A 135,013-nucleotide genomic window follows, 5' to 3' on the forward strand; every position below is an offset into this window, starting at 1 on the left:
GCTCGGCTCGAAGCTCGACTCGAAATATTTAAATCAAGCTCGACTCGAACATAAGAAGGTTCGGGCTCAGCTCAGCTCGAACATAAGCAGGTTCGGGCTCAGCTCAGCTCGAACATAAGCAGGTTCGGGTTCGGCTCGGCTCGATGCCACCCCTAATCACTTGGTTTGTAGACTTAAGAAATTTATATATGGACTAAAACAAGCCTCCCGTCAGTGGTATTTAAAATTTTATGATGTTATTTATTCATTTGTTTTTACAGAGAATATCATGGATCAATGTATATATCATAAGGTCAGTGGGAGCAAAATAATTTTCTTAGTCCTATATGTAGATGATATTCTACTTGCTTCAAGTGATTTAGGATTACTTCATGAGGTAAAACGATTTATCTCGATGAAATTTGATATGAAGGATATGGGCGAAGCTGCTTATGTCATAAGCATAAAGTTTGATAGATACAAATCCCAAGGGACATTAGGATTGTCTCAAGAAGCCTATATCAACAAAATTTTAGAGAGATATCGTATGAATAATTGCTCATCTGGTGTTGCACCTATTGTCAAATGTGACAAATTAAGTTTGGAACAAGGTCCACAAATAATTTAGAGAGGGAACAAATAAAAAATATTCTATATGCTTCCGTAGTTGGGAGTTTAATGTATGCTCAGGTTTGCACAAGACCTAACATAGCATATGCAGTAGTAATGTTGGAAAGATATCAAAGTAATCCTGGTTTGGACTATTGGAAAAGTGCAAAGAAAGTTATGCGATACCCTTCAGGGGACTAAAGACTACAAGCTTATATACAGACGATCTGATCATCTGGAAATGATTGGATATTCAGACTCTGATTTTGTTGATTTCCTTGATTTGAGAAAGTCGACATAAGGATACGTCTTCTTATTATATGGAGGAGCCATTTCTTGGAGAAGTGCAAAGCAATCTTTGATTGCTACTTATACCATAGAAGCAGGATTTGTAGCATGTTATGAAGAGTAATCATAGGCTATATATTAGAGGAGTTTTTATTTCAGGGTTTGAAATTATTGACATAATTTCTAAGCCATTAATAATTTATTACGATAATTTCACATTAGTGTTTTTGGCCAAGAACAATAAGAGCGAAAGTCGTAATAAGCATATTCGAGATCATGTCAAAGCATACAAAGTGGATTTACCTTCTGTTGCTTATAAGGGACATGTTGAACAAATGCGACTCAGTTCTATTAAGTAATTTCTGTAATTGAGATTCCCTTTATGTTTGTATCACAATTTTGTCAATGAAAAACTCCATTAAGTTCATTTGTGTCTTCTTGTATTTGATTATATACATAAAGTTTAGAGAATGACAATATAAGATGATCCCGAATGAGAATTATGAAAGTTCATTCATAAAGATTTGTGCCACATAAGGTTCTCATTCAAAGGAGATAGTTGCATTGTAATATGTGGAAGGTAATACTTACTCTAAAGGACTTACCGCCACGATTCATGTAATTTAATCTTCTTTGTTTGAGTATAAGGATATTATATCTATGGAAAACATTCATGAAGATGTATCAATGATACGTATTATGTAGGTGTATGGGTCAAGTGGGAGAATGTAATATGGTTCACAAACCATCACCTAGACGGTTCATGATCCATCACTTAAGTGATCCATCCGTCGTCGATTTTCCATTGATGGTGGTTGCCAGTTACAACGTTACAGTTTTCCATCAGTTTGGTGGTCTCTTTTGATGGAGAGGAGCCTATAAGAGAGGGTTTGGTCTATCAGAGGCATGCCTGAACATTGCCATCGATAAGCGTCTACGATAGATGAAACATTTTGTTCGCCTGAGAATATAGCCGAGAAGTTCTATTCGCCAAAAGTTGACGCCATGTGAGGAGGTATGATTTCGGTTTAAGAATTTCATATATGCTTTCGAAATTCATTAAGGTTTTACATTAGTAGCATATTATTTCATGAAGTCTTAATTAATTTTTTGATTGAAAGTAAAAAGGCGCAAAATAGAGACATGAAGGCAAGAACATCGAGAGGTTTGCATATTGAATACCATCTCCAAAAACAAAGTTCTTTTGTTGCTCCTGAATTCTGGAATGGTAGTTATTTTGCTTGGAAAAATTCTCAATGACCTCTACTCATACTAAAATAGATTAAAAAATGTTTTGGGGAACCGGGGGATTGTTTTCTTATGGATTTTGAGTTTTATCTTAGGGGTACTTTTCCCTTTTCTCTCATGAGAAACATCAAGCACTTTGAACAATGACAAGGCTTGCCTTGAATTGAATGAATTATCTATATATATATATGGCCTTTATACAATTTTTAATTTTCAAAAAATAAATAATTGACACACATCTAGGTGTCTTTCCTCTTGGATTTTAGAGAGATATGGGATGACTTATACATTGAATTTTCTCTCTCTTTCTTTGGTCCTTGATTGAGATTTTCCTTCCTCTCTTTGGGGACTTAATCTACCTTGATTGAGAGATTTTGGGAGTTGATTTTTCTTGATTGATTTGCTTTAACTGAGAGACACGAGGAGTGGAGATTGTCTGGGATATCTTCAACTTGGAATGAAGATCTTGTAGGATTGACAATCCTTGATTTGAGTCCCATATAAGAGGCTTTCTAAAGTCTTCTTTTGGCATGGAGGATGGCTGACATGGGACCATGCATGAGGACATCCTGTCTTGCATGAATTTGGATGCCTTTGGTATGAGAGTCTTGAGCTGATTACTTGTTTTCACATCTTGGACTATGCTATTTGTGGGGTTTTTGGTATCTGAATCTTTTAAAGAAGTAGAACCCATTACTCTTCTGTGCTTGAGAATATTAATAATATTAAACTTGATGTTGTTGGCCTCAAGGCCTTCATTCAATGAGGTTGTGATATTAATAAACAACTTAAAAAACTAACTGTGAGCATAAATAAAGTCAACTACAACAAAATGCTTGAACAAAATTTAATGCCTAAAGCTCCAGTTGAACGGAGATGTTCGAACAATAACAATGCTCAAAGAGAGAAGCTCCAACACTAGAAAAGTGTTGATCAACCAAAAACAAATGTTTCAAGAAAACTCAAGAACATAAATCTCTGTACAAAAGAAATGCTCGAGAAAACTCAAGAAAAAAAGCCCCTGCAAAAGAAGGAATGCTAAAAAAAAAAAGAAATCGTTCAAACAAATTTCAGAATAGAAGCCCTAGGAGAACAAGAAAAGCTCAAACAAAAGAAAATGTTTGAATAATGTCCGAGGGGTAAGCGTCTATGGAACAACATCTCTGCCACCCAGATGGTTATTAAAGAAACTTTCAAAACTTGATCTAGCCAAGATAGGTCTCCAAAATCTGTAAGTGAAGACCAATCTATGTATTCAAGAGGTCAAGGAATTGTATTTTTCATTTTTTTAATGAAGTTTTCATCAAGTTTTAAAAACAACAAATTGTCCCCTTTCAAAGCTTAATGGTTCGATTTCAGAAGATTGAGTCTACTTTTTTAAGCTGATTTTGCTCCCAAACAAAAAGTGAAATCCCTGACCAATGCACCCGTGACTACTCCAAAGTATCCTTTCAATTTAAAACAACTTGTGCAGCTCAAACTTCAATCTTGAAGGGCATAATCTCTATATTTTAGTAGGAGTTAAGTATATCAATTCATTTTAGTTCAACATGTATATTTGCTTAGCTCAATAGGTTATGTATATTTTGCCCCTTAATTTGAAAAACCAGTTCGAGAACTATTTTGAGCTTTGAATTTTAATATCAAGTCAAATAAGGACAAATTGAGTTACTCCTGCATAGATTGGGCATAATTGTAATTATTGTTTGTGCTTGTAATATTCAAATTAGACTACTAAGAGGCATTTTATATATTTTTTGAGTTATAAGCAAGAAACTCTTACATGTGCTTGGTCGAGCCTCATGTTTGGAAAACCTTTTCTGTGTTGATCGAGTATTTACTTCTTTCTTGATTTTGATGATAACAAGACTTTATTGATCTATCAATTGAAATTCAAAAAATTCATATACATTTCCTTCAAGAGACACAAAACTCAAAGGTTTATGTAATGAACTGGCACAAGCTTCTCAAATACCTCAAGCTTCATAGCATGTCAACCTGTTCTTAAAGGAGCACCCTAAAAAAAGAAGAAGTAGAGAATTGAAGACTAGAGTTTAGGATGTCTTGAAAAAAAATTCAAAACTCAATCTATGTAACAGAGTAGTCTCAAACCTTCCACACATGAGGTGAAATAATTTTTTTGGAGCTTTAGGGCATATTTGCATCTATACATGTTTTTACCAAAGCATACATATATTTCATACATGTTAGAGTCACTTAGGATAACTTTCATTCATGCTTTAAAAATCCACAGTGTACTAGCACTGGATGTTACGGTCCCGGATTTGACACGTGGATTCTTTGGGAGGATCTGGGGTCTGCCACGGGTTGCAGGTCTTCCAGGCATTACCGTAGGAATAGTAGGAAGACATGGGGAAGACGAAAACGAAGATCAAACCTAAGGGAAGCTTGAAAACGCTAGAGCTCATTGAGGAGAACTCTAAGCCTCTTTACGCTAGATTTAACCTAATTCTTAATACTTCAATGCTTTCCTTTTCTCATTACTCTTACCCCTTAAATAGGGTTCACCTTGTTAGGGTTTAATAAAATATTACAGAAATATCCCTATGAATAAAATATTCCAAAAATACCCCTATGGCCTAAAACTGAAATAAAATAAAGTAAATTAAATAAAACAACTAAAATAATAATGTTATTGCGTGTATAACATTACACCCCCTTGGAAGACGAGCTTGTCCTCAAGCTCGGAAGTAGTGTCGGTATGCCGACGTCTCCACCGGTGCCGAAGTAGCATCTGCGATAGCTATGACCCCCCTTCAGGACGCCAATTTTTTTTTTGGCCCGGTCTGAGTTAACCTGGGTTGACTCGGTTCAGGAACCCGGTCCGGCGCACGACCCCCCTCTGGACGTTTTTTTTTTTTTTTTTTTGGCCTGGTCCGAGTGAACCTGGGTTGACTCGGTTCAGGAACCCGGTCCGGCGCACGACTCAGCTTCGTGCGCTGATGAAATTTTCCTAACTTAGGAAAATTTGAATTGAACCATCTTCTTCCTCCGGCGTTATCCTCTTGCCGATCCCGAGCATAGCGGCCGTCGGTAAGTGCCGAAACCTTGTCGATAGCTGCTCCTTCCCTCAGGGCGCCGACGAAGGTGGGCGACGGTCGTCTTCCGTCCACACGGCTCCGAACAGGGCGGAAAGTTTGAGGTCGAATAGCATACAGGGGATCCAGAAAATTAAATCCCACAGCTGCAATTCGAAGATCCACATCCGCACAGGTATTGTGCTCATCCACATAAACATAAAGCCCCTCAAATTTTTTTTTTTTCGATACACTGTCCCCCCCCAATTTGGAACAATGGTTTGCTCTATTCTGCCGAGAGGTGGATTGAGTGTGGGAGGTGGTGGCTGGAAGTCGAATCCCACCGGAGTTGTGTATGACGGCACAGACGGAGTCGCCTTCGTGTCCGGTGGTGAAGAGCAGCCGTTTTGGGCGTCGCCGCCTGGTAATTTTCTGAGACCGAGGGCTCTCGGAAACACATCCCTGTCGGAAGAATCACCGGAAGACACTAGGCTGGCCGTGGGGAGGGGTTTTGGGAGGTGGAACCCCCACCCTTGATTACCGACGGGAGCGAGGCATAATACCCTTCCGAGATCCTCAAAATTGAGGTCCCGCCGGGAGATTGCGGAAACTTGGAGGCCAAAATCTACTGTGATTTCGTAGGTGCGATTTCGAAAATGTTGAGGTCGAAATGGACACCCCTTTTTGTTGAAAAAACAGCGTCCGCCTCTTCTACATGGATTTTTTCCGGTAACGATGACGAAATTTTTGATTTTTCCGGCCCTTGGCCTGTCGCCCCGTCCGAGATAGCTTCTGGTACTTCATGTTGGTCGGAGATTTGAGGCCGTGTGACCTGTTTTGCTGCAGCAACGAGTTCCTCCCTTGCATAACGTTCAATAGAAGCATCTAACCGCGCTCGTATTTCCTCGAATTCCTTACCCATAGCAATCCATCTTTCTTGGGATATAGAATAACCAATTGTGTTCCCGCTCTGATACCAGTTGTTACGGTCCCGGATCTGACACGTGGATTCTTTGGGAGGATCTGGGGTCTGCCACGGGTTGCAGGTCTTCCAGGCATTACCGTAGGAATAGTAGGAAGACATGGGGAAGACGAAAACGAAGATCAAACCTAAGGGAAGCTTGAAAACCCTAGAGCTCATTGAGGAGAACTCTAAGCCTCTTTACGCTAGATTTAACCTAATTCTTAATACTTCAATGTTTTCCTTTTCTCATTACTCTTACCCCTTAAATAGGGTTCACCCTGTTAGGGTTTAATAAAATATTACAGAAATATCCCTATGAATAAAATATTCCAAAAATATCCCTATTAATAAATAATTCCAAAAATACCCTTATGGCCTAAAACTGAAATAAAATAAAGTAAATTAAATAAAAAACTAAAATAATAATGTTACTGTGTGCATAACACTGGATTGGTCGATCCACCTTTGCCAATGATTGATCAACCAGAAGTGCACATGCTAAAAATATAAAGCATGATCAATCAATCAGGGTAGATTAATCGATTATCAAGAACATGGTCAATCTGTGATATAAAGCATGAACGATCAACCCAGGTCGATTGATCAATCAATACTATCTAGGCAGTGTAAAATCTTATTGATTTATTGATCAACCTCCAGAGACTAATCAATCATATAGAACTTTACCAACCAAAGACATAAAGCATGATTGATCATTGCAAAACTATTGATCGATCACACTTGTTATGCACTACTAGTAGGAATTTTGACTGATCGATCATACCCTATACAATGATCGACCAACTTAAATTGTTATACCATCGATCAATGTCATTTTCTAAAAAAATTATAGTTGTTATACATGATCGATCGATCAATCAATTTACACTAATCGATCAATGTAAAGTCACATTTTTACAAACTGGCAAAAAAATGACTACTTTGGCTTGGGGTACTTATAAATACCCCATGAAACGTTCTTTTGGGAAGTTAATGAAGTTTTATTGGCATACATACTACAATTCATTATCGTTCTCTTGAAAATTCCTTCCTATGTCACTTTTGAGAAAGAAAGACCATATTTAGCAAATCTTTTCCCTTCCTTTATCAAATTCCACTCCTTGCATACATTCTAGTTAAGCTCCTATCCATCTCATTGTGCATCAAAGGCTGGAAGCTTGGACCTTTCAAGGAGAAGGTGGTCTTTCCACAAATCAAAGGGTGTAAGTTTTTTTTTTCTTGTGTAATTTTTCTTTTCTTGATTGTTGAATTTTTGGAAAAGAGAAATACTTTAGAACCTTGTTATAATTTGAGTACAATGAGCCCCTATCTATAATAGAGGAAATAAGTAGAATTTAATTACAATTAAACTACCCTTATCTCAGTTACATCCAAAGTTAAACAATAAAAGATAAATCCTAGAACAATTGAACATAAATAAAAGACTAACATAAATAAAACACCTTTAATTGAGACTCTTCTACGAGATCTCCTCCTCTGAGACTCATGTAAGACTCCACCATATTAATTCTTACTCTGTGAGACTCTTTAATGTGAGAGTCATCTAAGAATCTTCCATATCTACTATTTAATTCTCCCCCTCAAGCTAGAGTTTATAACTTTAGCTTGCAATGAAAATGATTCTTGGTCTTTAATCTTCATTGGCTAAATTTTTTTCATAGATCTTAAATCTTCATCATTTGTTCTCCCCCTTTTTTGAATATTTTGGTCACTTAAAAATTGCCACAACATGTGGAACAAAATAACTATTTCTTTACTTCTTTTCCTACTTCTCACCCTGAAGTAGGGAATAAAAAGGACATAAAGACCTATCTTGGACAAAACACAATGTGGGAGAAGAAAATCATTCCTAGTAGTACGATAAAGCTCCATACACTAGTCAAAACGGTCATAGTTTTAAACGCACTTGGCTCAATTTTAAGGATGAAAAAATGGCCCAACTTTAGGGCTTAACAGAGTGACTACTAACTTTTTAAGGGTAGCTCAAACACAAATAACCTCTTGGGTGAAGAATAAAAGACATGACTCAAGCTGGATATTGGGCACACTCCTATACTTTTTAGGTAGTGGGTCTAGGCATTGTTCTGAAGTGAAGAAATTAACTTTAACTGGAAGGAAGCGACTATGCAACACTCATACTAGGGGAGAATATAACAGTAGAACTTAATAAATTCAACCAAGTGTAACTTTTTTGGGGTCACCAAAATTTTTGGAGTTGACGATGTTGTAAGATACACAACTAAGTAACAAAAAATCAAAACTTGAAAACAACATCGAATCAGGAAATTTTAGCATACCTTGAACGAGCACATCATAGAGTTTAGAATCAACTTCAAACTATTGCCCACAACGAGCTCATCCAGTGGAAACAACTGGCTCATTTTTGGTGGCTTTTGGAGGGAGATGCCATGACAAAGTTTTTCCATGCCATGGCCTTTGCCAGGTGTCGGGCTAATCCAATTACCTCAATGTGTTATCGGCTAAGCAACCTCCGATCGGTCCTCCATTAAAAATTCTTTGGTGAGTTTCTTTGCAGATGTCACACTAAAACTTGCCACTATATCTAGAGCGTTCACCTCAGAGAATTCTGGAAGCAGCTGCCAGTCTGACCGAGCTCCCTCTCTCTATGCATGAAATTGAAGAGGTTACCATTGGACTACCTTGCGATCGTGCACCCACTCCTGATGGTTATAATGGCGAGTCTATTACCACTGCTGGCCTACCATTCAAGAAGATGTTGTTGCCATTGTTCATGACTTCAACCGCCGAGGGATTACATATTGTAGCATTGGGGCCTCATTCATTGCCCTTGTCCCCAAAAAATCTAATGTTGAGCAACCCTCAGACTTCCAGCCAATAAGTCTCACCACAAGTACTTACAAGATCCTCACAAGATTGCTTGCCAACCAATTTATAGCTATCCTGCCCTTGGACATTCACCATGGGAAAAACGATTTTATTAAGGGCTAAAACATCCTCAATTTTGCCATATCGAGCCCTGAGCTTTTGCACTATTTCAAGATGATGAAGCTTCCTTGGTTTGTTCTTAAATTAGATTATAAAAAGGCATTCAACAGGGTCAATTGGAGGCTTCTTGATCACCTCCTCACCAAAATGGGTTGGTGCTAATTGGAGGCTTCTTGCAACAAGTGCATATGTTACCTAAAAGTCTATTCCTTCTACTTGGTTAAATTTTTTGGCAACTAACCTAGCTTTTTTTTTTTTTTTATCACAATCTTGTTTTCTTTATTTACTTTGTTCCTAAAAACTCATTTAGTTCCTATCACTTGTTGATCTTGGGATCTAGATACTGGAGTCCAAACTTGGTTTCTTTCCAATTGATTCAGTTCCTCTTGCATTGTCGTTTATCCTGAAATCATCCTTTTCAGCTCCGACAATGCATTTGGGGCCTAATTGAGAAAAGAAGACACTATTTGACATATCTTCATGAGTTGTCATTCTAGTTGAAATTTTTTTTTGGTTCACCAATTATTTTATCTAAAGGGTGATCAACCATGAACCTATAGTTCTTTGACTCAGTATGGTTTATACCTTGTTGAGTAGAAGAGTCTAATAAGTAAGAAATCTCAAATTCTCCTCCACGGTGACTCATAATTTTAACGATGCCACAACCTTGTTCCTTTTGTATTTTTCACATAATTTCATAAAAGGCTGAAAATGCATCATCATTGTTTGTTAGAAAATCTCTCCATGTGAACCTAGAATAGTCATCCACAACCACTAGGGTGAGACACTATCCGTTTAAGCTTAAGGTAAGGGTAGGTCCACGTAAATCCATGTGGATTAGTTGAAGACGTCGAATGGTAGAGACTAAGTTTTTCTTTGCCAATTTGTTCAGGGAGTGATTCCTATATGTCCTAACCTCTTATGCCATAACCAAGACTCGTCTATGTTTTCACCCAAACAAATTGCACTCGATCAATCTGGAGGGATGATCGACCATTTCATGTTAATTCAGCTTGCCTGGATAGCTATGATTGATAAATATTTGTAGGATGATCGATCATGCGTTATAACATTAAATGACCATATCCTGGATGATTGATTATACTTTATATTTTTGGCCTGCACAGTCTTGGATGATCGATTATAGTCAATGACTGATCGATCATTTCAATGCCATATATAAAAGTATATATTTATAAAGCATGAGAATTTTTCTCTAAGTGCTTTAACTTATTTCTAATTGATATGTATGATGACTCTAAACATGTCTATATGAAATTTAATATCCTAAAGCTCCGATCTTCACAAGTACTTAAGGACTAGGAGTTAAAATACTCTCTTACATAAATTGACTAAGTGTAAACTTATATCTTTGATGCTTGAACTCGAGTATTCAGGTTGATTTCTTCCTTGTGGGTGTTTCTTCAAGAGTTTTTTTTCATTTGCACTTGAGATCTTCATTTTGGCTTTAATGCTTTAGACCTTGAGATGCTCTTGAAGGTTAAGTATCTGAAATACTAGATTTGCAAGTTATTAGCTCAATTAAGTTTTGTTATTGTTAGAAGAGTGGACTCAAGCCCACACGTCCAAGAAAAGTGTTAGAAGAGTGGGCTCAAGCCCACACGTCCAAGAAAATAAAGCCCACACATCTAAGAGGTGGCATATGGGTACATAAGTAGACTTCTCATAAAGATGGCATGAAGTTGTGAATACTTGTCTTTTTTATATCTCTTCTTTTATAATGTTGTAGCCCTAAAAGGGCATTGTAAAATTTATAAATAGTGGTCTTGGCTAAGAGGTAGAACATTCAAGCTCTCTCCTCCTTTTCCCTAAAATTCGTCCAAGCTCTCTGCCTTGGTAGGCTCACTCCCTCTTCTCCTCCATCCATGTTCTCTCCCTTGGTGATTGATCTCTTCTCTCTCTCTCTCTTCTCCTTCTCCTACTTAGCTTGGTTGAAGTTCTTATCATGTGATCCTAAATTCTATTTGGTATCAAAGTATAGAGTTTAGGATCCCCTTTGATGAAGTATACGAAAAAATATTTATGAAGATCTGGCCATGAAATTACTCATGAAGGAAGGAGTCCAACCTTGAAGAGATAAGTCATTTCTGGTTATTATTTACACTTTTTCCTTGCTATATGTTGAGGCTTTGATCTCTAGATTACATCTAGACAAGATGATCTTCATATGAGAAGTTTTGAAGATTAATCCCTTGTGATTAAAAATATGTTATCATCTTGGTCTTCTTGCAGCTAAATTACAAGGTTGATCAAGATTGGTTGTTACAAGTTGTTTTATAAAGATTGATGATTTGAGATTCAGTTACTTACATGTGACTTGGATCAATTTTCTATGAGTTGGAATTCCAGCACATGTTGCTGCAAGGCCTCTCACACTTGGTGTTGCTCATGTGGTCTATTCATTTAGCTGGTGAATCAACATATGTTTAAATCCTAGCTTGATGAAATTTCATCTATGTGCCTCTACTATTCTGTTGCCCTCAGTACTCTCTGGAACTCCAACACTTGGTTATTTGAAGTTGGATTGTTCCTATGAGTTGATATTTATAAGAGACCTTATTTGCTACAAAGGATCTCAAAGAAATAAAATTGTGGTTCTTAATGTGTTGAGCCACGATTTTGGAATTTAGGTTAAGGCACAAGTTTTCACTCTATCCTCTTGAGATTTTTTAAGGATATAAGAGGATTTGATTCATTTCTAGATGGTGACTCCTCTTGACATTGGTACAAGTGTTTTTTATGATTTAGTGCATGATCTTGTGGATAAGATTCTATATCTCAATTTGCAAGTGACTGATTTGGTACACGGATCCTTAAAGTTTGAATTAGTGGATTTTTTTTTAGAAGATCTTCTCTTATTTGATCTATTTGGGACATTCGGATGGAATTATTTGGCAGCCTATACATGATTTAAAGTGCCTTCCCACCTTGATTTTACTCACTCTTATACTCGGAGCTTTGATAATTGATCTTGAGTGTGGTTTAAACATTTGTTTTACTTCAAGATGGATGCTGGAAATACAAGTAGTAAGAGCGGCATACTCAGAATTACTACTATTCCCTTAAGGGACCTCTCAAATTATCTTAGTTGGTCGCAATCGGTACAAAGGGTTCTTATTACTCGTGACCTTCTCAGTCACTTAAACAAACCTTCTCCACCGATTGATGAAGAAGATCTATCCTACCTCAAGTGGGTTAAGAATAACAATTTGGTCATTAGTTGGCTTATTCCAGTATGGAAGAACATGTAGCCAACAATGTTGTCCACTTGGAAATAGCCAAAGACATTTGGGACACATGTGCTAAGTTATATTCTAGCACGACCTCTTTGCAAAAATTATTTGATGTCTTGCAAAACAAGCAAAATACTAAGCAAGGGGATAATATTCATGAGTTTTTGGCTCGGTTTTAGGGTCTCCTTCAATTGTGGAAGATCGCTTAACCATACTCTACCAATATTTTGGTTCAAGAGAGGCAAAGGGAAGCTTTAGCGGCAACAATTTGCTTCACAAATATCTAGTCATACCTTTAAGTTGCTAAAACTCAACTTCTTAGCTCCTCCACACTTCCATTCTTTGATGAAATCAGTGCCACATTGTTGCGAATCCCTGATCCATCTCTTACCTCACATAATGATGCTCCATCAGCTATATACTCCGGTAATAGAGGTACATCATCCTCCAACCGAGGATGCGGTAGAAATTTTAGAGGAGTCCAAACAAGAGGTGGTAGAACTGGTCCTACCCACTCACGCACAACGCCCCGTATATGCAGCTATTGTGGTGGTCAGAACCACCTTGTGGAAAGTTGTTGGAAGCTACATGGCAAACCAGATTGGGCCACGATTACCCTAGCCTCCGCTAAAATTGATAAATGGGAAGATAAGGCTGACTCACAATCCGAGAAGATGACTCTCATTGCTGAAGACTATGACACATTTCAGAAAATGAAGTCAATTATGGAATCTTCCCTTCCACCTTTACCTACAATTGCTACCACTATTGCTTTAGGTATGCTTTCTTCCTCTTCTTTCTCTTCATTTTCGATAATAGATTCCGAGGCTTTGGAATATCTCTCAGGTAACAAACACATGCTCAATTCTTTATCTCCGTGTATTCCCAATAAATTTGTTACTATTGCTAATATTACCCAAACCAAATTACTTGGCAAGGGATCCTCTTCTATTACACCCTCTATCCCACTTCAAGATGTCCTATATGTTACTCGATTCCCTTTAAACTTACTCTCGGTAAGCCAACTCACAAAACATCTAAATTGGTCTGTAACTTTCTCACCCTCTTCTTGTGTATTTCAGGATTTAATTACGAAGAGGGTGATTGGTGGTAGCCATGAACAAGAGGGCTTGTATTACTTCGACCTGCCTCTGTTAGCTGCACTTTTATCCTCTACATTCGAGGTACAACTTTGGCACAACTGGCTTGGTCATCTGTCTACACCTTCCCTTCAACATTTACTTCCTTCGTTAAAGTCTTTATCTACTTTCAATTGTGAGGTTTGTCAATTAAGAAAACACCAAAGGAGTACATATTCTCCTCGGCCTAACACTACTAGTGTTGCTCCTTTTTCTTTAGTATATTTTGATGTATAGGGACCCTTATGTGTCTCTAATATTTCTCATGTTAAATACTTTTTTACTTTTGTTGATGATTTTACTTTACTTGGTTATATCTTTTTAAAGAAAGATCCGAAATAGTTACTATCTTTAAGGCCTTTCATGTTTTGGTGTTAACTCAGTTTGACAAGAAAATTCAAATACATAGGTCTGATAATGCTAAAGAATATTTGTCTAGTGAGTTCAAATCCTTCTGTGAAGGTCATGGCCTTATCCATCAAACATCTTGTGCTTACACTCTTCAACAGAATGGTGTTGTTGAAAAAAAGAATCGTCATCTCCTTGGTTGCTCAAGGCCTCTTCTCCTCCATAAAAGTACCTTACTTTTATTGGCCTCATGCTCTACTTACGACCTGTTTTCTTATCAATAGGTTACCTTTAGGCGTGGCATCGAATCGAGACGATCCCGAACCTGCCTAAGTTTGACCAGAGCTTGATTTAAATATTTCGAATCTAGTGTAATTGAGCTCGAGCCCAATAATTTTGATCGAGTTCGAGTTCGAGCTCGAACTCCAAACTACATTTAAAACTTTGCATTAAATATAAGTCAAATAAATTGTATATAAAAATATGCATACATTTTACATAAAATTGGGCATAACCTCTGTATATTAACCCTGCATAAAATTATCTATACACTATGCTTAAAAGTATTCATAAAAGATGGATTAAATTTATTCAATAATCAAACACAAAATATTGAATTTGGACTCCCTTTTCTAATATTTCGAGTTACAACACCTTTATTTATTGTAGAGGAAGTGATAGAGTCCTTATACAATTAACCTTTAAATTTCCTAATTACATTCCAACTCTAACTCTCAAAGATAAATCTATCATGAAAGGATAACGCAATCTAATAGAGTTCTAATATAAGTTGAACTATAAATCTTCTTCAAGAACGTGGACATAAGGGAGGAGGCCAGCTCGTGGCCTTATCCTTGTGGGTCCCACGTGATCTTCTAGTTTGTGGTATCTTTGTGGGTCCCACTTGATCTTCAAGTCTTCTAACTCATTCCCGCTTGTGCATCTTATTGTGTTAACTCGTGCTAGCTTGGGTGAGGACTCTTCTTGGCATCCCACGTCCTCATGGTGGGTCCCACCAGCTTGTGCACCATAGTGGGTCCCACATTGTTACACTCCCCCTCAAGCTGAGGTTGAGAAAACATCGTAGATACCCAACTTGCTGCAAATGGTAGATATAATCTTGTTAGTGATCGACTTGGTGAGAATATATGCAACTTGACTTTGTGATGATATATGCTTTAGAGATAAAAGACCCGCTTGAAACTTTTCTCGTATAAAATGGCAGTCCACTTCAATATGCTTTGTTCTTTCATGGAAGATTAGATTCATTGTAATGTGTATTGCTGCTTGATTATCACGATATAGATCTATCAGAGCTTCTTTGTAGAATCCCAATTCAGTGAGAAGAGATCTTATCCATAGGAGTTCACTAACAGTGTGTGCCATGGCTCTGTATTCTGCTTCTGCAGTAGACCGTGCTACTACAGTTTGCTTCTTGATTCTCCATGTAACCAAATTCTCTCCAACCATCGTACAAAATCTTGAAGTAGATTGCCTGTCATCCGGGGATCCGGCTCAGTCTGCATCTGAGAATCCTTCGATGTTGAAGTGACCATGAATTTTATAGAGAAGCCCTCTTCCTGGATCTCCTTTCAAATATCGTAATATCCTTTCAAGTGCTTGCCAATGACTAAGTTGTGGTTTGTGCATGTATTGATTCACCACACTTACTGCATATGATATATATAGTCTTGTTACACACAAGTAAATAAGTCTTCCCACTAGTCTATGATATTTTCCGATATCTACATCTTCTCCAATATCTGCACATAATTTTGTATTTGAGTCTATAGGAGTGTTTGCTGGTTTGCATCCCAGCATTCCTGTCTCCTCTAGTAGATCAAGGGCATACTTCCTTTGGGATAGCACAATCCCATGTCTGGACTGTAATACTTCAATACCCAAAAAATATTTGAGTAGTCCAAGATCCTGTCTTGAATTCAGCACATATTTTTTCTTTTGTAACCTGGATGCCCTCGCAATCATTACCAGTTAAAATGATATCATCAACATATATTGCCAGAATTACCTTGCCTCTAGGTGTGTTTTTAATAAAAACTGAGTGATCTCCAGAGCATCTGTAATATCCTGCCCATATGAAGGCTTGACTAAATTTCTCAAACCATGCACGAGGAGACTGTTTTAGACCATACATAGATTTTTTTAGTCGACATACTAACTCCCCCTCAACCACATACCTAGGTGGTTGTTGCATATAAATTTCTTCTTTGATGTCCCCATTCAGAAAGACATTTTTCACATCAAGTTGATATACCTGCCATGAAGAGTTAGCTTATAGAGATAATAACACACGTACCGAGTTCATTTTTGCCAATGGAGAGAAGGTTCCCTCATAATCAATTCCATATCATTGTGTATAGCCCTTAGCTACAAGGCAAACCTTCAGCCAAGCCACGGACCCATCTGGATTGTGTTTCACAGTAAACACCCATTGTAACCGACGGGTTTCTTATCATATGGAAGTGGGACTAGAGCCCATGTCTGATTTTCATAAAGTGTTTGCATTTCTTCATCCATTGCTTCTTTCCACCCTGGGTGTTTGAGAACCTCCTGATAGGACTATGGTACAGATATGGAAAAAATAGCAGAAAGAAATTGACAACATTTAGGGGACAGATGATGATGAGACACAAAATGGGATGAGATGTAGAGGGTATGGTGCATGATATGGTTTTTTTTCTTTGTGCGATTGGACGAGTATCATATTCTGGGCCAAAAACAACTGGAGAAGATGGATTTACCTCGGTGGGATCCGTAAACTCAATCGGTGTGGTGTCAGCCGGTGTTTCTGAGGGCTGAGAAGTTTCTGTAACACGGGGCACAATCGGTCGAGGAGAACCTGGTATTGAAAATAAACTTGGAGGAGCATTGTCAGAATAGTATGGAGAGTCTTCAAAAAATGTGACGTCCCTGGACACAAGTAAACGCTGAACAGTGGGATTATAACAAACATAACCCTTTTGTGTACAAGAGTATCCTAGAATGATACACTTGATAGATTTAGGATTAAGTTTACTATGTTTTGGGGAGGAATATGGACAAAACATTGACACTCAAAGATTTTCAAGGGCAGTGAAAATGGATCATCATTTGGTAACAATATAGAGTAGGGAGATTTATTACCAAGAACAGAAGATGGCAAACGATTTATAAGAAAACTTGCTGTAAGGACTGCATGAGGCCAATAAAAGTATGAAATTTTCATGGTATATAATAAACCTCGAGCTACCTCAAGAATATGATGATTTTTTCATTCGCCTACACCATTTTGTTGAGGAGTGTAGGTACATGATGTTTGATGGATAATGCCATTTTCTTGACAAAAAGAATCAAGTTCTTTGGAAAGGTATTCTTTGGCATTATCAGACCAAAGTATTTTTATGTTCTGACCAAACTGAGTGAGTACCATAGCATGAAAAAACTTAAAAATCAATGGTATCTCAGAACGCTCCTTAAATAAAAATAACCAAGTGGTACGAGTGAAGTCATCAATAAATGTAATAAAATACCTAACTTGAGAAATATTTGAGACGCTCAAAGGTCCCCCATACATTAGTATGAATTAATAAAAATGGAGTAATACTTTTGACTTCTGGACAAGGTGAGTATGTAGTCCTTTGATGTTTACTCAATTGACAAACTTCACAATTAAACTCGGACCTGACTTTAAGAGTAGGAAACATATAATGAAGAGATTGTGAAGATGGATGTCCCAACCGGTTGTGTGATAGCCTTGTCTCATTTTCATTGATGGAAACAATATTTATTTTTGGCACACCAGGTAGTATAGCTCCCCTTGTTCACGGCCTCCACCAATCACCTACTTCATTATAGGATCCTTAAATACACATGAAGTGGGTGAGAAGGTGATAGAGCAATTAAAATACTTTGTCATCTGACTAACATATAATAGATTCAAAGGGAAGGTAGGAACAAATAGAATATCAGTGAGCGGAAGTGATGGTGTACCGGAAGTGGATCCTTTTCCTTGAACGTTGGTTTGAGAATCGTCAGCTATGGTAACAAAATGTAATAAATGTCTGTTACCTATAAGATTCTCGGAGGCTCCTGAGTCAATTATCCAGGATGAAGATGAGGCAGATAGCATACCTAGAGCAGTGGTGGCAGCGGTATGTAATGAGGAATTTGGAGAAGAACCAATCATTTTCTGAAACAACTCATATTCTTCAACAGTAAAAATTTTCTTTTCAGTTAATTTTGTGGGTTGATCCTCCTTTGTATCTCCTACCAAGGCTTGATTAGCCTTTGTCAAGTTTGCGTTGTCATTGGCATTATAAAATATTTCTCCATAGTGACCATTTTTTCCACAGTAAGAGCATGTATCGATAGTGTGGCCATATGTCCCACAATGAGTGCATTCTTTCCACAATTTTTCATGTTTTTGATTAGCCAACTAATCACAATGGTATCATTTTTTAACTATTTTTTTTGTAAAAAATGTCTTCTTGATCAATAGGTGGTCCACGGTTGGTGAGATGACCAAGTAGGTCATTTGTTATAAAAAACCTCCAAACCGATGTGGACCAACTCATAAAATTTGATACTCTTCGTAAGGGTATTATGGTAATTCTGAGTATACCACCTTTGCTACTCACATTTTCTTTAGCCATAATAGGCACTTCAATGAAAATAATTCTCCAAAAAAATTCTAATAAAAATATCCAAGTAGTATTCTTCAAACAACTTGGTGCATGGAGAAATTTAGCATTGGCACTAAACAATCATTATTTTTATTTTATTTTTATTAAATAACTACTCATAATAGACTAAATATTAATCTTCTATATCAGGGGAATCTTGTTTCCATGATTTTTTTTCAACAATCTGATCATGGACTGGTCTCGGTTAACAGAAATTCCAAATCGACAAAATTGCTTTGATAGCTTCTTCTAGATCGAGAGGCATTCATATCCACAATCTCATAAGATGAAAAACATTCACATACCCATCTTTAAATCATCTTCTAAATCTAGAAACCAGTAACATGAAGTAATAAAAAAATAATGAAGGAAGTTATCTCACACTTTTTGATATTCGTTCACAAGGAGCCTTCTATGAGTGATGTTGATCATATATTCTTAGAGCATTCCTTTTGATGTAGGGATCCTAAATTTTATGCTTTGATACCATGTTGAATTTAGAATCCCTTTTCTAATATTCCGAGCAAGGGAAGAAAGAAAGAAAAAGGAGAAAAGGGGAAGAAGGCTCTCGGGTAGAGCGAAGAAGAGAAGAGGAACAAGGTGTGCGCCAAGCAAAGAGAGAGAGATTTACTCACGAGAGAATTATAGAACTTGGTTAATTCCAAATTACAACACCTCTATTTATAGTAGAGGAAGTGATAAAATCCTTATACAATTAACCTTTAAATCTTCTAAATACTTCCCAACTCTTAACTCTCTAAGATAAGTCTATCATGAAAGGATAACACAATCTAATAGAGTTCTAATATAAGTTGAACTATAACTCTTCTTCAAGAACGTGGACATAAGGGAGAAGGCCAGCTCGTGGCCTTATCCTTGTGGATCCCACGTGATCTTTTAGCTCATATTGATAAGATTCCAGCTCGTGGTATCTTTGTGGGTCCCACTTGATCTTCAAGTCTTCTAATTCATTCCAGCTTGTGCTTCTTGCCTTCTTAACTCGTGCTAGCTTGGGTGAGGACTCTTCTTGGCATCCCACATCCTCATGGTAGGTCCCACCAGCTTGTGCACCATGGTGGGTCCCACATTGTAAAAAAAACATTCCTTTGAAAAACAACTCTAGTTTTGTCCATTTGTACTCAATCAGATCATTCTGATTCAAGGACTGAAAAACCAGATCATCAAGACAGAGAAATTTTTTAAGAAAAATGGTTTTGGATGACTTAATCTTATGCCCATTTTCGTTTTTTCTTTAGAGCATGGATTCATATAGCAATAGTTTTGAAATGCTACCAATTTGTTCTTCTGAAAAACTTGAGTGGAGTTAGCTTTAAGAGAGTACTTCAAACAATTTGAGTCTGTTCAAGAGCCATGAGGAAGAGATAGCCGAAGTTCAAGAAATTATTTTTTTTTCAAGTGTTTGCGATCTCGCACGTGCGAAATTGCACGAGCGAAGGTCACACATGCAAAATTGCAAGATGTCTTCGCGTGCGCAGGGGGGAAAAATTATTTCTCCCCCAATTTAGGTCTCTGGTTTTCCACCAAGACGACGCGGGGGGCAGGGTGGTCTAATGGCATCGACGAGGAGCTATCGTCGGGGCTGACGACTGCGACGAAAGCGGCAACGACAGAAGCGACGGTGAAGGTAGCGGCTACCAAGATGATGCAGGGGTAAGGGAGTCTATGATGAAGGCGACCAACGAGCAGATGTCGACGACGATGGAGGCGGCCACAGTAGCGGATGGGAGGGGCTCGACAGTGATAAGGATCAATGATGGCAGACGAGAGGAGGAAGAAATCGAACTCGAACTCGAAGAGTCAAAGACGATTCCTGTTCCCACCTCCCGCCTCCCGGGCCCTCTTTAAGTTAACGAGCTGGCTCACAACCTTTCGAACCGAACCATGGTTCGGTTGAGCTCGGCCTGTTAACACAAACAAGCCTTATTTTGATCTCGAACTCGGTTCGAGATCCAGATAAATTGAATTGAACAGAGCCGAAACCGAGCCGAGCTCGAGCCGGTCGCGAACTGGCTCGGTTCGATGCCACCCCTAGTTACCTTCATCAATATTGGGTTATAAGACTCCATATTCTATAATATTTCCTAATGAAGACCCATTTTCTCTTCCCGTAAAGGTTTTTGGATGTGTATGCTTTGTCCATATCACATCTCCTCAGAAAAATAAACTTGCTCCCCGTTCTATGAAGTGCATTTTTTTGGGTTACTCTCGCACCCAAAAAGATTATGCCTATTACCATCCTATCCTCGAAGGTTACTCATGTCTCGGGATGTGACTTTTTTTAGGACAGCTCATTTTACTCCTCAGAAGATGGTCCCCGAGGTTTGTCCTTCCCTCCTACCGCTCCTTGTCCAATTGTGCCTTTTAATGCCGATGTTACTCCGCCCCCCTGAAGCATCGGCCGACTCCTCACCTGTGGAGTTTTCGGATCCTGCTGAGGTAAGTCCTTCTCATATTCCATTTGGTCCACTGTTTGATACTCGGTCCATTGCTCTAATAAAAGAATGTCGTTCATGTACTACTTCTCATCCTATATCCAACTATATGTCTCGCCATCGTTTGTCTTCTGCTTGTTCTTAGTTCCTTGCATCTCTTTTTTCCACTTCTATTCCGTAGTCCTATCAGGAGGCCCTGCAACATCCAGGATGGAAGGCGGCTTTGGATGATGAAGTGCAAGCCTTACATGAGAATCAAACATGGCATTTAGCACCGCTTCTGAAAGGTAAGAAACCAGTGGGTTGTAAATGGGTGTTTTCCGTCAAACACAATCCAGATGGGTTCGTTGTTTGTCTTAAGGCTTGACTCGTCGCTAAAAAGTACAATCAATGTTATGGAGTAGATTATGAGGAGACTTTCTTTCTTGTTGCCAAGTTAAATTCAGTACGTATCTTATTATCACTCGCCGCTAACTCTTTATGGCCCGTCTATCAACTCGATGTCAAAAATACTTTCTTAAATGGCAATATACGCAAGGAAATTTATATGGTTCAACCACCAGGTTATGTGGTTGAAGGGGAGTCCGTATGTTGTTTAAAGAAGTCCTTATATGGGCTTAAACAGTCCCCTCGGGCCTGGTTTGATAAATTTAGCCAAGCATTATTATGGTTTGGACTTTGTCGATGCTTAGTAGATCATTCAGTATATTTTAAAGATACCTCAAAAGGTAAGATATTATTGATTGTGTATGTTGATGATATTATATTAACTGGCAATGATGCGCATGACATACAAGAAGTAAAAAAACATGATATGTCATGAATTCAAAACTAAAGATCTTAGACTTCTAAATTATTTTCTGGGCATGGAAGCTCTTCAACCCAAACATAGGATAATATTATCCCAAATGAAGTATGTCTTGGACCTCCTCGAAGATATGGGAATGATGGGGTGTCGTCCAACTGATACACCTATGGATGCTAATATAAATTATGTATAAGTTCTAGAGAAGATATTGATATTGGCAAATATCAAAGGCTTGTGGGCAAACTTATCTACCTCACTGTAACTAGACTAGACATATCATATGTTGTAAGTGTGATGAGTCAGTACATGTATTAACCACAACTTACCCATTGGTCGGCCTTGGAGAGAATATTACAATAATTAAAAGGGGCCCCATGAAGATGATTGCTTTATAAGAAAAAATGACCACTTCAACATAGAAGGTTTCTCAGATGCGGATTGGACTAGATCACCTGATGATAGGAAGTCCACTTCTGGATATTGCACTCTTATTAGAGGGAAGCTGGTTACATGGAGAAGTAAGAAGCAAAATATGGGTGCAAGATCTAGTGAAGAAGCAGAATATAGGGTTATGGCTGACACAGTTATTGAACTCTTATGGATCAGATCCCTTCTTACCGAATTAGGATTTTATAAAGGAGGTTCTATGAGTCTACATTGCGATAACCAAACAGCCATTCATATTACTTCGAATCCAGTCTTCCCTGAAAGGACCAAACACATCGAGGTGGACTGCCACTTTATACGAGAGAAATTTCAAGCGAGTATAATCTCCCTCAAACATGTTTCATCATAAGAGCAAGTAGCAGATATTCTTACTAAACCTATTACGTCTAAGATCCTATCCTTTATATGTGGCAAGCTGAGTATCTATGATGTTTTTTCTCCTCCAACTTGAGGGGGAGTGTTAGAAGAGTGGGCTCAAGTCGACACGTCCAAGAAAAGAAAGCCCACACATCTAAGAGGTGGCATATGGGTAAATAAGTAGACTTCTTGTAAAGATGACATGAAGTTGTAAATACTTATCTTTTTATGTCTCTTCTTTTATAATGTTGTAGCCCTTAAAGGGCATTGTAAAAGCTATAAATAGAGGACCTGGATAAGAGGTAGAGCATTCAAGCTCTCTCCTCTTTTTCCCAAAAATTTGTCCAAGCTCTCTCCATTGGTAGGCGCTCTCCCTCTTATCTTCCATCCAAGCTCTCTCCCTTGGTGATTGATCTCTTCTCTCTCTCTTCTCCTTCTTCTTCTTAGTTTGGTTGAAGTTCTTATCATGGGATCCTAAATTTTACAGTTATCATTAAAAGCAATGTGAGAGTCAACTTATGGTCAATAAGAGGCAATGTGGAGCAGTAGGAAATGAGTAGCAGTGGTTAGAGGTAAGGGTCAATGGCCAACAACACCATAACATGAGGGTAGTGAGCTAACACAACATGGGGGAGGAGAGAAGGAAGAACAGAGATAAAAATAAGGAGGGGAAGAAGAAATTGTTGGCGCAAGATCCCCATTGAGATAATTTGAGGATGTTGAATTTAGGATCCCTTTTCCATGATCAAGAACAAGAGAAAGAAGAAAGAAAAATGAAAAAAGGGGAGGAAAGCTCTTGGTAGAGAAGAGAAAAAATAAAAAAGAAAAGGGTGAGTTGCGTCAAGTGAGGAGGGGGAGAGAGAGAACTAACTCGAGATTGAATGTGTGACTTGATTAATTCCGAATTACAACTCCTCTATTTATAGTAGAGGAGGAGGTAGAGTCCTTATACAACTTGTCATTCAATCCTAATTACATTCCAACTCTAACTCTTCAATATAAGTAAGTCTATTCAAACTAGAACTCCTAGAAGACTAATTGGAGTAGAACTAGGATTCCTTTATTACCCACGAGATTATAAGGGATAAACCAGCTCGTGGCCTTATCCTTGTGGGCCCCTCATGAGCCTCTAGCGTACCTTGATAAGAGTGCCAACTCATGAGATCTTTGTGGGTCCCACTTGATCTTCAAGTCTTCTAAATCAATTTAGTTTTTGCTTCTTGATTCCTTAACTCGTGCTTGCTTTGGGAGATGACTCTTCTTGGTGTCCCAAGTCCTCTAGGATTCTTCTTCATGACCTACGTCCTCATGGTGGGTCCCACCAGCTTGAACACCATGGTGGGCCCCACATTGTAACAAAGGATAAAAAATGCTGAAGTCGTTAGTAAAGTACATTAAAAATGCTTTTCAACTCATAAAACCCACAAAATTTGGCAGCTTACTCATTACATGACCAACTGAGTGACCCATAAAAAAGGGGGAAGGTAAACAGCTCATGCTAGAAAACACATTGTCCAAACAACCGAGCAAGCAAGAGGGTTCAACACAACAAGCAAGCAAAACCCCAATAAAGAGAGACAAAGAAGAAGAAAAGAAAAAAGTAAGTGTCTAGAGAAAGTCATCCTTTGAGAAAATAGTGTTTAACTTTATATTCATGTCATAAATGTTTATGATCTAAATGTACCCTGATGAGCATTTGCGTATTTTTGTAACAAGACTATTATAAATAGTGTTGAGTGGGTTGTATGAAGAAACGGACCCTAAGGAAGGAAGGGTTGAAGACTAGTCCACTTTAGTAAACTTCTCTTATTTGTCATCTAATAATTCTCATCAAAGTCCATCATGTTTAGAAACATAGACCCCTATGGTGCATAATAAGCCCTCATTCAGCCAAAGTCTGCATGTCCATCCATGTTTTGCAGCCTCCACAAAGCTGGGGGCCTGATAGTCATGTACGATCCACCGAGCCCCTCGGAAACCCATCCGCGTGCCCTCCCTAGAGTGAGTTTTCTAGAAAAATCTACTCTCTTCACTTCCTAGACCTACAAATATAACATAAAATGAAATTAAATCACATATAATTACAAGGAAGAAATAAGTGTCAATAATATTACATATACCATCTCATGATATGCTTGAAAAAATAACTTGGAGCCACGTTAATGTCAAATGATCTGTTTCCTTGCATTTTCTAAAGTTTTCTTTGAGACTCATTTTTGGAAATTTTTTTACTTACATCACATAAAATGTCATTATTATAATAAAAATTTACCTCAAATTGCTCTATCAAGAAGACGTCTATATGTATCCATTGCCAATCCTCCATTGAAACTCCTTGAAAATTTCAATGATGAGACGACCTCCCTCGTCATTTCTTCAAATTTGTTCAAATTTTTATCTCTGTAGCAATCAATGAAGGGTGGCCATTACACCTTCTTTACGAAGGAAGGGTCACAATTACGAAAGATTCTGAACACTATCAAGTAGTTTTCATACAACACAGTCTTAATTCTATTTATAAACAGAAGATTCTGTTATTTTGCCCAGAGCCTCGGCAGAGCCACCAACAGTCCTAGTGAATGACAGAAGGACATCAAAATCCACTCTTGCCATATCTACTCAGAAGAAATATCTTCAGTTTACCCTTCAAAGACTAGTTGTTTCTTTTCCTGCAACCTCAGAATTGTGTTTTCAACAATTAAGAAGACCTGGGAATTGCTCCACTGCTGGAATCCACCAAGGGTCCATTAAGAAGACCTGTTATCAATTCCAAATTACAACAACATCACTAAAATGAACTGATGACAAGTCCAAATGATATAAATCAATAAGGGGCACATTTGTGGAGTGGTAACATTAATAGGATAGACATCAGTAGCTAAATTGCTCACATTAATTCAGGGCCACGCCACCAGCTTTCAAGCTCATAAGAAAGATTTTGCAGTCTGGATCATCGGTGAATCTCTTGCAGTCATATAGTCATACTCCCAACTAATTGGACACACTTCACACCAAACTGCATGAAGTCTATGCACTAATGCAAACAACATATATATGAATGTTTCCACGACCAGTAACATCAATAGCAACTTGAACCTTTTGAAGGGAATAGTTAATCAAATCCATGAATGAAGTAAACTGGCTGAACACTATTCCTTTTGCAGAACCATCACTTTCAACCATGAATCTGATCTCCTCCCTCTGCACAAAACTTAAAATTATATGATTGATGGGAAGAAATGAATTAATTGAAACAAAAAAATGGAGAGGCTAGAGTCGAATAACCAGAGAAAATGTCCATTAAAATACTTGGAGAAATAGCTTTCAAGATACAATAGTTACCAGAGCTTCAATCTTTGTGCTAGTCTGAAATTCTTCAAGACAAATTTTGTTGAGGATACTTGAACGTTTGAAACCCTTAACGGTCAAAGCACCCTCTTCTGGACTCTTCTTTGCAGTGAAATCAACAGTTAAGAGGTTTTGAACATGAAGGACAAGCAACCTGTCCTAAGACTGCTGAGTATTCCATTAAACAGAACTTACAGAAACAATGCTCACATGCAGACACCTGAGGTAAGTAAGATAAGTAGAAGAACCAAGTTGGTCAAAAGAGAAGACTGATAACATTTAACCATCTTGTTCTTGCACAGAAGCAAGAGTAAGAAAATGTTGCACCATAATTTTTCTCACCACTGGATCCTCTGCTTCCTCATGGCAAATCCCACAATCCTCTGCTTGTGGAACATTGGACTCAGCAGTAATCATATTTGCAGTTTTAGAATAGATAACAAGGTATGGACGATCAACAGTCTGGGGAAAGTAAATAATGTTAATCAGTACCATTTAACAAAATTTGTAAAGAACATGAATGAATTGGATAGACAGCTTAAGGAGTGATTCCAAATTATCCAAAATCCAATTAAAAGAACCTCCATAAAACCTCTCTTTCATTTTATCAGCTTTACATCGTTGATAAGAAAGACAAATTTTTCTTGATGGAGTTAGAGCACTAAGCTATGGTCTAAGTCTTGATGAACTTGATAGGAAAGAACTTCCAGCAAAAAAAGGGAGAAGATGCATGCAACCTCCTTGTATGATGAAAAAAGAAGACCCACCCATTCAATGAAAGAGACTATATACTTGCTAAGAGAGAAGCATCAGAGGAGGGGCAGATTCTCTACATTTTCTTTTCCTTTCTAGCAACAATGTTACTGAGGCATGTAAGCAAGTACACTGTAAATAATACACCATATTAGTGCGGTTAGCACTGAGTCTAGGAATATCTCGTTCTTCAAATTGCACACCTACTCTCCCAGTTAACGATTTGAGTGGCATCCTTTTTTAACTAATGTAGTTGATAATTTGCAATTTATGAACATTTCTAAGAGATCATGGCTGGGATCCTAACCTTGGATTCAACAGAAAGATGAATTCAAAGTCTCAGCCAAAAAACCAGGTTCATTATTCACACGAATGAATCCAGTACAGATGGGAAAAGGCTTACAAGACTTTCAAGAATTTATTGCAAAACATCTAATTCTATTTCCACTAAGTGCCTTTCTCTTAGGTCCATGAAGACAAAACGTGGAACTGATGTCAGCAGTTCATTTCAGAAGAAAGAACTCACTGAACTGGGATCATTAACTAATGTAAAGTTTGGATCTAGCTTCATCCCCCAATGACCACCCACTTAGCAGGTGATTATCCAACCTTTACAAACCAACAAAATCTCAAGCCATTTTAGATGTGGAAATTTTACTTGCACTAACAGCCCTCATCACATCCAAGCTCTGATAAAGTTTAAGCCCTGTTTATTCCAAATTTACTAGCCACAGGTTTATTGTCCAACCTTATAAATCAACAAAACCCCAAGCCTTGTTAAGAAGTGGGAATTTTTACCCACATTAACAATTGTAAAAATAGAAATAATACAAAGAACAACATTTTTATACACGCCCAGCTTTTGTTTCTATCATGAGACTTATGCAACCAATTGGATAATTTACAGATATTCTTTCAACATCATGCAGGTCATTGAAAGGATTTTAGACAAACCACTAATGAACAAAGTTCAAGGTCTTTCAAAAAATTAATTCCAATTTGAGGAGCAGATAACAAGCTATCAATTTAGGATCCACTTCAAATAGTGCTTCTGTTAAAAATGATCAAATTTCATTTCGTTTTGTATAAATTGCTCTATGGGAAACTTAGGTCGATTAACTCAAAAAAAAAAACAGACCAGTTTCAACAAAACCTAAACTACCAATTGTTTATCCAAAACCAACAAGCTTGTTTTAGACTTGTTCTTTTGATGATAATAAAATTTTCTAGACATGTTAGAAGTTATTATTCCAAATTAATTTGGTTTTCTATATTTTCTAGGAAAGTGTTTTCTTATAGAAAGTGAATTCCAATGGTTGAAGGTGAGTAAAGACATGATTAGGCCCTCCTTAAATCTGGAATATTGTAATATTGTAGTTTTATTCTTCTATAAATAGAGCTTCAGGGGAGGGGACACAAGTCCATAACCTCATTCTTCCTCCTGTTTTCTCCTCTACATGCCGTCTCTCCTTTTCTTCATGAGCTAATCCATGGAGTCTTGAAGATCAACATGGTATCAGAGCATTGATTTTCAGTACTCGTAGCTATGTTTTTTAAAATTCCTATCTTGCTGTCTCAGGTGCTCATTCAGAGTTGGCCTACCCACATCGTGTGTTTTTTTTTCTTCCAATTCCCAGTTTTTTATGGGCGTGTGCCTCCGCGTCGTCTCCTTATTTTTTTCGGATTCTCAATTTTCTTTTTCTCTTCGAATTATCCAGCAGGTCTAGTTCAAGTTCAACCGAGTGAACTCGGCAGGACAGCAAACATACTAGGTCCATGGGTCTTTAACTCAGCAGAAGCTCCTTGGTCCATTCAATTAGGAGTGCCGTTCCTTTTGTTTGAGAGCCAACCAGATTAAGATTCTGGTCCAAAAGAAGCTCCGGCCAAACGCTTGTGGCTGCCATCTCAACGCCTGCAGGGGCTCACGCAATTGGACTGTGTGTTCGCCCTCAGATCTGCAGTGATTGGGTGCTTGACTGGTAGACCTCTCCTGAAGAAGGCAAAACGCGCGTTCAAATGGCCTTCAACTTCTCCTTCATCACTGCTGGCTGACTGAACTAGCGTTCCCCACGAACTTGCTCATCGACTCTCTGGTTCATTGTTGTTCTTCCACTAACGGAAGATTACTCCCGGTAGCCTTTGTATTGCTGATTGTTGCCTTGGGCAGAAGGCTAAATTCTCCATTGTTGTTGGACGTCCTCATTGGCTGGTGAAAGATTATCCTGTTGACGGTCTGCTAGATCCAAGTTCATCCGCATTACTGCTAGATTTAACTCGGATCAACTATCAGCGAGTTAACAGTGCAGCATCTTGGAAAGTTAGCCTTCATATTACCGAGAATAACTCTGATTTTTTGTACTTAGACATCTCCAGCCTGTGAAACAGAGTCAGAATTTGACTCTACTCGGATTTAGGCCATAAAATCTTCCTTAGCCAGGCTGTTTTTTATTAGCCTTATCTAGTTGATTGCCTCCGAGGAAGTTTCTACAAATCCGTGGCACTACTGGCTGACTGATCTCTCCTCCTGCAAATAACTTCAGCGACAAACTTGCCACTGTTGTCATCACTGTCTTCGGATATCAACAACGGATGTCTCTGGTGTAAAAATCATATGTGATTGTTGTTAAGTTGTAGAGCCTAATCAATGCCCTACGCTGATTAAGATGTGTGTGTGTGTGTGTGGGTGGGGGGGGGGGGGGGGGGGCTATAAGGGTTTTATGATTATCATCCGAGGAACATCAGTTGCGGCCGAGCGAGGTTAGAGAAAACAACACCTGTTAAGTGTGTGCGATCTCTCTTGTAAACTATTTCATCTTCATAGTGGATTACTGCAGCGGTAGAAGATAGGACGTAGTTTCACTTTGAGGCGAACCTGTATAAATCTTGTTGGTTTTATTCATGTGTGTTTTTGTTTTCCTTCTTCTGCGTTTATTATTATTACTCTCGTTAGTTTGGAATTAGGGCGTCTAATTCCTAACTGTTGTCAGCATTGGTCATACTGATGAAGAAAAAAACACATGGTGGCCCCAACATATTATCTTCCGATGATTCCCCATTACCCTCTTATTATTTGTGAAAATCACTTATGAACAATGCCTATAAACCCACGACCTATAGAGGATAGGAGTTTGCCCAACATCCTGCATGAGTTAAGTCTATTATTCACCCAAAAGGTGTTTTTTGAGCTACCTTAGAAAGTGAGTAAAACTTTGTGCTCCACAATTGGGCTACTTTTCCGCCTTTGAAATTGAGCGGAGAATATTTTAGACTATGACTATTTGACTGGAGTATGGAGCCTGTCCTACGGCTTGGAGTGATTTTTCTCTCACTCTTATATTATGCCAGCTGGGTCTCTTGGTAAAGAACAAAGAGATCACCAGCTAGAGGGGGAGTGTTGGAAAATATGATGGACAACTATTTTATACAGGAAGATCCTATACACCATTTGCAGGGGGAGTGTTGGAAGATAGGCTCAAACCCACACGTCCAAGTGTGTTAGAAGATGAGTTAAAACCTACAACTAAGGAAGGCCCAAACATCCAAGAGAGGTGGAAGATGGCTCAAGCCCCACAAACCAAGGAAGGTCCACGTAGTGGTGGCATGATGGTAAATAAAGAGTCATCTTGTAAAATGGCATTGATGTAATTAGTTTAAGTTTCAAGGGCATAATCGTAATATTATAGTTTTATTCATCTATAAATACTACTTTAGGGGGAGGGTTAGGACACAAGTCCATAACCTCATTCTTCTGCTTGTTTTCTCCCCAACATGCCGTCTCTCCTTCTCTCCATGAGTTTTTTATTTTTTTTTATTTTTATGAATAGAGCGTATATTGATAAGACAAAGAAGAAAATCAATAAATTTCAGCATAGAAGTTAACCTGATTAGTGACAAAGAATTCTTATCTTGTGAAACTATGATACTCATGGAATATCTCAAATATGTTGTTCTTTTTCCATGGGAAAAGGTATGGAAGAACCTTCTTGCGTTGCAATGAAATTCTATCTACTTTCTGAGATAGAGCACAACTGACTGTCCATACTATGGAAAACTTTGAAGGTTTGCATGTTTTCTGGAAAACTGCATAGGTTCAACACACTATTTCTCAACTAAGAAAAATGATGACTAGAATTAAACAGCACTTGGATAGCTCAAGACAAATCATTCACTACAAAAATAATAACAAAATGAAAAGAATAATTGCTAGAGAGACAACGCTACAGCACCCAACTAGAGTAGATTCACCAGTCTCTCATCAACTTCTGAACAACATAAAGTTCATTCTATTGTATTCACCCATATATTTAATAATCATTTAACTTAAACTCAATTTCAGCTATCTTATTTCAACAAGAACTGAATTCTTCTTTTTTTTTTTTTTGGAAAATGGACAAAGACAAACTAACCCGCAATGGATCCTCCACCAGTGCCATTGCATCACCTGCCTCTCCCAGGTAAAATTTCCTCGATACAACCTCGATTGCAACTGGAATCAAAATCTCTTATGTGCCCACCAACATTGCATGCCTCCTTCCTCTGCTTTCATCCTTTCCTTCACTGTCGGGCCTGCAGCCCTCAACCCATCCATCACAAGGTTTGGCAACCCCATTCATCATGGGCCTTTTCCTGCCTGGGATGACTCATCCAGGATATCCTTTGACTGAAAGCCACCCGGTGTCTGCTTCCACCACCAGATATCCTTGCTTCCTGAGACAAAATCCCAAGCATGGACCCACCCTGTATGAATCTAGCCAAACGAGGGAGATTGTGTCTAGACACTGAGGGTACCCATAGGGATCACCGGAATCACCAAGGTGTGATTGGAATTCTCTCAACTCTAGCCCTATTCCATCCTTTTCTCCTTCACACTCCTTGACAAGATAAAGCATCGCCAAAGCATTGTTTCTAGCAAACAAACCATCAGGGAACTTCTTTCTCAACCTCCTCCAAGAGTTGGTCACTTCGAAACCATAGCAAAAGAATGAAAGACAATCCCTCGTATCCTTTGCTGGGCCTCTCAGCCTCGCTAAAACTACAGACGCAGAGCTCACAGCACTTCTCCAAGAACTCCAGCTCTTCACCAGCCACTTTAATGGTCTTCTCATCATTGAAGGAGATTCCCTATCCGATTTGTTGGTGTTCCACTGCTGATGAACCCCTTTGGGCGTCATTGGGCTGTTTTTCACTCAATTATAGACATTGTATCTTCCATTTACTGCTCTTAGTCTCATGTATTTCGTTCACCCTACTCTTTGGCTGACTCTTTAACTAATAGAGGCGCTTCTCTTCAAGCTCTCCTTGTTGAGAGTGTGCCTCCTCCTGTTGTATTGTAGTTGTTTTCCCACTCTTACTAAATTTCTCGTTTTCATAAAAAACACACTAGCTCACATCTTCTAAAAAAAATATTTTATGCTAATATTAGATCAAATAATAAAAATTCTTTTCAACAAATAAAATAAAAGATGAATCCTTGAGGATGATACCTCTTGATGAACCAATGTACACAAATACTTTAGTCAAGCTTAAAACAGGACCATGTTTTGATAAAAAAAGAAAATCCATATATCAAATTGACATAGTTCACAGAGAACAAATTTTTTTTGACAGATTATTTTATTTTTATTTTTTTGAAATGATGCTGATTTTTATTAAGGCAAAAGCTCAAGAGACCATATTATAATGCAGGGAAGCCTTCCCAAGCAATAAGAGATTGCTAGGAAGTTCCAAATTTTGCCCATTTATCAGCCAAAGAGTAGGCTGATCTAGGAAAGAGATTCCAATTACAATGTGTAGAAGATAGAATGTCAGCAATACTATCAGTGATGGGCCAGTGGCGCCAAAGGGGGAGGTTGTCCTTGGAACACCAACTAATAACCGTCTTCGAGTCGCCTTCAATGATTAACTTGCAATGGAGCCGATCCCTGAAGATTTGGAGGCCAAACAGCAGAGCATTAACTTCAGCAGTATTAGAATTGGCAATGCCCACCAGACTAGCATAAGAAAGAATAGGGTCTCCATTGTGACCTCTGCACACACCACCTGCTCCTGCTAGACCAGGACATACAATAGCACTACCATCAAAATTTAGTTTTATGCAGTCGCAAGGGGGAGGATCCCAAATAGCCATTCTTGGAGCTCTGCTGGGGCCAGACATATGAGCGATCAAATTCCAATTTTCCCGAAGGGAAACCCCCGATAGAGTAGCAAAATCCTTCTTTGTATGAAATCAGCTCGAGCCAAATACACCATGGAACAAGCGCAAGACAGGCCGAAAGAATTAACTTGCCCAACCGAGGAAGGAGAATCCCTCGAACCATCTCAAAGGTGCCAAAGAGGTCCTGATATAGCCCCAGTTGGAGCCCGATTTTCTAAAAGATCTTCATCCAAACATGCCACAAAAATCCACAATGTAAGAGGACATGTTGGACTGCCTCTTCGCACTCACTGCAAAGGGGACAAGAAAGATCGGGGGTAGTGAAGCCTCTTCTATGAAGGTTGTCTGAAGTAAGAATTTGTTCTCTGATGGCCGACCACACGAAGAATTTGATTTTGCTTGGAGCTGAGAGTTTCCAAGCCAGATTCGCCTTGTGCTCATGAGTACTGTAGTCTTGCTTTCTGATATGAGAGTAAGCCGAAGTAACAGTGAATCGGCCATTATTACTTGGCTTCCAAATCAGCTTATCAACTGAGTGCTCCCGGATAATAGTACTGCTGACTTTAGTAAGGAGAGAGCAAAAAGCCAACAATTCCTCATTATTTAATCCCCAACGAAACGGGAAACTCCACGAGTGATCACTCCATGAATCAGCCACAGAGCAAGAGAGGTCGCTGGCCACCCTATGCATCCCCAGGAAGTCCTCCGAGAAAGATCAGGGGCCACACCATTCGTCCGACCAGAAGAGAAGGGTCCTTCCATTGCCCGTGTGAAAAGAGGTAGCATCCTTGAATACTAAAAGAAACTTGAAAACTGATTTCCATATCGGGGATAGGAGGCGAGCAGCGCCACCCTCTCCACAATGCTCCCAAAAACTGCAGGTAGAATTTGTTATGGGCATCCTGTGCCACTAAGGGATTATGGGATCCTGGGTTATGTACCTATGTCTTCCGCTCCTGACAGGCCGGTCTTTTGGGTAGTATTGGCTAGGTGCATAACATTTGGTATCAAAGCTTCGTCCCGCTAGGTGCATAACAGAATTTCACCATATTCTTCCATGAATTGTTATACTTATTGTTGAAATTCCAAATCCATTTGAGTATAACAGCTTTGTTCATTTTTCTTGTAGGCCGGATGCCCAATCCACCCTTATTATGAGGTATGCAAATATCCTTCCAACTGACCAGATGGTATCTGAAGGTATCTTCTGAACCTCTCCATAGAAATCGTCGACAAAAGGCATCAATGTTGGAGCAAACAGAAGCCGGACAGTGCATGAATGATAACAGATAATTTGGCAACCCCGCCAGATAAGACTTGAGGAGTGTGAGACACCCCGTTGTTGATAAGAGTTTATCCCTCCAAGTGGCTAGCCTCTTTTCAAATTTCTCAATGAGGGGGGACCATAGTGACGTCGTAGGCCGAGAATAAAAAAGTGGGAGCCCAAGATAATTAGTTGGCATATTTCCCACAGAGCATCCCAAATAGTCCGCAATATCCCGAAGCCCAGCTGGATAAATGTGATAGCCAAGGAGAGTGGCTTTTCCCTAGTTTATGTTCTGACCGGAAGCCAATTCAAATAAACCCAGCACAGCACGCAATTTTCTGATCTGATCCATAGTACCGACCCCAAAGCAAATAGTATCATCCGCAAACTGGAGAATCGGAATATCAAAGGTTGTGCAATCAGTCGTGGGGAGGAGCCATCCCATGTTCTTGGCCGAGTAGATCAAGGAGGATAGGTATTCTGCCACCACGTTGAAGAGCAGGGGGGAGAGGGGGTCTCCCTGTCTGATTCACCTGGTTCCCTTAAAATACCCACAAATTGTTCCGTTGAGAAGAACGGAGTACCTTGCAGAGGAGATGCAGCTTTGGATCCAAAAGCGCCATTTTTCTCCGAATCTCATCTTCCCAGGAGGGTGTACAAAAACTTCTAGTTAACTCTGTCAAATGCCCTTTCAAAGTCAAGCTTGAGGATGAATCTGGGGAGCTTTCAGACCTTGAAATGATGACTAAGTTCATGACATGCCATGGCTGAATCAAGAATGTTTCTTCCCTCAATAAAAGCACTCTGGCTACGGTGAATGGCAATAGGAAGGATTGCCTTGAGACGACTAGCAAGGAGGCGCGCAATCACCTTATATGCACTGGTAGTGAGACTGATCGGCCAGAAGTCGGATGGGAGCTCTGCCCCATCTTTTTTAGGGATGAGGGTGATGAAAGAGGCTCTGATACTCCTATATCTGATGCCTTGCTGATAAAAGGAGCGGGCCATGCTGGAAATGTCTTCACTGATGAAGGGCCAACAACGACGATAAAATTCCCCGTTGAATCCATCCGGGCCGGGAGCACGATCCAAGGGAAGACCAAGGGCTGCAATTTCAATTTCCCGATTAGAGAAGAGGAGCTCGATGAGACTAGCTGCAGTTGATGAAATAATCTGAAGGTTAACCCTTCGGAAGAAGGGCCGGAATGGCTGGTGAAGAGTATAAATCTGCAAAAAAATTCACCAGTGAGTCAGAAATAATGGTTCGGTCCGAGGTGGCCTCACCGTTGACACTGAGCATGGCAATGCGGTTGGCCCTTCTTCGTGTAGAGGTGACTGCATGGAAGAATTTAGTATTAGCATCCCATCAGAGAGCCATTTGAATCTTGCACGTTGTTTCTAGTGCACTAACTCTATGTGGGCGAAGGACTGCAATTGCTCTTAAATGGCATACCTCTGAGAGACTTCCGAAGAAGAGAAACCTCTGACTTCCTCCTTAGAGTCGAGAGTGGCTATCTGAGCAAGGGCATTGGTTCTCACAGCCGAGGAAGAGGCCTTCTTTTCAGAGGCATCTTGAGCTTGATTGGGAAGGCCCACCAGCTCGGTCCAGCAACAGTCATATTTTCCCAAAAGGATTGGAGAGACAAATCAAAAGAGGGGTCCGCCATCCAATTATTGTTGAATCTGAAAGAGGGGGAGGGGGGCCATCTGCTAAAATGGGTATCAACCATAATCGGCCAATGATCAGAGACGACTCTATTGAGCACTTTGCCGGAGACGTTGCTGTAGAGCTGAAGCCAATCATTGCTAGCTAAGAATCGGTCCAGCTTTGAGAGGACAGGGAGTTGCCAGCCATTTGACCAAGTGAAGGTCTTCCCAGATAGGGCAATCTCATCCAGGTCCCAGCTACCAATAAAATCAGCAAATAACCTCATGGAGGTTATGATTCTCCGGGACGGTGGGGATTCTCATGGTAGAAGCGAGTGACATTGAAGTCACCCACAAAAATTAGAGGAATAGGATTTTTTTTTTTTTTTTTTTTTGACAGATTATTAAAACTCAGCAAGCACCTTAAGAATCAATAGTCCTTTTTTTCTTTTTTGATGAAGATGTAATTTTATTAAAAAAAGGAAGAGAAAAAAACAAAACTACAAAAGCGGAGGGCGCAAATCCTTAACAACGAGAGATTGCAGGAAAGCTCCCTCCTTGGTAAGCACATCTGCTGCCGGATTAGCAGATCTCGGAATGTGAGACCAAATACAAGAAAAGGAAGAAACAATATCCAAGATCTCCTGGAATACATCCCAATGCCTCCATGGGGGAGAAGAATTGCGCTGGCACCAACCAATCACCACCTTGGAATCTTCTTCGATGTGAATGGGCCCACTACATTTGTCTTTGAACACCCGCAATCCATTAAGAAGGCCAGGTAATTCCGTTAACATTGAGTCGGATATGCCTAAAGGACCAGCATAGGAAAAACATTGATTCCTAATCAAAAGCTAATCAGGTCGACAGCAATACAAAATTGAATCTCCAATTTGCTTAAAATAGAGGTCCACACAGTCCATGAGAACTAGCACTGAAGAAGAGTATGACTGGTGGATTCATCTTCATTGTGGCAGAAAGGGCATAGTGGATCTATAGATGGGTGACCTCTTCTTCTGAGCACATCAGCCATGAGAATTTTACTTTGACAGGCACTCCACATGAAAAATTTTACCTTAGGGGGGCACATAGATTCCAGACGAAATTGATATCATGCTCCCTTTGCGTCGGATCCCAACCGTTGATGTATCCATATGCTGAAGCAACTGAGAATTTTCCACTTTTGTCAGGCCACCAAATGAGCTTGTCTTCGTTGGAAGGCCAAATTCCGACATGATTCAAAGAATCTAAGAGGCTGCTGGCTTCCATGGCCTCCATGTCAGTTAAACCCCTTCGGGGGTGTAGGTTCACATTCCCTCCCTCAAAAGCATCTGCAACTGTAATTTCCTTGTGAGTGGAGAGAAGGAAAAGAGTGCTGAAAGAGTTCCGTAAATATGCCTGTCCTGTCCACCAGTCATCCCGGAATTTAAGAGATCTTCCATTACCCACAAAAAATCTACAGGCTGATGAGAAGTTTTGAAGAAGCAAAAAAATAGATCTCCATATTGAGGACAGTCCTCTCCGGTTTCCCCCAGCCATCCACCATGGCATATTCTAGCCCAACTTGACGCGAACCATATCCTTCCAAAGATTGGAGGTATTTGTGTTGTATTTCCAAATCTATTTAAGCATTAAGGCTTTGTTCATTTCTTTTGATTTCCGAAGCCCTAATCCTCCCAATCTTTTAGGTAAGCAGACTTCATTCCATTTGACCAAATGATATTTAAAAGAGTCACTTGATCCTCTCCATAGGAATCTTCTTTTCATTTTATCTATGGCTTTGCAAACTGAGGACGGGCAAGGCAGAAAAGATAGTGCATAGTTTGAAATGCCAGCAATACAAGATTTAAGGAGAATTAGTCTGCCTGCCTTACTAAGTAACCGCCCCTTCCAACTAGTTAACCTGGATTCAATCTTTTCAACCACTGGGATCCACAGATTTTGGGAAATACGCCCATGAAACAGAGGAAGACCAAGGTACTTCGCTGGAAGCGTAGCCGTAGAGCATCCAAATAGGTTTGCCGTCTCTTCAAGGTCTTCTGGGCTCACATTAAAACCAATGAGAGAGGTCTTCCTCCAATTTACTTTCTGACCTGACGCAATAGTCCTTGATTAAAGTTTTTGCTTTGTATGTTTTGTCCTAAGTATTAGATAGCCATGAAGCAGCAGAAATCAAAATGATTAAATCAAGATAGTGGAACCATATCCAAGGAGCCATTGCAAGAGCCTCTTTAAAAAGTTCTTTAAAATGCAGCTTTTATCCTAATCACATAGTTCTCAAATTTTGGGCGAGCTTCTTTGGACTTTCTATTCCCTTTTAATATAATAATTTTCATCCCTTTCACCAAAAAAAAATAAAGTGAACGTGAGAGTATCTTGCCTATTCGTGTAAAATTTTTTTGAGTATGTTAGATGAGCTTCCATCAATTCCTCAAAAAAATTGCAGTACTCAAATCAGGAGAACGCTGCTGTGGCATCTTACAATTCAGACATATCAGCATCTGCAACTTCCAAGCTGTATAGTTTTTTTTTTTAAATGATGCTGAATTTTATTAAGAGAGAGCTCAAACGAGCAAATTACAAGGGGGGAAACCTTCCAAAACAATAAGAGATTGGTGGCCAAGCTATGTATAATAACAAGAGCATAATATCAAAAAGGGTAATAGAAACATATATAGTCATAGAAAATGCTACACCAAGGTGTAAAAAATGTAAAATTCAATTAAAAAAAAAAAACACTTTGCAAGACGAGATTGGATCCTTACCTATTTCAGCTTCTTCCTCATCAACGCCAAGGCTAACATAATCAGCATACTGTCTATCACAAAAGAAAATATCCTCACCCCCAGTCTCTACCGTTTGATTCTCGAATACAAGTGGACTTAATACCCCCACCATCAATCAACTTGAGACAACCTAAGTAACGGCCTCTGCCATTTCTCTGCTCTTCTATGCGTTTCCGCTTTCCACACTTGCTTCTTTTCTTTTCTTTGTGATGGACGTGCTGACATTCTCAACTATAGAATAAAATACAGTCAACCAAGTTCTACTTTTCTTCACAACCTTCATAGTGGCAACAAATAGAGTTTAAGAATGAATAATCATAGCAACCAACAGAAAAGCAAAAACTTCAACTAACACAATGAAACATTGAAAGATAACAATAAGGTCTAGATTCTTTCAGAGGGGAATCTACCCACAAGTACATCATAAAGAATCATGGAATCTGATGTAGTACATGGCTAACTAGTGGAAGAAGAAAGTCATCTAAAAAATTGAAGATATGTCAATGATGGAAAAAAATTTCTATTTTTGGAAAATTACTGTTGTAGGAAAGTATTCTATTTTAGTACTTCTATATGATATTTTTTCTCATAGGCTAGCTACTACTAGTTACAAAAGGCACCTCAACTTTAACAAGTTATAAATTCATTAATTATATATTTATTAAATATTTTAATATGTTTATAAGTTAACAATAAATGCAGATTCCAACACCTTGTTGTGGAGGAAATGTCTCTTTAGCTTTTTAAGGTTGTAATCTTTTTTTCAGTAATACATTCACACTTCTCAAAAAAAAACAATAAATGCAGATTCCAACTCCTTGTTGTGGAGGAAATGTCTCTTTAGCTTTTTAAGGTTGTAATCTTTTTTTCAGTAATACATTCACACTTACTTCTCAAAAAAAAACAATAAACGCAGATTTCTTAAGTTATTTCTTACACTATTTACTATTACACGCTTATCCACAACTGACCGGATAAATAGATAGGCAACGAAACACCATTTAGCCATTCCAAATGAAACATATAATAGAATACGTAAAGGCAAACTGAATGGGTAACTAAACAACCTTTACCTTTTCAAGATTTAACTCATTTAGAACCCTACATGAAAGACATCCACGCAAAATGTAATAGATTTTTACCATCAATAAAATAGAATGGAAATATCCCATATCAACCTACAGAACTACCAAAAAGTGGATCTAGAATGGTTCAATTGACAACGAAAGATAGCTATAAGGTCTTGATTCTTTCAGAGGGGGATCAACCCCCAAGTACATCATAAAGAATCATGGCCTCTGATGTAGTACATGGCAAAAACTTCAACTAACACAATGAAACAACGAAAGATAACAATAAGGTCCTGATTTTTATAGGGGAATCTACCCCCAAGTACATCATAAAGAATCATGGCATCTGATGTAGTACATGGCAAAAACTTACACTAACACTGAAAAATACGTGATTTGGAGAGAAAATAGAAGAGAAAATGGATTTCTGGAAGAGAGGCAGCTTTGCTGCCTTGGAATCCGAGCCATAAAGGCCCTTCCTGCTTTATAATCAAGGTTTAAGTGAAATTTTACAATAGGACAAAAATGCCCCTCAATACTCAAAATTACATATCTCCTAAAATACATGTCTAAATTGAATGAAAATTTAACTAGCGATAAAATAAGACATTCTCTATCTAATAGCCATACTATAAGAGAAAAATATAATATTGAAAATCTAATAAATGACCAAAATACCCCTGAACTTGTATTTTAACACTCCCCCTCAAGCTGGAAAGTAGATATCAAACAATCTCAGCTTGTCACTAAAGGATACATGTTCACGTCTCCCCAAAGGCTTGGTAAATATATCTCCCAACTGGTCTGAAGACTTTACATAAGGAGTTACCACCTTCCCTTGCATAACTGCATCTCTAATGAAGTAGCAGTCAACCTCTATATATTTCGTCATCTCATGGAATACAGGGTTGCTGGCAATAAAAATGGCTGCCCGGTTATCACAATTCATAACCATAGGGACAGGTAACATAAAACCAAACTCAAGAAGCACAAACTTAATCCACATAAGCTCACTAACTGTATGAGTCATTACTCGATACTCGGCCTCTGCACTGGACCAAGCCACAACTATCTATTTCTTACTTTTCCAACTTATCAGGTTGCCTCCAACAAAACAATAGTAGCCTGATGTAGAACATCTATCCATCTTACACCCAGCACAATCGGCATCAAAATTTTCCCATTATGAGTATACAAAAGACCTTTTCCAGGTACACCCTTCAAGTACTTCAAAATCCTCTGAGCAACTTCTAAATGGACTTTTTGAAGATTTTCCATGAACTGGCTCACAACTCCCACAACAAATGAAATATCTGGCTTAGTAACTGTAGCATAGATCAGTTTACCTATTAATCGTCGGTATTGAGTTTTATCCTTGAGTGTAGGACCCTGGGTGTCATGTAGATTATGATTAACTTCCATGGGGTGTCTATAGGTTTAGCACCTAATAAACAATACTCCTGTAACATATCCAATATATATTTTCTCTGAGAAAGAACAATACCTCGCTTGCTACGAGCGACTTCAATTCCCAAGAAGTACTTGAGAGAGCCCAAATCCTTTGTCTAAAAACGTGTGGCCAGATATTGTTTAACTTCTGTAATACCATCAAGATCATCACCAGATAACACAATGTCATCTACATAGACAACCAAAACCACCATACCAGTCTTCCTTTTAAGTATCAACATATAATGATCACAATGACTCCTATAAAACCCAAATTGTAGTACCACATCACTAAACTTTTCAAACTAGGCCCGTGGACTCTGTTTAAGTCCATAAATAGCCTTTTGCAGCTTACACACCTTTTCTGTCTCCCCCTTAGCAACATACCCAGGAGGTTGCTCCATATACACTTCCTCATGTAGATCACCATATAAAAAGGCATTCTTCACATCCAATTGAAAGAGAGACCAACCCTTATTAACAACCACAGATATTAAGATACGAACCGAAGTAAGTCGGGTCATAAGAGAGAATGTCTCAAAGACATCAACTCCAAAAGTCTACGTATACCCTTTCACTACCAGCCAAGTTTTGTACCGTTCAATAGAGCCATCAGCATTATATTTGATAGTATAAACCTAACGACACCCCACAATAGCTGCTCCTGCAGGTGGATCACATAGATTCCATATTCCCCGAGACACCAAAGCACTCATCTCATCATCCATAACTTGTTTCCATTCTGGAGAGCACAAGGCGTCCTGCACTGAACGAGGTATATGGGAAATAGACAATGACATAGCAAAGGACTTGAAGGATGGGAACAAAAACTCAAGTGACACATATTTGGATTTCGGATGAGAAGTACAAGACCGTTTACCTTTTCATAGACTAATAGGCAGGCCCAAATCAGAGACAACAGGATCTGCAGGCATTGAGGAAGCTGGTGGATCAAGAGGAAAGAGCTTTGTAGAGGTAACTGCCGGAGGCACTGCAGGAGTACGAGAGCAACGGCTGTAAACACGAAGAGGCAATGAAGAACTCGATGATACTGGTACATCCAAAACTGCAATAGGAACAGGACAATCTGAAGGAGATTTAGGTGATACAGGAAGCTCAGTAGATAATGAAAAATATGGAGTATGTTCAAAACAGGTCACATCGGCTGACACATTTTTTCCATCGAACAGGATCATAATATTTGTACCTTTTTTGTTGACAAGAATATCCCAAAAAAACATATTTGACAGACCGAGGTGATAACTTATCGACCGAAGTTCCAAGCATATGAACAAAACAGGTACATCCAAAAATACAATGAACCACACCAAACAATTTACAATTGGGTTTTATAACCTGAAGTGGAACTTGACCACTCAAAACAGTTGAGGGCATACAATTAACCAAGTAGCACGAAGTTAAAACTGCATCTCCCCAAAAAAATTTAGGAACATTCATATGCAATAATAGTGTCCTTGTAACCTCAAGGATATGTCTATTTTTACGTTCAGCCACCCCATTTTGTTGTGGTGTATAAGGGCAGGATATTTAATGGGTAATACCATGAGAATCACAAAATACTGAAAATTTATGGTTAAGATATTCCAAACCATTGTCAGTACGAAGTACATGAACACGTGCACCAAATTGATTTTTTATTTCATTGAAAAAATTGAGGAATACATCAAATACTGCGGACTTCTCCCGTAGGAGATACACCCAAGTGACTCTACTGAAATCATCAATGAACAACACAAAATACTTACAACCAAATGGGCTAGGAATTCGACATGGACCCCATACATCAGAGTGGACTAATTCAAACAATTTGGTGTTTTGACTAGAACTAATTGGGAAACTGGAGCGACGATGCTTTCCCAACTGACAGGATTCACAGTCAAATGAAATATCGGGAGGTAGAGAAGGAAAAGACTGATGCAACTTAGTTGGTGAGGGATGTCCTAAGTGCAGATGCCACAAGTTAGAAGAATTTGTAGTAGTGAGAGCTACAGCTCGAGAAACAGATACATCATCCAGCATGTAGAGCCCTCCCTTTTCATGTCCTGAACCAATCGTCCTCTTCGTCTGCAAGTCCTGGAAAATACAAGAAGTAGGATAAAAGGTTACTGAACAGTTTAAGGATTTAGTTATATGACTCACAGACAAGAGATTAACTTAAAACTTAGGTACAAATAAAACAAAAACTAAGGATATTTGTGGAGTAGTGCGAACTATACCCTCCCCCTGAATGAAGAGGTGGATCCATCAGCTAAAGTAACTCGACGATATGAATGAGATGGCCTAATGGACTGAAATAGAGAGGGCATACCTGACATGTGTATAGAGGCTCCTGAATCAATGATCCAAAAGGGGGAATGAGACACATTTAGTGCATTCATACCTGTACTAGCCATCGTGGCACTCGTTGAGGAAGGAGTCTCGGTAGTCTGAGAAGTAGTAGATGAAGCAGTCAGTTAACCCAGTCGCTGTAATAATTGTTGAATTTCCTCATATGATCCAGTGTGTGAGGAGGCATCCTTATCTGTGACTAAAGAGTTGGCCCAAGTAGGTTTACCAAATTTGTCCCAGTATTTCTCAGAAATATGATTAGTCCTACCATAATAAACACATTTTCGATCCCCCCGATCATTTCGGCCACGACCACGGGTTGTGTAAGAGCGACTTCTACCACTATTATTACCACGATGAAACTAACCGTCAGGCTTACCAGTAGAAGATTGAAGGTTAAGAGTAGTTGCTTTTGAGAGGGCTCCACCTGACTCAGCACTTTCAGCTCGAAGAATTCTATTAAAAGCTTGCTCAAGAGTGGTCACATCCTCATTAACCAACAATTGGGCTCTAATAGCATCATACCCACGCCCCAAACCATCCAAAAACCTGGCTACTTGAATCTGATTTTCTTTCTTACGAATGTCTTCAACATTCGTAGTAAAATGATGGAATGTACTAATCTCCTGTAGTACTCCCCTTATCTCAGTGAAATAATTTGTCACTGATCTACGTCCACGTTTCATATTAAAGAACTTCACATATAACTCATAGAACCTTGATAAATTACTTTCTTGAGACAAAATGGAAGCCAATGTAGTCCACATTGCCTAGCAATATTGCAACTCAAAATCTTATCACTAAATCTGGATTCCATACTATTGACCAATCAGGTTATTACTAAATTATTACTATTCAAACGTATCTGCATCTTTTCTTTTCTTTTTGATGGACAAATATGCTGATTATATTAGCCTAGTGGACAAATACCCTTTTCTTTGAAGCACGGACAGACGTAAGTATGCTTCTTCCGACACTAAATTTGCAAAAATTTTGCACAAAAGTTGCCCAACATCTAGTTAATAGGAAACCAAACTAATGACATGCCGACATTCTCAACTATAGAATAAAATACAGTCAACCAAGTTCTACTTTTCTTCACAACCTTCATAGTGGCAACAAAAAAGAGTTTAAGAATGCATACTCATAGCAACCAACAGAAAAGTAAAAACTTCAACTAACACAATGCTTGCAAAACCATTCCACAACTGATAAAGTTTAGCCATTCCAAATGTCCCATATCAACCTAAGAATCAATAGTTCTTGTTTAAAATCTTTGCTTTGTATGTACAGTCCAAAGTATTAGATGGCCATGAAGCAGCAGAAATCGCAATGATTATATCAAGATAGTGGTCCCAAATCCAAGGAGCCACGCAAGAGCCCCTTTAAAAAGTTCTTTAAAATACAGCTTTTATCGTAATCACATAGTTCTCAAATTTTGGGCGAGCTTCTTTGGACTTTCTATTCCCTTTTAAAATGACAATTTTCATCCCTTTCACCAAAAAACAAAAGTGAACGTGAGAGTATCTTGCCTATTTGTGAAAAAAAATTTAGAGTATGTTAGATGAGCTTCAATCAATTCCTCAAAAAATTAGCAGTACTCAAACATTATTGTGGCATCTTACTATTCAAACATATATACATCTTCAACTTCCAGGCTATGTGTGGTTTCAAGAGGTTGTTCTGCATCATTCTTATGTTTTTGGTTTTTATGGTTGTGTATGAGGACTACATTAACCCCACTAGTTGTGGATCACCGATGTTAAGTCCAATATAATCAGCATATTTGCTACCATAAGAGAAAATATCCCCATCCCCCGGCTTTGCCATTTGATTCTCAAATACAGGTGACTTAATACGCCCACCATCAATTAATTTGAGAGAATCAAAGTAATGGCCTCTACCATTTCCCTGCACTTCTATGTGTTTCCCCTTTTGGCACTTGCTTCTTTTCTTTGGATGATAAAGTTTGCAAACGGGTCCTAGTGGACAAACACTATTTTCTTTGAAGTGCAGACTGACATAAGTATGCTTCTTCCAACACTGAGAAAAATAAAATTTGCAAAATTTTTGTACATAAGTTGCCCAAAATCTAGATACCAAATGTCATGATTCTTTATGATGTACCTGGGGGTAGATTCCCCTCTGAAAGAAACAGGACCTTATTGTTATCTTTCGTTGTTTCATTGAGTTTGTTGAAGTTTTTGTTTTTTTGTGGGTTGCTATGATTATTCAAGCCTTAACTATCATTTTGGTTTGGTTTTTGAATATTAAGAAAATTTTATTAAATGGAATTTAGGAACAAAAGGTGCTATTTAGGCACGGTCAAGAGATCAACAACAAGGTGTGCATCAACACAGACCTCTTTATCAAGCAATCTGCAATCAAATTAGTCAAATGATACACATGCAACCATGAGAGAGAAAAATGTGGCTAGATAGAGAGACGAAGAAACTGCTATGGAGGGAGTGTAGTCCCCATTACCCATGAAATTACCACCTTAGAGGCCCCCTCCATGATGATGACTGCTGTGAAATGATGCATGTGATGAAAGAGACCGTGCAAAAGATCATGCCTCCATTGCAATTGAATGAATTGTCTAGCATCCAAATAAGGGTGCAGGATCTGCCCTAGATGGTAGCGGATAACTTCCCCAAGCCAGCTAGTCCGGGGCTGTTGGATGCTAACATCACTAAACATAGAATAAAGTCTCTAGAGAAAGCTGGGAACATGGAACCATCCATTATCTCCTCAACTCAAGGAATTCCGGGTTTTCTATTTCTAGTACCTAAGGGAGGACTTAAATGTTCAGGTGTCTTTTGTAACTAGTAGCTAGCCCATGAGAAAAAAATCATATAGAATGTACCAAAATAGAATACTTTTCTAAAACACTAACTTTCCAAAAATAGAGATTCTACTTCCCTTTTAAAATTACAATTTTCATCCCTTTAACCAAAAAACAATAGCGAACGTGAGAGTATCTTGCCTATTCGTGTAAAATTGTTTAGAGTATGTTAGATGAGCTTCAATCAATTTCTCAAAAAATTTGCAGTACTCAAAACATATTGTGGCATCTTACTATTCAAACATATATACGTCTTCTTCTCAACTTCCAGGCTATGTATGGTTTCAAGAGGTTGTTTTGGATCATTCTTATGTTTTTGGTTTTTATGGTTGTGTATGAGGACTACATTAACCCCACTGATTGTGGATCACCGATGTCAAGGCCAATATAATCAGCATATTTGCTATCATAAGAAAAAATATCCCCATCCCCAGGCTTTGCCATTTGATTCTCAAATACAGGTGACCTAATACGCCCACCATGAATTAATTTGAGAGAATCAAAGTAACGGCCTCTAACATTTCCCTGCTCTTCTATGTGTGTCCCTTTTTGACGCTTGCTTCTTTTCTTTGGATGATAAAGTTTGCAAAGGGGTCCTAGTGGACAAACACCAATTTCTTTGAAGTGCAGACAGACGTAAGTATGCTTCTTCCGACACTGAGAACAATCATAGCAACCCACAAAAAACAAAAACTTCAACAAACACAATGAAACAACGAAAGATAATAATAAGATCCTGATTCTTTCAGAGGGGAACCTACCCCCAGGTACATCATAAAGAATCATGGCATCCGGTATCTAGATTTTGGGCAACCTATGTACAAAAATTTTGCAAATTTTATTTTTCTCAGTGTCGGAAGAAGCATACTTACGTCTGTCTGCACTTCAAAGAAAATGGTGTTTGTCCACTAGAACCCCTTGGCAAACTTTATCATCCAAAGAAAAAAAACAAGCGTCAAAAGAGGAAAGTCATAGAAGAGCAGGGAAATGGTAGAAGTCGTTACTTTGATTCTCTCAAATGAATTGATGGTGGGCGTATTAGGTCACTTGTATTTGAGAATCAAATGGCAAAGCCTGGGGATGGGGATATTTTCTCTTATGGTAGCAAATATGCTGATTATATTGGCCTTAACATCGGTGGGGTTAATGTAGTCCTCATACACAACCATAAAAACCAAAAACATAAGAATGATGCACAACAACCTCTTGAAACCATACATAGCCTGGAAGTTGAAGATGTATATATGTTTGAATAGTAGGATGCCACAATATGTTTGAGTACTGCTAATTTTTTGAGGAATTGATTGAAGCTCATCTAACATACTCTAACAATTTTTACACAAATAGGCAAGATACTCTCACGTTCACTTTTGTTTGTTGTTGAAAGGGATGAAAATTGTCATTTTAAAAGGGAATAGAAAGTCCAAAGAAGCTCGCCCAAAATTTGAGAACTATGCGATTACGATAAAAGCTGTATTTTAAAGAACTTTTTAAAGGGGCTCTTGCATGGCTCCTTGGATTTGGGACCACTATCTTGTTATAATCATTGTGATTTCTGCTGCTCCATGGCCATCTAATACTTTGGACTGTACATACAAAGCAAAAATTTTAAACAAGGACTATTGATTCTTAGGTTGATATGGGACATTTGGAATGGCTAAACTTTATCAGTTGTGGAATGGCTTTGCAAGCATTGTGTTAGTTGAAGTTTTTACTTTTCTGTTGGCTTCTATGAGTATGCATTCTTAAACTCTTTTTTGTTGCCACTATGAAGGTTGTGAAGAAAAGTAGAACTTGGTTGACTGTATTTTATTCTATAGTTGAGAATGTCGGCATGTCATTAGTTTGGTTTCCTGGTAACTAGATGTTGGACAACTTTTGTACAAAACTTTTGCAAATTTAGTGTCGGAAGAAGCATACTTACGTCTGTCCGCGCTTCAAAGAAAATGGTATTTGTCCACTAGGCTAATATAATCAGCATATTTGTCCATCAAAAATAAAAGAAAAGAAGCAAGTGTGGAAAGCGAAAGCGCATAGAATAGCAGAGAAATGGTAGAGGCCGTTACTTAGGTTGTCAAGTTGATTGATGGTGGGGGTATTAAGTCCACTTGTATCGGAGAATCAAACGGTAGAGCCTGGGGGTGAGGATATTTTATTTTGTGATAGACATTATGCTGATTATGTTAGCCTTGGCATCGATGAGGAAGAAGCTGAAATAGGTAAGGATCTAATCTCGTCTAGCAAAGTTTTTTTTTTAATTGAATTTTACATTTTTTACACCTCGGCTTAGCATTTCCTATGACTATATATGTTTCTATTGCACTCTTTGATATCATGCTCTAGAAATTATACATAGTTTGGAAGTTGAGAAAAAGATGCAGATACTTTTGAATAGTAAGATGCGTCATCAGCGTTCCCCTGATTTAGGGAGTACTGCAAATTTTTTGAGGAATCTATTGAAGCTCATCTAACATACTCTAAAAAAATTTACACAATAGGCAAGAGACTCTCAAATTTACCTTTTTTTTTTTTTTGGGTGAAAGGTATGAAAATTGTTATATTAAAAGGGAATAGAAAGTCCAAAGAAGCACGCCCAAAATTTGAGAAATATGTGATTAGGATAAAAGCTGTATTTTAAAGAACTTTTAAAGAGGCTCTTGCATGGCTCCTTGGATATGGGACCACTATCTTGATATAATCATTGTGATTTCTGCTGCTTCATGGCTATCTAATACTTTGGACTGTACATACAAAGCAAAGACTGTAAACAAGGACTTGATTCTTAAGGTGTTTGCTAAATTTCAATAATTTGTCAAAAAAAAAAAAAAAATTGAGGTAAGTTATTTAGATGAAGTAACCCTGTTTTTTTAGAACTTCTGTGTGCCTTCTAGAGACTTATCTTTGAGCAGGGCAGATGGTTTCATCTCTCTCTCTTCCAGGGCCAAGGATCTCTCTTGGTTGCTTGCAATTTCTAATTCAAGGGAGTTGGGGGGGGAGGGGTGTTGTTTCTTTGTTTGGTTCGATGACTAACTTTTGCCTGATAAGGGCAGTTATTTATTTTGAGGTGTTTGGGGATGTGTGCATGTGTAGCTTATAGTAAAAAAACTATAAAATTGAAGCAAAGGAGTTTGATTTTATCTTTTTGTCGGTGATTTTGGTCCATCAATTTTGAAGGAGTGCTGATAATATATATTCTAATGTGGTTGGCGGAAAGCATGGTTGTTTTGTGTTCCTCATATAGAACCAGATAAAGCTTAGGTTCATTAAGCACTGACGAGTTTTCATTTTGCATTCCTCTTTCCTAAGAGTTGCTGATTTCAATCTAGGGTTAGGTAGTGACTTCTTCTTTTCTATATGCTCTTGATTTGGCTTTGCAATGACTGCAACATGTTTCTCTTGGAATTCAACCCAATTTGTTTTGGACATCTTAACTTTTCTTTTATAGCTTGATATTTAAATTGAATAATCAGACAATTGAACCACCTGTGAGGAGGTTAATCTATTTTGATTTATTGGATGCGCGTAAATCCCTAAATCCCAAACATAGAGAGGTGGCAAATGATTATGCAATGGTTTATGTCAGCTGGACCATCCTAGAGTCACTTTTTTGTAGTTCAGTAGGTTGATATGGGACATTTCCATTTAATTTATTGATGGTAAAGATCCACTGCATTTTGCGTGGATGTCTTTCATGTAGGGTCCTAAAAGGGTTAAATCCTGAAAAGGTAAAAGGTTGTTTAGTTACCCATTCAGTTTGCCTTTACGTATTCTATTATTTGTTTCATTTGGAAAGGCTAAAATGTGTTTCGTTACCTGTCTATTTATCCGATATGTTGTGGAGAAACGTGTAATAGTAAATAGTGTAAGAAATAACTTAAGAAATCTGCAATTATTGTTAACTTATAAACGTATTAAAATATTTAATAAATATATAATTAATGAATTTATAACTTGTTAAAGTTGGTCAAGGGCCGTCCTAAATTGACTTTTCCCAAAAATACCAACTAGTAACCACATAAGAGTGCAAGATCTGCCCCAGATGGTGGCGGATAAATTCCCCAAGCCAGCTGGTCCAGGGCTGTTGAATGCTAATATCACTAAATGTAGAAATAAAGGTTGTAGAGAAAGCTAGAAACGTGTAACCATCAATTTTCTTCTCAACTCAAGGAATTCCTGGGTTTTCTAGTACCTAAGGGAGGACTTGAATGTTCAGGTGCCTTTTGTAACTAGTAGTAGCTAGCCCAAGAGAAAAAAAAAATCACATAGAAGTACCAAAATAGAATACTTTCCAAAGACAGAAATTTTTCCAAAAAGAGAAATCCATGTACTACATCAGATGCCATGATTCTTTATGTTATACTTGGGGGTAGATTCCCCTTTGAAAGAATCAAAACCTTATTGTTATCTTTCGTTGTTTCATTGTGTTTGTTAAAATACAAGTTCAGGGGTATTTTGGTCATTTCTTAGATTTTCAATATTACATTTTTCTCTTATAGTATGGCTATTAGACAGAGAATGTCTTATTTTATCTCTAGTTAAATTTTCATTCAATTTAGACATGTATTTTAGGAGATATGTAATTTTGACTATTGAGGGGCATTTTTGTCCTATTGTAAAATTTCACTTAAACCAAGATTATAAAGCAGGAAGGGCCTTTCTGGCTCGGATTCCAAGGCATCAAAGCTGCCACTGTTCCAGAAATCCATTTTCTCTTCAATATTCTCCCCAAATCACCTATTTTTTATGGTATCATAGCAGTAACGCAAGTCTTGGGCAAGTTTCTTTGGATTTTGTGGATCTTCTCTCCCTTTTAAGCAATTTCCTTGAAGGTTTTCCCCACATTTCTGGACTGGTAGGGTAAAATTTTCATTTTTTCCCTTTTTCTGCCTATCTTAGCCTATTGGCTAATGATTACTGCTTTGATTTAACTGAATGTTGGGATTTAGAAGTGTTTAATGATCCCAATTTAAGGAAAATTCTCAAATCTGCCTACGTCGTCAACCTAAAGCTTGCGTCACCAGCCATATAGCCTACGCCATCTTGATTTCTTGCAATTAGGTCATTCTTTCATTGATTTATAGTCTCAATTGCTGGAATTGATCACTATTGGTTCTAAATTGAATGAATTGGGTGCTGCATTGCCCTAATTGAATTTGATATAGGGCCCATTTGACTACGCAAATATTGAAATTTGCGGAAAGTGCTTCCCTTTGGTTAATTGACGCTCTAGTGTACTGAATTGTGGTGTTTGGTGATATTTAATGGCTGATTCCAGCATACGGGTTGTTGTCCAAAGGACTACTGAGAGCTCAGATGTGAAATTCTCTCAGTCTATTCAGATAACTACGATCCGGTTAAATGGATCGAATTATGTAAACTGGTCTACGTCAGTTTTGATGTATTTGAGGGCCAGAAAAATGGCAAAATATATAAATGATGATCCCCCGGTACCTGTTACTGAAGATTGGGTGGTAGAAGATAATTTAGTAATGACCCGATTGGTCAATAGTATGGAATCCAAATTTAGTGATAAGATTTTGGGTTGCAATACTGCTAAGGCAATGTGGACTACATTGGCTTCCATTTTGTCTCAAGAAAGTAATTTATCAAGGATCTATGAGTTATATGTGAAGTTTTTGAAATATAAAGCGTGGATATAGATCAATGACAAATTATTTCACTGAGATGAGAGGAATATTACAGAAGATTAGTACATTCCATCCTTTAACTACGAATGTTGAAGACATTCGTAAGAAAGAAAATCAGATTCAAGTAGTCAAGTTTTTGGATGGTTTGGGGCATGGGTATGATGCTATTAGAGCCCAATTGTTGGTTAATGAGGATGTGACCACTCTTGAACAAGCTTTTAACAGAATTCTTTGAGCTGAAAGTGCAGCTGTAAAAAAATATTTAGATTAAGGGCTAGAGTTGAGAGAATTCCAATCACACCTTGGCGATTCCGGTGATCCTTATGGCTCCCCTTAGTGTCTAGACACAATCTCCCTCGTTTGGCTAGATTCATACAGGTCGGGGTCCATGCTTGGCGTTTTGTCTCAGGAAGCAAGGATATCTGGAGGTGGAAACAGACACCAGGTGGCTTCCAGTCAAAGGATATCCTGGATGAGTCAGGGGAGCTTCATGTATACATCTTTCTGGAGGTCACCGTGGAGAAAGGAATTCTTCACATCCATCTGCGCGAATATAGTACAGACCGTGGTCATCTTGGCAACCGGCACAAATGTCTCCTCATAATCAATCCCATATTCCTGTTTGTTGCCCTAAGCGACTAGGCAAGCTTTGTACCGATCCAAAGAGTCATCAGAGCAAAGTTTGACAGAGAAAACCCATTTACTCCCAAGAGGCTTAATTAGAGGAGGGCAAAAAACAATATCCCAAGTGTGATTCTCCTCAAGTACTCGAAGTTCTGTTTGCATTGCATTCTGCCAACACTCATGTGTCATGGCCTGTTTGTAACAAGTGGGAATGGAAATAGAGGATAAAGTAGCGACAGGAGAGACAGTGGAGGAGAAATCATACCAATGAGGAGGCCTAGAAGGGCGAATAGACCGGCAAAGAGCGGTGGAAGCTGGAGCAGTATGATTAGGCGCCAGGACAAGATCGTGAGGGGGCACAGAGGAAGTAGAACCAAACTCATGGCCACTACGTCTTCCATACACAAAATCAGGTTTGAACCTTCCACAATTGGTGGAGAATCATCAATGCAAGGTAGAAGAGATAAAGAGGCAGATGGTTGCTCAACATGAGATGGAAAAAAATATTGATTTTCAAAGAAAATCACATTCCGAGAAACACGTACACGACGAACATATGGATCATAACAAACATAACCCTTTTGAGGGATAGCATAACCAAGAAAAGCACACTTAACTGATTGGGTTGTAAGTTTATGGCATTCATGAGCAGGGAGATGCACAAAACAAACACAACCAAATGTCTGAAGATCAGAATGTGAAGGAGAATAGCCAAACAACTTAAAAAAGGGAGAAACATGATGTAATGTAGGAGAAGGTAAGCGATTGATCAAATGAACCGAAGTAGAAAGCGCTTCACACCAAAAACGAGAAGGAACAGATGATTCAAGTAAAAGTGTTCTGACCACATCAAGAAGATGACGATTTTTCCTCTCAGCAACACCATTTTGTTGCGGCGTCGAAGGACAAGAGCGCTGAGAGATGACCCCTTTGCTTTGAAGAAAGTCCTGAAACTCATTAGACATGTATTCGCCGCCAGAATCAGAGCGCAAGACCTTGATGCTGGCAGAGAATTGAGTATCTAGAAGCGCAAGAAAATGCTTGAATACTAAAAAAACTTCGGCCTTAGCCCGTAAAAAGTAAACCCAAGAAAACCGACTACAGTCATCGATAAAGGTGACAAAGTACTTGTAATGCGCATGAGAAACAACAGGAGCAATCCCCCAAACATCAGTATGAATAATATCAAAACATTGTAAGGCATGAGATGCATTATGAGGAAAAGGTAGAACTTTACTTTTGCCAAGTTTGCATGATGGACATTCAAAAGAAAGAAAGATCAAGAAAAGAACACGTTTTATGTCCCAAGACACCTGAATTAAATAATTTTCGAAGGACATCATAGTTTGGGTGGCCTAGACATTTATGCCACATCCTAGGTCCAAAATCAACAACATTACATGCAAAGGAAAGGAAAGGAAAACTAGGACGAATGGGGGGAGGAAAAACATAAAGAGGAAAGAGTCATTCCACTTTAGGCCCCTTCGCGATCATCATCCCGGACACTTGATCCTACTCAACACAACCAGATCGAGAGAAATGGACATTGCAATTATTATCGACCAATTGACCAACAAAAATAAGATTTATGGAGAGGTCAGGACACAAAAACATCAGTTAAACAAGAGGAAAGATCACCAACAGCACTGATAGGCAGAGAACTGCCATCAGCGATGTTAATTCTCTGATTTCCATCATAATTTCGGACATTGGAAAGAGAAACAACAGTATTTGGTCATATGATTAGAAGCTCTGAAGTCAAAATACCATGGCTTAGAAGAAACTTTAGGATTACCTGAGAGCCCAAAAGTAGAGAAAGCAAAAATGATCATCTATTGTACCATCTCAGGAGTGAGTATGGTCGGTGGGGCTAAAGTTGAAGGTGCAACAGGAACAACTCGTGAGGTAGCAGGCAATGAAGTAGAACTAGAGGCACCAGCATAAGCATGATAAGCAGTATCCGGCCTCCTTGCAGGTCGAATGGGGCAAGTAGAGATGATATGACCTAGTTTCTTGCAATAGCTACAGAACTTTCTAGGGCAATCCCGAGCAACATGACCAAAAGCTTTACAACTATAGCAATGAACAGCACACATGTCTCGCCCCTTATTCCTCCCCTGGGTTGCATAAGCCACAGTGACAAAGGCACTAACGTTAGCCTGATGTTCAATGCCAGCCTGAGTTGCTAGACGCTGCTCTTCACGTAGAAGTTCACTAAAACAAGCAGCTAGAGACGGTACAGGATGACGATTCATCATATTAGACCGTGCAATTGCAAAATCGGAACGGAGCTTCATCAAGAATTGATCTCTCTTGCTGGTTTCATACACTGCTTGAATAGCAGAAAGAGTTGTAACGGGAACAGTAGAATGAACAATGTCCGCATAGTCAGCCCAAAGGTTTTGAAAACCAAAAAAATGTTCCTCGATGGATAGACTTCCTTGTGTGAAATTAGCCATCTCATACTCCAATTGAAAACGCCGAGCCGTGTTGTCTTGATGGTAAACCTGGGCGAGGTAACTCCACATTTTTTTTTTTGAAAAAGGTGTGAATATATTACTGAGAGAGAGAAAAAATACAAACCATACTAAACAGGACCTTCCTCCACAACAAGTTGTTGGAGAAAAACACCTGTTTTAGCCCGACTATCCGCCAAGTGATTTGCGGATCTAGGAATATAATTCCACTTGCATCATATTTGGGAAATTAAAGTACATATATCATAAAAAAGATCTCAATGCCGCCATGGGGATTTGCATGTCTTCTTACACCAACAGATGACAACTTGTGAATCGCCTTCGACAAATAAAGGTCCTTCCATTCTCTGATGAAACAGCTTCAGGCCATTGAACAACCCAGATAACTCAGCTATTGTTGAGTCTGATATGCCAAGTGGCCCGCAAAAAGAGAGGAGCAATCCCCCCCCCCCAATATCCAGCTAACCCCAGACAACCTAATGCACTTCCATCAAAGTTTAGTTTAAAAAATCCAGAGGAAGGGACCAAGTCTCCATAGTCGGAGGGCGAGGGGGATAGGACAATTTTGCAACAAGATCCCAATTCTCACAAAGAATGATCCCTCCAAGACTTTTGAATTCTTTTCTCATCCGAATCCAAGAGGTGACTTGCCCCATAATCTGACTACAGAGAATGTAGTCAAGAAGGGATTTGTTATTAAACCTTCTATTATTCCGTTCTTTCCAAAGGCCCCAGATAATGTGACCGACGCTGTAGGAGATTAATAACTTTCCAATTTTAGGGAGATAAATTTTTGTAATCGTGAGAATCCAATAACTAAGAGAATTGAAAGGGGTCTAGCCTCGCGCGCAATGATTCGGGAGACCCACCTCCTGGGACCCCCCTGAAACCCGCCACCACCCACGAAACATCATCCTGACCAACCTCTCCGAGAAGAAATCGACTCCGACCGATCGGAGCAAGCCAGTCCACCGAAGCAGCAACAACAATAGTAGCAGCAGAAGAGCTTTCCAGCGATCGCAAACCCCCCTCGCTCGAAGATCCAAGAACAAAATCCAGAAGAAAATTCGGAATGGCAGACGGTTGTCAGCAGAACATCGAGAAGAAGAATCCGAATAGAGAATCCAGAGGAGATGCGATTCAACAATGGAAAAGGATCCATCTCCATCCAGAAATCCAAGATAAAAAACGAAGCATTTTTTCGCACCCAAGGAGATGTTCAAGAACCAAGAAATCCTTCATTTCCATACCCAGCCAGGCACTAGAAGCATTCCGCACAATACTGTTTAACGTATGCAACGGAAAGATAGGAAGAAGCCATGGGAAACCTCTCCTCACCAAAGACCTGGAATTCCAGATGCACACACAATATCATGGAGGCAAGCTAAAAAGCTCCATCGTGCAGAGAAGGAGAAATAAAATCATGGGAATGATCTCCCTTCCTCTAAGCCCCCAATTCGGGATGGGTTGGAAGAAGTTCTACAATGTGATACTACAATTATCCAAAAAAAAGGAAATAAGCAAAATCTCTCCTCCCCCCCAAAAATCCGTCTCCTACCAAAAAAAACCTACCAACTCAAATTCCCACATTCCTCCCCAAGGAAATTCACAAGAGAGCGAATTGCCGCCTAATAAAAAAACCCAGCGAATTGCCCCCCCCCCCCCCCCCCCCCCCCAAAATTTGACCACCAAAAAAAACACATCTCCTTGCATCTTCCGGACCAAGCCCTGAAAGATGGACAGGATCACCTCTCAATGACGGTAACCACCACTGTGCGCCAAGAGTGCAAACCAGATTGAGAATGGATAAAGGAAAAGCTTCAAAAGACCCTGGACATCTTGCACATTCAAGCTCAATCCTGGTTGCTGATTTCCAAAACACAGGAGGACAAAGATGAGTTGTTCCGCTTAAAATACGAAATTGCATCCCCATTTGTGAGTATGGCATGCTGGACCACTGGCCTCACCATGAACGGCCAATGGATTATTACCCAAGGCATTCCATCAGAGCTCCAATGCCGACATACTCTGGAAAGCTTGGCCAACATCTATGGGGAGCTCGCTTGGACAGAAGAAAAAGCTACTGAACTACTTTTGACCAAATTTCTCATTAAGCCAAAGACTCCGGTGAGTGGCTCGCAACTCATTGAACTTCGTTCCAGAGACTTTTCTGCTTGGATTACTCTGGAGTTCAGGGAGATGACCTATCTCCCCTCCATGAACCATGACATGAAAGCTTACGAGTTGAGCAGAAACAATCACTCGGCAACGCCGAGTAGTGAGTCGAACCTGTTCCAAGTTCGTCCCGAGCTCTACTCAATGATAACCGAGGGGAATACCACGTCAACCAGCCAAAAACCCATACAAAGATCCACTCAACAAGATAAATCCTCCCTTGAAGCTCCAAATATCTAGAAAATCAAATCCGTGCAAAGATCCGCTCAGAGAGAAAATCTCTCCCTCGAAACTCCAAACATCCAGAAAATCCCCACCCTCCACCACGTCCTAAACCTACACTTCCAAAAAACCAAAAACCTCACCTGCCTGTCACATCGCCACCCATCACATCGCCGCCCATCACATTACCGATCATCACATCGCCGCCCATCACATTACCGATCATCACATCGCCGTCCATCACATCGCCACCCCACACAACCCCTTTACGGGTGGCGATGTACCCTCAAATTTCGACCACCAAAAAAACCACATCTCCTTGCATCTTCCGGACCAAGCCCTGAAAGATGGACAGGATCACCTCTCAATGGCGGTAACCACCACTGTGCGCCAAGAGTGCAAACCAGATTGAGAAATGGATAAAGGAAAAGCTTCAAAAGACCCTTGACATCTTGCACATTCAAGCTCAATCCTGGTTGCTGATTTCCAAAACACAGGAAGACAAAGATGAGTTGTTCCGCTTAAAATACGAAATTGCATCCCCATTTGTGAGTATGGCATGCTAGACCACTGGCCTCACCATGAACGGCCAATGGATTATTGCCCAAGGCATTCCATCAGAGCTCCAATGCCGACATACTCTGGAAAGCTTGGCCAACATCTATGGGGAGCTCGCTTGGACAATAGAAAAAGCTACTGAACTGCTTTTGACCAAATTTCTCATTAAGCCAAAGACTCCGGTGAGTGGCTCGCAACTCATTGAACTTCGTTCCGGAGACTTTTCTGCATGGATTACTCTGGAGTTCAGGGAGATGACCTATCTCCCCTCCATGAACCATGACATGAAAGCTTACGAGTTGAGCAGAAACAATCACTCGGCAACGCCGAGTACTAAGTCGAACCTGTTCCGAGTTCGTCCCGAGCTCTACTCAATGATAACCGAGTGGAATACCACGTCAACCAGCCAAAAACCCATACAAAGATCCACTCAACAAGATAAATCCTCCCTTGAAGCTCCAAATATCTAGAAAATCAAATCCGTACAAAGATCCGCTCAGAGAGAAAATCTCTCCCTCGAAACTCCAAACATCCAAAAAATCCCCACTCCTCCACCACGTCCTAAACCTACACTTCCAAAAAACCAAAAACCTGACCTGACTGTCACATCGCCACCCGTCACATCGCCGCCCATCACATTACCGGTCATCACATCGCCGCCCATCACATTACCGATCATCACATCGCCGTCCATCACAACCCCTTTACGACTCGTCACTTCACCATCCATCACATCGCCTCTCGATAACCCCCCAACCCATCTTCCATGTCAGAATTTCGAAATCCAACACACTTACAATCCAAACTCCAGGTTACACAGCACCTCACCATCATTACTTTCTTTTGAAATTCTCACGCCCCCGCCGCACCCTACACCCCTACCTCTGGAAATCCAAACCTTTCAAACAACCATCACATCTCTGGCCAACATAATCCCATCGCCGCACCCGGATACACCTTCCGAGACGTCATCTTTCTCACTTTGTCCATCCATCTCCTTGCTCCCGCCATCTTGTCAGAATCCTGAAACCCCAAATGTCCCATCCCCCCTTCCCGACATCAAAAACCTTTCCCCGTCTCCGTACGGAATGCAAACCGACACGCAGGATCCCCGACTGACCTATCTGTACCGACCCATCATCATACATCCTACTCCGATAGCTCCTCCCAGTATCTCTCCAACCAACTCAAATTCAAAATCTCTGTCCCAGGCCCACGACCCGAAACTTACTCCTGCACCCTACCGCCTTCCCAACTTCCTTCACCCCGCCTCCCGAGGTCCAACATTGTATAACTCCCCATCCGCCTTTCTGCCTCCGCATCCCTCAGGAAATAGCAACTTTTGTCACCCCATTATCTTTCCTCGAGCCCCCCAGAAATCTCCCTCCCCATCAACCGATTGTTCGGCACCGGTACCTACGCCTGACAAAAATGACCAGTCTTCGTACCCAAACTTTCGTAAGTCTCCACATTTCCTTTGAGCCCCGCACAATATCATTCCCAACCCGAAAAAATCTTTTTCGTTTTCCAAACCTGGCACAAATTTCTCTTCGAATACCCCCACCTGCCACAACTCAGGACCGCAAACCTACCCCTACACAGCGGCACAGAAAGGTTCACCTTCCACCCAAAAATCTTCCATCCAGATTGATGCCTACCAGTCCGTCAACTTTTCCAAAGCAGACAGTGTATGGAATCCGGCCTCTCCTCTTCCAAATACCCCCCACACCTCTATAAATATCCCCTCCAGCTATTACCTGTCCCCCGTTCCTTTACAAATTTTCAACCCAAATCCCAACATGGAAACTTCAAGACCCACAACCACCTTCGCCCCCTCTACCGAAATAGAAAACCCCGAAACAGAAAAAAAAAAAAAAGCTCCAGTCACCCCCCTATGCTCTCATCTACTCCAGAAAAAAGAAAAAAGGCAAAGCAAAAAGTACCTCCACCCCCCCAAGGTCAATACTGCCCCCCTCCCCGTCCGTACCCCCACCCACACTTCCCCACTCCTTCCAACTAAATTTTTGCCTACTCAATACATGGCTCACCAGTCGCAAACACTGCCTCAATCCCTGTCTGAATATGATGCCACTCACCCAACAGCGGACTCTCTGCTTCCTTACATTCCGGGTGTTCAGCTACTGCCCGAGTTCCAGCACCAGCCTCTACCGGAGGATGACCTCCTTCTATTTCTAGAAGAACAAGAACTCGATCTACCACCAGAAAAATATGACGAATTAGCTGAACTTGCGTTGATCTTCAGTTCTCACTATCACGAGGCTTCTCGCCAGCGGGAGAAGGATATCGACCTACCAGTTTCCAAATGATCATCATGTCTTGGAATGTTAGAGGTATTGGCTCACACTCTAAACACACCATCATCAAAGCAACCCTTTTGGAATGTAAGCCAAAAATTGTAGTTCTAGTTGAAACAAAAATACAAACTTTTGACTTCTCTATTGCTCGAGAGTTATGGTACGGATCAGACCATGCATGGGCAACAGTTGATGCTATTGGGCATTCGGGTGGCATTCTTGTCATCTGAGACCCAAAAGCAGTGGACGCAAATCTCTGCCAACTGGGGCATTACTCTATTGGTATCCGCTTCCACGACCATACTTTGGGCACGTCTTGGGCTCTAGCTGGTGTGTATAGTCCCACTAGGCCAACTGATCGACCCTCCTTCTGGGAAGAATTATATCAACTAGTCCAATTATGGGATTTGCCTTGGATTCTACCCGGAGATTTTAATTTCATTTTACTTTGTTCTGAAAAAAAACCCTCCAGCGACCAGAACAACATCTGCCATGCGAGCTTTTTCCGACCTCATTTGTAGTCTCGGACTTTCTGAAATCTTTCTATCTGGAAAAAAATACACATGGACAAATGGCCAATCCCCTCCGATCCTTTCAAAGTTGGACCTTTTTTTTTTAACAATGATTAGTTAGATCTTTTTCCAAATGTTTTTGGCCAAGTTCTCAACAAAGTCGGGTCTGATCATTGGCCTATTCAAGTTAACACTCTCCTCCTATCCTGGGGGCGCACTCCTTTTCGTTTTGAAAATTTTTGGACCTTGCTGGAAGTTTTTAACTCTTCCATTCCGGTCTGGTGGCAAGAATTGACCCGGCACCCTATCCCTGACTGGAATCTCGCCCTGAAATTAAAAGCTCTGAAATTGAAGATTCGTTCGTGGTATGCTTCCCACCGTGCTGTTGCTGCTGCTCGGAAGGACTCGATTCGCAGACGCATCTCGGAGCTCGACTTACTCGAAGAGCAGGTCTATTTCTTCTTCTGATTTAATTCTTAGATCTCAATTAAATTCTGAGCTTTCTACTAAGCCATGTTGCGAAACTGTTCGTTGGAAATAGCGAGCAAGATTTCGCTGGATGGCCGAAGGGGATGGAAATACAAAAATTTTCCATGCTATTTCCTCGGCCAAAAGGAGGGATAACCGTATCGCTTTCATCTCTCATGGAGACCAAGTGATAACGGATTGCCCCTCTATCTCTAATCTGTTCGTAAAGTTTTTCTCAGAACTATACGCTGAAGAACGTTTCAATCGGCCGAAATTGCATCAACTCGATTACCAGAGAATCTCCTTGTCCAAAGCTGCAGACTTAGAAAAGCCCTTCAGCATAGAAAATGTTGAACTGGCTGCTATGGGGCTTCCGAAGGATAAAGCCCCTGGCCCGGATGGGTTTAATGGTGAGTTTTATCATAAGTATTGGGATACTATTAAATCAAATGTTTATACGTTCATCCAAAATTTTCACCAAGTCGGTATCACCCGTAAGGCAGTAGGTGCTTCTTTTATTGCCCTTATCCTAAAAAAATCCCTTCCCAATCTTCCTCAGAATTTTAGACCTATAAGTCTGACCACAAGCTACTATAAAATCATAGCCCGTCTGCTGGCTAACCGCCTTCGGACACACCTCCCTAAAATTATTAGCCCCTACCAAAATGTCTTTATCCGAGACAGAAATATTCTAGATTCTGCCATGGCTGCCCAGGAGCACTTAGACACTTTCAAAAAATCAAAACAGCCAAGATTCGTCCTCAAAATAGATTTCGAACAGGCCTTTTACAGAGTAAATTGGAAGCTAACTGAGTATCTTTTAGATATAATGGGTTTTGGGACTCAGTGGAAATTCTGGATGAAAAGTTGCATTTCTTCCCCACATTTTTCTGTTCTAGTAAACGGGTCCCCTTGCGAATATTTCAAAGCTACTAGAGGAATAAGACAAGGCGACCCACTGTCCCCATTTCTGTTCACTCTCATGGGGGAACATCTTGCTTCTATGATCGGATTTGCCAAATGGACTGGTTGGCTTAAGCCTATGTTGACTAATTCTGACTAGGACATTCCTCTATTGCAATATGCTGATGATACTATATTTTTTGGAGAAGGTTCACTTTCTCAAGTCTCCCACTTGAAAGCTCTATTAAACCTCTTTGAGTTGTCTTCTGGGCAGAAGGTAAGTTGGGTTAAATCTTCCATTCTGGGTTTCAATATTGATCCTTTTATTCTTAATTCCATGGCAAATTATTTGGGTTGTGAAGTTGCCTCCTCTCCGGGTACGTATTTGGGTCTCCCCCTTTCTCTTGTATTACCCAAAAAATCTTCTTGGGACCCAGTCATTGAACGGCTTGAAGGTTTTGTGTCTCATCCAGCCTAAACCACCCAACAGGTTGCAAGAGTTTTTTCCCCCTTGTCATCTGTCGGTCCCGAGAGAAAATTCTGCCCCCTCAAGACACCCCGCTGTCTATCATCCGAGACTCTTGTCAGGCCATTGATGAACTGGGGCTAATTCTGGACTCCCGTATCGGATGAAGTCTCGAGGAGCCAGATAAAACTTTTCAAGCCTCTCAGTCCATTGAATGGACACAAAACCAAATCCCGCCCCATTACCACTACCCCTTATTATATATAACCAAATATCACCCATCCTTTGCCCTACCCCCTTGCCATCATGAAGCCCAGTGCAAAAATCCACGAAGATGCTGCCAATGTTGAGTCCTCTAACAACCCCAAATCAACCCCAATCAAATTCACCTACTCACGTCGACAAAGCAAACCAAAGGCGAAAGACACCCAACCCGAGCCATGTGAGTCAACAAACCTCCCAGCTCCACCTTAACCCTCTCCATGCATGGCGCCCCTTTCTGTCCCACAGTGAGCGCACCAAGTTGTCCCTTTTTAATATGAACCTACTATTGTAATCTTCCAAAAAAACAAGTTGCAACCTCATGATGTTTTTGTAATTTGTGCTCTCTAGCACTCGTCAGACCCAAAATGGGCTGCAGTGGATATTGTCGAACACTCCGGCAGCATCCTCGCCATTTGGAATCATATCCTTGTTGAAGCCACCATATCCACCTCGACCTTGTACTCTATAGGGATCCAATTCCGGGACAAATCCATGGGGCACCCCTGGGCCTTTGCAGGCATCTACGGCCCAACTCACCACAGTGATCACGATAACTTCTGGGAGGAAATCCTCCAACTCATCCAACAATGGAACCTGCCTTGGCTTCTCGTTGTGGATTTCAATGCCACCAGACTTCGCTTAGAAAAATATCCTCAACAATGCAAGACTTTTCTGACCTCATTGGTACCCTTGAGCTCTCGGAGATTCCGCTTTCTGGCAAGAAGTTCACCTGGTCCAATGGCCAATCGCCCTCGATCCTCTCGAAGTTAGACAGATTCCTTGCCAATCCGAATTGGCTACAGCTTTACAGCAACACTTATGGGCTTGTCCTCAACTGCGCTGGTTCAGACAACTAGCCCATCCAAATAAATACTCAACCCCTAGCCTGAGGTTGGCCACCATTCCGCTTCGAAAATTCTTGGATTTATGAGGGCAGTTTTGCTTCCAACCTCACCGAAAGGTGGCAAGACAGGAGATTCCTAATAACCCTAATCCGGGTTGGTCTCTTCCGATCAAGTTGAAGGCTTTAAAGGCCAAGAACCGCTCCAGGTCCAGTATCCATCGTGCTTCTGCTACTCACCAAAAAGATAGTTCGCTATCGGACCTCGGAGCTCGACCTACTTGAGGAACAAAGGTCTCTCTCTTCCTCTTGAGTTATTTCTTAGATATTAATTAAATCAGGTTCTTAATGATTCACTTCGAAATGAGACTATCCACTGGAAGCACCGGGCCAGATTCTGCTAGCTGACCGATGGTGATGGAAACACTAAATTCTTCCATGTCATTGCCTCGGCTAGACGGAGAGACAACCGTATCACCTCCCTCTGCAGTGAAGGACAGGTGATCACGGATGGCCTCTCCATATCTAATGTTCTTGTTTGAGTATTTCACAGATTTATACACCGAGTCATTCAACAAGCCTGTCCTTCACCAACTTCAATTCCGCAGCATTGAAAGCACGGATGCAGACTTTCTGAAGACCCCCTTCACCAGTGCGGATTTTGACCTGGCAGCTCTTGAGTTACCTCTGGACCGAGCCCCTGGTCCGAACGGCTTCAATGGGGAGTTCCACAAGCATTATTAGGAGATCATCCGAAATGAAGTTTATGCATTTGTCAAAAACTTTTACCAATGTGGAATCACACACAGGGCCATTGGAGCATCCTTCATTTCTTTGATCCCCAAAAAATTAATTCGGACCAACCTCAGGATTTCAAACCCATTAGCCTCACCACCATGCTTACAAAATCATTGCTCGCATCCTCGCTAACCGCCTCCGTGCCACACTCACAAAAATCATCAACCCTTGCCAAAGTGCTTTTATCAAAGGGCGCAATATCCTAGATGCAGCAATGGCGGTTCATGAGCTCTTGGACTCCTTCAAGTGATCCAAGCTCCCCAGAATAGTCATCAAACTTGACTTTGAAGAAGCTTTTGACCGGGTCAACTAGAAGCTACTTGATCAACTATTTGAGATCCAAGCTCCCCAGAATAGTCATCAAACTTGACTTTGAAGAAGCTTTTGACTGGGTCAACTGGAAGCTACTTGATCAACTATTCGATCAAATGGGCTTTGGCACCCGCTAGCGCTTCTGGATGCGGAGTTGTATATCTAATGCCCCCTCTCTCTCTTGATTAATGTTAAGTCATTTGGGCATTTCAGTGATTCTAGGGGAATCACACAGGGTGACCCACTATCCCCCTTTCTATTCACTCTCATCTACGAATACCTCTCCTCAATGATTCGGTGATCCAAAGGCTCTGATTGACTCAATGCTCTGTCTGCCGATACGAATCAAGATATTGATATCCTGCAATATGCTGACAACACTATTCTCTTTGGCGAAGGCTCAATGGAACAAGTTGCTCACATCAAAGCTCTTCTCAATGTCTTCGAGATCTCCTCTGGACAGAAGGTGAGTTGGATCAAGTCCTCCATCTCTGAATTCAACATCGAACAAAATGACCTTGACCCAATGGCCAATTACTTGGGTTGTAAAATTGCTACTCCCCCTTGTACTTACCTGGGCCTTCTGCTGACTGCTGTCATTCCCCCCAAAAGTAGTTGGCATCATGTCATTGAGCAGATGGAGGGTCGTTAGGCCATGTGGCAAGGTAAATTTCTCTCGAAAGCAGGTAAACTCACACTTATAAAATCGAGCCTTCATAGAATTTCCAGTTGCTACTTATCTCTTTTCAATTGCCCAGCTTCTATGAGATTTGTGACTCACCAAGTTCTAGTCAGATTGGTGGTTGGGGGAGAAATCGTTGGACAAAAGCTTCAAGCACATCTCGAACCTTTCCAGCCTCAATAACGCCTTCATATCAGACATATGGTCTGACATTGGAGAATGGAATCTGGGCCTCCGTAGGACCCTCGTATTCAAAAGCCATGATGAATCCACCCTTCTCACTCATCTCGCAAATGTTACAATCCGAGATCATATTCCAGACAATCTCATTTGGACCCATGCCCTAAAGGTTCATTCACCTCAGCTTATAGCCTCCTTCACGACCTTAACACCCCTCAGCCCCTGCACTCTGCAGCTCAAGCCTGGTCTATACTCATTCTGCCTTGTATAAATTTTTTTATATGGTATGCTTGTAAAAAAAAAAAAAATCCTCACATATGATGCCCTCATCATACGGGGAACCCCCTTACAGGATCCTTCCTGCTCGTTCTGTAAATCCCTTGAAACAACCACTCACGTTTTCCTACACTGCCAATTCGCCAACGCAATCTAGACCAATCTCCACAACCGAATAGGAATACAATTTTGTATGCCCCATAACCTGCCATCCATGCTCCACTCCATCACCAACTTCCCTTTGCGAAAACTTGGTAAAATACTCATATCTAGTTTTGCGGGTCACATCCCCTGGGCTATCTGGAAAGAGAGGAACAACCAAAAATTCCAGTTTAAATCATCCCCTATGGAGGTAATTGCAGATAGCATCGCAGGTCAGGTCTGCGCCTAGTTTCCGACAAAGAAAGAATTCGCTCACCTTCGTGGTACTGATCTCAGGGGAAATGGCACATGATTGCTGCCATGTCTGGGCCTTCCCACGCCCCTGTTATGACAATGTAGTCCCCACCCCCACGGGCTATTTCAAGATGAACTTACTGCTTTGGTCCTGCTAGGTTCGGAGAGGTAATCCACGATGATGATAGCCGACACATCTACTCCTTTGTCGGGCCGTTAGGATCTTCTGATTCTACCACTGTTGGGCTAGCTGGGCTGCTTCAGGGCCTCAGGATTTTTTGAGGCCATCTTGATCAACATATCACTTGGCGAACTTTCCTGCTAAACGGGGCTCTTCCCTCCAACAACTTGTTGTGGAAGATGGACCACCACGCTAGGTTGTCTTCTTACCATTCTAAATTAAATGCACGCATCTTCCTAAAAAAAAGGGAAATGCAAAATGAAAACTCATCAACGCTCACTGAACCAAAGCTTTATCTGGTTTTATGAGAGGAACAGAAAATAAACATCACCCCCCCCCCCCCCCCCCCCCCCCACACACACACACACATCAAATCATCCCTTTTCACCACGCCCCTCAGACCCTTCTCCTCTGGTACAAGTTTCCCAATATGCAGATCCTCCTCAAGCCCCGTCAAGCCCCTCCCCTCCATCCCTCTCTCTGTCGAATCCTAACAACTCTTCAAACTACACCTGGGACTACGGTCCCCCAAATCACTCCCCAACCACTTTATATATCCACTCCCCCACCATCCTCTGCCCCACCCCCCTACGAATACTCAAACCATACCCTGAGGCCTCATGTTTCAAAACAAAAACCCCTGCCACCACCCCTCAGAGGGAGACCGAAAGAATGTATGCCGTAACTCCCTACACTTACACTTACTCCAGAAAGCGAAAAAAAGGGAAAGGCAAAACTAAAGCTGCTCTTTTTGATGTTAAGCCAAAAATTGCAATACTTCTTGAAACAAAGCTACAATCTTTTGATTACTCTCTTGCTTGTGATTTATGGTATGAATCTGATCCTGCGTGGGCCAATGTTGATGCAATTGGACATTCCAGTGGCATCGTTGTCATCTGGGATCCAAAAGCCTTTGATGCAATTTCTGTTATGTCGGGTCAACTCTCAATCGGTCTGCGTTTTCTTGATCACACCCTTGGAACATCATGGGCGCTTGCTGGCATTTATGGGCCCACTCGACACCGAGACTGGGCACCCTTCTGGGAAGTCTTCCAACTCGTTCAATTATGGGACCTCCCCTGGCTACTAGGAGGTGACTTTAATGCGACTCTTCTCTGCTCAGATAAAAACCCCCCTGCCATCAGAACCTCATCTTCAATAAGAGCTTTTTTCTGATTTCATTAGCAGTCTAGGTCTCTATGAGATTCCCCTCTCGGGGAAAAAAATCACCTAGACAAATTGTCAGACCCCTCCTATTTTGTCTAAGCTGGACCGTTTTTTTGTCAATGATGAATGGAACCAACTTTTCCCTAACATCTCTGGCCAAATCTTAAACAAAATCGGATCCGATCATTAGCCCATTCAATTAAATACTCGGCTAGTTGCATGGGAACGATCCCCCTTTCGCTTTGAAAATGCCTGGATATTGGCTGAATCTTTCATTCCTTCCTTCAAGAAATGGTGGCTCGAGCAGGAAACTCATCCAAACCCGGGTTGGGCTCTTCCTCTGAAACTCAAAGCCATCAAGGCAAAGATCCGGTTATGGGCAAAAAATCACCGAACAACTACTGCTTCCCAGAAAGAATCGATTCGCCGCTGCATATCTGAGCTGGACTTACTTGAAGAACAAAGGTCAATCTCTCCTTCTAATTTACTTGTTAGAAATCATTTAAATTTAGAATATTTGAACTTTCTTCGCTCAGAATCTGTTCGTTGGAAACAACGTTCTAGATTTCGATAGATGGCCGAAGGTGATGGAAACACAAAGATTTTTCATTCCATCGCTTCGGCCAGGATGAGGACTAACCGTATCACTTCACTCTGTCATGAGGAACAAGTGATAACGGATAGTGCCTCCATTTCTAACATTCTGGTGAAGTATTTGATAGACCTGTATTCAGAAGAATGTTTCAAAAGACCCAAACTCCAGAAGCTCGACTTCCAGCGTATCTCTGCTGACAACGCTGCAAAACTAGAGAAGCCTTTCTCATCTGAAGAAATTGAACAGGCTGTCCTCAGCTTGCCAAAAGACAAAGCTCCGAGACCTAATGCTTTAATGGTGAGTTTTACCATTGTTTTTAGGATCTGGTTAAAAACGATATCTACACTTTCATTCACAATTTTCACCACGTTGGTATAACGCATAGAGGAAGCGGAGCGTCTTTTATCGCTCTTGTCCCAAAAAAGTCAATACTGAGCTACCTCAAGATTTTCGTCCCATTAGCCTCACCTCCCGTGCATACAAAATCATTGGCCGCCTCCTGGCCAATCGGCTCAAAGCCATCCTTCCGAAGGTAATTAATCCCTGTCAAAGCGCGTTCATCCGAGATAGGAATATCCTGGACTCTTCTCTGCCTGCTCACAAACTCTTAGATTCTTTCAAAAAAGCTTCTCTGCCAAGGTTTGTTCTGAAAATAGATTTTGAGAAAGCATTTGACCGAGTTGACTGGAAACTTGTTGACCATCTTTTTGACCGAATGGGTTTTGACACGAGGTGGAAATTTTGGATGCGGAGTTGTATTTCTTCGCCTTCTTATTCTATCCTTGTCAATGGAAAGCTGCACGGTTATTTCAAAGCTTCCAGGGGGATACAACAAGGTGACCCATTATCTCCTTTCATATTTACTCTCATTGGTGAGTCCCTTGTTTCAATGCTCCGTTTTGCTAAACATTCAGGTTGGTTAAGTCCTATCTCTGACGATCCGAACCAAGACATCCAGATTTTACACTATGCTGATGATACAATACTTTTTGGAGAAGGGTCTATGAGACAAGTTTCTCACATGAAAGCAGTGCTAAACATTTTCGAACTAACAACTGGTCAAAATGTAAGTTGGGCAAAAAACTTCAATCACTGGATTTAATATTGAATCTTCTGTACTAAATTCGATGGCTAGTTATTTGGGATGTAAGGTGGCGTCTCTTCCGGGCACTTATCTGGGCCTGCCTCTGACTCCTGTCTTACCTACAAAGAACGCCTAGTTCCCAGTTGTAGAATGTCTCGAAAACCGTCTCGCTTCTTGGAAAGGGAAATTTTTATCCAAAGTTGGTAAGTTGGTTCTTATCAAATCCTGCCTACATGGTATCCCGTCTTATTTTCTATCTTTATACCATTGTCCTGCCTCGATTCGGAATAGAATAGAGCTTTTAAAAAGAAGATTTTTATGGGATGGGCCAAATGGGGAACAAAAGTATAGTCTTGTAAAATGGGATGATGTTTGTAAACCTTTTATTATGGGGGGGCTCGGGATTCGTGATATAGCTACAACGAACAAGGCCTTACTCTTGAAGTGGATATGGAAATACAATACGCATCCCAATCTGTTATGGCAGCAAATGGTTGAAGTTAAATCTGGGAAAGTCAATGGGTGGTGGACTGATGGTGGGAGACTGTACAAGCTATCTCCCGTTTGGAAGAAAATCGCCCAACTCCTATCTTAAAGTTTGCGGTCAAATGCTTTATCGGTTGTGGCGGTAAAACCAAGTTTTGGATGGACTGGTGGTTGGGTTCAAGCTGCCTCAAGGATAGCCATGAACATATTTATCATCTGTCAAGAACTCATAATGGGATTGTTTCTGAGCAAAGGCTGACTACTAGCGATTGGAACTTACACCTCAGGCGAGCGTTGACTGATGCCGAAGCATTGGAATCAGCTGATCTGGTGAATAAGCTCTCTGTAGTAAAAACAAAAAATTCATCCGATACAATCATTTGGACATCGAGCAGACAAGGTATGTTCTCTACAGCTTCTATGTATCACCGCATGATCTCCCCCCAAACTCCTCAAGCTACACATCCTGCTGCCTTTGCATGGTCTTTACACATTCCTCCTCTCGTAAGATTCTTTATCTGGACCGTCTGCCGTAAGAAAATCTTAACTTCAGACGCTTTACAAAGACGCAGGACTAATGTTTCTAATCCATTGTGCCCATTCTATAATACAACCACCGAAACAGCAGATCACACCCTTCTGCATTGCGAATATGCACATTTTGTATGGACCGAGCTGATGAACAAAATAGGATTACTATATTGTCCATCACAAAACTTACCCGACACAATCTTCACTATGATCAGTGCTTGTCTTCCAAAATTGGGGAAAATATTAATATCTTGTTGTGTTGGGCACATGGTATGGAATCTGTGAAAAGAGAGAAACAACAGAAAATTTAAACAGAAATCTCTCCCATGGAAAACTCTATGTGACAGAATCATTGGGTATCCTCTTGGGTGCTTTTACAAAAGGAATTCCGCAATTTACAAGGGTCAAACTTGCGCAGAAACTGGCGTATTATTGCAGAAATGTCTTCACCAGCAAAAAATCCCAAAATGGTAATATGGTCTAAACCTCCTACAGGCCACTTCAAATTAAATTTCGATGGAAGTGCGCTAGGATGTCCAGGCCCGGCTGGATATGGTGGAGTAACACATGATGAAAATGCGAACCTTCTCTTCTCATATGCGGGTCTACTTGGTATTTCAGATTCTACAAGTGCTGAGTTACATGGGTTATACAACGGGCTGAAACTTTTCAAGCAAAAACTGAAGGGAGTCCTCTTAGTTGAAGGTGATTCTAAAGTTATTATCAGCTGGTGCACGAAGCCTTTCAAACCTCCATGGCGTCATTGGGAGCTATTCGAAGATGTTTGTATTTTAACGTCTGAAATGCAGTGTAAGTGGAATCATATTCCTAGATCGGCTAATCATTTAGTCGACGCTCTTGTTGTGGAGGAAAGCCTTTCTAGATAGGTATTGTATTTTCTCTCTTCTCAGTAATATATTCACACATTTTCCTCAAAAAAAAAAAAAAATCTCTATCAGCTTGAAGTTAAAAAAACCCCGTCTCTCTCTCTGTAATAGAATATATATAAAAAGAAGAATAGCTATAAATCCATGGGTATCTCTTTCAACCTATTGGATCTAATATGAAGATTTGAGGAATACCCTGCCTCAAGGAAAGGAAAATATCAATAATTTGTAAGAAAAATCACTTCATCTAGCGCATACTATCATGGCTGCTTCTTTACTTCTTCCCTTCCTATCATACCCCACAATAATGAAACACCCATGAAAGGATTCCTGTGGTAAGGCTCACTACAAAGGGGTCTCTGGAAAGGCTCACTACCTCCACAATATTGAAACAATACTTAGTTTCGATCTTGTCGATCTTCCGTGTTTGCCTCAAAGGGGTCTTGGTGTGACCTAGGGTCTTATATATCTCAGAAGAGTTCCTCTGGGAGTGTTAACTTCAGCAAATTTAATTGAGGACCTTCTTGCAATCACATATATCATATCCAGACTACTGCATATCATCAGCATCAGTAGTAATGTAACAAAGCTGACCAAGGATAATATAAACAAGATGAAGGAGATGAAGCAAATAGTTTCAACAATGCAACAAGTTAGACACAAAATAAAACAGTAATAAAAGTTCAATGGACGATATGAGTTTTTAATGGCAACATCTCTCTTTCACTCCAGACCCCTTTTATCTTGGATTTTTTTCTGGATGTACTAACATAGACTTAAACTGTGGCATATCCATTATCAACGTCTGTTTTGGATAGTTCAGAGGCCAGAAAGAAATATTTCCTGGTCAACTTCTGTTTTGGCTAGAAATAATCTTTCTTGTACAGAGGCCAGTTAAAAGAAATATTTCCTGGTGGCTTTTTGAACTGCGGGCTGCCTGCCTTATTCCTTGCTCAATAACCCACAGTTCATAATAAGCTTAAACAAAGTTCTGACAATCAAAAACCTCATATGTCTACTGCAACAATGTAGATAAGCCTTCTAAACTCCTTTGCTCCAATACATAAGATCTAAATGATATAAGCAACCAGCTCTCAGTTCACTCAGAGAATGGTCAGACAATCCAAGCGAAGCCAAGTGTTTACCATTTAATAAAGCAAAAAGTTCAGTGATGCCTTATTGTATGTTATCCTGGCCCCTTTCTTCTTGATCTTTGCTGTTGTATTTTTCATGAATGAGGAAGCTCTGTCTTTGTACCATTTCCCCTTTAATAAAGTTTTTCTACATATTATTTTTCATGCAGATTATACACACCCCCCTTACCCCTGATGAGACATGAATTCAAGACCTCACACTTGAAACCCCCCAATGTGACCACTGGGCAAAAGGCCCAAGTCACAAAAACTATTTCTGCTTTCCTTAATTTAATAACTTATAATCTCTAAACATCAAATGGGCATTTGTGGGGCTTTCACATTAAACCCTTGAATGTTCTTAGGTGACACTAAATTCATAACGGCATAGAGTCCTTTTCCATCTATTCTATTAATAACCCAGATAGCAGGTTAAGCATGTACCTCATTGCCATCAGCACAGTAGCCACTAAGGAAACCTTCACAAACAGAAGCCCTGGGGTTTACATTTACATGCCTATACGGACAATTCCCATTTGCACATAACCGTGTAAAGAAAGTGCCAAACTAGCCTGCATATAGAAACTTCAACAATGATTGGCATACAATATGAAGCAGTGGACAGTGCCTACATACCTTGCAAAAAATAAGAGCAATCCTGCATCCTTTCTGGAATGACCTACAATATCAGACTCATCACACAGGTTACCAAGGAAAATAAATAGAAAATTCCCAACAAAGCAAAACAGATATTAGGCACTGAGTAGCTTTCAGTAAATCTACACAACAACTCCTCCATCCAGACTCCAGGCCCATGATTTTAAGGGTTTAAGTAGGTGAGTGGGTGTGGAGAGGAAGGAGAAGAGAGAACTTCGTGACAGCACGACCTAAGAATCTACTCAATGATTATCAAGCAGACAATAAACACTGTCAACCTTCATTTTAGAATGTAATGATACCAACTATAAGGAAACTATGGGCACACTAGAGTATATTCGAGATGATGGACATACATTTATTGGCCTTCCAATCTTATGTATACCCATGACCAAAATAGGCGGGTGAAAGGCTTGCCTATCATGACCAAATTGCCTCAAAAATAAGTATCCTACCTTTTGGGTCAACTTGCAATTAAGACCCAAACACATGCCCTTAAGAAATTTTGTGCACACTGCAATCTTATTGGGATCATGAATATATGGGCACTTCACATTTTCCTTGTTGCACTTCCCAAATCTAGTAAATAACAGGCAGTACTCCTGCTTTTTGGCCAACTTCAATCTTGCAGTATCCAAGCTCCATCTGACTTTCTCACTTCCCAATATATCTTTCAGCTTTCTTGTATCCCTAATAAGCTTGTTTCCCTTGCCAGTACGAATATATCTGTTAGAAAACATTAATTCACATAAACTATTACATGCAGCATATCAAGCAAAGGCTGTACAAGAGTACATGCAAACACATGAGAGAACTTATATCCATATGTTTCAAGCCTTCAAAGTATAATGGCAGTAGTTACATATTGATTTCATATCTCTCTCGTAAATATATAAACATATGAATTTGAAAAGAAACATATGGATTTTCTTCACATACTCATCCTTGTCGATAAACAGCCTTCTTGGCTCATAGCATTTTGTGGAGTCACTTCCAGCTCCAATATTAGTGGCAGTTGTCATTTTCTCGCCTGCATATAGAACAACTTTAAAAGCAGAATCTAAATTTCACAATCAGCTACTTCAATCACAAAACATCAAATGGGAAAACAAAGGCCAACATCATCTAATAAAACAAAAGTTGTTTTAGAGCCTTAGTATGATTACGCAAGAATATCCACATTGACCATCAACTAGAACACAGCAACATGATCTTCCAAGGGAAATGTTTTACACTATGAGGACACAAAGAAAAGAAAATTCAAGTTCTATTACGAGTTAATCCCACTCGATGCTATCGGCAGATTTAGAGCCTTAGCATTATTTATCCATGTAAATCCAAATTGGCCATCAACAAAATAAGGAACATAACATGTATGAGAAATGCTTTAATCCATGAGGACATGAAAAAAAAAAAAAAGATGATAATGATGATGAAGAAGCTTTGAGCTCTGTTACAACTTAATCCTACCTGAGATCCTAACAAGTGTCTTATTAGATGCATCCTTCTTATAATGATCGGAACCAAGGCGGAGGATGCTTTCTCCTGGACAGACAATGAAGCACAGGTAATAATGCATGTAAGAACACATGATGTAGCAAATAATTAAGCCCATAAGCTATCACATATATTCCTTTGTGTCCATAACTGTTAAAGCAAAACAGTTGAGGCCCAATATCAAAAGTCAAAGCCACACAAGCTTGTTAAAATAGCCCAATGATCCCTGCTCCAAATCACTTTTTGCAGGAATATTCCTTTACCAAAACACAACAAGCTAAATTGGTCAAACACGGATAGCTGGATAGCCTTTTAAAAAAGATAGCTGGATAGGGCTTGGGCCTACTCTCGACCTAATTAGGCCAGATGAGCCATGCTGACCCATTCACAGTCCCAACTGTAATTATCAGATCATGCATTTACGTGGAAGTTCTTAGAACTGCCAAAAGAAGAGGTAATACAAATAGAACCACAAGGGATGTTGCTTATGCTGATGTTTTCACCTGGCCGTAGATTAATACCATGGGCAGAGTTACCGGAGGAACAGTTTTCTTCAACTGTATCTGAAACTACAGAAGTCACACCACTCTGCCCTCTCTTATCAGCTCTCTGCAGCAAAGGCCATTGTAGCTTCCTACAAAGCAGAATATAGGGCGAAATTAGTATAATAACATAACACTCTCAAGCTATTTCGCAAATATGAATCGGCTGCCAACTAAAAATAAAGCAGCAACTCTCAATTTAAACATCCCAAAGTGATAACTTAGCAAGATCCATATCCGTTTGGTAAGTTCTCTAAGAGTCACCATATAAATCCTATATAGATGTAGACAATTCTATCTAAAAGGTCATACACTCCTAACCACAGCATTCTAAGAGCTTTATATCAACTATACAAGTCCTCTTTCAATCAGTTCCATTCTGTTTTTCTCATAAGTCATTCAACCAGTACTGCAGATAGCTTTCTCAATGCAACGCTTCACCTCTATCAAATATGTTCACACCATCTTGAATGATAAAATTGTACTATATCAGATATTGACACCATTTTGAGGGTTCTAATATGTGTGCATTTAATTTGTGTCTATTCCAGACTTTCCACTTTTTTTTTTTTTTTTTTTTTTTTTTTTTTTTTGAGAATGTGAAAATTTTTACATGGGAAAGAGGGAGAGGAAATCCACAAGCCTCAAAAGGAATAGGAAGAGTTTCCTACAAAGAGAGAAGATCTTGCTATATCCTCTCTAGCTGAAGTATCTGAAATAATATGGTCTGTGCATTCCTCCATTGTGCATTTATGTGGGAGCAAATATCAATAATTTCATCAAATATGTGAGAGATCCTCCAAGGAGAGGAAGAGGGTCTCTTCATCCAGCCAATGACATTAAATGAATCCCCTTCTACAATCAATAGTGGTAGAAGTGCTGAGAGAAGTTCTCAATTCCTTGAAAAAGGCCAGGCTTTTTGCTTACACACACCAAAGGGACCTAAGAAAAAACAGGAGCATTCAGCAGAGTGATCTTTGATCTATCTACCAATACCAGCAGAGCATGGATTGCCTAAAGAACCCTCGTCAACATTAAGTTTAAGTCATCCAGCCTCTGGAGGGGTCTATGGAGTGATTCTCTAAGGAGTGGAAACTGTTAAGGTAGAGAATAAATTCCAGTGTTTGCACATGATGGAGGTGGGAAATGGGGACAGCCCCCAATAGGTGTTGGCCGAAGCAAATGTGCTGTGAAGCAGGCTTCAATAGCACTATCTATGCTGCTGGACCTCCCTTCAATTGGCCTCTTATTTATCTCCTGCTATAAATGTTAAATACAAGTCCAGGGGTATTTTGGCCATTTCTCATATTTTCCGCTTTACATTTTTCTCTTATAGTATGGCTATTAGATAGAGAATGTCTTATTTTATCTCTAGTTAAATTTTCATTCAATTTAGACATGTATTTGAGGAGATTTGTTACTTTGAGTATTTAAGGGCATTTTTGTCCCTTTGTAAATTTTCACTTAAACCCTGATTAATAAAGAAGCTGGAAGGGCTTTTTGGTTCGGATTCCAAGGCAAAAAAACTGCCCCTCTTCCAGAACTCTTTTTCCTCTTCTATTTTCTCCCCAAATCACATATTTTTCAATAAACACCAAGGAACTGCAAGGATTCCTGATTTCAAGAAAATTAGGCCTAGGGTGATTCTATGTGAAACTTTGGGAGAGAATCTCTGTGTAAGTAGCTGACATGCAGATATGAATCCCAAACTTGACTGTAGCCCCCCAAATCAAGAGGCCGAAGGGACATTGCACCAGAAAATGATCAATTGATTCTTCTTCAATGCTGAAAATCTTATAAAGAGTATTCACTATCTGGAAACCTTGTTTTTTAAGTTCACATGTGAGTATCTTCTTTTGTGCTTCACACTAGATGAGTCAAAGGACCTCAGCTGGACTTAGTTTCCAAGGCACCAAAACCGCACTTGCAGAAGTATTACAGCTGGATTCTGTGAGCAAAAGTTTATACACAGAGGCAGTGCCTTTTTAACAAATATATCTAAAAGTTTTCTTTTCTTTTTTTATTCAGAACATTTTCCAATCCTAGTCTTTAGTAAATGGTAGTGTCTTTCCTACTCATTAAAACATGTCCGATTCAAAAGCGATCTTGTAGAATATTGCCTTCCCCCCGCTCACATATGCCAATAATTTAACACTCTAGATACCAATATAGATTCAGCCATCCAACAGTTAAACAAGCCAAGGTCATCTTGGTAGTGTCATATTTATTATCTTTTCTATCACAAGTCAATATATCAGAAAACCAAGGTCATCTTGGTATTCACTATGACATAAACACCCTATATCAAACCCATCCGTCATCATTGCTACTCAAGTTGCATGAGAAAGCCTAGGAAGCATTTAGGATGTTTATAGAGATACGTTCACTATTACATAAACATCCTATATTGAAACCATCCGTCATCATCGCAACTCAAGTTGCATGAGAAACCTTAGGAAGCATTTAGGTTGTTTAGACGTTCCCCAGGTGTGGTGAACCTCGATGGGGTTGCCATAGTTACCTTCTTCAAGCTTGTAGTTATACTGAAAATAAAGATCAAGGCATGTCGATCCACGGCCTAGAGATATTGAGAGGTTTGAATCTGATATATTTGTAGATAATTCACTAATTGATATGTATTGTAAGTGTCTTGATATTGATTGTGCTTATAAGGTCTTCAACGACATGCATCATAGTAGCAATGTCACTAGAAATTCTCTCCTCTGGATTAGTTCATGATGAGAGATATGCAGCAGGGTTGCACTTATTAAATTTGATGCACAAAGCGGGGTTTGGGGCAGATGCTGTGACATTAATGGATCTCCTTCAAGTGAGTCGGAGTCTTGGTGAAGCAATTTGGTTCAAATGCATCCTATCTATTGTACTTCGAATGGGGCTTGATATGAACATACTTGAGTGGTATTCCTTATTGGGTGGATATTCAAAATGTGAAAAGGTTGATTTTTCTTGGAAACTGTTTCAAGAAATTGGGCAAAGGATTTTGATCTCTTGGAGTATAATGATCCAAGGCTTGGCCCAATGTGATATGCCTGATGAAGCCATGAGCCTCTTCATAGAGATGATACTATCAGTGGAGAAGCCTAGTTCAGTTACAATTTCAAGCCTTGTACAAGCTTGATCAGTCTCAGCTGTAGTGGAAAGGTCAAGTTGGTCTCATGCTAAGGTGATCAAAACCAGGCTCCTAATTGATGTGGCAATTGGGACTGCCATTGTAGAGAAGTATGGCAAATGTGGAGATATAAATTCATTAAGAATAATGTTTGAGGAAATGAACGAAAAAAAAAAAAAAAAAGTAATATCATGGAGTGCAAAGATAGCAGCCTCTGGTAGGAATGGCCAGGCACAGGAAGCCATTTCTTTGTTCAATGAAATGCTATCTGGCGGCATTTGTCCTAACAAAGTGACAGTTCTTTCAGTACTATCAGCTTGTAGCCATGGGGGGTTGGGGGAGGAATGATGGTCTATTTCCAAACAAATGATTCAAGATCATGGTTTTGAGACTGAATCAGACATTACTCGCGCATGGTCGACATCTAAATTATACTCTGAAGAAGCCTGATGAATAAAGAAACCGAACTTTGTTATGCTCATAACCCTTTTTGACAAAGTTTTCTGCTAGCAAGAGCCTAGATTTTGTAAAAGAGTAATGATACCATAAAGATGTTAATAAGTTGGACATGCTACTTACTAATCTTTCAGTATCTTTCACCCGAGGCCGACCACCCAAGATTGTGTTCTTTCCTTTCAAAGAAGCCATCAACGGTCCCGATACGTAGGGATTGCCTTTTGCCTTCTTGCTAGGGTTTCCAAATTGTTTGGTTCCTGAAGGGAGTGACGAACGCCCAGAGGAGGTTTCTTAAGGGATGGTCGAGAAAGACGTTCCCTGACGGGCTTTCTACAAGAGCCCACGCTCTGGCGATGCTCGGTCTAGCCGAGGAGCGATGATGGAGAGAAGGGTGGAGAAGGGCCAGATTCGAGAGGATTCCGGCGATCCGTATGGCTTCCCTCCCAGTGATCCGACATAATCTCCATCGCACGGCCGGATTCAAATAAAGCGGGGTCCGCTCTAGGGCTCTTGTTGCGGGCGGCAAGGATATCCGGCGGCGGGAGGCGGACGCCGGGAGGCTCCCAGTCAAAGAACGGCCAGGACGGCGGGCTTATGCTCCTTTGGAAGCTTGAAGCCAGGGGATTTTTTTTTATTTCTTATGCATAACTTGTAATTATTCTTATTTGTTTATGTTATTAATACCATTTTCTTGCCCTAATTCGTATTACTCAATCGTAAACGGCAAAATGAGATAATAATGATAAAATTATTAAAATGCATTAAATACTATACAAATGTTAACAAATCATATTAACCGTATACAGAAATATACGTGGGAAGTTACTAAATCAATTACAGGATATGGAATTCTGCAATTAGATAGCAAATACATGAAAAACAAAAACTCTCCTTTCATATGCATGTAGAAGCTCTTTTATGGTTGAGGAGAAGCACATTGCATGGGAGTATTTTGCCCAAATGGATGATGTGTCGTGACTCGACCACCCACCAGGTCGCTAACTGTTATCAGTTAAATTGGAAAACTTTATTGAGTTAACCAGGTTTTGACCATCGTTTTGGTGTTGCAAACCCGTAGATGAGATAAACTCTTCAATTAGTCCGATGTGTATTAGGGTTGTAAATAGACAGAATTCGGTATGAATATTGTAATTGTGAAACCAATGTGTTTGTAGATACCTGGATATCTGAAAAATTATCTAAACTTATATTTTCTACTTTTGTTCAGTTAGATAATTTTTGAATTCAGATAATATCTGGAGCCAAAATTAAAATAAGAAAAACAAAAAATGAAAAAAAACACAATTCTTTGAGACACTGAAAAGCTTAAACAAAGAAGTAAACCTGATTGAGAAAAAAATAGATCAAATGCTAAGGGGAAAAAAAGGACAAAGAGATAAATACAAGAAGAAAATTAAAACAAAGAGGAAAAGAAACAAAATAAATAAGAAATGGCTAACGTGGAAGAGGGAATGAGAACAAAAGAATGACAAGGAGAAGGGTCCAAACAAGAGATGTGAGAGAGAAGCTTTTGAGTGAGAGGGAACAAGAGAGTGTGAGAGCCTACTAGAGAAGAGAGAATGAGAGTTTACCCAGAGGGAAGAGGAAATGGCTATCAATGAGACAAATTTCATACCAAAAGAGGAAAAGCACAAATAGAATTAATGGGACAGAAGATAATTAATGGGGTTAACAAATGATACATTAAAACACTCTTTAAAATTGAAAGTAATGCAGAAAGTTTAAGGGATGTTAGTGTGATGGGAAAGTAATGAGAGAGAGCGGATTCTCTAGAGAAAGTGACGCTTAGAAAAGAAAAGAAAAGAAAATAAAATAAAAGGAAAATGAAAGTGATTTTCTGTTGTTTGGATGCAAAGAATCGTGGAGAGAAAAAAGAACAAGATGGAAAACTATTTTCTCTTTTAGTTAAAAAAAGTTTTCTCTCGAAGAATAAAAGAACTTAGAGAGACAAGAAAATAAATGGAAAGTGAGGAGGAAATTATGTTGGGGTCATTTGGGATCTCCGACATTTCATCCGTCCCCCTTGCCCAATAAACACTATGTCGACATTTTGGGATGTAAATTTATTGAACTTCTGTGAGTTTTTTTTAGCTTGACAACTAACTTCATGTTTGGTCTGCAATTTTCTCCATAGTTTATTGTCTAATTGCTAGTGAACATGTGGTTGATGTTTAATTCCAAATTAGTGAAAAATGTTGCCTTATTTGTGGCTTTTACTTGATTGCTGTTCTGGTCAAACTTGTGGTTGTTGTTTGCTTCCATTAATCAATTTTGATGTTTCTTTCTATGGGAAGTCCTGCTACCTCTTGCAACCTGAGATGAGCTTAGTCCAAAATCCCAAGCGGATCAATTTGAGTGTGTGAAGAGGAGAAGAACGGAAGAAGAAGGAAGAAGGTGCATTGTCATCCACAGACATGAACTCAGCCTGTGAAGAAGCTTTGGTTGACGTTAGGGTGACACAAGAACAATTGAAGGTTGTTTAGATAGAGCTTCAGTAGAGCCAACAGAGGATTGAAAGTCTTCTTGAGACTATCTTCAGCCGATTAGCACCTTCAGTCTAACTACTTCTCTCAATTCTAAAGACCACCTTTTTTACTCCCTTATGTACTTCTGAATGCTTGAACACTTGTGTGTTTTTTAATACTTAAAGCATTGTAGCACATCTTTCGTAATCCATTGCTTATATATATATGAAATAGCCTTTGAGCCAAACTTTTTTGATTACTCACATGTGTACTTGTTATCTATCTTTTTGAGTATGACAAAAAGGAGGAGACAAAGATGGAAAATTGGACCTAGAATCCTTAGGCACACAAAAAATTGTAAATTAACACTTAAAAAGGACTTAACTTTACTTTGCAACGATTAAAGGGAGCATATGTCAAAATTGTAAATTAACTTATCTCCAAACCTTTGAGAATGTGCTTATTTTTATTTTTCCAAGTCAAAGTTTTGTCATCTTAAAAAAGGGGGAGATTGTTGACCATAGGTTAACTCCCATATTGTTTTTTATGATAAAAAAACTTAATAGAACTGATAATTTGCAAAACTAAGTATTTAAGATACTTTAACTTTAAGAGAATGCATTTTAAGGTCAAATTTCAAAATGTTCAAACCTATTCCGGACCTTAAGCAACATTGAAAGACATCTCTTGAAGAAGCTCCCACAAGGAAGAAGACAACGAGAAGACTATAGTTTAAGTGTAAAATTCATATGTCAAAACTCAATCACAAATGTATGAGAGTTTTCCGAACTCCCTTCTTAACGTACAATTATGTATATGGAGCTTTAGGACATACATTGCATATAAACATGTTTAAGAACATCATATACATCCCTTAGAACATGTTAGCGCACTTAGACAAAATCATTCTCATGCTTTCAAAGTAAACTTAGTTGAACTAGCACTAGAATGATTGATCATCCAAGAGTGTATAGGCCAAGACAATAAAACATGATCGATCAACCTTAGTCGATCGATTGACAATCCGAATCAAGGTCATATCATTGTATAATGCATGATTGATTATCCCATTTGGATTGATCGAACAATACTATCTAGGCAAGTGAAATTCACATAGAATGATCAATCATCCCACACGATTGATTGATCAGACAGAAGTTTGCAAGTTAGGGACATAAAACATGATTGATCATAGGAAGTTCACCGATCGATTATACTTGCATTGCACAACTAGACATAATTCTAATTGATCTATCATCCCCTAGCAATGATCGATCAACTTAACTTTTTAGGACCAACAGGTAATATAATGACTGATTAGTCCATCGATTTGTAAGTCACATCCTAACGCAAAAAGAGTCTTTATGATCAATTAATCGATCAATCACTTTATAGTGATCGATCAATCAATGATTTGATTTTTGCAAACAGGAAAAAAACATATAGTTTGGCTTTGGGAAGTTATAAATACCCCACCAATCCATGCATAGAGTAGTTAATGAGTATTTAATTGCAAAACCTTTCATCATTTATTCTCAAACTAGAAAAACTTCTCCAAGTCAAAGGTGTAAGTTTTCCTTTCTTTGATTTTACTTTGTGAATGATTCTTCTAGAACCTATTCAATCTAGATAGAAAGAGTCGGCAAGAGCTAGAATCTAGTCAATCTCTAGGGGAGATTGTAATTGTAAAACATGTGTATTGAGTTACACCTGGTTTAAAGAGAGTTAAAATCTCTTTGTGTAAATTTAAGCTATTAGAGCTTTGAAATAGTGGAATTTCCCAAGCAAGGGGTCTTGGGTGGTGAATACCAATAGTGGAACATTGATAACAAAAAAAATCTTTGTCTTATGGTGTGTGAATGTTTATTTTTCATTAATATTGCAAATTTGCATGACTCTTTGTTTGCACGCCTTACATAGTTTTTAATCCCCCTGAAAACCCTCTTGCTCATCCATTCACTCCCCTGCCCCTACCACCACCACCCACCTCCTTTCTTGGCCAACCACGGTAACCCGCCTTCATGACTATTGTATTGCACGACTTGTTCAACCAGCCAGAGTAGAAAGAACAACCTAGAAACCCAACTGAAGCCAAACTAGCCCTTTTTTTGCCTATTTTCAAAAAGCTAACATCTCATTGATCGATCAATTTAAGTGAATAATTGATCAATAGAGTGTAACAACTATTTTTTTTTTCAAAAATGGCTTATTGATTGATTAGGATGGTCAATCAATATTTTACTATTGGGTTTGACAAGTTAAGTTGATCGATTAGAGTATACAGACGGATGGATTATGTGTTGAAGTTACTAGTTGTACAATATATGTATGATTGATCAATGTCAAAGCAATGATCGGTCTTGCATTGAGTCCCCTTACTGGCGTGGTACTACTTGATTGATCAGTCTAATAGGGTGATCAATCATGCATTACAAATTTTGTATGTCTGGACATGTATTATTGATCAGTCCACATGGAATGATCGATCATGTTTTATAGCACCATCTGGTAAGGTTCTGATTGATCAGTCATTGTTCACATATTGATCGATCATGTTTTATATTTCTTGTTAGTACATATTTTGGCTGATTGATCATTTGCAAATGATGATCTATCAGTCCAAAGCCATTTTGTCTTAAAGCTCCATACCATATATGTGGTTGAGCAATTGGAGTTTAGTGGCTATACTTACATGCTAGAGTTCTTGAGATATTCTATATGACTTGACTTTAATCTTCAATTCTTCATTTATCTTCTTTTGTAAGTTTTTCTTCTCAACAACAATCTTCAATGTCATTTTACTTTGGGTCTTGACTTGGTAACTTGATTCAACATTTGTTTATCATGGGCTTTTACCATAGATTTCCTTTTTGCATCACAAGTTTTATAGGAAACTATTCATTTAAGAGTTTCCACTCGTTCGCACCAATCTCTGTTTCTTAATTTACTGAATCAGAATTAGTTATTTCAGAGAAACTAACCATGAACAAGAAGTAGAGGAAAAAGGTGTAGGTGTGTTTGTGTGTGTGAGACAAAGAGAGAGGGGGCTTCATCTCTAAGGTTCGAACTAGAAGAAAAAGGGTGTGTGTGTGTGAGAGAGAGAGACAGAGAGAGAGAGAGAGAGTTAAAGATGTGAAAAAGTTATGTAGTCCAACATGGAAGTCATCATGAATGTCAGCACTGGATTGTGTAATATTCTTTTAATGATTTTGTTATAACATTGTTCTAAGGCTTTTGTCTATATGATAACATGATTTTTTATACTCTTTATGATTTTATAAATTTACAAGTCATTTTCCCCTTTTATTTACCCAATTATATTTTCTACCGGTCGATAAATAAATAAATAAACAGTATATAGAACAACTTATTCAATAAACTGGTATTACCATATACCGATATACCAAATATAAATGGAACAGTATGTAGAATAGTTTATTTTGTTCTGTTTATATACCATTTACAGCCTTAACTCCGAAAACTTTAGTTAGGTACCATAACAAAGACATCTAAGTTAGGCAAGCAACACAAGTCAATTTAGCAGTTTCTTTCAGTAAAATAATTGAATCTTTTCTTGAACTGATTCATCAAGATGTAGAGTCTGTGGGAGGACACTCTGAATTAATGATCAAGGAAAAATAGGAAGGTTCAACTAGGACAGAAATACCTGAAGTTTGGACCAAAGTGACGGGGGAAGAGGATGATAGTTGCTGGGCAGAAAGTACCTGTTGAGCTTGTTATATTCCCACAAATGAAACTGAAACCTCCTTGCTCTCTGAAATTTTCTGCAGTCTTTTCTGGCAACTTGCATTTGCCCAAACAGGCTTCCTAAACTTATCTCAGTCCCTTTCTAAGATATGGTTGCTTCTTCTACATTAATGGCATTTTAATTACCCTTACACCTATGTCAATCTCCTCTTCAGCCTATACCACAGCCTTTATGCCGTCCAGCTAGTCCTTGATTACTATATCCACAAGTAAACACTATAGCTGAACTTGCTTTGGCACTCCACTACCTTTATCATCATGTCTCCCAATCATTTTTCGGTAATCTTGAATAAACTACACTGAGACAGAGCAACTCATCATCCAAAGTGATCAGTGCTGGATCATTCGATCGTAGTCAACACTAGACCCGATGTCAGAAAGTATTAGAATGTATTTAATTTATTTATTATTTATTTTTTGTATTTTACTATTTTGCCCTTTCCCTCTTTACTGTATAAAGCTACATGGTTATTCGTAACAGTAACTTAAATAAACGATTTTTCGCGAATCAATACTTCTTCGTCTTCTCGACTGTGCTAGCTCGACGAACAGAGCAACGGCTCTTTCCAATCCAAAATTCTAACATGGTATCAGAGCGGATGATCCTCATCCTCTGAGTATTTTCGACGGGCGGCCCTTCTCTCGGAGATTTCGGCGATTTCGGCGACATATCTTTCGGCGACCTATTTCCGGTGACTCGTTTCGTCTATTTCGGTGACCTATTTTCGGCGACGGCCATCGGCGACCTGATTTCAGCTCTCTATTTCAGCTGATCTTCCGACACAGAGGTTACATACCAGACCTTCATTAGAATCTTCTTGGGGGCTCCATGGAGACTTATTCATCGACGGGCATTTCCGATTCTGGTTTACGTACCAGTTCGACTCGTTCCAATTTTGACGAACCATCGAACCCATACTATCTTCACCATTCGGACAACCCCGGGCAAGTTCTTGTCTCGCAGCTACTTATTGGTGAAAATTACACCAGTTGGAGCCGTGTAATGTCCCTCGCCTTATCCGTGAAGAATAAAGTGGGCTTTATCGATGGTTACATACCTGAACCTCAGAGTGCTGATCCTCCTTTGCTGAACTCCTGGACCTAGAATAACAATATTGTCATCTCTTGGATTTTAAATTCGGTTTCCAAGGAAATCTCTACGAGTGTTATGTTTGCTGCTTCTGCTCGCGAAATTTGGCTCGCTCTTCGGGATCGTTATCAACAACGCAATGGTCCGCGTATTTTTCAACTTAAACGGGAATTGATGAACTTGCGCCAAGACAAGGATTTCGTTAGCATTTATTTCACGAAGCTGATTACCCTTTGGGAAGAACTGAACAATTACCGTCCTCATTGCTCTTGTGGAAAATGTTGTGGTGGCGTTAAGGATCTTATTGATTACCACAACATGGAGTATGTCATGTCATTCTTGAAGAGCCTTGATGACTCTTTCTCCCATGTTCGTGGTCAGCTGCTCCTCATGGATCCGATGCCTCCTCTTAATCGTGTTTTTTCTTTGGTTGTCCAAGAGGAACAACAACGGAGGACCCCTCATGCCTCGAGTTCGCATACCCCCATCGACACAATGGCATTCGCGATTAAATCTAGGCAGACAGACATTCATAAACCTGGCCCACAAACCTCTCAGAAATTTCACTCAAATTACACTGCTCCCCAAAATCCGAATCCCAATGCTTCTCGAAATCAGAATTACCATGCTCCCCGGAATTTGAACAAGGATAAGTATTATTGCACTCATTGCAAGACCGTTGGCCATACTGTTGCTCGTTGCTTCAAGATCCATGGCTATCCGACTGGACCCGCCTCCAAACCCACGCAACATTCTCATGCTGCTGCTCATCAGGTTTCCATTGCTGCTGATGGCCCAGGTTCTACTTCTGTTGGGAGTCTTGTGCAAAATCTTGACTCCGCTCGGTTCAGCAGCTCGTGTCCATGCTTTCTACACACCTGAGTAGCTCCGCACAAGTCACAACTGCTCCGGAATCTTCTACATCCAACTGTGTGGCAGGTATTTATTTTTCTGTATCCTTAATTCCTTTAATTTCTTCACCTCAATCATGGATTATCGACTCAGGAGCTACTCGACATATTTGCTCTCACGCTCCTGTTTTTGTTTCTTTGCATGCTATCCCTCACACTACAGTTACTTTGCCAAATAACACTCAACTTTTAGTCCATCTTGCTGGTGATATTAAATTGCATTCTCACCTTGTGCTTAAAAACGTACTATTTTTCCTCAATTGAAATGCAACTTGATCTCTGTTAGTGCTTTAGTTACTGATTCTGGCCTTACAGTAAGTTTCCTTCCTGATTGTTTTGTTATCCAGGATCTATCCACCCAGAGGACGATTGGAAAAGGTGACAAAGTCCAAGATCTTTATGTCCACAGTGCTCAAAGTTTGAATTATATTTCTCATGTTTTTGTTAACACTGTTTCAGCCCATGTTTGGCATAATAGGCTAGGACATATTTCTTTCCAATGACTTGATTTTTTGAAGGATCAGTTGAATTGCGATGTAACTAAATTACATAAATCAGATCCTTGTTACATTTGTCCTCTTGCTAAACAACGTAGACTATCTTTTGAATCTCACAATAACTTGTCAAAATTTCCTTTTGATTTTGTGCATTGTGATATTTGGGGACCCTATCAGACTATTTCTCATACTGGCCATCGTTTCTTCTTAACTCTTGTTGATGATTGCACTCGATTTACTTGGATCTATCTGTTAAAAACTAAATCTGATGCTATATTTTTGATACCGCGCTTTTTTAATATGGTTTTTACTCAATTTAATGCTAAAATCAAAGTTTTCTGATCTGATAATGCCCCTGAGTTATCTTTTGTTGAGTTTTTTCAAGATCAAGGAGTCTTGCACCAGTTTTCCTGTGTTGAAAGACCTCAGCAAAACTCAGTTGTTAAAAGAAAACATCAACACCTCTTGAATGTGGCTCGCTCACTGTTCTTCCAATCCCGCATTTCAGTCTCTTTTTGGATAGAATGTATTCTTACCGCGGTTTTCTTGATTAATAGAACTCCATCTCCTCTCTTGCGACACAACACACCTTTTCATTTGCTATACAACACAGCTCCTGATTATCCTTCTCTTCGAGTCTTTGGTTGTTTAGCTTTTGTTTCCACCTTAGCTGCTTATTGAACTAAGTTCCACCCTCGTGCTCGAGTTTGTGTGTTTCTTGGTTATCCAGCTAGTGTGACAGGCTATAAATTCTATGATGTGGAGACCAAACATGTTTTTATTTCTAGAGATGCAGCGTTCCATGAAGAAGTTTTCCCTTTTCATACCATCACCAGTTCAAATACTGTTCCTGATCCCTTTCCTGATTTGTTCTGCCCCACTCCTTCATACAAACTTCTTCTCTCCCAGAACTTGATTCTTCCCCTATTCATGATTCACCAGCTAGTTATGATGCTCCTGTTGATGATATTCCAACTAATACTCTTCCAGTGCTTGTTCCTTCTACATCTACTGGCACTTCTCTTCGAAAATCTACTAGGACGATCCATCCACCTCATTACTTGCAGGATTATCACTGCAATTTACTTGCTGGTTCTTCTCCCTCTGTTTTACCCTCTACACCTTATCCGATCTCTAACTACATCTCTTATCATTCCCTTTCTGATTCGCACAGACAGTTTGCACTCAATGTCTCCACTAAAAATTGAACCTCAATACTATCACCAAGCTGTGAAGTGCAATGAATGGAGGTTAGCTATGCGGGACGAATTGAACGCTCTGAAAACCAACAACACCTGGACCGTCACTTCTCTACCTCCTGATAAACATACCATTGGTTGCAAATAGGTATATAAAATCAAGCTTAAATCTGATGGTTCTCTTGAGCGATATAAGGCTTGTTTGGTAGCCAAAGGCTACACACAACAAGAAGGTTTAGATTTTGTTGACACCTTTTCTCCTGTGGCCAAATTGGTCACTGTGAAGGTTCTTCTTGCCCTTGCCGCCTCTCATAATTGGCATCTCGCTCAGCTTGATGTCAACAATGCTTTCTTAAACGGTGATATTTTTGAAGAAATCTACATGGATCTCCCTCTTGGCTATCTTCGACAGGGGGAGTCCTCTTCATCCCACAGTCGACCTGTTTGCAAGATTCACAAGTCCCTCTATGGTCTCAAACAAGCTTTGCGGCAATGGTATTCCAAATTTTCTCATGTTTTAATCAATTTTGGCTTTCTCCAATCGAAATTTGATTACTCTCTCTTCACCAAAGGTCATGGTTCCTCCTTTGTTGCACTATTGGTTTATGTGGATGATATCATCCTTACTGGCCCTTCATCTCATGCTATTGCTGAGCTCAAACAATTTTTGCATACTCAATTCAAGCTCAAGGACCTTGGTTGTCTTAAGCACTTCCTTGGTCTTGAAATTGCTCAGTCCAAGGCCAGTATTGTGCTTTCTCAACGTCATTACACCTTACAATTACTTGAAGACTCAGGTTACCTAGCTTGTAAACCCACCAGTGTTCCCATGGATCCCAAGCTTCATTTAATTGCCACTGACGGTGACCTGCTTCCTGATATAACCGACTATCGGCGACTTGTTGGGAAACTTCTTTACCTCACTTTATCTCGCCCCGATATTACTTTTGTCGTTCACAAGCTCACTCAATTTGTGGCTCAACCCCACATTCCTCATCTCCAGGCAGTACATCACCTGCTTCGTTATCTCAAGACCAGTCCTGGTCAAGGTTTGTTGTTTTCTTCTACTTCTTCCTTGCAGGTACACGCTTACTCTGATGCTGATTGGGGATCATGCCTCGATTCTCGCCGATCTACTACAGGCTTTTGCATCTTCATTGGTGATTCTTTGGTCTCTTGGAAGGCCAAAAAGCAGACCACCGTCTCTCGCTCCTCCGTCGAGGCTGAATATCGAGCTCTCTCTTCTACTGCCAGTGAAATTATTTGGTTGCAGCAGCTTCTTCAAGATTTTCAAGTCAAGGTTGCATCTCCTGCATTGCTCTATTGCGACAATCAAGTTGCGATACATATTGCTTCAAACCCCACATTTCATGAGCGTACAAAAAAAATTGAGATCGATTGTCATTTTGTTCGTGAACGGGTTACTTTGGGTGTCCTCAAGTTACTTCCCATTCATTCTCAGTACCAGTTAGCCGACATGTTCACTAAACCTCTTCCTTCTACCCACCTTTTTTCTTTGTTGTCCAAGATGGCTATCAAGGATATCTACAAGCCACCTTGAGGGGGAGTATTAGAATGTATTTAATTTATTTATTATTTATTTTTTGTATTTTACTATTTTTCCCTTTTCCCTTTTTACTGTATAAAGCTACATGGTTATTCGTAACAGTCACTTAAATAAACGATTTTTCATGAATCAATACTTCTTCGTCTTCTCGATTGCGCCAACCCGACGAACAGAGCAACGACTCTTTCCAATCCAAAATTCTAACAGAAAGCTCACGATCCTCCAATGGTTGAGCGCAGAATTGCGTCTCCCCGTACACCTCCATAATCTCATACCTAAACGCCCCTTGCTGGGTAGCCCATTTCTACTTGCATCCGGACAAGGCGGCGGCCCTCGTCCTCCTTCCTAGCCCCCTCTAGCATCAGGGAGAGCCAAGTGCACAAACCCATTACCCTCGTGACCCAAAATTGGGTCTCTTCATCTTTTTGGAGCCTGGTGAAAGATCCCAACACTTCGTGGTGGCATTAGAATATGAGCAACACAAGTTTGATCTTGAAACTTGGGCCCAAATGATGGAGTAAGCCAAGTTTGCGTTGTATTTTCTGGATCGCTCCCAGGAGAATCATCCCTCTAAAAAGTCCAAGAAGAAGAAAAACGATCAATGATTGTGCTTTCATGGAACATTCGTGGAATTGGCTCGTCGCGGCACCATGCATCTATACGCAACCTCCTTTTCTCTACCAAGTCCAACAATATTGTGCTTCAAGAGACTAAGGCCCCCTCTCTCCCTCTCAATTTCGTGCGAGATATTTGGCCCCTGAAGGACCCTATCTGGCTTACTGTTGACGACATTTGCTCAGATGGGAGGATTCTTACTTATTTGGGACCCCAACACTATTGAGGTCCTTGATAGCTATCAGGGCAGTTTTTCACTCAACGTCAAGCTTCGGGATAAGTGTTAGGGCAACATTTGGTGTCTTGTAGGGGTCTATGGTCCCACTTGGCACAATGAGAGACACCGCTTTTTGGGTGACCTCCTTTTGATCTGTCAGTGATGGCCTATCCCTCTGTTGCTCACCGATGATTTTAATGTGATTCGGTTTTGCCACGAGAAGTCTCCTCCAGCTCGACCTCCATGAGGCTCTTTGTGGATTTCATCGACTACTGGGACCTAGATGAAATTACCTTATCTGGGAAGGCCTTCACTTAGTCCAATGGTCAACAACCCCCCATCATGTCAAATTTTGATAGATTCCTTGCTAATGAAGATTGGCTATGGCTCTATAACAATGCAACTGGCAATGTTCTCAGTCGTGCGGTTTTGGATCACTGGTCAATTTTGATAGATATTCGGATCACTTGGCTCAAGGATACCACTTTTGATTCTTGTTTCTAATCCTTTTGGAACAAGATTGTTGCTGCCAACCCTAGAGGATGGTCCCTCCTGATTAAGTCATCGATCTTCCCACTTTGCTGAGAAAGCCTCCATTTTATCTCAGATGGCTGCCGTTGACTCCGACGAGGACTCCAGATGTCTGTCTCCCTCAGAAACGGCTAAGCTCTATGCTCCTCAAAGCTAGTTGCAAGCTTTTGTTCATAGCGAACTTGTCCATTGGAAGCAAGGTGCCCGTTTCAAGTGGCTCTTGGAAGGGGATGCAAACACAAAATTCTTCCCTGTTGTTGCAACCGCTAGGCAGAGAGCCAACCATATTACTTTTCTTTGCATCAATGGCAAATTTACCTCGGAACGGTATCTCAACTCTAACACTTTGGTGAGTTTTTTTGCAGGTCTCTATAACGATCCAGTTTGGCCTTTCTTCTAGAGTGTTAACCCATTAGATATCCCTGCGACGGCTACTGATCTTATTGAGCTTCCTTTCTCCGATAGAGAAATTGAGAAAGCTGCTATGGGCTTTCCTTTGGACTAGGCTCCAGGTCTGGATGGGTAAAATGGCAAATTCTATCATCACTGCTAGTCTTCCATTGGCGAGGGTATTTCTGATATGGTATGTGCATTCTACCAGCGTGGCATCTCATTCAAAAGTATCGAGGTTTCTTTCATTGCCCTTGTTCCCAAGAGAGAAGGGGCTGAGCAACCTATTGATTTTCGGCCTATAAGTCTCACTACTAGCACATACAAGGTGCTTGCTAGCCTTCTTACCAACTGTCTCCAAGCGGTTCTTCTTATTGTCATTCACCAGGGACAGAACACTTTCATCAAAGAGAGAAATATTCTTGACTCCGCAATGGCTAGTCATGAGCTTCTTAAAAAGGCATTTGACAAGGTTAAGTGGTAGCTCTTGGACACTCTTCTGGGTAAAATGGGTTTCAGAGACAAGTGGCATTTCTGAATCCAAAGTTGCATCTCCTCTGCTAGTTATTTTGTGCTTCTTGGGTGTGGCTATTTCAAGGGAACTCATGGCATATGTCAGGGAGAGCCTTTATCCCCATTACTCTTCAACGTGGTGGCTAAATATCTCTCCTCCCTGATCTATTCAGCCCAAGAGATTGGTTGGCTCCTCCCTATTGCTGAGTTTGAAACTTTTGACATCCCGATTCTCTAGTTCACAGATGATACCATTTGTTTCAGGGTGGGCACTATGGATCAGATAAGAAAGCTGAAGGTTGTCCTTGGCCTCTTTGAGTTGGCTTCAGGGAAAAATATTAATTGGAGGAAAACCACTCTACTTGGGTATTATATAGACGACACGGTTCTCCAAGATATGACCAAGTTTTAGGGGTGCACTCTTGACTGTACACCAAATACCTACCTGGGCCTGCCTTTGTTCGATACTCGTCCCACGACCGCACTTTGGTCTCCTCACATCGAGAAGTTCAAGAAGAGGCTTGCTATTTGGCAGGGTAAGCTTTTATCCACAATGGGAAGACTTACTCTATTGAAGTCGTGCTTGGTGGGCCTACCCAATTACCTCCTATGCTTCATGCATTGTTCGGCCTCGGTGTGTTCTAAGATCGATTCCATCCATCGGCGATTTCTTTGGAGAGGTTCTGATGACACCATCAAATATCATCTTGTTAGTTGGAAGGAGGTATGTCTCCCTCGGTTTCAGGGTGGTCTGAGCGTCCGGCCTACTAAAGACATGAATTGTACTCTCCTCAAATGGATCTAGAATTTCAATTCCAAGCATAGAGGCTTGTGGAGGATTATGATGAGATTCTCGCCTCAGCTCACTGATCATTGGTGGAGAGAGGGAGGCACTCCTCACCTTCTATTCCCGATATAGAAATTTGTGTACAAGTTGCTCCCTACATTCAAGGTCGCGACTTCTTTCTATCTTGGAAATGGGAGGACGCTCCTTTTCCGGACCAATGAGTGGTGTGGCCCCAACCTTCTAAGATTGTTGTGGATTTGTCCTACTCGATGACTGATACGTGGAATAATGAGGAAGCTATTGCCTTTTGCTCGCTCTTATCTAGCCTCAGCAGTATCATCATTCGGGATTGGATTCATGATAAGTTGATTTAGAAGCCAAGTGTTAACGGTATCTTCACAATTGCCTCAGCTTACTCCCATATTAGGCAAGATGACCCCAACTTGCCAGAACACAAGGCCAATTTTGCTTGGAGACTCTCAACCCCAAACAAGATAAAGTTTTTCTTATGGACTGCTATTTGAGTGCAAATCCTTACTATGGATAACCTCCACAAGCTAGGTTTTACCATTCCTGAAAGTTCATGCCCTCTCTACGGTGTTTGTGAGGAGTTTGTTCAGCATGTTCTCCTTCACTACAACTACTCTTGGCAAGATTGGATGGCCATCTTTCAGAAAATTGGGATCTAGTTGACCAGGATCTTTTCGTCACTATTAAGATGGTTTTGGGAACTCGACTGCCCAGAATCGGCAAACTACTTCTCTCTACTTGCCTCGCTCATATCCTGTGGTGTCTTTGGCTTGAGTGAAACAACCGGCGATTCAACCTAAAAAAAGCACTGTCTATTGCACCGTGGGTATGATCTCTAGTTGGCTGCATGTTAAATTGTAGAGCCTAATCAACACCCCACGCTGAGTCAATATGTGGACATATTAATTATTATTTTATTAAGGGCAGTTTGGGAATTTCACTCTTGAAAAGCAGTTGCTCAAATTCACTCTTTATCTAGGGGGGGGGGGGGGGGGGGGGGGGGGGGGGAGGAGGATTTCGCGTTCTAGAGGATGTAAATCGAATATTATCTGTACAATAAAAAACTTCACACACCACTTCTGGATATGAAACCACAAGGTATGAGAGATGATGAGGGGAATCTCTTCAATAGACAGGTGTTTGGATGGGAGTAGTCCGGTTATCACTGTCGAAGACCATTGCTCACAACGTAGCGTCGGAGAAAACCACAGCGGGGATGGTGAACATTTTGTCCGACATGTATGAGAAGCCTTCCGCAAATAATAAGGTACATCTCATGAAAAAATTCTTCAATTTAAAGATGACAGAAAATACATCAGTGGTATCACATTTGAATGAGTTTAGTACGATTGTCAATGAATTGACCTCATTTCAAATTAAATTTGATGATGAGGTTCATGCTTTAATTCTTTTGGCATCTCTACCAAAATGTTGGGAACCTATGAGGGCTGCGGTTAGCAATTTTTTAGGCAATGGGAAGTTGATCTTTAATGATGTTCGGGATACCATTCTCATCGAGAAAATTCATAGAAAGGACTCTGGAGAATCGTCGACATCTAATTCTGCCCTAAATGTCGATACTAGGAGCAAGAACTTCAAGAGGAATTCCAACAAGGGCAATGGTAGAGGAAAGTCAAGTGAATATTGCTAGGGTATTCTTAGACACAAAAGGGATACAAATGTTTTTGTCCTTCCACCAAGAACATATTTGTATTTGTTTTTTTTTTTTTACCGAAGATATATTAATAGAGAGAATTACAAAGAATCGAGGGGCAAATCCCTAACAATAAGAGATTGAAGGGTTGCTCCCAACTTGGCTAACACATCTGCTGTCGAGTTAGTAGATCTCAGAATGTGAGACCAAATACAAGAAAATTGAGAGGCAATTTCAAGAATCTCCCGAAAAAAGTCCCAATTGCACCATGGGGGGGGGGGGGGGGGGGGGGGGGGGGGGGGGGGGGGGGGGGGGGGGGGGGGATGCACATTCACTCCAACCAATTACCACCTTTGAGTCCCCCTCAATGTGAAGGGAACCACTACAATTGTCTCTGAAAATGTGGAACCCATTGAGAAAACCTTGGAGTTCAGCCATTGTTGAGTTAGCAATGCCTAATAGGCTAACATACAAGAAGCACTGATTTCCAGAGGGATCCAAGATAACTCCCCCAAAGCCAGCAATTTCAGGATTGCCGAGAGAAGAACCATCAAAATTTAACTTCAGAAAACTATGCTTTGGGAGGGGGGAGCATTCCTGCATGACAAGGATCTTGTTTCCAAACTGTATATTTGCTATGTTGTTCCAATTATCACGAATAGAGGAACCAACAAAGGAGGAGAAGGGCTTTTTGGTAAGGAGCCATGCTAAAATCTGGCCCGACACACGATCAACAAACCTTACCGTAGAGTCACTTCTAACATCAAAACGCCTGCGCTTGCGCTCATTCCAAAGCCCCTATGGAAAGAAACCAGTGTAAACGGATATCATAAGCTTTCCAAGTCTAAGAAAGGGAGTACCAATGAGCAATTTGCTAAAAGAGGTCAGATCTGCTTGCATACAGAATTGCAGCCCCGTCTTACTAAGGATGAAAATCCACACATTCCATGAGAAAGAGCACTGAGGCAAGATGTGACAAACAATTTCTACCTCAGAGTTGCAGAGAGGGCGGAGAGGATCAATAGCTGGGTGTCATCTTCTTCTGAGCACGTCTGCCATGAGTATCTTTCCTTGGCAAGAGCTCCATAAGATTTTTTTATCTTTGGTGGGGCACGAAGATGTCATGTAAATAAAACCACATGATCCCTTTGATTTAAGTGTCAACCATTGATAAATCTGTAAGCTAAGGACACAGAGAAAAGTCTGCTTTTGTCAGGCCACCAAATCAGCTTGTCTGTTGTTGAAGATCTCAACCTGCTTGCCTCTAAAGCCTTAGTATTAGAAAGACCCCTTCTGAGGTGCAAGCTCAAACCATCCCCCTCGAAAGCATCTGCAACAGATATCTCCCTTCGTAATGATAGGAGGAAAATATTCCTGAACGATGATTGTAAAGGCTCCTGACCCGCCCACCAATCCTCCTAGAATTTTAAAGATTTACCATTTCCAACATAGAATCTGATGGCTGAGGAGAATTTGGGGATAAGTAGATATAATGATCTCCAAATTGGAGATAGACATCTCCGACTGCCTCCTGAAGTCGACCATGGAGAAGGACAACCATGCTTAACAGTAACCATTTCCTTCCAAATATTAGAAGAAACTGTGTTGAATTTCCAAATCCATTTTAAGAGCATTGCTTGGTTCATATCCTTTGATTTCCAAATCCCTAACCCTCCTATATTTTTTGGCAGACAAACTTCTTCCCAATTGACCAAATGGTACTTAAAAGTATGAATTGATCCTCTCCATAGAAATTTTCTTATTAACTTCTCAATGGCATTACATATGGAAGTAGGGCAAAGCATAAAGGACAAAGCATAATTCAGGATGCTTGCAATACAAGACTTTAGGAGAATAAGCCTTCTTGCTTTGCTAAGAAAACTGCCCTTCCAGGTTCCCAGATTAGTCTCGATCTTTTCCACCACATGGTTAGAGGGGTAGACCAAGGTAGGTGGATGGGATTCTAGATGTTTTACATTCAAAGATATTCCCCATCTCATCTAGTGACATAGGATTGACATTGAAACCCATGAGGGAAGTTTTCCCCCAGTTAACTTTCTGCCCTGAGGCTAGTTCAAATAGTCCCAAGACAACTTCAATCCTTCTAGCTCCTTTCACATTACTGATCCCAAAAATGATGGTATCATCTACATCTTGAAGAATGGGGATATTAAAAGCCTAATGGGGACTAGTAGGGGGGAGCCACCCAAGATTCACTGCCGAGTAAAACATAGAGGAGAATAATTCTGCTATAATATTGAAAAGAAACGGAGAGAGTGGGTCTCCATGTCTGATCCCCTTGGTCCATTTGAAATACCTGCAGACTAAGCCATTAAGGATGAGAGAGTAGCCGAACCCATGAAACTCCTAATCCAAAATCTCCATTTTGCATCGAAACCCATTTTCTCCATTAGCTCATCTTGAAGAATCCAATTTACTCGGTCAAAAGCCTTTTCCAGATCAAGCTTGAGGGAAATTCTTGGATCTTTGCTACGACTGAAGTGATCAATAAGTTCATGAGCTGCCATTGTGGAATCTAGGATTTCTCTCCCCTTAAGGAAAGGGCATTGCCCGCGGTGGATGACGATCGGGAGAAAGGTCTTCAGCCGATGGTCCTGAATCCTTGCGATGATTTTGTATGCACTAGTTACTAAGTCGATAGGTTGGAAGTCTTCTGACTTCTCAACACTAGACTTCTTCAGAACCAAAGTGATGAAAGACGCCCCAATGCTGTGAAAAGTGATTTCATTTTTGAAAAATCCGTGTATCATTGCAAAAATATCTTCCTTGAGCCGAAGCTAGAAACTTTTTAGAAAATTCTCATTAAAACCATCTGGGCCCGGGGCCCTATCACTTTCCATTCCTAATACATGAAAAACTTAATCAACAGATTAGTTATCGAGGTCCGACATGACGTTACCTCATTATTAATACATAGTGAGGTAATTCGGTTGGACCTCTTTGCCGATATGACGACATGGAAAATTTTTGTATTAGCATTGCCTTCCTTCAGCCATTTAAATCTGGATCTTTGTTTCCATCGAATCCTCTTTTGATGCAAAATTTTGTTCAAATCAGAATTCAAAGAAATTCGGGAAGAGAACTCAGCAAGAGATAAGTATCTTTGTTCCTCCACCAGGTCCAGATCAGCAATTTGAGAGAGGAGAGAAGCCTTCTCGACAACCAAAGAGGCACGACGGCACGCGGCCCATTCCTTAGTTTTTTCCTTTAAAAACCGCAACTTTAGAGGGAAAGCCCACTCCCTTCTGCCAAATCTCGGACCTTCACCCCCACCATCTATTGACAAGAGGTTGAAAGTTTTGTTCAGAGAGCCATGAGTTTTCAAACCGGAAAGGGGTAGGACCCCATTTTTCGAAGGAGGTGGAGAGCATAATAGGCCAATAGTCGGAACCCATCTTATTGAGCACCCTTCAAGGGTTACCAAAAAGTTGTAGCCAGTCTGGGTAGGCCAAAAACCAGTCCAGTTTTGAGAGGATTGGTTGGAACTGGCTATTAGATCAAGTATAATTTTTCTTGGAGAGCTATCTCATCAAGACTACATCCACCAATGAAGTTAGAGAAACCCAAGCAGATATGGAGTTTGACAAAGGCTTCTTCTCATTACAGAATCAGATAGTGTTAAAATCACCCGCAAATAGGCAGAGGAATTTCCATGACTCATAAAGCTCCACTGACTCGACATGTAGACTATTCCTTGGACACAGAAAAAGCTCACTTCTGGCGCCAGCGGCTCAAAACACAAAGTTCCCCAAAAGAAGCCTCAATCCAAACAAAACTCCCCATCGGTGACGATCTTCAGGAAGATAGGTTCGATCCACTACGAGGTCAGAGCTATGAATGCCATTGCCACATCCAGATGAGATCTTTCTGTCATAGTTTTTGCCCACTGGATCGGATTTCCAAAGGAGCTGAAAACGTGATTCAGCACCTCTTCTGACTAGAGTTCGATTTGCAATCCTTTGATCAAGACCAACTGTCCGAGAGGGCAGCTCAACGGGATCTCCACCCATTTTGATATAGATATCTCCTGGTCTTGCGGCCACCTTCTGGTTTCAAGGGCAACATCGACCTCCTCTATCTATCTGAGAAAAATTAACCATTTCCGGGGAGCTATCCATGCGATTTTCGGTAAGTAGTCAGATTGGCTTTTTTCTCGGATCCAAGAGGCGAGGGTCATGGTATTCCAATTATCAGACTTGGTTTCCACGATGAGAGTTGAGTTCAAGGCCTTCCCTCCCGATGAAAAGTAGTCGGAGCGTAGGTGGATGGTGGGGTTCTAAGTGGTAGGCCGGGGACTTAGGGGGCTGGATGGGAAATTGGAAAGTTTCAATTTTTCTCTGGTGAAGAAGGCATACCTTGGTTTCTACCGAGGTCTGAAATAGTTTCCCTCAACTCTCTCCAACAGAAGAAGGATCCAAAAACCTTAGGTAGGTAGATACGTGCCATTATAAGCGTTCCCCTCCTCTGGATAATTTTTGAACTCCCTTATCCCCTTCTTAGGGAATACAGAGATAAAAAAAAAGAGACTTCTCCGACTCATATTTCGCGTAGCCTTGGCTCTCTTGCCGATTCATCATCCTCTAGACATCGGACGAAATCCGCCACCACGGCCATCGGAATTGAAATGAAAGACCTCTTCGTCCCATTCCTGAGAGTTAGATAGAAAATCCTTTCGATGCGGCCTGGCTTTAGTTCCAGATGGATTTTCGAATCTCCTCAGACCCACAAAGAAGCTACAGTTTTCTTTTTTCCTTTTCTCTCCGTATTTCTACCTCCTACCTACGTCCAGAACCCACTATCCTCTTTCTCTAGAAATTTCATGTTCTCATCGTGCCTTTGTTACAATGCCGCGGCAACAATCTCCTCTCCAGCAATTCTGGATTGGGTGGAGGGGGGAAAAGCGTCGACCAGTTCCCCCTCTGCAGTCGAGGGCTGAGAAGGCTGGAATTCGATGATTTTTTATGAGAAACCCCGAGAGGAGCTCTTTCCTCCTATCGCCCATACATTTTCACTATTTTTCTAAATAGATGATATGCTTCAACATGTTTGTATCTATAGATGTGATGTCCTATGAAGATGTCTTCTTGTTTCTTCAATTGCTATAGACGTTGTTGAGTTTCTTCCAGATCCAAAAACAGTTGTTCCAGCTCTTGTGGAAGATGTTCTTATCCCCTCACAACCAATCACTACAAAAAAGCCCTTACGAGTGTATCGATGGAGACATACCACAACCCAGAGCACATGTTCCTTCTCTCTCGCTAGTTCCAAAATCCTCTTTGGAAAGGTGATTGGAAGTCTAATCATTACCCATTGTCTATTTATGTGTCTATTGATTGCTTGTTTGACCAATAAGAAAAAGTTTGCCTTGTCCTTGTCTTCTTGCGCCATTCACTCATCTGTGCAGGATGCCCGTAGGTCTCCACAAGGGAAGTTGGTTATGGACATTGAAATGGAAGCTCTATGTGACAAGGGAATATGGAGTTTGTGTGATGTACCTTATGGTGTTACTGTTGTTGGATGTTGTTGGGTGTATATTGTGAAATACCAAGTTGATGAGTCTTTTGATAGATATAAAGGTCGGTTGGTAGCTAAAGGGTATGCCCAAATGTATAGTATTGATGTGTTTGAAACCTTATCACCAGTAGCAAGACTGACTTCAATTGGTATCCTGGCATCTATCATGATTAATCAAGGTGGCGTCTCTTCCAACTAGATATGAAAAATGCCTTCTTGCGTGGTGACTTAGAGGAAGAAGGGTATTAGGCGCAACCTTTTGGGTATGATGCTCCAGGGGAGACAATAAAGATTTGCATACTCAAGATGACAACATATGGTATGAAACAGAGCCCTAGAGTGCGTTTTGAAAATTTATAGAAGTGGTTATGTCATTTGGATTCTCTCAGAGTTATTTTAACCGCTCGCTCTTTTTTTTTTAAATAATCATCTGGTATTATGATACTACTGGTGTATGTATGTGATATTATCTTATTAGGAAATGATGTCAATGGAATTGGGGAAGTGAAAGCACAACTAGCTAAACACTTTCAGACCAAAGATCTGGGGTCCTTGAAATATTTCCTTGGGATTGAAGTTGTTAGAAGAAAGAAGGGGATTGTATTGACACAAAGAAAGTATGACACAGACATAATACAAGAATATGGACTAACAGGTGCAAAACCAGTGGATACCCCTAAGGAGGTTGGTCATAACCTCTATGATGACTGTTGTGCTGAACTAAAGGACAAAACAATGTTTCGTAGATTGGTGGGAAAGTCGATTTATGCCATAGTCACTAAACCTTACATATCTTGCCAATCTTGTTAGTCACTTTCGTCCAAATATTACTTCGATAATTCAGACCTCTTTTATAACCATGGCAGCACGTAGACACAATTTGCAATTGCAATTTCCTCTACAGCATGGGCAACACTCTGCTATTGTAGCCTCAGACATTAGCGGATACCTATAGCAAATGAAAACCATAAGCTTAGAAATTACTTCCAGACTCAAAACTACTAGCAACTCATTTTAATGCCTATGCTCCTCATATAGTTCTTTTAAATAGAATCTCATAGGAATTAGTATCTTTTGTTTTTCAAGAAACCTTGTTTCACAAGAGAGTAAAAAGAACACACCCACGAGGTGAGGGAGAGGATAAAAGAAAATGAAATATACAAGGAGCAGACAACTTACAAATTGAAAATATAACCAAGAACATGAGATGGTAACACCAAAACATTGATGATCAATCTCTTTTCTAGCAAGGGACTTCATGATATGTTAGAAGGTATAATCTAGAGTTTATGTAGTTTACTTATTTTCTAGCAAAGTCATTTCCAATAGAAAATAGTTTCCAAGGGTTTATGGAGAGCAAGGACATAGATGAAATTATCAATAGTGCTTAAGTTATAAATAGGGGAGAAGGGTATATAAACCCTAATCTCTGCCACACTCTCCTGCAAACATAAACACAGTGTCAGCAGAGGACATCTACCTATTGGGTCCAGTTTGCCACCCATTAAGTTTGCATGCCTCATCTATGTTGTCCACATCTCAGACCTATGTGTAAGTCTAGACATGAGGGACAATGCTAGTGAAACTCATAGATAAGTCATTTCCAGTAAAAAGTAGTTGCCTAGGGTTTATGAGAGCAAGGACATGGATACAATTATGAATATTATTTAAGTTATAGATAAGAGAAGGGTTTGTAAACCCTAATCTCTCCTACACTCTCTCTTGCAATATTTGAACAATTAAATAGACTAATTAAATAGGTAGAAAGACAATATCTTATAAGACCATCCAAAGGGTTAAGTTACATGACAATAAAGAGGTTTCTGTTAAGTTGGGTCCAAGGCCCATCCCAAAATGACTAGCCAACTTAGGAAACCTCTTTACCAACTAATAAACTCAAGACCTTTGTACTCCCTCATCTATGTGGGACTATTCTTTAACACCCCCCCCTCGCGTGTAGACCCTCTTTTGTAGCTCTACAAATGGATAATTTAAGAGTAGGCAGTTTAGGTGCAAGCCATCTTTTGTGGCTCTACAAATGGATAGTTTTAGGTGTAGGCCCTTTATTGTGGATCTACAAGTAGATAGTTTAGGTGTAGGCCCACATATGAGTACCTGCTCTGATACCATGTTAAGTTGGGTCCAAGACCCTATCCCAAAATGACTAGCCATCACGGCACTCGTTGAGGAAGAATGAGGAGTCTCGGTAGTCTGAGAAGTAGTAGATGAAGCAGTTAGTTGACCCAGTCACTGTAATAACTGCTGAATTTTCTCAAACGATCCAGTGTGTGAGGAGGTGTCCTTATCTGTGACTATAGAATTGGCCTAGGTAGGTTTACCAAATTTGTCCCTGCATTTCTCAGAAATATGATTAGTCCTACTACAATAAACACATTTTCAATCCCCCCGGCCATTTCGGCCACGACCATGGGATGTGTAAGAGCGACCTCTACCTCTATTATTATCACCATGAAACTAACCGCTGGGCTTACCAGTAGAAGATTGAAGGTTAAGAGCAACTGCTTCTGAGAGCGCTCCACCTGACTCATTCTAATTTTCAACTGCACTTTCAGCTCGAAGAACTCTGTTAAAAGCTTGCTCAAGAGTGGTCACATCCTCATTAACCTACAATTGGGCTCTAATAGCATCATACTCATGCCCTAAACCATCCAAAAACCGGGCTACTTGAATCTGATTTTCTTTCTTACGGATGTCTTCAACATTCGTAGTAAAAGGATGGAATGTACTAATCTCCTGTAGTACTCCCCTCATCTCAGTGAAATAATATGTCACTGATCTACCTCCACACTTTATATTAAAGAACTTCACATATAACTCATAGATCCTTGATAAATTACTTTCTTGAGACAAAATGGAAGCCAATGTAGTCCACATTATCTTAGCAATATTGCAACTCAAAATTTGATTACTAAATCTGGATTCCATACTATTTACCAACCAGGTCATTACTAAATTATCTTCTGCCACCCAATCTTCAGTAATAGGTACCGAGGGATCATCATTTATATATTTTGCCATTCTTCTGGCCCTCAAATACATCAAAATTGATCTAGACCAGTTTACATAATTCGATCCATTCAACCAAATCGTAGTTATTTGGATAGACTGAGAGAATTTCACATCTGAGTTCTCAACAGTCCTTTGGACAACAACCTGTGTGCTGGAATCAGCCATTAAATATCACCAAATACCACACTTCAGTATACTAAAGTGTCAATTAACCAAAGGAAAGCATTTTCCCCAAATTTCAATATTTACGTAGTCAAGTGGGCCCCACACCGAATTCAATTAGGGTAATACAACACCCAATTCATTCAATTTAGAACCAATAGTGATCAATTCTAGTAATTGAGACCATACATCAATGAAAGAATGACCTAATTGTAAGAAATCAAGATGATGTAGGCTATATGGATGGTGATGCAAGCATTAGGTTGACGACGCAGGCAGATTTGAGAAATTTCTTCAAATTGGGATCATTAAACACTTCTAAATCCCAACATTCAGTCAAATAGAAGCAGTAATCATTAGCCAATAGGCTAAGATATGCACAAACAGGAAAAAAAAATGAAAACTTTACCCTACCAATCCAGAAATGTGGGAAAAACCTTCAAGGATATTGCTAAAAATGGAGAGAAAACCCACAAAATCTAAAGAAACTTGCCCAAGACTTGTTTTATTGCCCTGATACCATGTTAAATTGGGTCCAAGGCCCATCCTAAAATGACTAGCCAACTTAAGAAATCTCTTTACCAACTAATAAACTCAAGATCTTTGTACTCACTAATCTATGTGAGACTATTCCTTAACAGTTTCTATTGAAGTAATTACCACAATAGAATTCACAATAATGAGAGGGAAAACAATGTGTCTTTGTAAATTGTCGGGCAAGGAAGAGAACATTGACATATGCCTCCAAGGAATGGCTCTCATGGTGACAAACAGCACTGCCCAACCTGGCCAGTATTTGTGAAATCTTTCCTTCGCCACATAGCAGTAATCTTTCCTTCTCCTGTTCAAGACCCTTGTACCCACTTCTCTTTATATGATTTAAGAAAAGGGGAAGAACCAACATTTCAATACTATTGTTTTTTCCAATTATATTCTGGACTTCAGCGTGGGCAACAGAAACGTTTGTCGTTATCTTTTCCTTCTCAAGGTTTCCGTCTTTCATAATTCCTTTAGTCCTTTCGTCTCCAGCAACGTGTTTCCTTTTACCTTTGCCGACCAATGAAAATCCATTATCTCCCTCCACAGACCCACTTACTTGCAATACAGCTCTCACCTTCGGCAAATGTTCTTTTCTTCTTCGCTGTTTCCTCGAAGTGCTTGAAGCTTGAAAAATGACAGAGTGACTATTCTCCTCCATGCCGCCGACCAAAACTCCTATTTTTCCAGTGGTTTTCCTCAACTTCCTAACAGGTGACCCAGTCTTTGCACCTCGATCCCCGTGCGCATTTTTTCTCCTGCGAACTTTGCAATCAGATATCCCATCATTCGGTCCCTCCTCCTTCCGTCTCAATCCTTTCTTCTTTGCGACTCGGTCGACCTCTTTTCCGCCGCTTTGGCTCTTCCACCAATTGCCCCTCACCAGTTATTCCAGATTTATCATAACGTTCACTTTGGCAGGATGGACTCTGGTAGCTGTCCCCTCAGAAGCCGAGTTCTTCCCGTTGAGAATGTCTGTAAGCAAGTGAACCTCGCACAGTTCCAGATCCTCTAGTCGGGAGCTCGCACATCGGCGACCCGACCTGCCGACCCGCCGGGTGCAAAAGGGGTCTACAGCCGGGCTTTCAGCAGCTTCTTCCATGCCGGAGTGCAGAACCCAATAGGCTTGAGTACCGGTGTATCTCCCTCCAAATTTGGCTTTTGAAAACACCCGCGAGCACCTCCCGCCAGAGAACGGAAGAAACGAAACCAGGGTGCGCGCCCCCGGTTTTGGGTCGTTGATAGATGAGAATGTTGGAATCCGTGGATGATGCTTCAAATCTTAGTTTATTAGTTTAGAGGGAGAGTTATCGATCTTCGCCCACCCAGCTACCAGAATTTTTCTTTTTCCTAAAAAAACGCCTAAATCGCAAAGAGCTTAGTGGGTGCAAAACAGAGAACTGAATGGCGAGAAATTCCATTCCTGGCCGGCAAATGTACTTGAAATTGTTGTAGAATACAGAATTCCGAAAACTCAATTCATACTTACGTAAATTGTGTAATAGAAAAAAAAACAAAAAGGAAAGGCATGATATAACACAACTAGAATTGATAGACATAGATGATTAATGCAAATTGTGGTCAATGCAGCTAGAAAATAACAGCTTCCAAGATAAGTCGGATCCAATCAATGATATAATCAGCATAGTGTTAATGAGAGAGTAATCAAGAACTACAAGGAAGTAGTTGGCCATAAACATGCAAGAGAAACTACATTGTGGCCACTTGCCATAAGAATCTGCTTAGTAATATTGAGTCTAATTGATTGATAAGTTCAGAAAAGTTAATGGTATCAAGAAGTTAAGAATGGAAAACAAAATCTTAGCTAAAAACAAGTCTAATATAAATCACAAAAGTCCTCCATATTGGCAACTATAACTTGAAGAGCAGATATGAAAAAGTCTTATATGACTCTCATAGCAAGAAGTCTCATAGAGCCAAAATTATTATGCTGGAGGCTTACATGAGTCTCATAGGAGGAGGTCTCACAAAAGAGTTTTAGTTAAAGGCGTTTTAGTTATGTTAGTCTTCTATTTATGTTTAATTATTCAATTATTTATGACTTATCATTTAGTATTTAACTTTGTGTGTAACTGGGACAAGGATAGTTTAATTGTAATTGGATTCTACTTGTTTCCTCTATTCTAAATAGAGGTTCGTGCACTCAAATTACAACAAATTAGTGAAGTTTTTCTCTTTTCAAAAAATTCAACATGGTATGAGAGCGGGTCTTGTGAGTTGACTCGATCAACCCACAAAAATAATGTTATTTTTTTATCTATCATCTCCAATAGTTTAGGTCCGTATTCTATTTTTTTTCTTTCTTATCCCTATACCCATTTGTTTCATGGCATTCGTACCTATATACTAAAATTTTCATATTAAAAATTATATATTGGCGGAAAGATATTCGAGTTTACTTTCCAACGCAAAATATGTTAGACTGTAAGAGAGGTTTGAACAGCAACAAAAAGCTTCAAAATTTTGAGTCAATCACTAAAGAGTTTATGTAACCAATCAATATGATCTAATTGAAAATTTTCATTAATACAACCAATTTTCTTCAAATTCTTTTAGTGTGTCAAAGTTCCACAAACAATCTTCAAAAGCACGCTAAAATTTTCCATCACGAACAACAAGACCAACTCTCTCACCAACCTTATTTAGTATGTGCCACATGCACTACTTGTGACAAGTACTTAGAAAGACAATTTGATTGTATGTGCTACACTAGATATGTTACAATGACACTTGTTGGTTTGACATAACACTATGAAATTATTGAAATAACCAAATAAAGGAAATCCTCTTTTCATCCTTTATATAGCCCGCCATCTACTATTGTAGACTGACCATGATGATTGACTCTAGTAAAAGGTGCAAATATAAGTTTATATTGGTTAGAATCATTAGTGGTATCGAATGCCACAACTACACCCCAAAATAGTGATATGCCTACCTTGCCTCGTCTCATTGTTCATTTCATATGAATAGAAAAATAAATGATTCATTTCTTGTAAATTTTTGAAATGATCCAACAATATTTGAGCATCATAATTTTTTAAATAACTTTCATTAGCAATACTGAATGTATGAAACATGTTTTTATTCGTAGATTTAATTTCCAATATAAGGGAAAAATTACCTTTTATGAGGAGTCAATTGAACATGATTATGGCCCTCCAATGTTTTTACCACTTTCCACTTCTCATCAGAATCTGATTAATGCTCCAACCCATCCCTCATGATTCCCCGCCTTTTTTAAGGGTTTTCATCAAAATTATGATTTATGCTTCCATATCGTTGTTTTGAACATATAAACATTCTACCATTAATTTCTTTGGTATTTTGACGATAATTCATGGGGCCTATACATATATTGAATCCTCCATCTCTAACATAATTACAATAAAATATTTCTACTTTTTCAATTGAGTTAAAAAGCATACCTACTCTAGGCTTTTTATCCCCATTTATTGTTGGATTCTACACACTACATCCTCTACAATCCAATATATCTCCGTCATCTAATGATTCTTCAGATATGTTTATTTAATTTTATTACAATCCATCTTCACAAAGAAAGCACATAAACACATTAAATCAATTCATAAAAAAAATAACATGCACAAAAAATATAAATCATGGCAAATTTAAACCTGATGAACTGCTTAAGGCAACCCAAGATCCTCAAATGACTTGTAAAAACATGAAACGGAGCTGGAACTCTGTTGAAATTTATGAATGATTAAGTGATATTCATAAGACAATAAGAAATGTAAAGATATGCATTTCACACACACCATACTTCCACATATATAATAATAGTATCTACTGAATGAATTCGTAAAATACATAGACATGAAATGCGTTGAAAATCAGAAGGAAGCTTATTGATGTGAGATTTGGGAAAGAGAAGAGGAAGAAGGGGAGAAAGGAAGAGAGAGGTGATTCCTAAATGGAAATCACTTGTAGAAGAAGAGCTTCACGTTGGCCATGGAAGAGAAGCATGATGGGTTATCAGCAAAAGCTATCCATGAGGCCGAAGAAGAGAGATCAGGTGATGGTGTTGGCCCCGATGAGATTGAATCGCGATGACGACAACGTCATGAGAGATGAGTTGGAGAGACGAGGGGTTCAACGCTGGCAGGGTGGGGGTGGTTGGCACTATGACCGTCGAAGCAAACGACCGCGACGATTGTGACTTTGGGGGGAGGGGGGGGGGGGGGGGGGGGGGGGAATAATTTGGCCGAGAGAGGTTATGGTGTGGCGCTGGCGAGGGAGTTGCTGACAAAGCTGATGGCAATGGCAACAGGGTAACGATGACAAGGATGTCGAGTGAAGCTGTGGCAGGTTTTTTTTTTTTTCAAATAAACCTCCGGTGAGATTGTACTGAGAAGGGGAAGAGAAAAGTACCAAGTATGAGCAGCGGCAATGGGCTGCAACTACGAAGGCTGCTTCCGATAAGGATTTCCAGTGACGACAGACTGGTACCGATTAATCGATCAGAAGCTTTGATACCATGCAAAATATAAGAATAAAGAATAATATTATCGTGATTATTATCGATCATGTGTAAACTATTTATAAAATTACACAGTGAAGGGGAAGAGAAAAGTACCAAGTATGAGCAGCGGCAATGGGCTACAACTACAAAGGCTACTTCTGATAAGGATTTCCAATGACGACAGATTGGTACCGATTAATTGATCGGAAGCTCCGATACCATGTAAAATATAAGAATAATATTATCGTGATTATTATCGATCATGTGTAAACTATTTATAAAATTACACAGAGAATATAGGTGATTAAAACTCTACAATTTGAGTATATCTTTAATTCAATCACTAGTTATCTTTATCTCTATCATTATCTTTATATCTATCGATATGTTTTTCTTTATCTCTATCAATAGGGAGAATTACATAAAGAGACTATAAGTAATTAGAAGTCTACAATTTGAGTATATCTCTAATTCAATCACTAGTTATCTTTATCTCTATCATTATCTTTATATCTATCGATATGTTTTTCTTTATCTCTATCACTAGGGAGAATTACATAGAGCACAAATTGGAAGAAAAAAGGGACGAAGAAAGATGAATACTTTGCTTAGTAGTTGGTTACCAATGATTTTTTTGCTCAAATTCCACTGTTCTTCATAAATGAAGTTATTATTCTAGACTTTCAAATATTTTTATGTTTTGGGATCTTGTTTCTTTTTTCCCTTCTTATTTTTAGGTGTCTGACCTCTTATAAAATTTTGTACGTTAATCAAACATTTCAGCAATAAACAACAATGGTATTCAAATTGTTACTTGATATATTTTAGCAATGGAAATTTATTTCATGATTTTGAGTGTTGATAACATATTCTGTTCAATAATACTGTATTATAGTTAATGGAATCAAGAGCTTTCTTAATTGTATCCAACTTCTCTTTATTGTCAAAGTAAATAAAAAATGTTAGTGTTGATAACATATTCTGTTCAATAATACTCTATTATAGTTAATGGAATCAGGAGCTTTCTTAATTGCATCCAACTTCTTTTTATTCTAAAAAAAACAAAAAATGTTAGTGATGATAACATATTTTGTTCAATAATACTCTATTAGAGTTAATAGAATCAGGAGCTTTCTTAATTGCATCCAACTTCTCTTTATTATAAAAAAGAATAAAAAATGTTAGTTTTTGTCCTTCTTTCTTAATTCTCAATGAACTTATATCTGTTGAACAAAATACTCTATTATAGTTCATAGAATCAGGAGCTTTCTGAATTGCATCCAACTTCTCTTTATTATAAAAAAGAATAAAAAATGTTAGTTTTTGTCCTTCTTTCTTAATTCTCAATGAACTTATATCTGTTGTTGTTCTAAAATGTTATATGGCTTGTTGTATTAGCAAAAGTGATTTGATAGTTCATTTTCTATCTTTTGGAAATTGAGATCTTGTGTGTGAATCTTTGAAGTCTTAAATTCACTCATTGGATGATATATGATGCCTAAACCTTGTCAAATGCTCATATTTCGTTGAATTGATACGTTAGATATAGACGGATGTAAATTATTTATCTTTTTTACAATCGATTTTTATCCTTCCTCTTCGATTTCTTCATCCGAAGTTCTTCCTCTCTGATGAGACGAAAGAGACGGTCCGACGGGAGGTAAGATTTTTATTTAATGTTCTATTTTTTTTTGGTCGCCGACCTAACCCTACAAAATTTCTAACTCTCGCTTCGTTTTAGTAGTGCTCCTTTATTCTTGGAAAGGCTTTTGGAGATATCCCTGAACGGCGAACACACTTTCGGGTTCTGTAAGTGTTGATTTTTTTTTTTCATTTTTTTCATTAATTTCTTGGTATTGAGGTTGAATTTCATCAGAATATTAGAAGAGAATATTGGTGTGCTTATTTATTTCTCTTAGAAGTTTTTAAATTTATATATAAAAAAAGGATCGGTATATTGGACTGGAAACTATTGGGTGCAGGGTTACAGGCTCAAAGAGACCCTGCTGCATTGAAAGACAAGGGTCATTCCCGATTGTCACAATGTCACGTACCTTCCTCTAAGAATAGACAAGTATCTTAAATTATGTGTAGGATCTTTGTTGTTTGGATAACTTTCTTTTCTTTATGTTTTTAATTTGTAATTTTGTTTTTTTGTAGAAGTAAGAATGTCAACACCTCCTCAATTGACATCAATAATTAACACTAGTTCTAGTGTGGCCATAAATAGTGACTCAACTCCACCAGAGTCACTATCCTCTATCATAGAAGTGGGCCCAGATGAAATTACCATAAATGAGGATGAAGGTGATTCTACCTATACTTCAAAAAGACAAAAAAAGTCTCATGTGTGGTTGGAATTCAAAGAAGTATCACTTAATGGTACCAAAAAGGCTCAGTGTGTTCATTGTAAAATCAATTTGAGTGTTATTAGTAGTGGAGTGACCACACATATGAGTCAACGTTTGAAACATTGCACTAATAGAAAAGTGACAATGAGAAAACAAAAAACCTTAAACTTTCAACCAGTGCGAGTGGGGTCTAATGTTGATCAGAGTCTATCCGGACTTCCTTTTATGGATTTTGGAGGAAAATATGATCAAGCTGAAATAAGAGTACTCATTGCTCTTTGGATTCTTATGCATGAGCATCCATTCATGATAGTAGAAGAGGAGGGATTTAATTTTGTAATGAAGATGACAAATATGAATTATGAGAAAATATCCCGTAAGACCATTAAGAAGGAGTCTATGGAGGTGTATGAGGCAAAGAAAAAAAATTGAAAATTTTGTTGAAAGAGATTAACAAGATTAGTCTTACCACGGATCTTTAGAAGTCCCAAAATGAAAAAATTGAATACATGGTTATTACTGGGCATTTTATTGACAGTAATTGGAAGCTACAAAAACGAGTCTTGAGTTTTGTGCATGTTCCTCCTCCTCGTTGTGGCGTTGATATAGCAGATGCTTGGTGAAAAGAGGTTGGTAGATTGTCCAACTCGTTGGAACTCTACTTATGACATGTTGTCTTCTGCATTAAAATTCAAATATGCATTCTCTAGATTTAAAGTTAGAGAACCAACTTATGATTGTTTGCCAAGTTTTGGTGAATGGGAAAAGGTTGACATGGTGTGTGAGATTCTAGAAGTTTTTAATGCAGTTACTAATATAATTTTTGGGAGTGACTACCCTACTTCTAATTTGTACCTTAGTGAGGTATATAGGGTAAAATAAGTTCTAGATTTTCATTCTACAAATGAAAATGTTTTCATTAGGACAATGGTTAGTAGAATGAAAGAGAAATTTGAGAAGTATTGGGATGAATGCAATTTATTGATGGTTGTTGCTTCAGCTTTGGATCTAAGGGTCAAATTAAAGTTGATCGAAATGTGTTTTCCAGTGATATATTCTAAGGAGGAAGCTACAATGAATTTAAATTTAGTTCGACGCACCTTATATGAGATCTACTATGAATATGTATCCTTATATAATGTGGATATTAGAAATGAAGAGATAGTTTCAAGTACTAGCTCTATGGGTGTTTCCACAAGTTATATGCCTTCATCAAGTTCAGGTTGGTCAAAGTTAATGAGTTATATGAAACAAAAGGATGTAGTTAATTCACCAAGGTCAGAATTGGAAATTTATCTTGAAGAAGGTGTATATAGTTGTGAGGAAACTTCACAATATGATTTTGATGTTTGAGAATAGTGGAAAGTGAATTATATGAAATTTCAGGTATTATCTAAGATAGCAGCAGACATCCTTGTAATTCCCATATCCACAGTAGATTCAGAGTCTACATTTAGTGCTGGTGGTAGAGTAATAGACTCATATCGTTCTTCCTTGGCACCAAATACAGTTCAAGCTTTGATTTGTGGCAGTGATTGGGTTCGGGTTCTTCACGGTGTAAAGAAAAACCAAAAGGTGTATTTCTTTGATTAATTCTTTATTATGATATTTTTTAGTTTTATTTATTAAAATTTTGTTTTATGATTACAGCCTGAGAAGAAGAGTGTAGAGATAATGCTACCAGCTATATGATTTTTCATGTTTCTCTCATCATGGTAATTTTAATATTTTTAATGACATTAAGTAACTACTAGTGGAAGAGTATTTTTTTATCTGACAATAACTAATTTTATTTTTTTGTTTTTGTCATAGGTGAAGATTTTGCTCATGCAGGGACGAATATTATTTTCTAGCATTAAGAGAAATAACTATAGTTTGTAATTTTATAATGGATTTATAGTTTTTATTTGGGTGATTGTATATTGATAGTGATATTTCATTTAATTTTGTTGTGTTTGATTATTGTATGGAGTTTATTTATAATGTTATGCAGTGTATGGAGTGTTTAAACTATTTTATGGAGTGTATAAACATTTTCATGGAGTGTTTATGGAATGTATAGATAATTTTATGGAGTGTTTAAGGAGTGTTTATGGAGTGTTTATGGAGTGTTTTTGCAGGCATTATGTATATTGATTATGCCCAATTTTAAATAGAGGTCATGCCGAATTTTATACAGGTAATTATATACATAGATTATGCTCAATTTTAAGAAGAGGTTATGCCCAATCTTATACATGTATTATATATATATATACACACACATATATATATATACACACACACACACACACATATATATATATATATATATATATATAGGTTATGCCTAATTTTATGTAGAGGTCATGCCCAATTTTATGTAAAATGTATGTATAATTTTATATACAATTTATTTGATATATATATTTTTGAAAATTTTTAAATGTATGTTGAGGCTCGAGTTTGGCTCGAAGCTCGGCTCGAGCTCGGTTAAAATTTTTGGGCTCGAGCTCGATAACAATTTTAGGCTCAAGACGAGGCTCGGCTGGAACATAGGCAGGTTCGGGCTCGACTCAGCTCGATGCCACCCCTAATCAGAGCGGGTCTTGTGAGTTGACTCGATCAACCCACAAAAATAATGTTATTTTTTTATCTATCATCTCCAGTAGTTTAGGTCCGTATTCTATCTTTTTTCTTTCTTTCTTATCCCAATACCCATTTGTTTCATGGCATTCGTACCTATATACTAAACTTTCGAGTTTACTTTCCAATGCAAAATACTTTTTGAAATCAAATTTTTCCACAAAGAGAAATCGATATTTGAAGCTACAAAGGTCAGACTATAAGAGAGGTTCGAACAACAACAAAAATCTTCAAAATTTTGAGTCATTCACTAAAGAGTTTATGTAACCAATCAATATGATCTAATTGAAAATTTTCATTAATACAACCAATTCTTCAAATTCTTTTGGTGTGTCAAAGTTCCACACACAATCTTCAAAAGCTAAAAATTTCCATCACGAACAACAAGACCAACTCTCTCACCAACCTTATTTAGTATGTGCCACATGCAATACCTGTGACAAGTACTTAGAAAGACAATTTGATTGTATGTGCTACACTAGATATGTTACAATGACACTTGTTGGTTTGACATAACACTATGAAATTATTGAAATAACCAAATAAAAGAAATCCTCTTTTCATCCTTTATATAGCCTGCAATCTACTATTGTAGACTGACCATGATGATTGACTCTAGTAAAAGGTGCAAATATAAGTTTATATTGGTTAAAATCATTAGTAGTATCGAAAGGCACAACTACACCCCAAAATAGTGATATGCCTACCTTGCCTCTTCTCATTGTTCATTTCATATGAATAGAAAAATAAATGATTCATTTCTTGTAAATCTTTGAAATGATCCAACAATATTTGAGCATCATAATTTTTTAAATAACTTTTATTAGCAATACTGATGAATCATGGCAAATTTAAACTTGATGAATTGCTTAAGGCAACCCAAGATCCTCAAATGACTTGCAAAAACATGAAACGGAGCTGGAAGTCTATTGAAATTAATGAATGATTAAGTGATATTCATACGACAATAAGAAATGTAAAAATATGCATTTCGCACACGCCATACTTCAACATATATATATAATAGTATCTACTGAAGGAATTCATAAAATACATAGACATGAAATGCGTTGAAAATCAGAAGGAAGCTTATTGATGTGAGATTTGGGAAAGAGAAGAGGAAGAAGGGGAGAAAGGAAGAGAGAGGTGATTCCTAAATGGAAATCACTTGTAGAAGAAGAGCTTCACGTTGGCCATGGAAGAGAAGCATGATGGGTTATCAACAAGAGCTATCCATGAGGCCGAAGAAGAGAGATCAGGTGATGGTGTTGGCCCCGACGAGATTGAATCGCGATGACGACAGAGGTGGCGACAACGTCGGTAGAGATGAGTTGGAGAGACGAGGGGTTCAACGCTGACAGGGTGGGGTGGTTGGCACTATGACCGTCGAGGCGAACGATGGCGACGACGGTGGCTTTGGGGGGAGGGGGGGAAAATAAGTTGGCCGAGAGAGATTATGGTGCGGCGCTGGCGAGGGAGTTGCTGACAAAGCGGATGGCGGTGGCAGCGGGGTAACAATGACAAGGATGTCAAGTGAAGCAGTGGCAGAGTTTTTTTTTTTTCAAAAATACCTCTGGTGAGATTGTACGAAGAAGGGGAAGAGAAAAGTACCAAGTATGAGCAGCGGCCATGGGCTGCAAATACGAAGGCTTTTTCCGATAAGGATTTCCAGTGACGACAGACTGGTACCGATTAATCGATCGGAAGCTCTGATACCATGTAAAATATAAGAATAAAGAATAATATTATCGTGATTATAATCGATCATGTGTAAACTATTTATAAAATACATAGAGAAGGGGAAAAGAAAAGTACCAAGTATGAGTAGCGACAATGGGCTGCAACTACGAAGGCTACTTCCTATAAGGATTTCCAGTGACGATAGACTGGTACCGATTAATCGAGCGGAAGCTCTGATACCATGTAAAATATAAGAACAAAGAATAATATTATCATGATTATTATCGATTATGTGTAAACTATTTATAAAATTACACAAAGACTATAGGTGATTAGGACTCTACAATTTGAGTATATCTCTAATTCAATTACTAGTTATCTTTATCTCTATCATTATCTTTATATCTATCGATATGTTTTTCTTTATCTCTATCAATAGGGAGAATTACACAAAGAGACTATAGATCATTAGGACTCTACAATTTGAGTATATCTCTAATTCAATCACTAGTTATTTTTATCTTTATCATTATCTTTATATTTATCGATATGTTTTTCTTTATATCTATCAATAGGGAGAATTACATAAAGCACAAATTGGAAGAAAAAAGGGACGAAGAAAGATGAATACTTTGCTTATTGAGTTCGAGAATGAGTTGGGTACAGATCGTGTGATGGGCGGAGACCTTTCTACTTATCCTGATCGGTGGCGAAGAGAGAAGCTTGTAGAGCTTGACTAGAAGATGAGAAACAAGCAGAGATGGATAAGTGGGGGCAGAGGATGAATGAGACGCTTCTCTCTATCAGGCGGGGGATATTAAGCGTTTTTGGAAACTGCGTTAATGGAGTGAAAGGGCTGACCTCGCGATTGACGATGAGGAGGAGCTTGAAGGAGGGCTGGTGATGGTGGCATAGAATGGGATTGGATGAGAGTAGGGAATGACAAATAGGGACGGTGAACAGCGATGGGAAGTCATGAGCTGGAGGAAGCAAAGAAACCAGAAAATCACTTTCCAAGGAGGAAAACTAAGTTCAATTGTGAATTATTTCTAAAATTCAGAAATCCACAATCGATCTCTCTACTATGAATTTAAAATCTTTCACAATTATTTACTAGAATAAAAGCTAACCGCATACAGGAAACCATCAAAGAGCATGATGGTAGAAAAATGAAAAGCTCGAATGAATAACAGAGCAAGCGACGATGACTCTTATAAAAGAGTAGGGAAGGAGCAACTCACAGTCGAGTGGAAGAGCGATCCATTGTGGATAATTTTAAAAGAAAAACATGCAATAGAACAGCTGCAAGTCTGGGAACTGATCAATGAGATCGACGAGAAGAAAGGACAGAAGAACCGGATGAAGAATTTGAGCTTACTGGTTTGAGTGAAATATTCCAATTGAAGAAGTGCAGATAATTATTAGGTAGGGAAGATAGTTTATGCTGAGGATACCAGTTGGCTTGATTTTGCCTAGAAAACTGACCGGAGGAGGCACACTGAGGGAGATATCACTCTCTCTTATACTCTTCTCACTGTCTGCAATATAATCATGCTATTTCAAGAAAATTAGAGCACGATGAAAGAAAAACAAGAAGTCATGAATGGGTGAAGTAAAGGATAAATTTTTCCATCTTTTTCAAGGATAGTGTGGTTTTCATTGACGAGGAATGAAGCATTTATAGAGTTTACAACAGAGACCGTAGAGATTACAATTCTTCAAAGTTTTAGTTTAAGTCTATTTGGTACTTGTATTTCGATCATTATCCTTATCTGTATCACCTCTACTCAGCTTATCATGTGCTTCTAACTTAAAAAATTTAGGGCAACCTGGTCAAGGGTGTTGTGTGCCCTCAAAAACGACAATGTGCTCTTTCAAAATCGATTTTTTCTGTCTCATGATGCTGAGATTTTTTGTAACTATTGCAATGATTCTCTCTTATTTTCCCTTCACAATGAGCAACTGAGGGTTGATTCCCTCCAATCATGCTGAAGGTATTAAGGCATAGAAGAATCCACACTAGGTTTAAAAGGATTCACATTAGTAGCTTGGATGTTACTCAAAGGACGCATATTCGTTCAACATAGGAGAATGAACCCTTTATCAAGAAGGTTCCAACAAATACAGAATTATTGTCAATGAAACTCTTTGGTTGATCTGAAGCTTTCAATAATGAGAACGGTTGACTGTTCATTTGTTTGGTTCATGAAACAGAGCTTAGTTCATCTGCTGATTTACATCATTGAGAAACAAACAATACCAAAGCTTCAAATGACATTGAGATTTCTTTTTTTTTTAAACAAAAAGAAAATACTTTCACTTTCTTGGTTTTCTAATGATTCTACTGAATCTGATTCATATGTAACCTCTTTCATTTCTTCAGAAGGAGGGGAACTTGATCTGGGAGGAACACTTCCCTTTCGGAAGCGTGGGGCACTGGATGATGTTCGATCCTGAACTGCTCACGCAAAGATAAATCTGGTACAATTGACTGTTACCCGATTCATCACGGTTGCACTCAATTCCCTGTTCATACCCTGTTGCTCCTCTAATGGCGTCTCTGATACTGTTTATGCTGTAAAAACTTCCGTCTGGATGAATCCCTGTATGCAGTTGGATCAATTAGAGTCATTCCTCGTTGAAAAATAATTAGCATTTACAAAAAAAGTTGCGCCTGGTGCTCTTCTGATTTACCTTCGTCTGTAAGAACTTGGAGGAGATTTACTTTCTTTTTCAATTTGAGAGCTGCCTCAAAATACCCATGTTGTTCGAAAACAGACTCCGAGCATGTTCCATGCTTGTCCCATTCATGTGACCAGAAACCACTACCGTTGCTGCTTGGACAAGACAACGAAGGCCATTCCATTTGCATCTCTGTGGTTAAATCCGCCACCTTAAAGCACGGCCAAAGATACTGTTAACTTCCAAATTTCAGACATTCAAGCGTGCTACTACTGGAGAAGAAAAGCATCACCTGCGAGGGATCAAACTGGTTGCCAGGATCACAGTTCGATGGATAAGACCCATCATTGTAATTCGGCCACAGTCCATGAATCCCAAAGTCTTGATCGGGCTTCCCTGTCTTCGGGTAGCAGCAGCCATTCTGGGTATCACAGTAAGATCCTGGCCACTAAATCACCAAAATCGAAACAAAAAGAGTAAGAACAGGTAAACAGCTGACAGTACCAATCAACCCTGAACGGGAAGAGTACAAAAACAGAAATTGCTGATGAGACTCACACCTGCTGTACGAAGTAAAAGAAGTCGAAGTCCTGTGCAAAGGATAGAGGACTAAAGGCGAGTATCAGAAGAAAGTAAGCCAGATGGAGAAGCATGGATCTCATGGTAGAAAGGCCTCGGGATGCTTATTGGTGTATCGGTTTTTGATTTCGTTCTCGTGTGGCGACATTTTATTGGCGAGAGTACAAGCTCGTAGTGTGAACAGCCGACCATACACTAGGAATTTCCGTCTGTTTGTCTGGCATCTCCATTTATTTTAGCAAATGAAAACGAAACAAAGGTCAAGCCGGGAGCAACAGTATCCACACGGGAAGTTTTTTAACCATTCCTATGATCTTGGATGGGTGAAGAACAGCGGGAGGACTACGTTCAGAATTCCCAATTCAATTCGAACGGGTTCCCTGCATGAATTGACAGGTTTCATTTGAACAATGAACGCGTGGTAGTAAACTGAGAATACCAACTTCTTTCCGTGGGAACAAGAAGCAAAGTCGGCCTCACGTACCTTGGCATTTATGGCTGTGCATGAATTGAAACGAGTTTTCATTTCCCACTGAGAAAAAAAGATAGTCTTCTTCTATATTAATCTGATGCCGACACCTATATCAATGAATTCCATTTTTTTTCTTCAATTACTTCCTATTTCTTGCAAATGTTTACTCTAAACATGTCAGGCGAGCCTACCTAGTGGATATGTTAAAGAGTTGACACACATTATAGTAATGAAAATAATTATTTCAATTTAAACTAAATGTAGATTATTTGTTAAATATTTAATATAATTTAAAATTATTATTTTAACTTGTCATGTTAAATTAAATATTTAAATTATTGTAATAGAATATTACCGATTCTTCAGGGAAAATAAATATGCTTCTTATCTAATTATACTTTCTTGTTGGGTGTTTGTTTACTCTATCCTTAAATCATCAATTTTCTCTTCATATGATTAGAATTGTTTATCGATTAACTTTATTGTTATATTTCTTCTTGTTTCACTAAGGAGCAATTAAGGTTTCTAATCGCTTGACTCAAAAGCAACTAAAGTCGGCTTTTGAATGAGATGTATCAGATTTTTTATTAGTTGCAATCAGAACATATCATTCTTCAAATCCTCCCCTAAATTGATGTGTAGTTTTTTATGTATATTTCAATTTTTAATTATATATTATATATTTTGTATTTTTTTATTTTTAATTTTGATTACTAAATAGGGTAAAATAAAAAATTTATAATGAGAAAATGATTTTTTCTACTACAAAAATTACTAAATTCTAGTGAATTCTATGTTTCGCTAGTATAAATAGCACCTCTACAAGTGAATTTCATATTTCGCTAGTAGAGTTTTTAAATTTCTACTGGCAAAATGTGAATTTACTATTAGAGTTTTTAAATTTTATACTAGAGAAATTCCTTTTTACTATTAGAGTTTTCAAATTGTAGTAGCACATTCTAGAAGTTGGAGGTGGAACCTTTGCTAGGAGAAACGTGTAAGCGAAGTCTTCTAACAATTTTTTTGTTGGAAGAGGTTCTATTAGTGAATTGGTGACTTTTTTGCTAGCAGAAGTTCTTTATCTTGTAGTGAAAATTTTCATTTTCTCGGCAAAAGTAAGAGCCAAAGGAGTATTTTTGATACTCACGAGATTTGTATTTTAGCATTGGAGGGGGTATATGGGTAGTTTTGTTATTTTATCTATAGAATGTTTTAGAGAACATGTCGTAGTTGTTATAGAAATATTACATGTTGAAAGTCCTTTAGTCCCATATACTTTTCCATTTTGTTCCTTTATCTCTTTGTTTCCATGTCAAACTCTCTCTCTCTCTCTCTCTCTCTCTCTCTATATCTATCTATCTAATATCTATCTAATATATATAGGATCGATCCAATACGAAAAGTCATTTGGTGTGAAACATGCGAAACGGTTATCTCAGTTGTTCGATCATAATCAACGGCTATCTCAACTGTCTGATAAACAACTATCTCAATTGTTCGATCTGTCCGATCATAATCAATGGCTATCTCTGCCGTTTGATAAACAACTATCTCAGTTGTCCAATCATGATCGGATGATTGAGATAGCTGTTTCACACCATATGACATTTTGTATTGGATCAGCCGTGTATATAAGGGTTGATCAAATACGAAAAGTCATTTGGTGTGAAACATGCAAAACGGCTATATCAGTCATCTGATCATTATCAATGGTTATCTTAGCCGTTCGATCAATGACTATCTATAACGAGCTATTATTTTACAAGAAATGGATGAAAAATATTTAGAAAGGTATTTTAATTGTCTTATTGTAGTTGAGCATAAATAAGCTATAAAGATATTTTTTTTTGTCTCTTTTGCATCACATATATGCAAAATGCATGTAAAGAAGTTACTTCTTTCTGTCACACCAATAGTATGAAAAGAATGTAAATAGAAGAGTAATTTTAGCATTTAATCGACATGTGCATAAGAAAAAATAGAAGAAAATTTGTTGCCATACTTTAAATTTTATTTTACGTAATTAATTTAATTTTGAATTGCATTTTATTAAAGATAAATATGATAAATATCTTCCACTTCATGTTGTCGAATACATATATATATATATATATATATTAGTCTCTTTCAATTACACGAGAAAAATGAATGAGACCCATTTACATGTGTGAACGATGTGGCACTGTAACTGAAGCCTGGAGACCAAGCTTCCATCACTGGAACCGACAGATCATCGAGCCAGAAATTGCATTCTTTTGTTATCATTTTTTTTATAAATACCCTTGCACTCTTAAGTTATAGTCGTGGTAAATAAAAAGTTTTTCATTAAAAAGTTCTATGGTATTAGTCGTCGTCAACTGTTTATCCGATAGCCATTTTTTTCCTACGAGAAGCTTCCCGTCGATCTTGTATAGCGTAGGGGTGGCATCGAGCCAAGCCGAGCCCGACCCTGCCTCTGTTCGAGCCGAGCTTGAATTAAATATTTCGAACTCTAGCTCGAGCCCAGCCCAACCTCGAGCCTAAAATTGTTATCGAGGTCGAGCACAATAATTTTAATCGAGTTCGAGCCAAGTTTGAGCCGAGCTCGATCTTCAACATACATTTAAAACTTTTAAAAAAATACATATAAAATAAATTGTTTATAAAATTATGCATAGATTTAACATAAAATTTGGCATAACCTATGTATATAATACCTATATAAAATTGGGCATGACCTCTACTTAAAATTGGGCATAATCTATGTATATAATACCTGAATAAAATTGGGCATGACCTCTACTTAAAATTGGGCATAATCGATATATATAATATTTGCATAAAATTATCTATACACTCCATAAACACTCTATACACTCCATACACTCCATAAAATAGTCTAAACATTCCATACACTACATAACATTATGAATAAACTCCATACAATAATCAAACACAACAAAATTAAATGAAATATCACTATCAATTTACTATCACCCAAATAAAAATAATAAATCCATTATAAATTTATAAAATATTTTTTTTTCTCTTCATGCTAGAAAATAATATGCGTCTCTGCATCAGCAAAACCTCCACCTATGACAAAAACAAAAAAATAAAATTAATTATTTTCAGATAAAAAAATACTATTCCACTACTAGTTACTTAATGTAGTTAAAAATATTAAAATTACCATGATGAGAAAAACATAAAAAATCATCTAGCTGATAGAATTATTTCTACACTCTTCTTCTCAGGCTATAATCATAAAATAAAAATTTAATAAATAAAACTAAAAAATATCATAATAAATAATTAATCAAAGAAATTCACCTTTTGATTTTTCTTGACATCGTGAAGAGCCCGAACCCAATCACTGCCACAAATCAAAGCTTGAACTTTATTTGGTGTCAAGGAAGAACGATGTGAGTCTATTACTCTACCACTAGCACTAAATATAGACTTTGAAGCTACAATGGATATGGGAATTATAAGGATGTCTGCTGCCATCTTAGTTAATACCCAAATTTTCATATGATTCACTTTCCACCATTCTAAAACATCAAAAATCATATTGTGAAGTTTCCTCACAAATATATACACCTTCTTCAAGATAATTTTCTAATTTTGACCTTGGTGAATTAACTACTTCTACTTGTTTCACATAATTCATTAACTTTGACTAACCTGAATTTGATGAAGAATATGACCTACAACTTGTGAAAACATCCATAGAGCTAGTACTTGAAGCAATCTCTTCATTTCTAATATCCACATTATATAAGGATACATATTCATCGTAGATCTCATATAAGGTGCGTCGAACTAAGTTGATATTCATCATAACTTCCTCCTTAGAATATATCTATGGAAAACACATTTCGATCAACCTTAATTTGACCCATGGGTCCAAAACTGAAGCAACAACCATCAATAAATTGCATTCACCCCAATACTTCTCAAATTTCTCTTTCATTCTACTAACCATTGTCCTAATGAAAACATTTTCATTTGTAGAATGAAAATTCAGAACTTCTTTTACCCTATATACCTCACTAAGGTACAAATTAGTATGGTAGTCACTCCTAGAAATTATATTAGTAACTACATTAAAAACTTCTAGAATCTCACACACCATGCCAACCTTTTCTCATTCATCAAGACTTGGCAAAACAATCATAAGTTGGTTCTCTAACTTCAAATCTAGAGAATGCATCTTTGAATTTTAATGTAGAAGACACCATGTCATAAGTGGAGTTCCAACGAGTTGGACAATCAATAACCAACATTCCACCTAGTTCTAGTTGTTGTACAATTTCAGAAAAAGTGCGAAGTCTTGCCTCAAACAGATTTATGAATTTGACACTCTCACGTACATTCTCAATGATATCCTTAATTTGAACAAGACCATCTTAGACTAATAAGTTTAGAATATGAGCACAATAGCGCACATGAAATAGCTTCCCACCACAAACCAAATTTTTTTCCTTGAAAAATCTTCTTTCAAAATTCTCATACAAACATCATTATATGTAGCATTATCAATTGAGATACTAATTTTTTTTTTTTTTTCGATTTCCCACTTTTTCAAACACTTGTAAATAATATCTGCTATATCAACGCCACGAGGAGGAGGAACATGCACAAAACTCAAGATTCATTTTTGTAGCTTCCAATTACTGTCAATAAAATGCCCAGTAATAACCATGTATTCAATCTTTTGATTTTGGGACTTCCAAAAATCCGTGGTAAGACTAATCTTGTTAATCTCTTTTAATAAAATTTTCAATTTTTTTTATCTACCTCGTAGACTTCCATACACTCCTTCTTAATGGTCTTACGGGATATTTTCTCATAATACATATTTGCCATATTCATTACAAAATTAAATCCCTCCTCTTCTACTATCATGAATGGATTGGATGCTCATGCATAAGAATCCAATGAGCAATGGGTACTCTCATTTTAGCTTGATCATATTTGTCTCCAAAATCCATAAAAGAAAGTCCAGATGGACTCTGATCAACATTAGACCCCACTCCCACTGGTTGAAAGTATATGATTTTTTGTTTTCTCATTGCCACTTTTCTACTAGGACAACATTTCAAATGTCGACTCATATGTGTGGTCACTCCACTACTAATAACACCTTAAATTGATTTTACAATGAACACAATGAACCCTTTTTGTACCATTAAGTGATACTTATTTGAATTCCAACCACACATGATACCTTTTCTATCTTTTTGAAGTATGGGTAGAGTCATCTTCATCCTCATTTAGGGTAATTTTATCTGGGCCCACTTCTATGACATTAAAAGTTCTAGAGGGTAGTGACTCTGGTGGACTTGAGTCACTATCTATGGCCACACTAGAACTAGTGTTAATTATTGATGTCAATTGAGGAGGAGGTGTTGACATTCTTACTTCTACAAAAAAAAAAAAAAAAAAAAAAAAATTATAAATTAAAAACATAAAGAAAAGAAAGCAATCCAAACAACAAAGATCCTACACATAATTTAAGATACTTATCAACAATATGGAGAATAATGCCTACGAAGATTAACAATTCTAGGGGGAACATTTTAATGACATTGATAGGAAAAGATAAAGCAAGATTATCAAGAGATTCAAAAGTGCTGAAGTAGGAACTTGTACGTACCTCCTTAGGGAGGTTTCTACATTAACTATACCTTCGTAACACAATATCTTAAAATAAAATTACCCAAATACCTCTGACCTTTAACATTCTTATATCTCTAAAAAAATCATATGAGGTAGTCATTATTTTGTTATTTCTGGATGATTTATTTTTCAATGACTATTTTTCTCTATGTCTTTGTTTTTCTCTATGTCTCTGTTTTTCTCTGTCTCTGTTTTTCTCTGTCTCTCTCTTCTTCAAATAAAAGTGCTTCGGAATTGATCTCATCTCTTATATCACTCTTCCCTGGAAATTGATGCAGATATGAAAGTGAGTTTAAACTCAATAATGCAGTGGTTTTACTTGATGGTACTTGGCTTGATATGGCAATGCAGTACTGGATATTGATCTCTCTCTCCAGTCTCTCCATTTCCCCCCCTCATTTGGCTCTATCTCCTCCCCTTGGTGTGCTCTGCTCTTGATACATGAGTGACTATAAAATGCTATCTCAGTTTTTCTGTGAATCAACACTTCTAAATTCTCACAATAGCGACTCCAAACTTAACCTAGTTGTTTTACAAAGTAATGACAATTTGTTATATATTAATGGTAATTTGCCATCATGTATCTGGACGATGTGGAATTATATAGGTATGTTCATTTGAAAGTTGTTTAAAACTCAACTCTTATGTGAACAAGGTTTATAGGTCATGTCTTAGAGTAGAGTGGTGCATATTGGTATTGGGTATTGTATCAACATACTCGAAATTTGAAACAATACACTAGATATGCACTGTGTGTTGGGCTCTACTGGGTTTTATCTTCTTTCAGGGCTGGGTTAATGTAGAAGTCGAATGAAATACGCAGCCAAAACATTAATAGAAAAAACTTAATCGAAGATAAATAATGTAATACAAAAGATATAAATGAAAAAAAAATCAACATTTCACTTACAGAAACAAAAAGAGTGTTCGTCATTCGGGGATATTTCCAAAAGCCTTTCCAAGAATGAAGGACAACTGTTGAAGCGATGTGAGAGTTAGAGCTTTTGTAGGGTTAGGTTGGCGATGAAAAAAAAAAAATAGAAGATTAAATAAAAATCTTACCTCCTTCCATTGGACCATCACTTTCGTCACATCGGTGAGCAAGAACTTCAAATGAAGAAATCGAAGAGAAAGAAGATAAAAGATGAAGAAATCGCAAACGAAGAAATCGAAGAGTCTGAGACAAAGAGTGAGGTATCGAAGAGGGAGAGGGAGAATGAGGGATAGGAAGACCAAAATCCCCCATTTTTTATGAATTGCTGCCTGACAGACAATGATTCTTTTCCATGAGAAAACTGTGCTGCCATGCCAGAGACGGAATGGAAGGGAGTCCCGCGACTCAACTCTCTTCTCAGTCCCAAGACTCCCGACTCCCCCAAATCCTGCGCCACTCGTTAAATTAACGAGCCAACTCGCTAGTTGTTGAGCCGAACCTGGATTCAATCGAGCTCGGCTCCTTAATTTAAACGAGCCAATACCGAATCTAGAACTTTGCTCGAGATCCAGGCATACCGAATCGAACAGAGCAGAGCTCGAGCCACTCGTGAGCCAGCTCGATTCGAAGCCACCCCTAGCTACACATATCGTAGCTCTGCTTCATTGCTACCCACCTTTGCAAATCGGCATAGTTGCCACCCCTCTAATTCCGTCCCGATGCGATGGCCCCTGGTGTTCCATCTTTTCCCATGATGGCCCTTCCTACCATGAGAAACCACCAACGTATCCTTTCCGCCTCAATAGGTCTTCCTCCTCTAGGCACATGCCGACACAACTTGACACCACCAACCTCTCGATCGCCGACGGGAACTGCGCTACTATCACTGTCTCCCGGCATCAGCACAATCATCGCTAACGCTGTTGGCATCAGCTTGTTTCACCGTCCTGACACGAAGGCCCGCTAGACGCCTTGCCAACATCGTGTTGTTATAAGCAACGATCTATTTTTTTTTTTTTTTTTGATGGACCTCCAACATAGGTGTTCCAAAAATATTTTTTTGAGTCTGAGTGGGACGAAGAGTTAGCCAACCCATGTGAACCTGGGTCTGTCTGTGGTTCAATCCTGTGCCCAACTTGGTTCACAGAGATTTGAAAAAAAAAATGGCCGCTGAATCATTTTATCTTCTTCTCCCTTTTCATACCCTCATATACATGAGTACCATTCAAATCTTTGAGACAACCTACCTCTTATGGAAAAAGCGAACTTCTTCCTCTTCTGAAAAGTCAAAATCTCCTCAACACCTCAGTTTGCCGCCATGGATCCTACCACTCCTATTGCTGAATATTTGGCTTGGAGAGCAATGGATCAACGCCTTCTCTCAACCTCATCATTTCCACCCTCACGGAAGAGGCAATGGCCGAAGCCGTCGGCCTCTCCACTACACGCGACGTCTGGCTCGAGTTAGAAAATGCCTTCAGTCATCGGTCAAAGGCTTGAGAAATCCGTCTCAAAGTAAATCTCCAACAATTAAAGTGTGAAAGTCAATCTGTTATCGCTTATACCCGCATTTTCTAGGGTCTCTACGATCAGCTTCACACGATTGGTAAACTTGTCCATAACACCAACAAACTCCACTGGTTTCTCTGAGGACTTAGCGCCAATTTTTTCACCTTCTCCGTCACACAAATGGCCCTCACGCCTCTCCCCCATTTCTCTGACCTCGTCTCTAGAGCAGAGAACTTTGAGCTCTTTAAAAAATCTCTAGAGAGCTCTATCTCTCTTGCTGCTGCTTTCACTACCGCATCCCATGGATCGGATTGGTCAACCCGCCGCTGCTCTGGTCAAACCCATGGCAGAACCAATGGTTTTTGGGCTACACTGATTCTGGACAAGGGCTCCCCCCTCCTCGCTGTGAGATATGCCATCTTGACGATCACTATGTTGATTGATGCAACCAATGTTATGCCCGTAGTGAGTCCAGTGAGTCTCATGCACATCTTGTTGAGGCTTTCACTGGATCATGCACTCTCACTATATTTGTACCCTCCGACTGGTTCTTAGACACTGGGGGTTCCGCTCATATGTCCAATAATGCATCCAAACTGGATCATTTTTCTCTGTACATGGGTAAGGACTCTTTAATTGTGGTGAATGGTGCCTCCTTACGTATCTCACATACTGGTATTCTCTTTCCTACCCCAAATATTCAGTTGTTAGATGTTTTAGTTGTTCCACATCTCACAAAAAATCTCCTCTCCATAAGTAAATTAATGTTTGATTTTCTTTTAACTATTATATTTACTAACAATCTTTTCACAATTTAGAATTGTCTCACAGGAATGGTGGTGGCAACCGGTAAGAGAGATGGAAGCTTATATGTGCTGGAGCATGGCGACCCTGCCTTTCTTTTTGTCCTTAAAAATAAATCTTTATGTGTTTCTTATGATTTATGACATGCTCGCCTTGGACATGTAAATCATTATGTTATTTCTTTTTTACATAAACAAGGACATCTCTATCTTACCTTTGTATCGCCTTCGCCATCTTTATGTAGTTCATGTCAACTTACGAAAAATCATTGTATGCCTTATCCACGTCATGAACATAGGTCGTCTCATGTGTTAGATCTTATTCATTGTGACATATGGGGCCCTTCACCTGTCAAATTCCATTTAGGATATGCATATTATGTTATCTTCATTGATGATTTTTTCCATTTCACCTGGCTTCATCCTTTGAAATTTTAAATCCGATTTTTATGATATTTTTACCCAATTTCAAAAAAATTTCGAAAATCAATATTCAACACATATTAAAAAATTTCAAAGTGAAGGCAGGGGCTAATTTACTAGTACTTGCTTCCAGACTCATCTTCGTACCATCTGGAATCTATCATCAACTTTCTTGTCCATATAAACTTGCCCAAAATAGATGTGCAAAATGCAAACATCGTCATATAATTGACACTGGTCTGACACTTCTTTTTAACTCCCATCTCTCTCCTCGCTTCTGGGTTGAAGCTTTCAGCACTGTAATTTACATCATCAACCGTTTGTCCACATCACTTCTTGAAGATAAATCATAGTTTGAACTTTTATATGGTTTTTTTTTTCAAATTATGAAAATTTTCATCCCTTTGGTAGTCGTGTTTATCCTTGCTTACGTGATTATATGTCTAGGAAATTTTCACCTCGCAGTATTCCTTGCATTTTTTTGGGTTACAGTCCCTCTCGGATCACCTCTCGGATCTACATCACCCACTATGCTCAATTTGATGAGAACAACTTTCTTTTTATTCAATCATCTCATGTTCAACTCCCTTCCTCTGTCTATTTTTCCAAATTTTTGGGACCCAGTCTTATCCAAACAAAAACCCTCTTTCCTCCTCACAGCATTTTCCGCACATTACTCAATTCGGATTTAATCCATGTTCTATTTGTACTGATTCGGTCGATGAGTCCATGCAGGCCACTGTTTCTTTTGTAGGTCCCTCCTCGTCGTACCAGACTTCCAGCTAGAACCTATCGAGACACAAATCACTCCTCTTGCTCCTAGTCTAGCCTCTACACCACTGTTGGGTTCTCACCCTATGCTTACACGACGTAAAACTGGTATTTTCAAACCACACCATCCGACCAACCTCGGTATCGTGGGCTCCTCTAGACTTCTCTCCGCTCTCCTTGTCTCTACTGCGCCTAAAGGATTCAAATCTGCCGCTAAGAATCTTGCTTGACTTACTGCCATGGATGAAGAATTTCAAGCTCAACAAAATAATCAGACCTGGGTTTTAGTCCATCAACTTGCCAGCACCAATATTGTGGGCTCCAAATGGGTGTTTCAAACCAAATATGTGCCTAATGGATCTATTGAGCATCTCAAAGCACTCTTCGTTGCCAAGAGCTATAGTCAGGTCCCTGGTTTTGACTACACTAACACCTTTAGGCCTGTGGTAAAAGCTACTACTGTCTGAGTTCTGCTCTCTATTGATGTGACCAACAAATGACCTATTCACCAACTTGATGTCAAGAATATGTTCCTCAATGGTACTCTCATTGAAAATATTTATATGGAACAACCTCCTGGGTACATTGACCCTCGTTTTCCTCTTCACGTTTGTCAGTTGTAGAAAGCTCTTTATAGTCTCAAGCAAGCTTCTCGTGCATGGTTCCAACACTTTAGTTCCTTTATCACTCAACTTGGATTCTCTTGCAGTCGTGCTGCCACGTCTCTGTTTGTCTTTCATAACCACTCAAACACTATATACCTGCTCATTTATGTTGATGACATCATTATTACAGGCAACAACTCAACTCTTATAACCAGGTTCACTCGTGAGCTAAATTTTGAATTTGCCACTAAAGATTTGGGTCCGCTCAATTACTTTCTTGGCCTTGAAGCTTCGCCAACTATAGATGGATTATTTATCTGTTAGCTCAAATATGCATGAGATATTCTTACTCGAGCTCAACTACATGATAGCAAACCGGTTCCTCCGCCTATGGCCATTTCACGGTATCGGTCCGCTGATGGCTCTCCATTTTTGGATCTCACTCTTTACAAGTCTCTAGTTGGCACCCTTTAATGCTTGACCATCACTCCCCCTGACATAGCCCATGCGGTCAACTCTATTAGCCAATTCCTACATGCTCCTACTAAGAACATTTTCTTGTTGTGAAGAGTATTCTTCACTATGTCAATTGCACCATTCAATTTGGCCTTACATTTCACCCATCTGCTACTCCTGGTGCTCTAGTTGCTTAGTCTGATGCTGACTGGACTGGCTGTCCTGATACTCGTCACTCCACTTCTGGTTACTCCATTTATCTTAGAGACAATTTGATTTCTTGGAGTTCTAAAAAGCAACTTACGATATCACTTTCAACCTGTGAATATGAGTATCGTGCTCTTGCGCACACTGCAGTTGAACATATTTGGCTTACGAACCTCCTTTGCAATCTACATGTTTCTATTCCACAACCACATCTTCTCTTATGTGACAACTAAAGTGTAATCTTCCTTAGCTCCAATCCAGTTTCTCACAAACGCGCCAAACATGTTGAGTTAGATTATCATTTCCTTCAAGATCTTGTTGTTGCTGACAAACTTCACACGCAGTATGTGCCATCTCACCTGCATGTTGCAAATATTTTCACCAAAAGTATTACACGCCCTTTCTTTAAATTTTTTCACTCCAAACTTCATGTTTGTTCCAATCTAACGCTCAACTTGTGGGTGTGTGTGTGAATGATATGACACCATAATGGAAGCCTACATAACAAGACGGATCACTGGGCCAGAAATAACATTCTTCTATTATCATTTTTTGTATAAATGCCCTTGTACTCTTAAGATATAGTCGTGGTTAATAAGAGTTTTACCAAAATACCAATTTAAAAAAACTTATTTATAAAAATAACGATGATTCCAACTTATTTGCAAAACTACCGAACTTTGACCAGTCCACTGTACATGTGGACAGGCGACACGTAAGCTTTGACCACTTACGTGTCGACACCTCATCAGTGCAGTATGGTAGTTGAACACATGGGCTACCACGTCATTATTTTACACACGTGTTATTTGACATGTCATTATGAATTTCTGTCATTGCCCCGTCATCTCTTGCCCCATCAGCTCACTCCACGTATGCCATTCGTTTTATTTTTTTCGTTCCAATGTTTCTTCCTCGGTCTTTCTCCTCTCCTCTCCTCTCACCCTCGCTCCTGCTGCCGCCTCTCCCTTGCTGTTGCCGCTCGGCCACGACCGCTCCCCTGCTGCCGCCTCTCGGCCTCGACTGCTCCCTTGCTATCGTTGCCAGGCCACGACCGCTCCCCTACTGCCGCCGCTCGGCTTCAACCACTCCTATGCTGCCGCCGCTCGGCCTCGCCCTCGACGCCCCCCTCTCAACCGCTCTCTCTTAGTCTCAACCTCATCTCTCGTTCTTCTTCTCCGTTCCCTGTGTTCATCCTCTCGCTGTCCCCCTCTCGCCGCCCCTTTTCTCAAAACCGAAGTTCTACACACCCTCCAAACCCGAATTTGAATTTCAGAAGCCGATTTAGGAGGGTGATTTTTAAGAGTTTTTGTTAATTGAATCTAATTATTGTATTTAATTATAATATTGATTTGAATTTAGGTGTTTAATTACTCTATTGATTTTTTTGTGATTTACTATTTAATTTCTGATTTTATGTTAATGAAATTTCTGCCAAATTAAAATTATTGTAAAGTTTTGTAAGATTTTTAATTAAATAATATATTTTTTAATAATTTATTATTTTTTAAATAAGGTGATAAAAAGTATACAAATAAATTATATTTTTAAACACTAAAAAAACTTTTTGGTATATTTTTTAATTTATAAATATTTTAAATGGATAATATATGGGTTAGACTTAAGAGTAAAGTTTTTTTAATTTATAAATATTTTAAATGGATAATATATGGGTAAGACTTAAGAGTAAAATTTTTTTATTTATAAATATTTTAAATGGATAATATAAGGGTAAGACTTAAACGTAAATTTTTTTCTATTTATAAATATTTTAAATCCATAGTAAATGGATAAGAGTTAGATTATTTCTATTTATAAATATTTTAAATTTCTAAATATTATTATTTTGTAAATAAGGTGATAAAAAGTATACAAATAAATTGTATTTTTACACTCTAAAATAAATTTTTTATATATATTTTAAAAATTTTAAAAATTTTAAATCCATAATATATGGGTAAGAGTTAAGAGTAAGATTTTTTAAATTTATAAATATTTTAAATCCATAATAAATGGGTAAGGGTTAGATTTTTTTCTATTTATAAATATTTAAAATTTGTAAATATTAATATTTTTAAATAAGGTGATAAAAAGTATACAAATAAATTTTATTTTTAAACTCAAAAATAAATTTTTTTTATTTTTTAATTTATAAATATTTTAAATCTAATTAATTTACTTATTTTATTTTATTTTTTAAAATATGAAGAAATAAAAAGTGTAACGAATTTTTTTGAATTAATAAATATTTTAATTGATATTAAATGGTGTTAAATAAGTAAGAGTTAATTTTTTAATTATTTATTAATTTTTTTAATAAATTTTTATTTTAGATATAAGGTAATAAAAAGGGTATTTAATTTTTTAAAAATTTATTCAAAATTTTATCATGTAATGATGTGGCACAATACGTGTCAACTATACTGACGTGGCAGACGATGTGTTAATCTACAGTATCGTACTGATGACGTAACGATACATAAGCAGTCAAAGCTTACGTGTCGCCTTTGACTATCCACATGTATAGTGGACCGTTCAAAGTTTGGTATTTTTGTAAATAAGTTGGAATCATCGTTGTTTTCATAAATAAGTTTTTTTAAATGGGTATTTGGTAAAATTCCCTAAAAACTAACAACATGTATTGAAGAGTCTTATTCCCTCAGGCAGTGTTATTTCTTATCTTGACAACAAGGGAAGGTCGTACTCCTGCAACCCTACTTGGCGATCTTGACATATACAGTGTGAGAAGGATCATTGTCTCTGCTGAGAGTGCCAAGCACATGAAGCATCAAGCACTTGGACGACTCTTGCTTGTACGTGAAACCTAGACATTTGCAATCCTTACTGCACTTATCTCTGCACTCTGCGACCTTCATTGTCCCTTCCCCATCGTTATAAGCACTGAGAAAGTGTTCCACTCCCTCGATCTTATAGTAGTCGACTCTTCCACCACAGGAACCAAGCTTCGGCGGTTGGCAATTTCTGCTCCATCCAAGCAGCCCGTCAGGCTGCGGGCATGCGACACACATCTCGTTCTCACAAACTCCGAAGGAACCACACATGCCCGGTAAACGGCAGCTATCAAAGCGCTCGGTTTTCGCGAAGAAGGTGAAAGTTACCGCCCATGATGAATACTCTACCTTGTCGTAGTAAGTATAGGTCCTCAGGTTTCCGTCGGGATCGATTCTCATGAAGGATAATGTGGCGTTGAAGTATGGCCTCGCCAGTAAGTAACCGCCGGCGGGCGGACCACCTTGCGGCGTACTTAATTTGAGTTCGTAGGCATACGCTGCAGGCGTCTCAGGTGTGCAGGTTAATGTAGCCGAAGCGAGGGGGGATCCTGTCGAGCTAAAGCTATCGCCGGAGTAAGAAAGTGTCTGATTCCCCACTTTGAGGTACAAGATGAGGCCACTGTGCTGCAGCACTAAACTATAAGGCCCCTCGGATCCATCGAAACCAGATACACGGCTAATGAGCTTGGCAGGTCCTCCGACTTTGAGGGATTGGCCGACCAAGAGGGTGTCTGTCGGATGTTCAAAGCTCTGCCAGATAAACTTCCCTTTCTTACCATAAAGAACCAAGTTGCCGTCATGAAGTAGCTTCAGCCCCACCACACCCTTGTTGGCCGTGCCGGTGGACCAAACTACGCGACCGTCGGGATTCGCCAGCACCAGATTTCCGTCCCGGCCGAAGGTGAGAGTGGCATTCTCCCCGACGGGTACGTTCCGGTTAGCCTCCCAAACGAAACGTAAGAGAGAAAAATCAGAGTCTTCGTTGCCCATGAGCATGGCTAAGTGGAAGGCATCTGGGTTGCTGCTGTAGAAGCATAATTGGAATAGATAATTGCCGACGGGAAGAAGACGATAGCTGGCAGCGTATTCCGGGAAGTATTCTCCAAATTCACCTTCATTGACATACTTGAATGTTTCGGAGTCGGGGACAGTGGCTCGGGAAACAGTGGAGAGGAAAGAGATAAAAACAACAAAACAGAAGATAAGGCCAATGATCGTCATTTTTAATCTCTCTTTGATTTGTGAGCTGACGGAAGGTGAGGGTAGTTTATATAGATTTCTCTTTCCAACCTAACAAGTTCCGCCGTTGTGGTCTGTGTTTTCTAAGAATTCAAATCCCGGCAGCTCTCTGCCGCTTGGATAAGAACCCAGCAAGTAGCACTCTAGCAGTATTCTAGCTTCGTTGATGGTTTGGATTATAAGCCAAGTGCGGAGGAGCAGCTGAAACCATTAAATTTCAAGGGGCTCCAAGACATTCAAGGGAAAAAAGCTTCATCTAGGTGCAGTCAAACACGCAAGATCTTCCTTTAGTGGAAGACAGGGGAGGAAGATCTTGTCATGAGCACTGATGGTAGGGATGTGGAAGAAGTCTACAAGTACCCCCTTCGCCTTCTTTTTCCATTTCCTGTTGGCAGAGAATGAAGGGGCAGGTGTAAGTTAGAATATTCTTCCCCAATTTAGCTTTTTTGTTCTCAAGTTCTT

General features: G+C 39.2%; 4 protein-coding genes across 5 annotated transcripts; 1 reads left to right on the top strand and 3 right to left on the bottom strand.

Moving 5' to 3' along the window:
• Positions 1–24,904: 24,904 nt before the first annotated feature.
• Positions 24,905–79,298, bottom strand: LOC137946365 (zinc finger CCCH domain-containing protein 7-like). 2 transcript variants are annotated; one of them, XR_011111072.1, is made up of 11 exons: positions 78,857–79,298; positions 75,109–75,239; positions 74,579–74,653; positions 74,048–74,138; positions 73,564–73,834; positions 73,088–73,130; positions 38,537–38,834; positions 26,293–26,412; positions 25,945–26,170; positions 25,494–25,803; positions 24,905–25,359 (listed from the first exon to the last, which is right to left on the bottom strand). XR_011111072.1 is itself a non-coding variant. In XM_068792634.1 (7 exons), the coding sequence occupies exons 4-7, from the start codon at positions 74,128–74,130 to the stop codon at positions 38,818–38,820; spliced, it is 414 nt and encodes a 137-aa protein (XP_068648735.1). In that variant the 5' UTR covers positions 74,131–74,138; positions 74,579–74,653; positions 75,109–75,239; positions 78,857–79,298; the 3' UTR covers positions 38,487–38,817. The 2 variants fall into 2 exon arrangements, 1 of the variants encoding a protein (XP_068648735.1); XM_068792634.1 differs by lacking the exons at positions 24,905–25,359; positions 25,494–25,803; positions 25,945–26,170; positions 26,293–26,412 and having other exon boundaries at positions 38,487–38,834.
• Positions 77,849–78,286, top strand: LOC137946633 (pentatricopeptide repeat-containing protein At2g17210-like). The gene has a single exon (XM_068792960.1). The coding sequence runs from the start codon at positions 77,849–77,851 to the stop codon at positions 78,284–78,286; it is 438 nt and encodes a 145-aa protein (XP_068649061.1).
• A 38,496-nt stretch (positions 79,299–117,794) lies between the features above and the next one.
• LOC137946961 (ribonuclease 1-like) lies at positions 117,795–118,759 on the bottom strand. Its single transcript, XM_068793249.1, has 4 exons — positions 118,658–118,759; positions 118,390–118,545; positions 118,110–118,308; positions 117,795–118,018 (listed from the first exon to the last, which is right to left on the bottom strand). The coding sequence occupies exons 1-4, from the start codon at positions 118,757–118,759 to the stop codon at positions 117,795–117,797; spliced, it is 681 nt and encodes a 226-aa protein (XP_068649350.1).
• Positions 118,760–133,234: 14,475 nt separating this feature from the next.
• Positions 133,235–134,533, bottom strand: LOC137946634 (EP1-like glycoprotein 2). The gene has a single exon (XM_068792961.1). The coding sequence runs from the start codon at positions 134,531–134,533 to the stop codon at positions 133,235–133,237; it is 1,299 nt and encodes a 432-aa protein (XP_068649062.1).
• Positions 134,534–135,013: the final 480 nt, after the last annotated feature.

The sequence above is a fragment of the Aristolochia californica genome, unplaced genomic scaffold, assembly GCF_029961685.1.
Source record: "Aristolochia californica isolate CCGP_79_NKW_82.1479 unplaced genomic scaffold, dmAriCali1.0.hap1 SCAF_12, whole genome shotgun sequence".
NCBI classification, from domain to species: domain Eukaryota; kingdom Viridiplantae; phylum Streptophyta; class Magnoliopsida; order Piperales; family Aristolochiaceae; genus Aristolochia; species Aristolochia californica.

Coding starts and splice junctions, on each gene's coding strand:
- LOC137946633 (XM_068792960.1), top strand. CDS start 77,849: ATGTCACTAGAAATTCTCTCCTCTGGATTAGTTCATGATGAGAGATAT.
- LOC137946961 (XM_068793249.1), bottom strand. CDS start 118,759: ATGAGATCCATGCTTCTCCATCTGGCTTACTTTCTTCTGATACTCGCC. Junction 118,546..118,657: donor TCTTTTACTTCGTACAGCAG/GTGTGAGTCTCA, acceptor TTGGTGATTTAG/TGGCCAGGATCTTACTGTGA. Junction 118,019..118,109: donor CCAAGTTCTTACAGACGAAG/GTAAATCAGAAG, acceptor AACTGCATACAG/GGATTCATCCAGACGGAAGT.
- LOC137946365 (XM_068792634.1), bottom strand. CDS start 74,130: ATGACAACTGCCACTAATATTGGAGCTGGAAGTGACTCCACAAAATGC. Junction 73,835..74,047: donor CTGTTTATCGACAAGGATGA/GTATGTGAAGAA, acceptor GTTTTCTAACAG/ATATATTCGTACTGGCAAGG. Junction 73,131..73,563: donor ATTGCAAGTTGACCCAAAAG/GTAGGATACTTA, acceptor CTGATATTGTAG/GTCATTCCAGAAAGGATGCA.
- LOC137946634 (XM_068792961.1), bottom strand. CDS start 134,533: ATGACGATCATTGGCCTTATCTTCTGTTTTGTTGTTTTTATCTCTTTC.